This window comes from Borostomias antarcticus (assembly GCF_949987555.1).
Source record: "Borostomias antarcticus genome assembly, chromosome: 17".
In the NCBI taxonomy this organism is placed as follows: Eukaryota; Metazoa; Chordata; class Actinopteri; order Stomiiformes; family Stomiidae; genus Borostomias; species Borostomias antarcticus.
Window position 1 is genome coordinate 5,018,143 of NC_140250.1, and position 116,270 is coordinate 5,134,412.

At 47.8% G+C, this 116,270-nt stretch overlaps 4 protein-coding genes across 4 annotated transcripts; all 4 read left to right on the forward strand.

Moving 5' to 3' along the window:
• The first annotated feature begins 6,585 nt into the window (after nucleotides 1–6,585).
• coro1b (coronin, actin binding protein, 1B) lies at nucleotides 6,586–15,349 on the forward strand. Its single transcript, XM_084451489.1, has 11 exons — nucleotides 6,586–6,934; nucleotides 7,958–8,163; nucleotides 8,529–8,651; nucleotides 8,971–9,100; nucleotides 10,804–10,985; nucleotides 11,309–11,428; nucleotides 11,547–11,651; nucleotides 11,789–11,934; nucleotides 12,293–12,350; nucleotides 12,537–12,863; nucleotides 13,322–15,349. Exons 2-11 carry the CDS (start codon nucleotides 7,960–7,962, stop codon nucleotides 13,442–13,444), a joined length of 1,518 nt encoding a protein of 505 aa, XP_084307615.1. The 5' UTR covers nucleotides 6,586–6,934; nucleotides 7,958–7,959; the 3' UTR covers nucleotides 13,445–15,349.
• Nucleotides 15,350–33,398: 18,049 nt separating this feature from the next.
• Nucleotides 33,399–51,252, forward strand: dtx4a (deltex 4, E3 ubiquitin ligase a; the record flags this gene model as incomplete). The annotated part of the gene is made up of 8 exons (XM_084451691.1): nucleotides 33,399–33,606; nucleotides 40,034–41,153; nucleotides 47,600–47,661; nucleotides 48,802–48,963; nucleotides 49,256–49,317; nucleotides 49,485–49,805; nucleotides 50,321–50,410; nucleotides 51,022–51,252. 8 exons carry the CDS (start codon nucleotides 33,399–33,401, stop codon nucleotides 51,250–51,252), a joined length of 2,256 nt encoding a protein of 751 aa, XP_084307817.1.
• A 6,553-nt stretch (nucleotides 51,253–57,805) lies between these two features.
• Nucleotides 57,806–59,401, forward strand: msantd1 (Myb/SANT-like DNA-binding domain containing 1; the record flags this gene model as incomplete). The annotated part of the gene is made up of 4 exons (XM_084451629.1): nucleotides 57,806–58,059; nucleotides 58,248–58,544; nucleotides 58,655–58,700; nucleotides 58,827–59,401. 4 exons carry the CDS (start codon nucleotides 57,806–57,808, stop codon nucleotides 59,151–59,153), a joined length of 924 nt encoding a protein of 307 aa, XP_084307755.1. The 3' UTR covers nucleotides 59,154–59,401.
• Nucleotides 59,402–72,347: 12,946 nt separating this feature from the next.
• Nucleotides 72,348–113,376, forward strand: LOC311319996 (regulator of G-protein signaling 12-like; the record flags this gene model as incomplete). The annotated part of the gene is made up of 17 exons (XM_084451630.1): nucleotides 72,348–74,153; nucleotides 76,162–76,263; nucleotides 94,201–94,222; nucleotides 96,163–96,341; nucleotides 97,132–97,224; nucleotides 97,874–98,017; nucleotides 98,665–98,847; nucleotides 99,372–99,522; nucleotides 99,711–99,808; nucleotides 100,437–100,640; nucleotides 100,862–100,935; nucleotides 101,133–101,259; nucleotides 101,769–101,853; nucleotides 102,326–102,393; nucleotides 102,869–102,962; nucleotides 103,205–103,789; nucleotides 113,063–113,376. The coding sequence occupies 17 exons, from the start codon at nucleotides 72,348–72,350 to the stop codon at nucleotides 113,374–113,376; spliced, it is 4,329 nt and encodes a 1,442-aa protein (XP_084307756.1).
• Between the last annotated feature and the right edge of the window lie 2,894 nt (nucleotides 113,377–116,270).

Genomic DNA, 116,270 nt, shown 5'->3' on the forward strand with positions numbered 1-116,270 from the left:
TTTCGCCGCCTCTGTTCTGGGCACGGCACCTTACCGCCTCCTGTCAAGGGGCGAGTGGGCGGGACTTCGGGTACAAACACTTGTGTGTGTGTCTTTGTACTTGGGGCGTGGCCCGCGGCCAGGCTGACCTATGTTGCAGGAATGGGTCCAGCAAGAGTACATTGTGCAGTTCGCTCCGCTCCGCCTATGCCACTAGGAGCGAAGCCTGTGGGGCGGAGCTCCACGATATAGAACGATGGTTACGACTTGTAACCCCAGTTCTATGAGTGGAGCGAAGCCCCACAGGCAAGTTGACTTTGCTGAACCCCCTTTGGCTCGCTGAAGATTTCTTTAGGAGCCGAACTGATGGTATGACAGGCTATTTATACCCTGGGTTCGCGGGTTTTCTGGCAAGGCACCGGTTTACTCCCATTGGTCGAGGTGCGTGCATAGTAAAAATTGTTCAGTGCGCGTAGCTAGCTACGATTGGTCAAGCCACTAGGAGCGAAGCCTGTGGGGCGGAGCTCCACGATATAGAACGACACTTCCATTGACTCCCGTGGTAAGCGTCACGCGCCCCCTAGAGGGACATTATGGGCATTACCTTTGTGACAAGAAACCCCATTCACTGCCGTTATGTCTATCACGCACAAGCTTGAAAGTTCATGCTTATAATTTGTTTATTTCAAAATATAGAGTAACATTATGGTAGACAACTGTTTTTAGAATCTGACAAGTGATTGGACAAACTAGACATTACTATACTGATGTGCTATTATTGGGATCATAATTCATGCACAACAATTTGCCTATTTACCGTCATAAGCAATTAGGAAGTTATTGACATAATGGCCTACTAGTTGTAGATATGATAATGTGAAATAAATAAGCCATTAATAAGTGCTTTATAATTAATAATAAACAGCTAATGCGCTAATATGCATGTAATAAGCACTGCAGCAGCTAGTTAGTGTTAATAAGTGTAAGTGAAGTGTTACAGTAAGGGCCAACAACATTATATTACACTCAACCTAATATAATAAGGTACATAGCCTACAGTAGCCTACATAATTATAATAAAGTCAATGTTTCATTGTTTTCAAATACCTTGATAGACCATTGAACACATTGAACCATTTCTGGTTATACTTACAATTATGAAAAAGAGAAGCTTCTGATCTGTGATTGAAATATTTTATTAATGACTGTTTTCAGTTATTGCATTGTCAAAACACTGAGCTCAATTTGTCAAAACACTGAGCTCTTTGACTACAACATGACTAGAATGGACATATCAAATCATTGTGTTAACATGTTAAGGAGGGGACATAAGCGCTCCTTTTTATTTACATTAGGTATCCAAAGAGTCGCTGTCTTGAAAAGAACATGCCGAGCAGCACAATGAGGATCAAAGACAGTTTTGATTCCATTTCACTATGTATTGTTGGCCATAAATTACGCTGACACGTTTCAAGCCTTTGTCAAAAGCATGTCTTTGAGTGTAGGGTGCGGCCTAATATATATGAAATAAGTGACAGATGTTATCTATCACAAGTAAGACAACTCAATCACTCAATCAATCACTCATACAATCAATTGGTCACTCCAACAATACTGGCATGCATGCAGACTGCAGTATGAAAAATGTACAGATCTTTTCACTTAAAAACCTCTTTTGATGAAGACATCGGGAACACATTAGATATGTCTATGTACAGTACAAGTGTTAGAAAGGGGAATACCCCTCTTTACAGTGCAATACTATAGGGATCAGTGCATCGGTAGTACAGTTGTACGTTTGTAACCATAGTGACTGACCTCTCATGGCAGACAGGCCTCAACACTGACTACACTGACCTCCTCCCCCCTGCACCTCTGAGCCCCAAACTCACATCCTGTCATTGTCACAACAACAAGCCCATCTCCTGGAGTGACACAGAGGTGGTCGGAGTCTTTGGAACACTCTGCGGGATCTTGACACACACACTTGGTGGCTGATTCTGAAATGAAAAATGAGAATTACAGGGTAAAGTCACACACACACACACACACACACACACACACACACACACACACACACACACACAACCACAGACAAGTAAGGTAGTCAAACACAGTGAGGTCTAAAATAGGATACTCCACTCGATACATAACTACTGTGCAGTACACAGGGTCCCATTCTGGCCCTCCTTTTGTGCTATACAGTATTGGTTTACCTTGAGCATGTGGGAACCTTTTCTGGGGCCCAGGCCACAGATATACTGGACCAGACTCTGGGTGTAGGGGTGGGATATGGCTTGGTTCACATCCATACCCACCTCATTGACCCGGTTGATGAACTTGCAGTAAAGAGCATTCAACAGGTCCTCCTTCACCAGGTAGTCCTACAGGAAGGCATAGTACTGACAGCTTCGTAAAAGGCTCAGTTGATAGAGTATCAACCAGTGTGTTCATGCTACAGCTCAATGTGGATGAATGCCCATTACTGGCATAACAGAGGGCCCGTTACCTGCAGGGGATGTTGTTTGTTTGTTTGTTTGTTTGATGTGTTTGAGACACAGGATCTCCTCATCACTGCTGCAGCGTTTGATGACAAGGGTGCGCTAGTTCCACTCCTGGACTTGGTGGCTGAATTCATCTCTGTAGTAAAACTGCTTGATCTCCTAAAAGTAAGTCTCATCTCCATATCTGCGCAGCACAGATGATAAAATCACTTAGCGCAGGGCTGTATTTACAGCAGAGCATAAAAGGACATCCTTTAGCCGGGTCAAACAAAAACATCTCATTACTGAACTGTGATGTTGTAGCTTATGTCTTATACAATTATCTTAAACAAGTTATGAATGTACAAACAAAAAAAAGGCTATCCAAAGTCTGTACCTCTCTCACCTGTGTCAAGTGGGCGTATTTCACATCAGGCATTCATGATACAACAATTAATGACCACTATTATGTTAATATTTACCTGTAAACGGGTCACCGATGCTGGTGAAGCTTTGTGGTTCACTTTGTGGTGGCAATAGAACTATTCCTGGTCGGCTCCAATACAACAATACGAACATGAGTGAATTATTTGTCACAAATGCAATGCCCTTATCCCGCCACTAGAGGCGCGATACCAACTTTCCGCTTGACCAATGTGTGTCGTTCAAGCCCCCAGGATTCGAAATCTAAAGTGAAGGCCTATTGAACCGCGCCATCTTGGCTAGATTTGTAGTCACTTGGCTATTTCCGGTGACTTTTGACTTGCGCAGTTGAGCTTCTCTGGCCGACGCGCGTCCACGCACGTTCCCGGCTCTCCCCGCTTTGATTTAGCAATGAAAACCGGCTTGCATATTAACCTGTTTTTGTCAAATATATCAATTGGAGAAATTATTTTTTGATCCTGGCATCTTAGTTTTAACAGGTTAAATATAATTGAACATGTTTTGTTTGCTAGTAGATGGTATTCATTCCGTTCGCGATAACGTTATTGCAGCCAGGCTAAATTCCTCCAGGGAGCCAGTGACAGGCGAGTTGAAGAGCTTCACTCCCCGCCAGCAGGAGCTCTGGCCGCGGCTACCGCATCTCGGAAAACCCGCTGAGTTCCTGGCTGCTATTTCACACTCGCCCTTGATCAATCCCAATACCGATCCATGGTAATAATGAATCAATCGTTCAGATCAGATCGGCAGTGCTGCATGCATGTTACAACATCATTGTTAGCTTTATTAACATAACCATAGCCTACATTTATCTCTCTAACGTTAGGCTATCCATCTTACACCAGTCGGCCATTCGATAGCTGGAAGCGGTCAACGCCAACGTTGACTGAAAACACCCAAACTCAGTGTATCGTTTCATCTTCATGCTACACATCAACTCCTTTACATTGTATGTGAATAAATTCCTGTTATTCTAAAAATATCCCATTTCTGTCCATTCCTGGAAAAGGCTAATAATTGCTGTCAAATGATCACTCCAGTTTATCACCGTATCCCACTACCATTTCAACTATGCACAGGAGGTTGTCTTGTGGTCATTTTCATTAAAAAATGATTAGCCTGATCAGTTTGTTGTATGTATTAAGCCCTTTTTGAGCGGTATGCTTGTATTAATAGCTTATAGCTTGCCATACTCACCAACCTTGGGACCTCAGAAATAGGGAGCATTTCCAAACCAAATTGCCAAATAACCAAATTTATTCACATACAATGTAAAGGAGTTGATGTGTAGCATGAAGATGAAACGATACACTGAGTTTGGGTGTTTTCAGTCAACGTTGGCGTTCACCGCTTCCATTTATCGAATGGCCGACTGGTGTAAGATGGATAGCCTAACGTTAGAGAGATAAATGTAGGCTATGGTTATGTTAATAAAGCTAACAATGATGTTGTAACATGCATGCAGCACTTCCGATCTGATCTGAACGATTGATTCATTGTTACCATGGATCGGTATTGGGATTGATCAAGGGCGAATGTGAAATAGCAGCCAGGAACTCAGCGGGTTATCCAAGATGCGGTAGCCGCGGCCAATGCTCCTGCTGGCGGGGAGTGAAGCTCTTCAACTCGCCTGTCACTGACTCCCTGGAGGAATTTAGCCTGGCTGCAATAACGTTATCGCGAACGGAATGAATACCATCTACTAGCAAACAAAACATGTTCCATTATATTTAACCTGTTAAAACTAAGATGCCAGGATCAAAAAATAATTTCTCCAATTGATATATTTGACAAAAACAGGTTAATATGCAAGCCGGTTTTCATTGCTAAATCAAAGCGGGGAGAGCAGAGAGAGCCGGGAACGCGCGTCTACATTTCAGATAAATGTGAACTTTTTCGTGGACGCGCGTCGGCCAGAGAAGCTCAACTGCGCAAGTCAAAAGTCACCGGAAGGCCAGAAAAGCACAACTGCGCAAGTCAAAAGTCACCGGAAATAGTCAAATGACTACAAATTTTGCCAAGATGGCGCGGTTCAATAGGGCTTCATTGTTGATAGCGGCCAGTGAATGGAGTGGCTGTATCCAGTTTATATAATACATCCATGGTGTCGTTACTCTGGTATTGAAGCGCTCTAGGTATGGCTACATGGTGACTAGCCAATCCGAGAGAGACTGTTGTGAAGGCGATGGAATCAGCAACCCCACTCGTACTCCCTGGCCTACATCCTGCCATGGTCAAGACTAGTTCCCATAAACGCAGAGGCCGTTTAAGATAAAATTTTGTGTTAGGTTAAAGTCGCACTGAAATGAAAAAAGCATTCTGTCCCATTTTGGTTCACATAATTGGTCATACTGTTCACCTTTTCAACGATGTATGCCAAAAAAATTAAAAATTCTACTTTTGTTGTAATCTTATATCAAAGTATATAATTTCTTACTTCCTGGAAAACGGTAGGTAACGCGCAATGACGACAACAGGTACCTTAAATTTTAGGCCAATAATCTCACAACATCTACCCGTCAATCAACGCTATCCTTCTATCGAATCTGTCTAAAGTTCTTAAAACCTGTCCACTTGTCAATGTTCCAATCAAATTCCTCTAAACATATGTCCCACCCGCATAGCTTGTTTGCGTCGGAAATACGTCAAACTAGGGAAGTTAGATGATCTCAAACGTCTGTTTCAGTGCGACTTTAAGGTTAGGGTTAGGGCTACGTTTAGGGTTAAGTTTAGGCTTAGGTATGGTTGAGTTAAGGTTTGGTTAAAGGTATAATATGTGGATTAAAATAAACATTTTTTCAAAAATAATACATCCATGGACTACAGCATCTAAAGTAACTTATTACATGGCACTCTGAAATACCTGATCGTGATTACTGATTAGTGTAACGTTATGTTCCTCTCGGAGTGAAGATCTTATCACAGTATGACTGAAACAGTGCATTCTCTGGCATTTTGGCAACCAATACGTTGTGTTGTTGCAGTTCATATCTTTAGACACTAGATGGGGGAAATAATCCACATATTACATATTATACCTTTAAGTTAAGGGTTGGGGTTATGGTTTGACTAGTCTGACTCAACGGATGTAGGTTTTGGCAATAAACCTTGTCATTCGTTGTCACACTGCCCAATCAGTGGCGAGACTGGCGACGCAAATTAATCTGATTCGGGCCGAGAGATTCTCTCGGCACCAATCAGATTCGATCCAGACTATTTTGCAAGAGCACCGTCGCTGCGTCCGGGGCTGGCTCCGCCCAAGACGACTGTGATTGGTTTAAAGAAATACTGCGTTTTCCCCCCCTATTGCAGAATGGTAATATGTCCAGCCAGAACTGTCTCCGGCGCGTGATTTTTTTTACCAACAAACTTCTGGCATAACCACGCCCCCGCGAGTTTTCATTGGGTTAGGGTTAGGGTTAGGGATAGGGTTAGGGTTGTCCAATGAAAACTCGCGGGGGCGTGGTTATGGCAGAAGTTGGTTGGGGGGAAAAATGACGCGTCTCCGGCGCTGGCACAGCGTAAACGAAGTGTGGTCTCTACGTGTATGGGAACTAGCCACTATGAGCGGAAGTCTGGAATTCCAGTCCGTCCGAACACGAATCATTCCAGCAAGATAGGATAGTGCTCTTGCCTAGTCTCTAGTGCGCACTGGAGGCAGCGCATCGCACGCCCATCACACGGTCAGCGTCCGCCACATTACGATAGACAATATATTATTAACACAACTGGACATGCTCGCTGTGGATATATTACAACAAATTTATGATTTTTATAACGAAGGAGGTAGATTATAGGCTATATTTGGATTTTGCGACGGGGATATTTTCTTTTACGAGCGCAGCGTATGGAGGATCCGTCTGCAACATTTCTTTACTGACATCGTTTGGTCGGCTCTGTGTGACCGCTCCACCGACATAGGAAAGGATTAAGTTACTGTTGCTGGCGGATTATTTTATCGGCTGCGTGTTTTGGTCGAGCATTTTGTCCTTTCTTTCTCAACTGAAAGGCTCGCAACCGAGGAAGTATCAGTAAGTGGTGTCCTTTATATCTGTTAATCAGACTCCTGATTGTGCTTTCATTCACCTCGCGTAATCCTGCTTCGTTTCCGCCCCTTGTCGGCTACTTTGGAGTCCTTCAAAAATGTATCCCATTTCCGGACCCTCCCCCTCCTCTTTGTTTTTGACGATATGATGTGCATTTGTCCATTTGCAAAGTACTCCTACCACTCCCCGGCTCATATGCTTGCATGCAAAGCATAGCCTATGGGTTCACGCAAAACCATGTTGTTGGAACAATGTAACAATAGTAAAGTTATATGCCCCCCTCAGCTTTGAACAATGCTTCGTAGCATGCTATGACAACTGTAAAGCATTAGGTAGAACCTCCAACATATAGAATTACACTCGTCTCTCCTCAGTGGTCATCCGTGCCCAACCCCCCTCCGTTTGTTTGGGTTCCAGGAAGAACAGGGCCTTCTGCCCAGCGAGCCGTGACTCCAGAAGTGGCTCTCAGCAAGGGAACATTTGGCTGATGTTACGAATGGCTGACTCACTCGCCCCATCCTCTGGCCATTAACATTAATCAAATGTTGCTGACGCGTTGTAAAATGTTTGAGCTTGTTAATTATTTTAATCACTCTGCCCTTTGAGCTGAAGCTGGGGTCTAGAGAAGTATTTGACAGTCACTGGACCCGTGTCAGTTCAGTGGTCCTAACGTCAGCAAAATGTTACAGAGGAACTTCTCTGACTTTCAGAGAGTTCTAGCCTCTGCTGGCACGACTTAATACCTCCCAACTCTGTCAATTCCAACCCATTTTCTAATGAGGATGATTCATTATTGTGTGGCTTGACCAAGTTGACCAACACCTGTTTCTGATTCTGAAGGCCAGGTGTCCCATGAGGGCTGGTCTGTAGTGTGTTTGTCTTCACATTCAGGTATCCATGGGGGCTGGTCTGTAAGTTTGTTTGTTTGTTTTGTTTGTGAGGGCTGGTTTGTAAGTCGGTTTGTTTGTTTGTGAGGGCTGGTCTGTAAGTCTGTGTTTGTCTCCTCAGTCATGTCGTTCCGGAGGGGCGTGGTCAGACAGAGCAAGTTCAGACACGTCTTCGCCCAGGCGTGGAAGGCGGAACACTGCATCGACGACGTCAGAGTGTCCCGCGTCACCTGGGACGGACCCCTCTGCGCCGTCAACCCCAAGTTTGTGGCGGTCGTCATCGAGGCGAGCGGGGGCGGGGCCTTCCTGGTCCTGCCGCTTGGCAAGGTTAGAGCTCGGCATCCCCTCTCCCTAGCTCCTCCAGTCCAAACTCATCCCCTCTCCCTAGCCCCTCCAGTCCAAACTCATCCCCTCTCCCTCGCCCCTCCAGTCCAAACTCATCCCCTCTCCCTCGCCCCTCCAGTCCAAACTCATTCACATTCAATATGGAGAAGCATTGCATCAACACTGAGTGTCCTCTGTCTCTGTCTCTCTCCGGATCTGCAGTGACTGCATTTAGCAAAAGCAATACTTCAGGTTGAGGCACATACTGAAGAGGGCTCTCAGTGCAATTGTTTGTAGATGTGTCTTAAGGAAATCACATGGCTGTGTGGCTCAGCTGATGACGGTGCACGTCTGTTCCTCTGGCACAGAGCGGTAGGATCGACCAGTCCGCCCCCACGGTGTGTGGACACGCTGCCCCCGTGCTGGACGTCCAGTGGTGTCCCCACGACGACAACATCATCGCCAGTGCCTCCGAAGACTGCACTGTCAAGGTGAGGGACAGGAACACAGCCCTTGGACAGGCCTGTGCTAGCTAGGTCACCAGGATATAACTGTGCTGACGTGTCATAATGTCAGCACATACATAATCATGTATGTCGGCGTCTTCTGTTGAGTGTTTTTTCTTTCTTGGTGTAGTCATACCAACCACCAACCACATACTCTCTTGCGGCTGTTCGTCCAGCAACATTTTTGCTTGGCCAACAAAATAAATCAAATTGTAAATAAGTAAAGGGTAAAATATTCAGATTTAAAGTGCTATTCTCTCTGCATGGTTCTTCTCACTCCGTCGTTGTGCGCTGTGTGTGGTAGGTGTGGCAGGTGCCTGATGGCGGCCTGACCGGGCCTATGACTGAGCCCGTGGTGACTCTGGAGGGACACAGTAAACGAGTTGGCATCCTGGCCTGGCACCCAACCGCCTTCAACATCCTCCTCACCGCAGGTGACCTCACACTGATCTCTAAATGACACGGCCATTCTGTTAAACACTGGTGTTTAGTTGCTACCAGACTGTATTCAGGCTGGTTTTGTGTTTAATTTCTATCAGACTGTGTTCAGGCAGCCTTTGGAGTCCTTTCCAGTCTTTTGTAAATGTGTTGTCCATGTCATTGTCTTTATGGACACTTTTTGCATTGTATTAGGGCGGTTAATTCGACTGAAATGCCGTCTTGTGTGTCAGAACTGTTCAATCCCAGATCTCCTCTGAAAGCCTTCCAAATAAATTGTGAACACTTCAAGAAGTACTACCAGGATCCTCCCTCTTAAGCACATATTGTATTTTTAGTTTGCTACTCTTATACTTTGCCTTCAGCACTAGATTATGCTCTTAGTCACTGACTTCCTGCGTTAAATGCAGTTTGGATAAAAGCATCTGATAAATGAATGTAATGTAACCTAATGTAATGTGAACCATGCTGCTAGCATAGAATTCCGTGGAAAATGACATCATGGCGATAATTCATGTAGTATGATTCTTACCATTGCTACTATGATCATTCCTACCATGCCTGCTTTGAACATTGCAGCTCAGGTGACATTCAGAGCAGATCTGGATCGAAATACTATTTGAAATCACTTCTATTACTTATTGTAATATATTATATTACTTTCATTTATATTCATGCTCGATTGTTTTTGTCTGGCACTATAGAACCAATAGGCTGATCCCAAAAGATGCTAACCTTGCCCAGCTAACCCCCCAGGCAGACTCGGGCACAAACTCAGTTAATTGGAAAGGAATTGGTTATTTTGACCCAGCTCTGGTCCAGAGAGACCTGACATGTACAGCCATTGTAGAGGTGAGAGAGAGGGACAGCTGGCATGGTGGACACAGTGAGAGTTGAGGGCAGCTCTAAACTTACTGTTGTTGGTGTTCTGTGACAGCCTGTTCAATTCCCAATGCATTATACAAGCAAACCAGGAGTTGAATTTCCCTCAACTTCCCCTCAGCTTTTAACCACGTGCGCTCCAGTGCAATATATAAAGCAGAATGGTGTGAAACTAAGTACTCCTAAAGGCTGAAGTTTTCAGCTTTTTCCATTGTTTTCTTTCTTTTTCACAACGCATTTATTCCCCCCTCATATCAGGTGTATTTATGTGTTGAGTGTTGTGTTCTTGTCTCTCCATCAGGCTGTGATAACCTTGTGTGTGTGTGTGTGTGTGTGTGTGTCCGTCAGTCTGTGATAACCTGGTGTGTGTATACAGATGTGGGAACATAAGAATGTAACTTGACCCGCGGTATTCTAACAGGCGCTGTATGTCTCAGTCAGTCTGTGATAACCTGGTGTGTGTGTGTGTGTGTCCGTCAGTCTGTGATAACCTGGTGTGTGTGTGTGTGTGTGTGTGTGTGTGTGTCTCTCTCTGTCCGTCAGGCTGTGATAACCTGTTGTGTGTGTGTGTTTCTCAGCCAGGCTGTGATAACCTGGTGTGTGTGTGTGTCTCTCTCTCCGTCAGGCTGTGATAACCTGGTGTGTGTGTGTGTGTGTGTGTGTGTCTCAGTCAGGCTGTGATAACCTGGTGTGTGTGTGTGTGTGTGTGTGTGTGTGTCTCTTTCTCCGTCAGGCTTTGATAACCTGGTGTGTGTGTGTGTGTGTCTCTTTCTCCGTCAGGCTGTGATAACCTGGTGTGTGTGTGTGTCTCCGTCAGGCTGTGATAACCTGGTGTGCGTGTGGGACGTGGGGACCGGCGAGCTGGTCTACCAGCTGGGAGACGCCCATCCAGACCTCATCTACAGCGTGAGCTGGAACCGCGAGGGCAGCGCCATCTGCACCGTTTGCAAAGACAAGGCGCTGCGCATCATCGACCCGCGCCGGGGCACCGTGCTCAAGGTGAAGCCCGTCTAGACAATCACGTAGAAAGGTCAAGCTCACTAGAAAGATCAGGCTCATGAGCGGAAATGAGAGGAGACGCCGAGATCCAGGCCCTTCTCTCAGTTTTTCATTTTGCTGGCGAATAAAGACGGGTCAGTAGTGCTTGGAAGTACGCAAGTACGCAACTGTCTCCTATCAGGTGTTCTTTAAACTTTCGACTGGCTTTACATGCTATAGAGTGACCGATTGATGGACACTAATGCCCTTCTGCAAGACCTGTGATGATGATGATGATGATGATGATGATGAAGACTCACTCATGTTGATGTCACTGTCGTCAGGTCAGGGAGAAGGTCCACGACGGCACCAGGCCGATGAGAGCCGTGTTCCTCTCCGACGGCAAAATCCTGACCACGGGCTTCAGCCGCATGAGCGAGAGACAGCTGGCCTTGTGGAACACGGTACGGAGCACACGCCACTTAAGCTCCGCTGGGAGTTTTTGGTGACAATTCAAAGCAGAATACTGTAGACTATTATGCATCTGAGGACTCCTGCCTGTTTTTTGTTTTTTTTATGCAGAACGATCTCTCTGAGCCAATGGCCGTGCAGGAGATGGACACCAGCAACGGCGTTCTCCTACCTTTCTACGACCCAGATACCAACATGATCTATCTGTGTGGAAAGGTACACTATACCCAACTCACATACCGGCAGTAGGCACACATACAGTACCAGCAGCATGTTTACCTATGATTATGAATCCCCCCGCCTCACTCGTCAGGATGTTTGGTTCATCCCATAATCTGATTGATCTTTCCCAGGGGGACTGTACCATCCGGTACTTTGAGGTGACAGACGAGTCGCCCTACGTTCACTTCCTCAGCCTGCACAGCAGCAAGGAGCCCCAGCGAGGAGCCGGCTTCCTCAGTAAGCGAGGCGTGGACGTCAACAAGTGTGAAATCGCCAGGTGAGCGGGCGCCGTCATGCCAGCTGTCCACGCCGCGATCCAACCTGCTCTTTTTTAGGGCTCCTCAAGCATGCGCTGTACTTGGAAAAACTGGCTTTTTCTTTTGATGCCCCAAACAGAATATGGAATGTTCAACTTCCTCTGAAGTTGGAGGTTCTCCCATCATTTGCTGAGTTTAAAAGTATGATTAGTGACCACTGTGTGTCAACTTGTAGCTGATTTAATTGACTTTTGTTTATTTCAATTTCTATTCATTCCTATTAAATGTATTTGTTGATATCTGTGTCTTTGTTTTTATGTAAACCTCAAGTGCCTTAGAGTTAAAATAGGTTTGAAATTTGAAAACTCTTTCTCTCAGGTTCTACAAACTGCATGAAAGGAAAGTGGAACCCATCTCTATGACGGTGCCACGTAAGGTCAGTCGCGTCAACTTCCCGTCCCGCGTCAACTTCCTGTCCCGCCCACACACGATTCAGAGTCTTAGCTGCGCCACTGTGTATCGTCAACATAGTTTGAGATATACGTCTCTCACGTTCACTTTCCTTGCGATGCCATGGCGGCACACGGAGTGATCTCTCCTTTGTTGTCTCTGGCCTCCGCAGTCCGACCTGTTCCAGGGGGACCTGTACCCGGACACGGCCGGGATCGAGCCCTCCATCCTGGCCGAGGAGTGGATCGCTGGGCAGGACGCGGCGCCCCTGCTGGTCTCCCTGAGCGGAGGCTACTCCGCCCCGCCCTCCAAGCACAGGGACACGCTCAGGAGCAAGCCCAAGACGGCCCCGCAGGGCCCCGCGGCACCCTCCGCCCCTCAGCCAGCCGCCAGCGCCGCCACGCCTGTCTCCGCCGCCAGGGATACGGAGGGCGAGGGAGCGGCGCCCGCCAGGGCGACCAGAGAGGCGGACGGAGTGTCCGACAGAGTGAAGAGAGAGGTGAGCGCTTTGGATTCGCATGTCACCCTTGCTTCCTGTACATCATCATGTCTCCTTATACCGCCTTGTCCTTATCTCTGCCATACCCACTCCATCTCTCTCTCTGTCCTGTCTTCTCCCTTCTTTCCCTCCCTCGTTCTCCCCTCTCTCCTGCTGTCCTCTCTCTTCCTCTCCTCCTGTCTCCTCTCCTCCTCTCTCCTCCTGTCCTCTCTCCTGTCTCCTCTCCTCCTCTCCTCTCCTATCTCCTCCTGTCCTCTCTCCTCCTGTCTTCTCTCCTCTCTCCTCCTGTCTCCTCTCCTCCTCTCTCCTCCTGTCCTTTCTCCCCCTGTCTTTCCTCCTGTCTCCTCTCTCCTCCTGTTTCCTCTCCTCCTCTCTTCTCCTGTCTTCTCCTCCTGTCTTCTCTACTCTCTCCTCCTGTCCCCCGCCCCCCCCCGTGTCCCCGTCCCCCGTCTGTCCAGGATGAGGTGCTGGCGGAGGTGCTGGCAGAGGTGAAGGCCCTGCGCTCAGTGGTTCTGGCTCAGGGCCAGAGGATCGAGCTTCTGGAGCGGCAGCTGGCACGCATCGAAGACGGGGACGTATGAAGGGGCCGGCACCGCCGCCCACGGGGCTTCCTCTACGCAACTCCATAGACCAGCCTTACTAGAATCTGTGCGTGCGTGCGTGCGAGTGAGTGGGAGGATGTAGTTTGAAGTGTAGCCCGGTAACTAACTGTGATTCGCACAGTGTTGCCGAAAAAAAATCCAGGTCAACTGTTGTGAACAGAGACCAACTAGAATTCCACGTCTTTAGATGCTGCTTTGACAGATGGGGAAATTAAGGGATGCAATCATCAGTTCTGCAGCTAGATAACATTAACACAACACGTGGCAACATCTTACTGTTGGGTGCACATATAATTATCAGTGGTGCCTGCAAAATTTATTACAAAACCTCTGGTGTAATGATTTAGCAGTATGCAGGTCTGAAGTGAAGTTTCAGTTCAGTTTCTAAGTGGTATTTTACATTCATCCCATATGTGGTTGAATGTATTGAATGCAAATAGGTAGATACTGAATCACTTAAGTGTGCACACTCAATAAGTGTTGCTTTATATGATTTATAAACACTTTTCCATTGAAGCACTTACTTTGTGTATCAAATCCATTAGGGGTGTTTAATCAGGTAGTTACAGCTGCTAGTTGTCTTATCAGACTTATCTTTTACATTTATTTTACATTTATATCTTTTGATTTGCTTTGTCAGTATCCAAATAATGATTATTTTGATGATGCTTTTCCCACAAAAGTGAATGAGATAAAAGTTTGAAAAGGTAACTAGAATATCACGTATGTTGTGAAAAAAAAAAAAAAAAAGTATTTTTTTGTCTCTTTTTTTTTACTTTAGAAGGATGAAAGTAAAATGCTCTGCTTTCAACTTAATGCGTTTCATAAGTGATAGGAAAACTTTGTAACTTCATAAATGATAGGAAATCTTTGTGATGATGTGTAAGTGATAGGCACACTTTGCGATGTCATAAATATAGGCACATTTTGTGATGTCATAAGTGATGGGCACATTTTGTGATGTCATAAGGGATAATTTGGCAACACTGATAATGAAGGTAAATTTAATTAAGCAGACTTCTCTTTTTCGTGTACAGTAGTTCTGTCTGCATACTGCCAAATAGGCTTTGACTCCAGAAGAGTCTGTTAACATTAAAACAACTAACATGAATCTCTCTCTCTCTCTTTAAACATTTTGCTCATCCTATTAACTGATGTTAATAGATAATACATGTATTTGTTAGGAAACCTTTCAAAACCCTTTCACCATCTGAGTAACTTTGGATAATTATTAATAATTTGCTTGAACAATACTTCTAGTCGCTTGCATTCTGTTGCTCTATTTCGCAGTAATACCTTATCAATAGAGCATCATAGTGTTACAACCCCAAAGACAGCTGGTAGAAGACTTAAAGGAGAGTATGCAGTAGGAGGTTGATACTGTACTCAACCCCACTGTACCGTAGGGAGGATGTCACTGTCTAGACTTCCAGGAGAGTATGTTTTGAGTAGGAGGACGTTACTGTCTTTGCAAACAAGACCGCTTTACAGCACTGGCCTCAACAAGTTACCATGAAATATGAGTTGTTGTTGTTGTTTTTTTTTACCATGTGAATGATGTAATCCAACTCGGTAGAAGCTAAATGTCTTGGAGTGATGTAGAGGCAGCTGTTGTGTTGTGACTTAAGATGGGAGGAGCATGCAATGCTCATCTGTTGGACAGACCAGCAAAAAAAACAAAAAAACATTATGTTTTACTTTTTGCAGTTATCAGTGACCTCGTCCTTCTATGGGGGCTACAGTGGCTTCGGTACGCTTCACGTCAGACTCACTCCTTGATTATTTACGTGATTATTAACATTTCTTTGTGTACTGACTGTTCTGATGATTTCCTGTGTGTGGTCGTAAAACGAAGAAAGTGACACTGCACTGTGCAACTCCAATAAATACTTCCTCTTTCCTTGCCCTCAAGTGACTATTTCATAACGCTCACACCTCCTGACAGGAAATAGGTTATGTTGATTTTTATTTTTTTTGTGTGCGTGTAGTTATGCATTATATAACAATAAGGCATTTCAACATTGTATCAAATGCATATAAGGCAGGCACATTAGTACAAAATAGGAAAATACCAACAATATAAAAAAGGGAAATTAAATAAATTAACAAAAAGATAAAGCAATCTTTGTTTGTTCCTTCAAGGTCATTAAACCGTGTGTTGATATTAGAAGCTCCTCCTAACAGGATATATGTCTGTGTTGATCACAGACATATTAGAAGCACTTCCTGACAGGAAATAGGCCGGGTGTTGATCACTGACATATTAGAAGCACTTCCTGACAGGAAATAGGGCGGGTGTTGATCACTGACATAGAAGCAGAAGGTTAACAGGTATCCGTGGCAGTGGAGGGTGTGTTTCATGTTGGTTTATCATGGGCTCACACTACAGGATTTTTGGGGGCAATTTATCCCCGATTCACCCCTCCCGGCAATTGGAGGAGAAATCTGGTCTGGACCTTGGTCGGTACAGATGTTAGGCTCAGATTATCTTGTAATATGAGGGGTTTACAGATCCAATATCTTATACCTCCCAATCGGCTCGCAGACTCGTCAGGGCCGCCCTGATAATATCAAACGTATTTGATATTTAGATCATTTCATCACTACAAGCGAGGCAGTGCATGTTTGTTGCTCCCTTGGACACGATAATATCCTGTAGTGTGTGATGATGAGCCGTTATTTTCAAATCTTGTAGTGTGTGCATGTTTGAGATTCGCAAGAAGAACATCGATTATCCTTATGTGTGTGATGCAACTCGATTTCAAAATTGGTTAGGATTTTAAAAATCCTGTAGTGTGAGCCCAGCATTAGCCTACAGGTTAAATCTGTTGCTTTCAGTAAATTAGACTAGCCTAATCTGGTTTTGTAGTGAGGGTTGCTGTTGACCGACCTGTGACTATTACAGGGACAGTTGCGGGTGTGAGGCCTTGTATTATTCAGTTTGGAGGTAGGCTAGGCCTACTGTACAAAGTCAAGTTTTAAATGTCGCACATTGCTGGAGTGTTACAGGATGTGGCCAGAGGCAGAGCTTCAGAAACGCACCGCTTCTTCTCAGCCTCGTCTTTTTCCACTGCTCACTTCCTGTCTGGGGTGTCATTCTGTGAACATATCATAAAAACGTTACGCACGCACGCACACACACACACACACACTTTGTCGTATTTTTTTTATTTATTTTTTTTTATTTTTTTTACATCTAAGCCCAAATGAATGCAATTAGAGACATCAGGTGTAAAAAAAACAAAAAACGAACCAATTCAGTGATGTGATTTGCAGGGTCAGATTCAGCCTCTGCAGTCATGTCAGATTCATGTAAAACAAACGTTTGTGGGAGGAGGGTAATAAGTCTATTTTGGAACAATTTTAACCTCAAGCTTAGTGAAAAGCGGCCCCAGATGGGCTCCTGGCCTGCACAAAATCTCTGATTTTCAGTTCACTTTCCCCTTTCTAAATTTGAGGATGCACACGTGAGTTTTGCTTCATTCTCCATGGAATCTCTGCTCCCTGTTTACCTCGCTTCCCACACCCTCTCTCTCCCTCAACATCCCCTCTCCCTCTCTCTACACTCCCTCTCCCTCTCTCTACACTCCTTCTCTCTCTCCCCCCACACCCCTCTCTCTCCCTCGCCCTACCTCCCCTCTCTCTACTTCCCCTCATTTCTTCCACGGCTGTAGTTGTCACCCACCCCTCCTTTCAGTTTCAGCGTTTCATTATTTTTTATAAAGCAGCACTGACACACCAGTCGCTTCTTCCTGTCTATCTGAGGTGTTTTCTGTGTCACAACGTCACCAGAGCAGCGTGTCCACCGCCCAACTGGTAAGTCAGCCTGCGTTTTTCATCACTCTTGATGAATGTGTCTTATGTTTATGATTTTATGTTGCAGTACTATTTTTCGCTTGTCCTTCTGACACTTTGCACTTCTGTGTGTGTTTCTTATCTGGTAACGGCTCTCTCCACTCCCTGCACCTCGGTACAGTAGATAGGTACAGTAGGTAGGTAGGTACTTTATTAATTAATCCCATTAATCCCTGAGGGGAAATTGCTCTGTTACATTAGCCACATTCAAGGGACATCTTAACAGCGTACAAAATGTGCAATTATAAACACAATATACAGAAATATAAATATACAGATGAACTTTACAATCGTGCCAAGGTGTGCAAAATGAAATGCAAATATGCCGATGAACTCGTGCGTTCAACAAGTGGAGAGATTCCTAGGGATGCTTAGCTGGTGCAAAACCCATCCTTCACATTGTCTCTCTCTCTCCTCTTTCTCGAATCCTTCTTCACTTCCCCATCATATTATTTTAATTTCTCCATCCCACATCCTCCCTCTTTCTTTGTGTTCTAGTTGAACTGATTTAAGTTGTGCGTTAGAGCGTGATGTGGGTGTGGGACTCCTATCAATCGAGTCTTTGATGTTTGCAGAGCATCTGCCAGCAGCAGAAAGGGATGTGTTAACATACCTCACTGTGTTAACATACCTCACTGTGTCAACATACCTCACTGTGTTAACATACCTCACTGTGTTAACATACCTGATACCTCACTGTGTTAACATACCTCACTGTGTGGGCAGTTTCATACAAAAATGTAGATAATCTATAATGGTAACCTTCACCATAAGATGACACATGTCAAGTAGAAAAAGTCTAAAATATGCTTTTAGTCCGGTCCGCTTGGCAGGACCGGCGGGATGAGTGAAAGGAGAATTTAATATCAATCTTGAACTTCATCGTCATCTATTTTTTATGCTTTGCATTTCAGTACTGTACTTGGAAATCACCCTAGGAGTTTGTATCTTTTTGCATTCATGCATACATGTATAGAAATTACCTAATGTATCATCAATCGGTATTCAGCAAGCCATAAAGGTCATTAATGATACAACTTATATCCATTTAGTTTGTAGTCACTGATTTTTCACACATATTTAGTTTGTAGTCACTGACAGACATCACATTCTTCTTATTCATGTCAGCATCGTCATTGTCATACAGGAAAAGAGCAAGAACGAACAAGAGCTTATCGCTTGTCTGCTGGTTTCCTGTCAGACAAGTCTCTCCTAGGCAAGGTTTCTGGTCACACAGAATTAAGGCCGACCAGGCATGTCCTTTGTGAGAAGATTAATGTTACATCTCCAGTGATCCACAATGTTATGTCATAAAGTCATAACTCATCCACAGCACTCATGAAGGACAAGAAGAGGAATAATTCTTTATTGGTCATACGGCATGCAGTGCACTTGACTCAACACACACGTAGTGCAATGGGCGACACAGGAAACACACACACACTTGCATTAGGTTCGCCGATGAAATGCTTCTGCTCTTAACCCATCCCGTCGTCCTTCCCCCAAGGGCAGCCAGGAACAGACAGTAGGCAGCGTGCATGAGCCACGCCCAGGGGACCAACCAAGTGCTTTCAGTGATCTGCTCTTCTGCATGTTTTTCGTTTTGGGTTCTTTGTGGGGGGAACCCTTGCAAATACAGGGAGAACTTGCAAACTCTGCACACAGAAAGGCCCGGGCGTCCCAAGTGGGTATCAAACCCAGGACCTTCTTGCTGTGAGGCGATACCATCCTGCAAGCAATTTAGGGTCCAGTGTCTTGCTCAACGACACTTCGGCACACTGCTGGGAGCTGGGATTGAACAAGCAACCTTGTGATCCCCTGCCAGCCGCTCTCTACGTGCTGCAAAACTAACATGATACAGCAGAACTAACATGACATATAGGGCAGTTTCTAAGACACAAATGTTTTTAGAGTCAGGGCTCTTTAGTGTTCGACTAGGTTGTAACTTTGTCAGTGAAACCGGGTCTCAAAATAGAATGAGCACTTGAAACCAGCATTATAATGGACAGGCTTGTTGCTAACGGCAACAGTAGTAAGAAGAGGTTTTACATTAAAATGTCTGAAGTAGGCTGCCAATGTACAGTACAGAACTAACAATGACATCCCTTTTCTTTCAGACCCTGCCAGACAATCTACTCATGGATGTCCATCTGTTGAGAATGTCACCTTTACTTTGAAGAAATCTGGATTCCAAGGCTAGGGTTAGGGCTAAGCTAAAGTTTGGTCTGCATCGGAGAAGGAAATTACAAGTATAATTTCAATTTTCACCAGAGATTTCAACTTTGCAGTGAGGTATGTTGATAGGTATGTAACAGAACAAAATCTGCCCCTAATAATGGTGGACTTGTGGTTATATAACACCTGAGAGGATTAGGGCCAAGAAATGCTGGACTTCAATGACATTAGAATCAAATACATGTCGTTGTTGGGGTCCATGTCCTTGATTAGATGGTTCATCAGTTGTAAAGTGTCCTTTATACCACAGTATTAATATCCTGACATACATTTCTTTGATGACATCATCCTGACCAGTAAAATGGCAGATTGAACAGTCTGTCCCAATTAACTCCCTGCAGGCATGTCTACCCTCAAAGTCAAGGACGAAACCACAGCTCTACGGGATATCCTTATTCTTCTCTTCTTCCTCGTCACCAACCTTCTCCTCCTGTTCTACCTGTACAAGAAGCTGAACCGCGACACCAACGGCCAGTACACAGTCCGACAGCTGGTCTATAAGGAGGGAGGAGTCAGGGACAGGGTGAGAGGCTGGGTCGGAGTTCTGGAGACGCGCCTCGGCCGCCGCCTGTGGCCTCTCAGCGTGGAAGAGGAGGGAGGAGGAGAGGAAGAACATGACCGAGACAGGGGGTTTGCTTTGGAGGGAGGGAGCGAGGAAGGAGAGAGCGAGAGCGAGGGAGAGGAGGAGGAGAGCGAGGAAGACGACTCGTCAGACGACTACTCCAGCGTGAACCTGAGGGAAAGGGTGAATGAGATGATAGAGGGAGAGATGGAGGACAAGGAGAAGAGTGAGGAGGAGGGAAAGAAGGGTGAAGCCAGAGAGGACGGAGATGTTAAGGTGGAGGTTGAGGGAGGAGGAGGAGGTTTGCTGATCGATCTGAAGCAGTTCTCTGGGAGCGCCATCTGGTCTGAGGAGGAGAGGGAGGACAAGGGCAATAACGTGACTGTTCTGTGAGAAGGAAGAAGTCTCTTATGCTGACATCTAAATGCAGTGCTTCTCCCTGTGCTTGTGAGAAAACATTATTAATCCCTGGAGATTATTAAAGTTCATTTAATTTTATTTTGTCAATGCACACTGACAGGGATATGGTATGTCAGGGTTATGTGAACAAACCACTGAATGAAAAATTTCATTTTTTTCATTTTAATAATTTCATGAAAGTTTGTCATGAAGTGAAGTGTTTCATAGAAGAGTTTAAAAAGTGAGATCATTCAAGTGTATGTAACTTGAATGGAATGCACAAACGAAGTACATGAATGTGTTTCAGATAAGAAAACTTGAATCAAAGTTGCATCGCTGACAACAATACCTATGATTCTGGATCCACAGCTATTGTGGTTGGTGGTGGATTAAAACAACTGAACATGTTGCGAGGTAGTATAATGTCACTATTCATTAGCAAGCATGTTGACCTAGAGAGAGATAGTGCTTAATTGTTCACTTGTAGGAATTGTAGGATCATACTGTACATACATGTTGGCCTGGAGGCTAGTTGGAACTCTCATTGTTATCAGTTTAAAGGGGCAGTGTGTCTGATTTTGTGTAGACCTGGCAGAAATGGAATATAATATTCATGAACATGTTTTAATTAGTGTAGAATCCCATGAAAATAAGAATCATTCGGGTCCTTACATGGAGCCCGCCATTTTGAGGTTACAATCTCCAACTTCACTACTGGATGCAGCCAAAAATCACACACGGCACCTTTAAATATAGTTATAATTTTTGCAATAAAATTGTGTAATAATGTAATTTCAGATTATTATACTTTATTAAGTTGGTGTTTTGCATTGATAAGATTTGTTTATTCATATTTTCTTGTTGCTTTGATGGTGAGACCATCATGATCTCACAAGCTTACGTTCTGTTTCGCTTTAGCAACACAACTGATATTAGTGTCAATTACAGATATCAGTGATATCAGGATGGTCTCCTGAGGCTAGCAGCCTATAATAGATGACTGTCTACCCAATTTTTATATGACAATAGATCAGTATGAACAAGCTATAGCCTCTGTGGCAATTTTCCATTAGGGGCAGGTGGGGCAGTGCCCCACCAGGTGGCGCTGTGGTGCAAGAAGCTCCTTAACCTAGCTGAACATTTTGGCAAAAATGTATTTTATATTTAATACAGAATATTGATTCAATGATGAAATTTGTGTGTATAAATATAATAAACCTGACTCACAATCCTTTTGGAGTAATTTCCTCTGTGCGTGTATGCCAGGCTGCTTTGTCTATGTTGTGGGGCAGCTCTACTACCCTGGCTGCGCATTGAGCCTGCCACTAGACCGCGGAATCGTGGAACCCGTTCTGGTGTTCAGAAAAATATTTGAATGCACTCATTACAGAAGTTTTCTCATGCTTTTATCTGTAGCTTTCCAAGACGAAATGACATGAATGTCTTTGAAAGTCAGATTTTAAATTGTTCTTGCATGACGTCGTTCAGCACCGTGGGAGTGGAGGCTCCAGCTGAAGCGCCCCTGGAGACACACCTCCAGGCTGATCTGTAGGAGCCATGTTTGTTTTGGGACAGATCTGTCCATAGTGGACATCCACCACAGAGAGGTCACATCACTAGAAGAGCAACTGACACACAAGATATTTTCTTTCCTCCAGTCCATTAGACTATATTTCAAATAACAAAATAAATGTTTATGTCACATGGATTGGGTTTGCCTGACGACAATCTCTGCTGGTCTAAATGTTTGAGCATTAGCCTAAGTATTTGCCAATATAGTGGAGCAATACAAGATTAGATTTGGATTTTTTCAGTCCATCTGTTAATTCACAATCTCAATGTATTTGAGTCCTCAACCACCTTTGGCAACATGTGCTCAGAGCCTTCAGATGTGGAAGTCGACAAAGTGGCACCTCAAGTTCAAGGTTCAAAGTCATATTAAAGTGTTATCTATCTAGGTGGTTTGATGGGGTCCAAATCACATGTTGGCAGATTGCACCCCCAGACAATACATGCCCAGCTGAACCTGCAAGTAGCACCCCTGGGTCTCTTTGGGTTAATTTAGCAGACATTAGATTTCAGGTCATTTCAGTTCACAGCTGTTTCGATGGCATGGCTAGCTGTTTCCATCCTACGAACCAGTCCTGAAGAGAAACAAGCCAGCCCCAGCCCATACACCGGGCTGAAGGACCTGGTCTAGTGAAGGACAGATCCTGGATCAGCACTATGGAGAAAACGTGTGGCCCTAGTAGATTTATGGAAAATGTATGAAATGTCACCGTGTGTGTGTTTGTGTGCGGGTGAGGGGGGGGGGGGCGCTCCATGCTCTGTATATTTTCCTGCTTTTTTGTCCTTTGCCAATCACACATCTGGTGTCCTCTGTTCTGTGGTCAGTGTAGAAGGGATTTGTCCTGCCTCTGACCCATGTGTTTTCATGATTTTTTTTCATTAACCTTTATTTAACCAGGAGCAACCCCTGGCCAAGAATGGCAGCAGTACAGTTTCATACATACTCACATTAAAAATAATAGATCCGATCAAAAGTACCATACTGTAAAAGTGTAGGGAAGCCATATAATCCAATATAATCCTATATATGGGTTCAAATCCCCACTACCCATATAATCCTACAGTATATAATCCTTTAAATGTACATGGGTTCAAATCCCTCCTACTCATATAATCCTGTATAATCCTTTACATATACATGGGTTCGAATCCCTCCTACACATATAATCCTATACATGTACATGGGCTCAAATCCCTCCTACCCATATTATCCTGTATAATCCTATACATGTACAATGGTTTAAATCCCTCCAACCTATTTTCCTTTAAGATACTCCTCTCCCCATTGGTCCTCCTGTCCCAGAAATGAAATATAACCCCTAGGACAAGATCTCCAAGATCTAGATAAGAGACCTGTACCATGATCCACATGCAATCTGAACTGGTGGCTTGTTGCCATGGTAACTCCAGCGTCACGTTGACAAACCCTGTACAACCATGTTGCATGTTGCTCTTGAATACACCCAGTAGGTGCACCAGAAACAGCAGTCAAGCAATTAACCAACTTGGTCATTAACTTGTTTGATTGCGGGATAGTTTGCAATTAGCAATCAGCAATGGCTGCACAGCCTTACACCAGCAAAGCCAGTGATTGGACAATCAAAAGCCGGCCAAGATAAAAGTATTTTACAGTCAGGGCTCCACACTCAATTGCCTGGACATTGCTGGCTGGTGCCTCAGCGCTGCTTGTGAGTTTGCAGGTGTAGTTTACTAGCATACTAGTTTTAGACTCTGCAACGGATCAGTCACAATGTCTCTTGTGTTTTGGCTGGGGTAGGTTCAAAGTGTTTTCCAAGTCTTTATCAAAATGTTGTTTGCTTTGAAAGGTCTGCTCAATGATGAATTATTTAATTGTTAATTTATACTTGTCACACACAGACTATTTCATCTTTTATCAGTTAAGTACTGTGAACGGCCCACAGACACCCAAAATGGTAAGCAGTCTATAGGATATAGTCTGGTACAACACTATCCAGCAGATTCTCACTGATGCTGTTTGTCGAAACAGGGTCCATTGAGGTGGAGTGTCGGGATAGATACTTTTCAATATCAACAGCCCTCTCATTTGCTGGGAATGAACCTCGCATTGAAGCTGTTGGTAAACTAACCTTTTAACATCCTGTAGTTCTAATATTGTAATATTTAACATGACATCACAGTAATTGCAGTTAAACTGTCAACAATGTTGTTTTTCCCTATAGATGCTCTAGGTGTTCACCCCATTTCTGGTCGGTATGGGTCGGAGTGCGGCTACACCTTGAGCAGCCTACCTGACCGTACTGAAATCAGAGCTTCCTACTTCTCCTGCCACACTCACAACCAGGTAGGCTACGCACACACACATGACCTAGTCAAGTTTGCTGTTTAACTTAAACCGCATTGACTGCATTGCCAATCCTCCCTTTTAGAACGACAAGGTGTTTACCTTCAACTTCAAACTGATCACCACCAACGAAGACGGAGAAGAGGTCATCTATGCCGTGTCCAAAACCTGCTCCCCTTCTCTACCTTGGTCTCCCAGAGAGGTTGTCTGTGAGGAGAACTACATGGAGGTAGGCTGACCTCCATGTTCATGTAATAAGGAGGTCGGCTGACTGGAGAAGCTGTTCATGTGATGGAGGCAGGTTGAAGGTCTATGGAGAGGTGGACTTCCTGTATGTGAAGCTCTTGTATTTCTCTGCAGGTGACTGTGAGGAGCGACATTTCCTGTCTCCCTGGAACCTCTAAAGACGACTGGAACGATCCTCGCTGGAACGGTGCCGTTGCTACGGTGTGTCGGTTGGGTTTTGAAGAGTTATTATAGGCAACACCATGAATATTACTGTGAAAAGCCTAGTTCCTGTGCTCTGCTGCCTCAAAGATTTTGAAGTCTTGGCACAAAAAACGGCGAGGGAGAAGAAACTAACTTGCTCCTAACGAACATCCTAGTGTTTATTTCAGTCTGAATAACTATGCATCCTCTGTGCACCCCCAGGCCCTTGGCACGGCCACGTCTGATTGGCAGGTGATGTTCCACAGGGCGGGGCAGCCGCAGCTGCCTGCCATGTCCCTCTCTGAGGCCCGGACGCTGGGCTACGTGTTTGACATGACCGCGGGGAGGCTGGTGTTCCGCTCGCCCTACGGACAGCCCCAGTCGTTTGACACAACGGTAAAACCTATAGTTTGGAAAGATTTAGAAAAATGCAACCGACAAAATCTCCGCCCTTCCCTTCATGCCCCTCTCCAAAGCCACTCCTCCAAACTGGGGGAAAACAAATGACACTTGCTAGGCAGCAATCATTTCAAGCTGCCAACTCATTGATTGGACCCACTTATTACAATCCTGTGACTTCCACAAATTAGATTTTTCATTTTAGTATCAGACCACTTTATTTATTGACTGCTGTTGGGATGTAATGAAAATTGAATAAAAAAAACAAAACAACAACAGCCACATACTGCACCTTAAGTTGTCAGTCAGTACTTCTTAAAGACCATGCTGATTTTAAAGGTTTTGAATACATTTTGAGAGCCCTGTCCCAGACCCCAGAATGGAGACCCTTCACGATGGGGTTGTTGGAATGACTGGGATTATCCATGCTGTTTCAGCTCAGTTCTGTGTCTGTGGAGGTGGTCCACTCAACACTGTACACCAGGCACAACTGGGTTGTCATGATGGTGGACTTGGTGACTGCTTGTCCTATGAGTAAGTAAAATGACTAACACGCTGTGACCAGCAAGGCATGGTCCTAGAATAAGCATCAGTGCAAATTCTCCATTAAATACCAGTCCAAGTTAAATTTGGTTTTGATTAGAAAACGGTTGATTCTGGGTCTTTTTCAGATGAAGGGTCTTTCGATGGCGCCCGGTTGTTCTGGGAGACCCCGACTGTGCTGTCCCCCTTGGTTCCTGACCCCTCCAGGTTTGAGAGCAGATCGATCAGCATGGGGGTGAACGCCCAGCTCCTGTACCAGGTCACCATGACGGAGAGGGGTTACACCATGAACACCAGCAACTCCGCTGTCCAGATCAGCATCCCCTTCAATGCTGAAGGAGGATACAGGGAGGTCAGGGGGCAATCTTCTAGATTTAACCTTTTAATATGCATGCATCATCGTCTTCGTGGCGATGGACTGCAGATTCTTTATTCACACGTTTATTTGTATTTTAATTAAAGCTGCATGTTAACTTTTGTATAGTTAAATATTCTGTGTTAAATATTCTGTGTTTTGCTATTAGTTTATGAATTGGCTTTAGCAAAACTCCCAAAATCATTTTCATGAAATGAGACTACAAGAGACCCTGTGAATTTATCACTTTAATAATAACCAGAGGGACCATCAAAGTGCCAAGTGCTATGCAGCTTTAAAAGGGTAGTGTGCCATTTGGGACATTCAGCCCCATTTGTGATCTGTCTACCATGAACCTCAAACATTGAGACCATATCATTCCAGTACTGAGCTAGCTGCAGTTCTTATGCAGGCTCTCACTGGGTTACAATGGGAGTCAATGGGGCACCCGTAAATGTGTTGGAGAAACTACAATAAATGTGCTTTTCCGAGACGGGAAGCACAGGGTGTAAGCAAGACCCCTTTAACTAACAGTCAAATGTTTTATTTTCTTTCTCCAGAGTTTTGTAATGGATAACATGTACTACGAGTTCTACACGGTGTCTCTGTACTATGAGCATGTCTTTGTGCTTGACGATGAGATTGAGACCAGACTCCGCCTCCACCGGCAAATGGCCACGCCCCTGCTCTTCTGGCCTCCCGTTACCGTTAACCGTAATGAGCCCTTTGAGAAATTCCGTCATCCAATCAAATGGTCTGTACAATGCCAATGACTCATTACAAATCCTGAGTACTACTCCCCTACACTCCGCAGAAACTATCTTGGAGGAGCATGTATTTACAATATCCTTGGACGTCCCTTCCGATGTGCGCCTGGTCGCTGTGAACCTCAACGGACAGAACTTCACTGGACTGGACCTCAATCTGTTTGGCGCCAACATCCACGGCTTCTCCATCTTCAGAGAACCTCGGCCCAACAGCCCCCGTGCCCGCCTCCTCGGTGTGCCCAACAGCACTCATGCCTACATCCTCAGAGTGCCCTGGGAAAACGCCGTTGTTTCACAGCTGGTAAGGTGGCTGTAAACCTAATGTGCCACATGGTTTGCTTTGTATGACCATGAGCGAACTCTCCGTTTGGAGAAGGGCAGGCACTTATAAAACTACTTGGCAGGTGATTGGATGAGCCATCACCTATCGCGCTAACGTTACTGTTCCTCGCTGACGTCACACCGTAGCGTGTTTGCATTTCAAATTTCTCAGAACCAACACTGAGCGAGGTCAGAAAACGATCTCACCAATCAAATGGATCTCTATGTAGAGAATCCAGACTAATTTGCAAGAGAAACAATGTGACCTTGTGAAATCAGGATAGTCACATCCTGCTTTTCTAAGTTTTTCTGTCTTCAATCATTAGAGGAGATGTCTTTTCTGACTGCCCCCTTCTCCAGCACACAGACAGCGGGATCCTAGAGTACTCGTTGGACATCAACTACACTTTGGTCCTAATGCCTGGAGAGGATCCCTACCACCACCTAGCATCAGTCAGGGCTGTGATGACGGGCGTCTGTAAGTTCCCTCAAACCTTTGGCAACTTTTGGAGCACAAATGGTTGATATTTACACTTAAATGGAATCATGCTACTGTTTTTCTCCCTCTATAGTCCCTCCAGATGTGATTGAGGTCTGCTCTGAGAGTGGCATCAGCTTCAGGCTTGACTACCAGTCCTTTGACTACCTGTGGGAGGTTGGCATCGGTCCCAACCCCCTGACCCCAGAGCTGGCAGCCCAGCGGGGCTACATCATGCAGAACAACAACCAGAGTCTGGTCCTCGATGTTCCACTTTTTACCATTGGCTATAAGTATGAGGTGTGTGTGTGTGTGTGTCTCCTAGGAAATCTGCCTTCCCATGTGTGAAAAATCATCAAACTTTGCACATGAGTCCAGTCCTATGCTAGTATTGTGGGCCAATAGTCCTGATGGTGGTGCTACAGCAACCGTCTAAAGTTTAAAACTGGAAGAAAAAAAAAAAAATCGAAATGGTGCACAAAGCACAGAGCTCCACCCCTTATGTGGCCCTGTGCATGCCAAAATTGAATGGGTTCTAAATTGGCCCATGCTACACCCCTCCACGGGTTTCATGAAGAGCATTCTCGTAGTTTGTGTAATCCTAGTACAAAAAATTAATGGGTGTGAATGGCTGTCTGGGCCATGTTTGGGCAGCTCGTGATTCACTTGGGTGGAGGTAAAAATGATTGGGAGGTGAATGGGTTGCTGTATTTGGTTGGTTCTGTGGCGCCCCCCTCGGGTCGCAGGGGGAAATGCGGCGCATACCGAGCTCTCCCCCTGCCCACCCCAGTCCAAGCCCTGTCTCTAGCACCCTCACACAGGTAGCTGGCTGCGTTCTAAGTTTTGTTTTCATTTGTGGATCTGGCCCGTGACTTGGATCTGTTCCAAAATGTAATGTGTTCTAAGGTGGCCCATGATGCACCCTTCCACAAAGTTTTGGTTCGGTAGGTAGTTTTTGTGTAATCATAGTACAAAAAATGGAAGTGAAGGGGCAGTCCAGCTGTGTTTGGGCGGCCCGTGGACCCGACCCGTGATTCGGCTCTGCTCCAAAATGTAATGGTTTCGAAGTTGGACCATGCTACACCCTTCCAGAGTTTGTAAATCGATTGTACAGTATGAAAGGAAACTGATAAATGAAATGTTTGGTTTGGTCTGACAGGACATTGGTTTGAAGCAGTTCTCTGCCATGTTTGAGATCCTGATCAGAGATGCGAAGACCTCAGAAGTGAAAAGTTCCTCGACCAAACGCTGCCTTTTCCAAACGACTGAACTCATAGGTAGACTTATTTTCACTAATGCTGCCAGTTCTTTGTGTCTTTGCTGGGTGGGTGGGGCTCCTTGTATTGACACCATCGGGGTGGGGAGTCCTTATATTGACACAATCTTGTCTGTATCTGCCGCCAGTGTGTTCCACTGGTGGAGAGATGACTGTGGTGACCAATGTGACCAAAGCCATACATGGAGCAGAACGCACGAGAACCTCTCTCCGCAAGACAACCTGCCGGCCCGTAGAGACCGATGATTCCAGGGTTATGTTTCAGTTTGGACTGAACACCTGTGGAACCACAGTCAGGGTAGGACTACTTTGCCATGTTTTCAATAGGCTACAAGAGCCTAGTTCTGAGGGGCTCTGTTGGGTGAAAGTACCATGGTAAAAGTGTCAAGTATTTTGACACTGTATTTTGCAGTTGGGTGTGAGGGTAGAATGGACAGGGGGAGCACTAGGGGCTTCAGACTTAAAGACTGGACATTGATTGGAAGTGGTGACTGTCTACTCTCCTATTGGACTCATGCCAGGTCAACGCTCAGAATGTGACTTATGAGAATGAAATCATCGCCGCCCCAGAGCACGGCCGTGTGAAGCAGCCACCCAACACCAGTAATCCTGCCTTCAGGTTGGTACTTCATCAGTCCAGCTCCTGGGTTGGGTTATATATGTGCACATGTGGTTGGGTGCACCATGAGCTTGCTCCTGGTTCAGACCACCATTTTGCTTCACAACGATCTTCTTTCTAGGGTGCTGGTGCGGTGCGTCTACCCTCTCTCTGGACTGTACCTGCTGTTTGCAGAGCGGAGGTTTGAGTCTGCCACCCCAGGCCTGGGATACATGGTGTACCCACCGGAGCTTCCAAGGAGGAGTAAGTTTATCTTCTACTACATTACCCACAATGTCAAGCGTAATACCATGGGGCATTTTCTGCATGAATCAAATTTTCTTCACTCACTGTCTTTATTATAGGTACATCCCAGATAATGTGGCATCCTACCATGAAACCGGGCACCATCAAACCCACCACCCCAAAGACTACTACTACCCTCCAGACCACCAGCACCAGGGCACCACCCACCAGGGCACCACCCACCAGGGCACCACCCACCAGGGCACCACCCACCAGGACACCACCCATCAAGAAACCACCTGCCAGCCACCCAACTGTTACATACATACGGGTTTTCCCAAGTGACCAAAGGAATTTTGATGATGCACTGAAACGGGGTGTATAAAATACTAGATGGAAGCTGGATTCTGGTAAATCCGTTATCCGTCAAATCTTTAATGCTTTTTTTTTTCACAGATTGAAAACGGAATGGATTGGCATGACAATGTTTTTGTATGAATAAATCATTCTTAAATGTACTCGTGTGCTGTCCATGGAGTTCATTGGACAGGTTCCTAAGGATTGTTCATACTGTTAAGATTATGTCCACTGCCCAAAAATGGTTTCAGCTATAACTTCTGAACCAAATGAGCTAGAATGGTGTTTATTTTACCATTGTAAATAAGAGAATATAGACTGCTGTTTAGATTACCAAACCCACATGACTTAAGACAAACTACAAGGCTGGGGAGTTTATCATGAATTAATGTTCTCATATTGACCCTATTAACATGCTGGTACCACAAATGTCTGGCCACTTTAGGTGGTACAGAAATCTGGATTGGCCCCTGCACTACATGTGCATTAGAAGGGGTTTGCATGGCTTGTGCATCAAAAGGTTAACTAACTTTATATCAATGCTTGAGTGTATGTGAAAGTTAACACATTGGAGACTTTCACTGTAAGACCATTGGTTTCCAAAAATATTGTCTAGAAGTAATAAATGCAGTAGAATCTGTTTTTTTTATGGGGAAAGGTTTGTTTATAGAGTCAATAAGCTACTATATATGTAGGGATATCACACCAAAATATAAACCAGACATGTAGGAAGACAAAAATACCAAAATTGTTTAGCCACTTTGGGTGAGGGATTATGCTTGATGCTTCTTCAATACAAGAACAACGCTGCCATCTCGTGGCCCCGTTGTTAAAGTCAACTCTTCAACTCGATTTCGACTACTTCAGATTTGTACTACAATCACAGTTGACTTATTTAATTTAAATGACATTTCTGTAGTCTCGCAGACTGGCTATTCTCCGGCTCACATTCTCTGCGCTACGATCGTTGTTGGTGCCGAGAATATTGTCGTCGTCATTCGTCAGCAACAATCCGGTCGTAGCGCAGAGAATGTGAGCCGGAGAATAGCCAGTCTGCGCGCTGGCCTGTGCGCATGCGTGCTGGGGCAAGTGGGGAAAGGCGTGTAAAGATCATATTACAGAGGCTAAAGACCCCGTATTTGAAAACAACAACAATGCCTCGCGTTGAGGAATCGCAACTGTCGATTCATTCAATCTGATTGATGAAAACAACCGTTTAGCGGCCGAAAATGGATTTTGAGAAACTGCATTCCCGTTGCCCCGATCACCGTCATTACATGGATATACTGGCTCGCGCTGGATTTTACATTTCTTCTACAGACCTCCGAACAACACCAAAGTGATCTCGGTGAGTCAAACTTCTTATAATATGTCGTAAATAAGGTCCAGGTTGTCAAAAACGAGCATTGCCCTTTAACACACACGTACACACAGACATACATCAGCCCACTTCCGGCTTTAGGCCTGGGCCATAGCAAACACACACCAGTATTTGCCATGTCTCTCCTATGATGCTTTTTTAGCCTCTCTTACTCTGAAATGTAATTTAATGTAATGTATTGCTTTATAAATGTTCTTAGCCGGTAGACAAACATACTCCTGGAGCTTGTTCGATCGCCTTGTTGAGAGGGGTCAGGGAAGAATTTTTTACAGCTCACTTAGGCGAATAAACTTTGAATTCTATTATAAACTGCTCCCTGTACCTGTATCAGGGTCATCGTGTGTGTGTGTGTTTGGCCTGTCAGTACATAGCAACAGGCGTAGAATAGCCTACCTCAAACTGACATATTGTACAATCCCCTGGCTATAATGAATGTAAGCTTTCTGAGCACCCATTTTGCCGACCAATGGGGATGTAGCTCAGTGGTAGAGCGCATGCTTCGCATGTATGAGGTCCCGGGTTCAATCCCCGGCATCTCCATTCCTTTTTAGCGGACACTGAAAAATAAAGGGCTTGTGAAATAGATGTTGAGAGATTGTACCTCCATTGATAATGCCCGTGATGTGAAGACACGCATTGGTTTTAATCAATCCACAAAAATCCAACATCTGTCTGATAGCAGGGCTCCGTTCTTCGCTCCCCGGTCATGGGCGGAATATTCTTGTGGTTGCATCAAGTTGATTGGTTCCTTGGCTCTGTCAGGGCGTGGTCATATGCATGTCCACGCACTCACGCAAATATTTCTTTTTTTTCTGTCAAACATTTTTTTCGGCCGGGGATGGCACACCAAATTATTAGGCTATTTGAAGTGATGCATTCATGACTGTTATTTCAAAGCAATTCACTCCTATCAAGCAAGCACATCTGCGGGCCAATTGCACGACATGGCTGTGCAGGCCCAACTGCGCGTTCTGAGATCTCAAACAAATACAGCAGATTGAGAAATAGGCCTTGTATACCGGTAATATAAGAGAATAATTATGTAACAAAAATCTCATGATTTTTTGTTGGACCGTCGTTACAGAACCGAGAAATAATTCGCACAGAACTATGGATAATCGCTAAACCAGCCGAAACACTCCTCAGCGGCTGGCTTTGATTGGGATACTGTATGCGAACTAAATCGCCCTCCATTGGTAAATATTTCTATTGCTTTGCTATTCAGACCGATAGAACATACAATGCATTGTAATGTAGCGCGTTTCTGCGGCGGCTGAGTGGAGGGTGGTGTGTTCAGGCTGTTATATTGTATCAATTAAAAACAGCGCTGAGAACTTCACAGAAATCAGACAGCCTAGATCTGTCACTTGTAACGCGGCTCCTTCAGCCCAGCTTTACCGACAGACAGCACCACACTATATCTTCACACACCCTAACTTGATTGTGCTCAGACAAGATATCGGTAGACGTCATTTATCTGCATTGGGAGTAAAATGCAACGAACCTGCACGGTTTTCTGTCTAGCTTTATGGGGGGAGAATCGGTCGGCTACTTGATTCGCTCTAACAAAGAGGAGTGATTGCTGTAGTAGGCTGCCTACAGTAGCCCTCATCGGCATGGAAGGTAGGGTCAACACATTGTCACCATCACAGCTGCACTGTCATTAAAACATCTCGAAAATATGAGACATCCAGGGCTTGCAAATGCTCCAAGATGGATGCAGACCTATAGTTAGAGAGCTGCGCGTAAATTCGATTTGATTTTTTGTGTTGTTGTTATTGCAGACGAGGCTACCTTGTGCATGCATTGCATTTAGGCTGTTTTGTGTTGCAGGAGTAGGATGTTACTAGCGTCGGCCGTGGTCGTCTGGGAATGGCTGAACGAACACGGGCGCTGGCGGCCCTACAGCCCGGCCGTGTCTCATCACATCGAGGCGGTCATCCGGAGCGACCCGCGGGGTGCTAGTGTAGTGCTCGGCCAGGTGGATACTCGGCTCTCGCCATACATCATTGATCTGCACTCCATGCACCAGTTCCGTCAAGACACAGGTAAGACACGATGACTGACTTTGACTGACTGACATATAATGGTTATCTATATGCCGTAACCGCAGTAAGTCGACGATGGCCCAGATCGCCCTCTTTATTTCCAGTACATCTTTAACAGCCCCAGATATGAAGCTGTGAATAAGCTGTTGTGTGGCCTTGTCTGGGGGTGTGAGCCCTATTTGTAACTAGGCTAGCCTATATATCGCAAGGCCTTGTTTTGATTCGGTTGGCCTCATTATCTGAAACAAACCATGTTCTTTTTGCTGATCACACGAACGACAGTTTTATAGACCCTTCACTGTCTGGGCTTATGGCTGCTCCAATCTGAATCTGATCTATCTCGTGGGAGTGGCATACAAAAGTAGGATCCCTGTAGGATTGAGGGGGGTTGGATAGAGGGTAGGTGTTCTGGTCCTGTTAATATCTAGCATTAACATGTTATGCTGCTAATTTGGTCAGGTCTCCCTTGTAAATGAGATCATTGATCTCTGTGGGACTAACCTGGTAAAATAAAGTTTAAATAAACAAACACATGCGTCTTGGGTGATCCGATCACAAGTGGACAGTAGGCCCAGGCCTACAAGTGTGACTGCACCCAAAACGCATTGAGATCATCTGTTCCCTATTGTCACAATTGGTGCGAAATAGAATTAGCCAGGTAGATTTTTACACATAATGTGTGAATGGACATTGATATGTTGGCGACGTTCACCAACCAGTTCTTAATAATTATGAGGACATTGCCCTTGAATTAGTATGCAAACATGACCATTCAAGTCTTTCCCATTTGTATTTATAGAGAACTGATTCTAGAGGTATCCTGCGTTGCCAGCTGCATTGGGCACACAGAAATCTAAACATGGTTTCATGCTATGATGTGCAAGATAACAATCTAAGCATGGTTTCATGCTATGATGTGCAAGATAACAATCTAAGCATGGTTTCATGCTATGATGTGCAAGATAACAAATCTAAGCATGGTTTCATGCTATGATGTGCAAGATATGTTTGGAATTCCTGGTCAGTTGGTCTATGCCTTTGCAACTGCCTGTTCACCTAGATTCAACAATAAGACATCAGGAAATGAATAGGGTCACACTAAGTATACAAATTAAATACATAGGGTGCTTCCTACTACATGTTATACAGTATACTCGTACAAAACTCCCCTTTAAAACGTCCCGTTAACTTGCGTCTCACTAGAGCCAAGTGCTAATTGTCTTGGTGTCCTCTGTCCAGACAGAGGAAGTTGGCGTGGTAGAGGCCAAGTCTTCACACAGAGAAGTGAAGGAAGGCAGACAAAGAGGACCACCACACTCCTCTCAACTCCAGCTGACAAAAGCTTTTGTGCAGTCTGTGTCCCAGACTCCCAACTAAGCTGGTTAGCAGGGGGGGGGGGGGGGGGGTGAATTGCAGAAGTCTGAGGTCATTGAAGAAAGGGGGTAGTTTTTTTTTGGGGGGGGGCTCAGTTTTGGTGAATGAGTTACTCTGTAATGCTGTATGTCCCTGGCAGTGTTGGCATGTCTATAGCCATTTTTATACGGAGATTCCGCTACATTGCCATTTTGAAGATCCCTCAGTTTTCCAGCTTTGTTTGTTTACACTGAACCGAAGAAAGCCGGCATAATGTATGATTTTAGACAGTGTGCCGGAATCGAGAGGCGTGACCCCTTTTACACGCAACGCTCGCTAGCTGTCAAATGAGACAACAAGCTGTAGTAGACAGGCTTGGCAGCATTTAGCCGGAGCCCGGTTTAAACCCTAAATTGTCTCAGTAAGTTTGCTTATTAACCAATTTACTTAACTTGGTTTATAAATAGATTAATTCCTAGTTGTCCGAATGACAAAAATCAGTTCAGAAGTAGGCTATGTGCGGGATTAAATGCATAGTAGCCTGCCTACTTCCACTTGTGAAGGACTCAAAACTCTATGTAGTCAGTCATTCATGCCACATTACTCTGAAACTGGGACTGAAGGAACTATCCATTATTGCAAAAAAAAAAAAAAAATCCTATTAAGAAAAGTACCCAGGTCCAACCCAGGGAATTCCGTGGTCTGGACTGGTTTAATTGAGGTAGTACAAGTTATGGAACTCATGTCATTCACAAGTCATATAACATGTAGATTACCACACTGAACAGGCCTGTCTGAAGTGCAACAGGTCATTAATGTCAGTCTGAATAGGTCTGGTTCCTGGGTGAGACTTCACTGACCAGTGACATGCACTCACTCATCATTACTGGGCTAGAAAATGATAGATTCTTACTGCCAACTTATGATCCCCAAAAGTTGTTAGAACAAGAAATTTGGATCTGCTATCTATCATTCTCACTTTGAAATGAAGTGTTAAGTGAGGTATGGGCTTTATTAAAGATCGTTCCCTGACTCCCTGGGAAAGCAAACACAGCCAGAAGGCCAACAACCAATCAGAATCTAGAACATGGGAGTGCTGTTACCAGGGGCAACCTGTTTGCCTGTTTGCCCAAATTCTTAGCCAGCACACAGACGTGTTGAATTTGTTGGTGTTGTAATTTGCTTGTCCAACGCAAACACTACAGGAACGCTGTGTCTACTGCCTAACAAACATTTCACTCATTCAGCACTGACATTTCATCAGACAACTCCATGTATTTGAAGTCAAGTCAAGGTTTATTCTTCACATACCACATACAGATACAATGAGCAGTCAAATGTTTTTTCGTCAGCTAACAGATTGTGCAACACTAAGTAGAGGAAAGGAAAAGAAGAAATATATGTTATAAGCCATAATAATAATAATAATAATAATAAAACAATTACAAATAATTAAAGCCGCAAGCGGCTATACGGGGTCAAGCTTCAAGCGACCACGCTGCAACGACCACACTGCAACGAGCGCATGCAGCAACGAGCAGCAATTTGTTCCACATGAGGGATGATGTAAGTGTACCAAATTTCATACATTTTTGTCTAACAGTGTGGAAATGCCAGCACTTTGAAATTTGCATTTTGATTCATCGACCGAGCACCACCTATGGTCGAACCTGCAAATGCTTCGACAGGGTGCAACATGGTAGTGCCCTCTTCGTGTCCAGTGAGTTTAATGTCCCTAGATTATTGTTGTACAAAAGTATAAGCACTTGAACTTTGTGGCCCAATTTTTTAAATTTTTGAATGCCTCTTTCTCCGCCATCTTGGATTGGATTTCTTAGAGACATGCACCCTAAACATACGTGTGAAATTTCAGACCGATCAGACTTACGGTTTATGAGAATAAACTTTTAGTAGGTTTTGCCAAATTTTCAACCTGCAGCCAAATCCATCATGGCGGAGACTATGGCAAATGGCAAGTTTGTTCCGCATGAGGAATGACATAAGTATACCAAGTTTCATACATGTTCATCCAATGGGGTGGAAAAGGCAAGCATTGTATGCTAAATTGCTCATTATAGCGCTACCTATGGGCGAATCTGCAAATGCTTCGACATGGTGCAACATGGTGGGGCCATATTCGTGTACAGTGAGTTTCATGTCCGTAGATTATTGTTGTACAGAATTATAAACATTTGAACTTTGCATCCCAATTTTTTGACATATTTTTTTCATTTTTAAATGCCAGTTTCTCCCCGCCATCTTGGATCGGATCTTTTAGCCGTGAACATCCTATAGGATAACATGCACCCTAAACATACGTATGAAATTTGAGACCGATTGGACTTATGGTTTATGAGTTTATTTTTTGTATGTTTTGCTAAATTTTCAACCTGCAGCCAAATCAATCACGGAGGAGATTATGGGTCCAAATTGCCAAGTTGTTCCTCATGAGGAATGACGTACGTCTACCAAGTTTCATACATTTTCGTCAATTGGGGCGGACATGGCAGCAATATATGTTAAATTGCTTATTATAGCGCCACCTATGGGTGAATCATGGTGAGTCTTTGTTAGTTAGTTATTAGTTCATCATTAGTTACTCATGGTCTGACATGCCGAGTTACAGCATTTTTGGTTGAGGACTTCAAGAGTTATTCGATGGCGTCAAGGAAAATAATAAGAATACCAACAATTACAATAGAGTTCTATGCACCTTCAGTGCTTGACCCCTAATAATACTAATAATATGTAACAGAGAGATACATGACCTTAGTGTTACGGTAAACAGTGCAGCTTTTAAACCACAGTGTAGCTTTTAAACTATGTACAGCAGTGCGATAATGCTATAATGCTAGTGGTCAGCAGGTCAACAGTGCAAAATGCTATAATGCTGTCTAGTGGTCTGATGTAGATATATGGCCTACATAAGACCTGTGTCCACAAGATATTATCATAAGGACTACAGTGCAACAGTGCATAATGTACTAGTGTAATCTAGTATATACAATAGTGCAATAATGCCATCTAGCAAAACTGGCTAGGTCCTGAGTGAGTGTGCAGTGGTGCAATTTGTGCTAAAACGGTACAGCAATGGATGTGCAATATGTTAGTCTAGTGTTTAGCAGGCAGCTCACACACTTAGAGATTTCTTGTTGTGGAAGGCTAGGCTGCATGTTGGCACTGTCATTTTCCCTGCGGTGAGAGGGGCTTCTCTACGACTAGAGTGATTGTTTCTCTACCAAAATTGGAATTCACATAGCAGTGTAAATATAAAGGCCATTCACAACAGTATTTGAATTATAGTGATTGCTTTGAGCACATAGCCTACGCTGTCCACATGATTATTTATGAGAATGAATAAATTAAGGAATTATTTATGAGAGTAAATAAATAAAGGAATTATTTATGAGAATAAATAAATACAGTAAATATTTATTAGAATAAATAAATGAATCAATAGTTTAGCGATGACAGATCCAATTGATTATGATTCCCAGTTGGACAGCAACATATTTGAGGGGTTATTTTGCAATATCGGATATATTTATTATTCACAATGGTGTCAATTTCAAAGCGTTTCTCGGGTTTCACCTTTCTGCCATTAGGATCGGCGTTTCTCATTTCGCCAGAAATGTGCGTACGCATGGGTCACAGTGTGCTTGGAGGTGAGCACATTCTCTACCATTCTCCTGTCAAGTTTGTTTTTTATAAATTCCGAAGTTTGCTCAGGAGTGGCGTACGCATTATTTTGTGCTTACGCAAGCTTTATATATGTGGGCTCTGGACACCGAGATACTTGGAAGTTCTCTCTCTCCACAGGGGTCCCCCTGATGATTGGGGGGTTGTAGTTTCTCTCCTGTTCCCTCCCAAAGTCCACAATAATCTCCTTCATCTAACTGACATTCAGGTGGAGGTTGTTGTTCTGACTCCACGGAGGCACACAACCTCCTCCAGGTAAACCTTCTCATCATTGTTGGAGATCAGGCCTACATCAGCGGTGTCATCGGCGAACTTGACGACGCAGTTGGAATCACAGGTGGCTACGCAGTCATACGTGTACAGGGAGTACAGCAACGGAGATAGGACACAGCCCTGGGGGGCTCCAGTGTTGAGGCTGAGGGAGGATGAGGAGTGTTTACCTGCTCTCGCCACCCGGGGTCTGCCAGGAAGTCGAGGATCCACCTGAGCGGGGGGTTTTGGACTCGCAGGTCTCTGAGCTTCGTGAAGAGACTGCGGGAGATATGGTGTTGAATGCTGAGCTATAGTAGTGAACAGCAGTCTGGCGTGGTTTCCATCCCTCTGTCTAGATGGGGCAGAGTGGAGAATGTGTGCCGGGGCGCCTTCTGTTGACCTATTTGATCGGTAGGCAAACTGTAGGAGGTCAAGTGTCCTGGGCAGGTGCTTACCCATGTAGTCCTTGATCAGCCTCTCAAAGCAGCTCATGATCACAGAGGTAGGTTCTACCTGATGGTAATCATTTAGGGAGGCTGGTTGTGTTTTTTTGGGGGTACAGGGATGATGATGGATTCCTTGAAGCATGTAGGTACTACAGCACTGGTGCTAGTTGATTGGCACCTGTCTTGAGGACATGCCCCGCGATACCGTCTGGAGCTGTCGCCTTCCTGATGTTTACCTTCTGGAGTACCCTTCTCACATTGTGCTCAGAGAGTGATGGCTACCTCTCTCTCCTCTCTTACACCAGATAGAGTGATGGCTACTTCTCTCTCCTCTCTTTCGCCTGCCTCTAGCTCAAATGCGGTAGCTTGATTACCTCTGCTGTTCTCAAATCGTGTGTAGAAGGTATTCAGCTGATTTGCTAGTTCCACGTTGGTATTCACCAGGGCAGGGGGGTTGCTTTGAAGGAAATGCTTTTATAATGGTACCTTTTGATAAAAGTAACATATCGAGATGTTATTCTTCAGACATTATAGCAATTCATGATAATATGGCACTGTATGATACTGACAGCATAAACAGCAGTAGTTGGGACTGTTGCCATTGCTGTGTAACTCCACTGCCATCCTGAAGAGGGCGTGTTTGTGCTGTCAGTCATGGCGTTCCACTGTGTCCCCAGGTACCCTCCGGCCGGTGCGCCGCAGCTTCTACGACCCCGCCTCCGCCCCGGGCCAGGGCTGGCTGTGGGAGTGGGAGAACGACGCCGGCTCGTGGACGGCCTACGACACGGAGGTGGGCATCGCCATCCAGGCGGCGCGTGACCGCCAGCAGCCCTGGCTGGACCTGGCGCCGCTGGGCTTCTGCTACCTCATTGACTTCCAGAGCATGACGCAGATCAACGGCCAGACGCAGCGCTGCCGCCGTATCCAGCGCCGCGCCGACCTGGCGTACCCGCTGGTGTCCGGGCCCCTGCCCAAGTCCCACCCTCACGCCTGGGGCGCCGGCGGCCCCGGGGGGCTGCTGGGCGTGGGCGTCTCCGGGGTGGGCGGCGGCGGCATGGCGATGGGGGTTGGCGGGGGCGGGACCGGGAACGGCAGCGCCTACCCCAGCGGCGCCCTGCCGGCCTCCGCCATCACGTCTTTGGGACAGCCGTGCGCGTGCCAGCAGTGCATGCTGGTCCTGAGCGTCAAGGCGGGCGCCATGTCGACGGCTCACACGCTCGGGAGGAGGCCGCCGCAGAACAAGCCGCCTAGCCCCAAGTTCGGGGGCTACTCCGCCATGGGCGGGTCCTATTCGTTGACCCTCCCCCGCCTGCCAACCCTGTCCAGGTCCCTCTCCCCTCACAGGACGTCCGTGGGTGGGGCTAGCGGGGGCGGCGTCGGGGGCGGCGGCTTCGCCCACTCCCTCTCCCTCCTGGGTTCGGCCACCGCAGCCCTCTCCCTAAGCTCCGCCCGCCCCCCTCCCCCGCCCCTCCCCCCGCCCCCGCCTCCCCCCTCCGCCGTGGCCTCCCGCGCCGCCTCCCCTCCCCACCCCTCCTCAGCCTCTCTCTCCGCCTCCTCCTCCTCCTCCTCTGCCCCCCCGCCATCGGCGGCGCTGCCCGCCCCGCCCCCGGCCCTCATCTCCACCGTCGCCTCCTCCTGTACGCCCTCGCCCTCCGCGCGTGTCCTGGGCCCCGTGTCCTCCACGGCCGCCGCCGCCTGCGCCGCCCCCCTCCCGCCCCGCGCCAGCCTGGCCGGGCTGAGCCGCCCCGCCCTGCAGCGCATCGCTATGGCCCAGTCGCGCGCCCTCATCGCCTCCGGGTGAGTACAACAACAGCTGCCGGGAGTCTTAAAGGTGCAGTATGCGGTTTGGGATTTCCTGTTAGACTTAGGAAAATGTTTGGATTTTGGAAGAAGGCAACTGACAAAATCCCCGCCCCTCCCTTCAGGCCTCCCTCCAAAGCCACTCCTCCAAACTGGGGAAAAAACAAATGACACTCGCTAGGCGGGTAGGTAGGTTGACAATCATTTCAAGTTGGCAACTTAAAATGTTTGGACAGTCCTGTGACTTTCACAGATTACGGATGCATGTCATTTTAGTGTCAGAGCACTTTATTTATTGATTGCTGTTAGGATTTAATGAGAATTGCAAAAAATATAACAAAGTGTTAATTTTTTTCTTTTTTATAACAAAAAGTGCGTCTGAGCCAAACCGCACACTGCACCTTGAACACGACGGAGAACGTACTTGTGTGAGGCGATGAACTGCTGGTGCAGAATGGAAATTCAGAGTATTGGATTTGTTTAATTGGACATTGTGTAGGTGTTGACGAAGAGAGAGAGGTTTCCCTCTGAGGATTTGTGGGAGAGAAAATCTGTCTGCATGCAATTTACCATCCCCGCATCTTGCCTGTGTGACTCCGCCAAACATATGGACTGTAGTCTCTCATCTCATGTCGTCTCTCATCTCAAAACCAGGCAGCATTATAAGCAGGATAGACAAGAATTTCATATTTCATCTGAAGCGCTTCAGCAGTTTGGAGTCACGGCCACTATAATCGCAGCGGAATGTCTGACATAAACACTCGTCAGTGTTGATAATCCTTTAATCTTTACGACAAATTCTACCCGCCTGTTAATTTCCATGTGAAAACAACGTCACGTCACGTTCATATCAAACATCACGTTCATATCAAACGGCCTGCATTTTCATGTCATTTTTTTTTTTTTTGCACCCGGTTAGAGAGAGAAGAGGGTGGGGTGGAGTGTTTGGCGGGGGGGGGGGGGAGCTGTGTAGCCCCTTTATGCACAGCCCCCCCCCCCAATACCTCAACATACCCACACCCAGTTCCCAGGCTTTTCCCCATTCCTAGAGGCCCACTGCCCCCAATTCCTTCTGTGTATGTATGTGTGGTGTGTGTGTGTGTGTGTGTGTGTGTGTGTGTGTGTGTGTGTGTGTGTGTGTGTGTATGTATCTCCACGGCAACCATTGTGGGCACAGTAAAGGCCTGGTTCCCATTTGTGGAACAATGCAGGGAGAGGGATAGAGGCTGGGATATGGATAGAGGCTGGGATAGAGGCTGAGAGAGAGGCTGGGATAGGGAGAGAGGCTGAGAGGAGAGGCTGAGAGAGAGGCAGAACCTGATATGAAAAAACATGCAGAAGAACAGATTGCTCTTCAGTCCTCTGACCACGACATGGACTGAGCACTTGGACTTGGTCCCCAGGTGCCATGAACGATGGCTGCCCACTGCTCCTGGCTGCCCCTTGAAGAGGATTGCTTTGATGGGAAAATGCAGAGGCAGCCTGAAGTTGCAAGTGTGTTTGATTTGCGCTGTGTCGCCGCTCACGTGTATGTATACTTGTGTGTGCTGTGTGGTTGGATAAAGACCCTAGAGGTCCTGTAATTATGCCATTATTATGAGTCTGTTTGAAAATGACTATAGCTCCATCATCTCCCTGGTCAACATGTCATTATACAAGTTCTTGAATCAGAGTAGTCCCTCACAGTGGATGCTTTGCTTTGTCCCTTCAATGTAAACAAATAGTTTGTTTTGCCATTTTGCAAACACTGCTTTAGTACAGTAAACTAGCTAGCCTAAGAAGCAGCGAAGGAAGTCAAAAACGCTGTGACGCGGCAGCGGAACCTGCCGATCCAATCAGAGGAGGGGTCTCAGCTCTCTGGTAATGACAGCTGGAAATTTTACTCCAAGGTTACTTGACTAGATTTTCTGCCGATTGGGTTAAAACAGGAACATTTCTGTTTATGTATTGATCGCCTACAAAAAAACATCAAACTTTGACATAATTTTGCTTCTTGTTAATATTATGTATGCAAAATAAAGCTTCCTGATTGGCTGTGGGTGGGCCTGAGGGGAGTGTGAGTGGGCTTGGGCTCACCCGCAGCTATGCTCCTGGGAGCAATCACCAAAGAGCTGTCCCCTGTGTGATCCTCTCCGATCTACTGCCTGCTTACGAGGTTGCTCGCGGGCTCACCCCGGGCTGCGGTTGGATAAATTACCCCCCCCCGCATCAAATTGAAAACAGGCACTGGGGTTGTACAGGTTTTTTTGCTCCCGAGTTGCCACATTAAGGTAATGTGTCAACATCAAGATGGTGAAGTGTGAGGTGATGTGTAATTTAGAAATTTCCCCTCAGAGATTGATAAAGTACTACCTTGTTGTGAGAAAAGCGAGCATGATGCTGTAGTGAACTCCTCTAGTGGCTAGAGGGCGCTGTTGTCAGTCGAGGGACCAGCCTGGCTGTGCTGTCGCTCTGCTGCCGTCAGTGAGGTCGTTTTATTCCTAGAACAAATAAGATTCATTCATGCAGCTCTGACTTTTTAACGAAGGCAGTGTGTTGTGAAATATCTTTGAGGGCATCTGTGCCAGTCTGTCTAATGTGAGTGCAGCCTCCGATAGATGGAACTTGGTCACACTAGGTAAATGTTTGTGTTTCGTTTGTGTCAAATGTATCAGCATGTATTTTTCATAAGTGGACTGTATAACAGTTTTGTCGATCCCCCTCGCCTGAACCACAACCAGCTACTGAGATCAGCAGCAGAGGTTACTGTGTGAAGCGCTGCTGTAGGCTACATTTACACGGCAGATCACAGGCCAGTGCGGAGATGTAGTCCCGCCACCTAGTCCTGGGTCTACCCCGCGGCCTCCTCCCAGCCGGACACGCCTGGAACACCTCCCTAGGGAGGCGCCCAGGAGGCATCCTCACTAGATGCCTGAACCACCTCAACTGGCTCCTTTCGACACAAAGGAGCAGCGGCTCTACTCCGAGTCTCTCCCGGATGACTGAACTTCTCACCCGATCTCTCAGGGAGACCAGATCAGATTTAGAAGTGCTGATTCTCATCCCAGCCGCTTCACACTCAGTTGCGAACCTATCTAGAGAGTGCTGGAGGTTGCAGGCAGATGATGCCATCAGGACCACATCTGCAAATAGAAGCGACGCGATCCCCAGCTCACCGAACTGCAAACCCACCTCTCCACGGCTACGCCTCGATGTCCATGAAAATCACAAACAGGATTGGTGACAATGCGCAGCCCTGGCGGAGGCCAACCCTTACCGGAAAGGAAGACGACTTACTGCCGAGGACACGGACACAGCTCTCGCTCTGGGTGTACAGGGATTGGATGGCCCTAAGTAGGGACCCCCTCACCCCATACTCCCGCATAACCCTCCACAAGACCTCCCAAGGGACCCGGTCGTAAGCCTTCTCCAAGTCCACAAAACACATGTAGACAGGTTGGGCAAACTCCGAAGCCTCCTCCAAGATCCTTCCGAGAGTGAAGAGCTGGTCGGTGGTTCCACGACCAGGATGAAATCCGCATTGTTCCTCTTCGATCTGAGGTTCTGTTGCTCCGAGATCCCCTACAGTTTTGCCTGGGACCGCGAGGTACCCAGTTACCATGTGTGGCTGCGTGGAGGCACTGTAGGAGTCTTGGCGGTGGAGTGGCTTTGTACCAGCAGAAGGAGACTGACGCACTCGGCTCCTCTTTTCACCCTCAGTGAGGAGGGCTAGCCAGCGGCGGTAGCTGAAAGCAGAGTAGCAAGCAGAAGCGGCATGCAGCATGCACTAACTACAGACACTACTACCCCATATCTACTGCACTACGCGTCACACAACCCTGCACAGTGATGCCCACACACCTGATCTGGTATCTGATCTGGTAACTGGTATCTAATATGGTGACTGGTATCTGATCTGGTAACTGGTATCTAATATGGTAACTGGTATTTAATTTGGTAACTGGTATCTGATCCCAGCACCAGACACTCAACACTTCGTATGTTTAGATCCAGTGTTAGAGTTCCCAAGGTGCTGTCTCATTCATGCAGTCAGCGTTGACAGCTGGTTCGAGAACACTCAGTCACAGCCCTTCCTGTTTACGTTAGTAAAGGTGTGTGTGTGCGCGTGTGTGTGTTTTGGGCGGGGAGGTTTCCAGCAGGGTGGCCTCCACTGCATGGAGAGGGTGAGTGATTACACAAGTTGAACAGCATAGAAGGTCCACAAACTAATTTAGTCTCGCTTTCATTACTGTAGACAGCACCTTACAGAGGAGCCACAGACAGTCAGGACATACAAGCTGTAAGCCTGATGGTGCACATGTACTCTTTTTATTTGATATGCTAGCATAGAATAAAGCATGTATCTCTCGAGGACTGTCGGAAATCTCCCTACTCCACCTGACCAATCGTCTTCACTCATGCTGAATTCCCAATGGCGACCCCCAGCCTAGCTTAACTGTCTCAAACAAGACCCAGTATTCTCATCGAGTTAGACTTTGCACTTTCACCAAATACTGCACCTCAGTGGTCTGACTAAAACTCCTACTGTACATGGGTGACATGCTGGTGGCATTAAGGCTGTAATTCCAGTGTCTGTCAGCCTTCTGGCGGCCGGCCCCTGTAAAGGCAGGTAATCCTGGCTGTGACGTGGTACCGGCCTCCAGGGGCTAGTAAACAGGTGGATTAGCCTTAAGAGGCTGGAGGAAAGACAGGAGAAGCTCACACAGCCAGCTGACACAGAGGGAGGGAGATATGTAGGTAACTGCACTGCCCAGCTCAAGGATATACCGTACGCTCCACAAGGATGCCGTCTGTGATTTGAATGGGGGTGAAATGATGGATTGAGAAAGGAGTGGAGGTAGAATACGGAGAAACGATAGCAGAAAGTGGATGAGATACCAGCTCTCCTCTGAGGTGAAGGAGATACCAGCTCTGATCTGAGGTGGTGGAGATACCAGCTCCCCTCTGTGGTGGAGGATATACCAGCTCTCCTCTGAGGTGGAGGAGATACCAGCTCTGATCTGAGGTGGAGGAGATACCAGCTCTGATCTGAGGTAGTAGCTGCTTCTCTCCGCTCAGAGAGATGACTATCATTAAAGCAGGCAGAGCGTGAGTACACTTCCTGATGGGACTTTTATTCTATTTAACCTTTATTTATGCCGGGAGTCCCTTTGAGACACTGGTCTCTTTTTGGGGGGAGTATTGCTTAGACACCATGCAATACAAATATGAATACAAATGTACAAAATTACAACACACTTAAAGAAAGCACAACGTCTCTAATCAACCCTTTGAATTTCCCTTGAGGAACCAGTGCATCCAATTTCAAGGCACTTTGAAGATTTGTTACGCAAGAACAGTGAAGCAGATTTTCCCAACCTATTTTGACCAGATCTTATCTTCTTGATCTTACATTCTGGACAATAACATACATTTGATTTTATCCATTTGATTTTATGCATTCAATGCCAATTTTAACTTCATGTTTTTTTTTCCTGTAACGCGGTGAATGCAGATGGCATCTTAGAATGTGCCTGGTCAAACCGTGGGAGCAGTAGAATAACGTAGGCTCCACCACAGTACAGCGTCACCGGCTACAGATGCAGGTTACAACTTCAGCCATTGTTGATGTCAAATGGGCTAAGATTTAGTTCCATAGAAAATGTTCATAACATGATGTAGAATCTATAATAGTATATGATAGTGTAGAATATATAATAGTATATAATAGTTCATAACAGTGTAGAATAGTAAAGATGTTGACGGCAACAGGCAGCAACATCCCTGTTGTTGTTTTGCTGGCAGGTGGTGTGATGTGAGTCTGGTTTAGTGGAGAGGGAAATGTAGGACATACATTCCTGCTGGATGACTCTTAGAAACATACGACTTGGTGTCCATTTTGGTTTCTTATCATTATATTTATCGAATTGGTGAGCTTTTCAATGGGAAGGCATTTTGATAAGTTTCAATTGACCTCATATTGATCAATAAATGACCAACATTGCTAACAAACCAACTGCTGACCAACTGTATTTGTGAATATCCTGGTGCAGAGACAACACTCTAAACACCTACCGTACCACGATGAGCTCATTTTAAACCAGCCTCTGATTGGGTGGTTAGTTGTGGTGACCTTGGAACTGTGGCACTTCCTGGTTCGTTGTTAAAGCCCAGACAGGCTTGTTGACAGTCTCCCGTTGACCACAACTCAAACCGCTGTTCTAAATCTGGTCCATGTACCACTTATTCTGCATGAGCTCTTTGACCTGCTGACCTGGATGACCCATGATACCGCTGACATCACAACAGCTGTGCTTTTTCCACCTGCAGTTCACCTATAGGTGTTGTGTGCTTGTTTGTGATGTTTCAGCTAAGTGTGTGTTATATTTTTGAACATTGAGGTGTGTGTGTGTGTGCGTGTGTGTGTTCAGTGGTTTAACCCAAGTGTTGGTGTTGTGTTTCAGAGTGCCAACAGTTCCAGTGAAGAACCTGAATGGATCCAGCCCTGTCCACCCAGCATTGGCAGGTCAGACTGATAACAACTGGACATTACTGAGTCTACTAAGACCGATAGCTACTGGATATTACTGAGTCTAATATGACCATAGCTACTGGACATTGCCGAGTATACTAAGACCATAGGACATTGCTGAGTATACTAAGTCTTACACAGTAGCATCGGGAGATTAAATCTGATATTTTATAAACCGGCTATTTCTCCCGAATGACAGGCTTCAAAAATCTACATCCTGTGAGTCAGACTACCTGGCATCTAAATATTTACAGCATTGGCTAAAAACCTAGCTCACAATAGGGCTGTCAAATAAATACTCGAACTTCACCCGCCCACCTTCTAATCATGCCAAAACCCATTACGTTAGTATTCAATCTTGTCAACATGGCCCAAAATCAGCAAAGCTATAGTCTACACAGTATCTATCTATCTATCTATCTATCTATCTATCTATCTATCTATCTATCTATCTATCTATCTATCTATCTATCTATCTATCTATCTATCTATCTATCTATCTATCTATCTATCTATCTATCTATCTATCTATCTATCTATCTATCTATCTATCTATCTGGCTAGGAAATACCTTCGTGGCAGCTGGCAGGCAACATTGTAAACAAGCACTGAATACGATCAAGTGGACCAGCACTATAGGCTATTCCTCTTGTTTTGTTTTCAGTTGGCTAGGATATAGACCTGATAAAAGGACCCTGTTTGCACCAAATGTCACCCATGTTGACTGGGTATTAACGTTAGTTGAATACTTGAATCCTGTGAATACTGAGCGACATCAAAGTTCCATTGGTGCTTGTTCTTCACAATAGGTGGCGAGCGCCCTCTTGTTGTTAGTGGTTCCATTGTGTTATTTTATGCAAAATTATATAATACCCAATAATTGAACATATTCGATTTTCTGAAAAATTTTAATAGAAATATAAAGAGTTAATTATAATTTCTGAGCTCAGTTGACAGCCCTAGCTCACAATAATGGCCAATATTGTTGTTGCTTAGCCTTCCCATCTAGTCAAATGACAGAAGATCAGTGAATGAAGGTGTCTGCAGGTGTCTAACCATGCTCCTACCGGTAATTATTCCCAAATGATTGATAGGAAACATTGTCTCACTGCCCCCTCTGCTGGCCGTCTGCAGGCATTACAGGGATCTTGATGAGTGCAGCGGGACTTCCTGTGTGTCTGACCCGACCTCCCAAGCTGGTGCTCCACCCCCCTCCTGTCAGCAAGAGCGACATCAAGCCTGTACCGGGCCTGGGTCACTGCTGCCGCAAGACCACCAAGAAACAGGCCCGCAAAGGTGTGTAAAAGCATGCACACACACGCACACACGCACGCATGCACACAAAAACATGCACAAAAGCACAGTTGGTACACTCAATGTAGGTCGTCATGATGATTCTTTCATTAACACTCCTCCTCTCTCTTTCTCTTTCTCTCTTTTTTTCTTTTTGTCTTTCTCTCTTTCTCTCTTTCTTTCTTTCTTTCTTTCTTTCTTTCTTTCTTTCTTTCTTTCTTTCTTTCTTTCTTTCTTTCTTTCTTTCTTTCTTTCTTTCTTTCTTTCTTTCTTTCTTTCTCTCTCTCCCCCCCAGGCAAGACCCCAGAAGAGGTGGTGAAGAGGTATCTACAGAAGGTCCGTAACCCCCCAGAGGAGGTGAGTCCTGCTGCTCCCTCAGATCCTCTCCTCCCAGGCCCCTCCTCCTGACCTCCCTGGCCCCTCCTCCTCACCTCCCTGGCCCCTCCTCCTGACCCCCCAGGCCCCTCCTCCTGACCCCCCCCTCTACCTGCAGCCTCCACTCACTGCCCCCTCCTTCCTCTCAGGACTGCACCATCTGCATGGAGGCCCTGGCGGGTCCGTCGGGGTACAAGGGCCCCGGCGTGGGCGGCGTCTCGCGGGCGGAGTCGGTGGGCCGCCTGGCGCAGTGCGGGCACCAGTACCACCTACAGTGCCTAGTGGCCATGTACAACAACGGCAACAAGGACGGCAGCCTGCAGTGCCCCACCTGCAAGACCATCTACGGGGTCAAGACGGGCAACCAGCCGCCCGGCAAGATGGAGTACCACGTGATCCCGCACTCGCTGCCCGGTCACCCCGACTGCAAGACCATCCGCATCATCTACAACATCCCGCCTGGCATCCAGGTACGGCCGCGTTCACACACTATTATAACGCCCTGACGCCTTCCGGGGAAGCAGGAAGTACAGCAGCTAGAATGCAATGATAACAACAACTAAACATAAGCACACTAGTAAGACGCAAACAAGCAAACAACAGTGAGTAATGGAGATATAGAGAAAAGACACATGTTATGGGGGACTTTACATGGAGGAAAAACAGTTTCAGTCTGAGATGGCATCTTTGAAGGCAGAAATGGGGATGAGTTTGTCCAGTTATAGGGGTTTTTGCAGACGATTCCAGTCGGAGGTAGCAGCGGACGGGAATGATGCCAGACCGAGGGAGGTATTGGTTTTGGGGAATTTTAGTTGGATATGAAGTGAGGACAGGGTGTTGACAGGCGTTGGGTGTAGCAGTTGGCCCAGGTAGGGAGGTGATGGGTGGAGAAGGGTCTTGTAAATGAGAGTAAACCGGCGAATGTTACGACGGCTGTGAGCCATCTGACCAAACTGTTGACTGTTGGACTCTGTTCCCATCCCAGGGCCCGGAGCACCCGAACCCAGGGAAGCCGTTCACAGCGCGGGGCTTTCCCAGACACTGCTACCTCCCGGACAGCGAGAAGGGACGCAAGGTAAACAACGCACTGACTTTCCGCCCTGATAGGCTATGAACGAGCCAATAGGAGTGTGTCGCTACCTGCGCGGGAAGGGGGGGGCTCTGGGCTGTGAGGCCATTTGAGTGCAGTGGCCAAGCTCGGTATTGCAAGTCACGTAATGCATTTGGGGGCAAAGATACTGAATTCCCATAGACATACATGGGAATGAAACGGCTGGGGAAAGAAAGTAACAAATTTCTGGGTATCACTCAAAGTCAAAAACGACTCTTTGAATTATCAAGTTTTAAATCATCGGGTCCATATTTCTTTAGAAGCCACAATGAGCCAGAGTTTACAACTGTTTCTGTCCCCATGTCTATGGCAGCACTGCACTGGTCTATGGGAAAGAGGGATAGGTGGGGCCAAGAAAAACACTACCGCACGTGTGCAGTGGTCGACAGGAAGTGAAAACGTGTTCAATTTGCCTCATGCGCTGAGCAACTTCCACTGGAGTTAATGGGTGGCCATGTTTTAATGCTGCAGCCAGTTGTTTTAATACATCCATGCTCAACCCCTTCCTGTCTTTCTACCCATCAATCCCTTCATCTCCTCTCCCCCCCTCCTCCTCACCATCCCTCCATTTCCAGGTGTTGCGGCTGTTGCTGGTTGCGTGGGACCGCCGGCTGGTCTTCTCCGTGGGGACGTCCAGCACCACCGGCGAGTCCGACACCGTCATCTGGAACGAGGTGCACCACAAGACGGAGTTTGGCTCCAACCTGACGGGCCACGGCTACCCGGACCCCGGCCACCTGGACAACGCCCTGGAGGAGCTGAAGGCCCAGGGCATCACCGAGGAGGAGTGCCTGCCCAGAGACTGAGCCGGGCCGGGAGGGAAGCGCCAGGAGCCGGAGACGCACTGGAGCAGTCTGCCCATGAACTTAACATGCTGAAAGACTGCGCAACTGAGACACAGTTACAGTTCAGGCAGGTACAGGCATTAGAAGTAAAAAAACACATAAAAAAGATGTAAAAATGGATGATGAATACAAAATGGAACAGCGTGTCAAACTGTGACATGAACCGCTACAGAACAATTAACTTAGAGAAACACACACAGCGGGAAATAACTGAATATAAGAACTGGATGAAACGGTGAAGACAAGCCAGCTGTGAAAAGGACAAATATCGACTAAATAGATTGACAGACTATGATGTTTCCAGGAGTGTTTATAGAGGAGTACGTTAGTATCCTTCTATCTGGACAGGCGGGCTATGACTTGGTTGCATGGGTCAATTTTACAATAGACAGGATAATTGTCGTTTTTTTTCTGTTACAGTAATGGTGTCATTCAGTGAGACATTTAAGACCACTGTGCACATACAATTTAGTGTTTGGACAAAAAGCTGTCTTTTATACTGTGAGAGTTCTATGGCTAGCCTGATGTCAAGAATGTAACAACTTTGAGCTGGTTGGTTGATTTGCTGCTGGGCAGAAGAGAGAGAAACAGTCTTATGAATGAACCTTAACCCTAACCCAGGAGAGACAAGAGAGGGCTGAGCAGTATTATACAGAGTTCAGAAGCTAAAACATGGGGGGCTTGTTGAGTGTAAGTCCACAGGCAGTATTGTAACAATTTTCTTATTGCAGGTGTAGGCCACTTTCAAAATATCAACTTTATTGACTGGACATGACGTGAGCATGGATGTTTACTGCCCTCTAGTGGTATATATCAAAAACTACATTCCTTTTTACCCTGGGTTGAGTATTTTACTGATTACTGTATAATTTTGAAGAATGCATTGCTGTACATTATAAATACTTGATATATATCTTGCCATTTTTACATTCCATTTTTGTTGGTTATTTTAACATATGTATGCTGTCATTTCTTTCCTCATGTGTTTCATCAGCTGATAAATTGTTAGTGTTCTCAAGTTCCTTTTGGTGTGTCAAAGTACTGAGTGTTTACCAGACACATAGGCTGCTGATCTACCTTCAGTATTAATGATATTCACAACATCAACCCCTCTTGCAGAGATTACGCAGATTCACGGTCCTCCACTCTTTTTCTCAGTGTCAGACTGGATGAATCCCCAACCGCTTAAACGGTTTCCTCCTCTCTTCTCTGCTGTGAAACAGATGAAGGAATGGAGATGAGCCGAGGAAGCCTCCTCAGAACATTGAGACGCGGCCCTGGGGAAGTGAAGTATTCAGATAGTATTGAGACGCAGCCCAGGGGGAGTGAAGCAGATAGTATTGAGACGCGGCCAAAGGGGAGTGGAGTAGTCGGATAATATTGAGACGCGGTCCAGGGGGAGGGAAGTAGTCAGATAGTACTGAGACACGGCCCAGGGGGATTCAGGTAATACTGAGATTGGACTGTTGCCAATAAGAGCATGGCCTTTACTTACTGCAGTCAAACTAAAACATTCAGATACAGGTGAAGATTCATTCATCTCAAAGAAAGCAACTAAGCTGTTTTTGTTGTTGTTGCCATAAGCAGCTATGCTGTGAAAAAGTATGAGCTTGATGTCAATCCACCTCTGACCAGTCTGTCGGTGTTGGGTCCATTGAGGACCTGTCTTTGACATGGTACTATTCTTGACAATATGTACGCGTGTTCACATTAATGTAGGCCAACCTTTATAGTTTATATATTTTATGCACTGTACGTATGTGTTTATGTAGCCTACACAACTTGGCATTAAACTTTTTTTTTAAGGTGTGCATATTTTACAGAGCTGGTTCCTTTTATTTAATGTTCTTTTTTATAATCATTCATTTTACCAAGGTTTTTAATCATAATTTAAGGCTGTATCTAGCTGTGTGTCTTCATGAAGTCTACGTACCAACCACATGATGGCTGTATTAAGTTATGGGGTGCTGAGTTTGACCCATGTCACCTGACCCGTTCACGTGACGTGAGTGTGTTAGAAACACACTTGATGCCTGCAGGTGGAGTGTGGGTAATGTAGTTCTTCGTGTCATTATGATTTATGTCCGGTTAGTTCTTGCACTGCTCAACTTGGTTCGTGAAACGTCCTGAACTCGGTACAGTTGAACTCAGCATAGCCATCGAGGATGAAAGGATGGCTGAAAGATTATGACCACTTTTAAAAACTGTTGATAAAAAAAAAAAAAACTTTGTACAAGCTGTAATGGAGTGAATGGATGAAGTGATGAAAAACATGACAGAAGTAGTAACATGTATAAACTACTAAATACTTGCTTAATAAGTAACAGTGGGACTATTAAAATGAACATGAGTATTATGACAGTGACTTTGGCATTCTTTGTGTGTGTGTGTGTGCGCGCACGCGTGTGTGTGCGTGTGTGTATGTGCGTGCATACAGCCGGCAGGCCACAGTACGTCCGGCTGCAGAGCTGCCTGTCTGATGTGGTGATCAGGTGCCCCCAGGGAACCGTACTGTCACCTTTCCTGTTCTACACCTCCGACTTCAGCCACAACTCCGGAGCGCGTCACCTCCAGAGGTTCTCGGGCTACTATATATCATGGGCTGCATCAGTGAGGACGTAGAGGAGGAGTACAGAGATGTGGTCGGGAGATTCGTTAGATGATCTGAGGAGAACCAGCTCCAACTCAACATCAGTAAGACCTAGGAGCTGGATGTGGACTTCAGAAGGAACAAGAGACCCCCAAACCCTATTACCATCCAGGGAGAGGAAATTGGGATGGTAGACTCAAGTTCCTGGGAGTGTACCTGAACAACAAACTGGACTGGACTGACAACACTGAGGCCCTCTATAGGAAATGACAGAGCAGACTGTTCTTCCATAGGAGGCTCAGGTCCTTTGATTTGTGAAGCAGGCTTCTGCAGATGTTCTACCAGTCTGTCGTAGCCAGCAAACTGTTCTTTTGCTGTGGCCTGATGGGGAGGCAACATAAGACGGGGGACACCAACAAGCTGAACAAGCTGGTGAGGAGGGCCAGCTCTGTCGTGGGGCAACAACTGGACGGCCTAGAGTCTGTGGTGGAGAGGAAGATGAGGGATAAACAGAATGAGAGTGAGATATACATTTGTGAGTAGGAATTAATCTATGTATTATTAGATATATATACCCAACAATTATATACAGGCTTGACGAAGTATCTTATTGCACTAATGTTTCCTATGATGACATCACTCCTGGATTATCATGTTCAGTCTCACCATGAGAAACACAAAACTAAGATAGCTCTACATCAGGGTCTGGAATTAGTAGTTCGGATGCAAGATTACAAACACACACACACACGTCTCTCCTATGATGTTTTTAGCCTCTCTTACTCTGAAAATGTAATTTTATGTAATTTATTGCTTTATAAATGTTCTAAGCCGGTAGACAAACATACTCCAGGAGCTTGCTCGATCACCTTGAGAGGGCTCAAGGAAGAATTTTTACAGCTCAATTATCTGGCCCCCGGGTGATTACTGTTTTTTTTGCTTCCCTCTGGAATATGTAGGGGTGGGTCGTATGCCCACCTCCCTTGTTCTCTGTAAAGCGCATTGTGTTGCCTCTCGGTATGAAATGCGTTATACAAATAAAGCTTTGATTGATTGATTGACACACACACACACACACACACACACACACACACATAAACCCTTTTAAGGGGGATTCAGCAATGACTGATGAGTTTCTTTAAAGTCGCACTGAAACGGACGTTTGAAAACTTCTGTAGTTTGACGTATTTCCGACGGGAACAAGCTATGAGGGTGGAACATATGTTTAGAGGAATTTGATTGGAACATTGACAAGTGGACGGGTTTTAAGAACTTTAGACAGATTGATAGAATTATAGTGTTGATTGACGGGTGGATGTCGTGAGATTATTGGCCTAAAATCTAAGGTACCTGTTGTCGTCATTGCACGTGATCTACCGTTTTCTAGGAAGAAAGAAATTATATACTTTGATATAAGATTACAATAAAAGTAGAATTTTGTAAAATTTTTGGCATACATTGTTGAATAGGTGAACACTATGACCAATTATGTGAACCAAAATGGGACAGAATGCTTTTTTCATTTCAGTGCGACTTTAATATGTAAAAAAGGCCGACTTTGCACAGGGCAGCCTCAAACCAGCCAGTTTGTAATATCTAGCAGTATATAATATAGCAGCTATAGGATTTCTTTGCAATTTCTTACCAATTCAATCCAATCCCAGGTCACGGTTTGACTGATTGGACAGAGCTGGGCAGCTTGGATTCATTTACAGTCAAAGGTGAGTAGATGATCAGCCCTCTGTCAGTTAAAGGTGAGTATTATCAGCCCTGTGTCAGTCAAGGCTGCAGAACAAATTCACGGTGTTTTCCGTGGTCCCTTTCCCCCTCTGTGACATGGGCACATTCTTTTTCTTACCCGTTTCATTCCACCATATTGACAACGGCGCTTCTGTCCCAAAAAATAATGGAGATGAATGGCGGGACATGTTTGCCTGCCTCGTGATTTGGATCCGCTCCAAAATGTAATGGGTATTATTATTAAATTGGCCCGTACACCCCTCATGCCACAACCCTAATCCTGCTAACAAGCGGACAGACAGTAACCTACGCCACCGAAAACAACCTCGCACTCTGCGACGCTGTCGCTGGGGCGGAGGTAATTATTGGGCTAATGACCGTCCAGTTTCACCCTAACCCCACTCGTCTGCAGTCTCCCTCCTCCAAACAACTGTTTCTTCTCATTGGATACAAACGCATCCACATCACACAACATAACCCCCACCTGGGTGGCGGCTGCCAGGAAAAGCGCTATTGGATAAGCAATCACTGCACATCCGCAGCCAGGAGGGAAGGGGAGTAGCGTATGCTTCCTCATCCACTATGTGTAGCAGCCCCCAGTGAAACTCGGCTGTCGGCCACTATGCACTAAAGCGATCACGTCAAGAAGGTTCTCTTCTCCATCACATTCAACAGAGCGCGACGGACACAACAACCCGTTAACCCAATCCCATGTACGTTCCCTCGGTGGCGGAAACGTGGTTAGTGGAGAGACGGGCGTGATGGATGGGGGGGGTCGACAAATTATACTTTAGTTAAGTACCCTGACCGGGGTGGGGGGTGCGCCTGCGGCACGGCACGGCGATGATCCGTCTGTCTGTTTCCGTGTAGCAGATGGGGTGACGGGGTCTAATCCGGCCGAAACTGAGTTAAAACGCAGTGACAGCAATCGGTGGCACTAATAAAGATGGAGTTAAATCGAACATACGCGTACGGTATTCTAATCTCTGTCTGATTTAAATGTGGTCTCGCTTTGAGAGAGCAAATCTGGAAATGGAGCAGAGTAGAGTGTATTGGCTAGACTGCTAAAGGGGTTGTAGCCTACCAAAATATTGGCTATAGGCCATAGCCTACGCCAAAATATATAGGCCACATCCTAGGCCCATATATTTTGGTACAAAACATAGGCTACATTCCCTATATTTTGGGTCTAATAAAAACATCTACGAGGAGGGAGAGCGGGAGGGAGAGGGTCAGCCCCCCCCTAGCCTGGTGATGGATGGAGGAGGGGAGGGGTCTGTGGTGTCTGAGCACAAGCTGTGACCTAAAGTGAACTAGGGGTCCTATGTCTTTGGCAAAAGCTGATCACTCTGCATACCTAATCCCATCACCCCTCTGTTCTAGGGTGCTGCGGATGGACATTTCAACTGAATGTCACAATCACTTCAGCTATTCACTAACCAGATTTCCCAGAATATAGGCTAGCCTACTGTAGCTGACAACCATGGTTTAGTGCTAGGCCATTGCTGTGTTGTTAAGGCTACTGTTAACTTTAGTCAATAAACTCTTTTGATAATTATCTTCCTCAAATGAGAAGGATTTTCCTATATTACAATGTTACTGTGAACTCAAGTTACTGTGGGCCCATCTGTCTATTATTAAAAGCTTTTAAAAGCAGCAGTGTCTTGGCCGAATGCCAAGTCCAAAGTCTTGTTGCCAAGGCAACACAATATCCCTCTCCCCCTCCTGCTCCCTCCCCCGTGGCTCATATTTCAAATGTGTTTCCTGTGTAATTTGGCTCACCCAGAGCCTTTCAGCTAAAATCTTTTTGTTGCGCCAGTGGAGAGAGAGAGAGAGATAGAGAGGGGGAGGGGCTGGGGGGATGTGGGGGGGCGGGATCACAAGGGGCCACCCCCTCGGTTGCCGAGGCAACTTGACATGTGCTGTGACGAACCTCCATTTTAAAAGCTTTTAACTGGATGCCTCGCCTGCCCTTGGCCCCATTTTGAGTGCTCTTTCAGCTAAGCTGCATGTGGGAAAGAGCTGCACAAGGCAGTGTGTGTGTGTGTGTGTGTGGAATTTAACAACCACATTCCGCCGACTGTAGAGGCTAGAGGCCTTAGGGCAGAAAAAAGAACTCTTGCACTGAACAACTGCAGTCTCTATTTTCATTTAAAATAAGATCAAGGGAAGTGTTTTTTCAAAATGGCTGCCGAGGAGTGTTACAGCTTCTTACAACCAGGCCATGCGGAGAAACACAGAAGGGCTCGGAACTGGACAGACTCTGAGATGAAGACACTCCTCCAGCTGTGGGATGAGTACTATCCTGAGCTCAGGAAGAGCAAGAGGAACGCCAGGATCTACGATAAGATGTCTCAGAGGTTCTTCACCATGACCGGAGAACATCGCCACAAGGAAGAGATGAAGATGAAGATCACAAACATGTCTTTCCAGTACAGGCAAGTATAATCAAAGCCATGGGCTGAAATGAAACACCCAATAAACTCTTGAAAGATTTTTTTTTATTTTTTTTATACTGGAAGTGGCGTATTGAAGTGAAATGGGTTCACATTAACTAGGACCGGCTCCACATACACTACAATTATGCATGTACAAATGTCTTGGTCACAGCACTATGGCCACTCTAATTAACAAAACTTTCTTCTACGTTTGATAGGAGACTTAAATGCGCCACTCCGGACGGGGTGACTCCAGACTGGCCGTACTTCCAGGCCATCGACGAGATCTTCACCAAGACGAAGCAGGAGAACGGACAGAGCAGCGTGCTGGAGCTCCAGTCTCCGGGCCCGTCCACGTCGTCCCGCGCAGAGACCACTCCCATGGGCTTCCTGCAGGAGTACACGGGCTCCTCAGACGAGATGGAGATGAAGGAGGAGCAGGACTTCTCAGTCACATCTGGCAGTGTTCACTCCCTGGACTCCAGGTGACAGGAACTAGACTTTGTACTGGGAATACAGATAACAGCAGTTAGACTTTGTACTGGGAATTCATTGTCTTAGCAATACCTAAGGGTTGTGGTTTGATGGATTGAAGGAGGCCTACAGGTTCGGGGATTAAGCGCTTCCTATCAATTTGGATGGTAGATTTAAAATACCTGCTGAGATTTTATTGCGTATGTATAAATCTGACTTAGTTGAGAATTGGCATTGATAAACATAAAACTAAATTCAGTAAAGATACATGCATTTTTGTCAATAAGCGCTAGTGTTTCTCTTCCTCTCTCTCTATAAACGTGTGTTCTCTGTGTAGCGCCCGCATGACCCAGGGGAAGAGGAGGAGGGTGGGGAGCGAGACCAAGCGGCAGTCGCTGAAGCGGAGGAAGCTGAGGGTCATGGAGGCCATGCTGAAGGAGCAGAGAAAGGTGGCCCGGGCGGTGGAGGAGACGTGCAGGGAGGTGCGGCGGGCCGTGAACCAGCAGAACCTCCTCCAGGTCCAGAGCCTGCAGCTGCAGGACCGCATGATGAACCTGCTGGAGAAGATGATCCAGCCGGCCTGGGCCCCGGCTGGGGGCAAGGATCCAGGGAAGGGGTGAGGGGTCAGAGGGCAGAGGTGGAGGGAAGACAAGGAATATCTGGAAATACTGGAGATGAGTATGATGATGATGATATTATTATTATTATCATTAACAACAACAACAACAATATAACATTTTTCATTTTTCATACAGAGACTGCAGCTCAAAAATAAAAATAAACCACATTAATAAACAAGAATAAACAACGCAATCCAAGTAGCATAAAACAGAGAAGATCTAAAGAAGTAAAAGAATAAAACAAATAATTCAAAAGAATAAATACAAATACATTGCTCATATCCCATTTTACCCCTTAGGCCTACTCCTTGCCCCTAGCACTTAATTTTGCATGTTCATGTTTAGGGTCATCCTAATCCTTTAGGGGTAGGACAAGGGCTATATGGCAATGGCCCTTGAAACTGAGACTGAGATACTTCAAACCAAGATCTGTGAGCAAGCAACAAAAGAACGCCACACATTTCTGAAATACTACAGAATACTACATTGTCACAGAATGTCATTTTCAGGATTTTTTTAGGCAATAATGTAGTTTTTTTTTTTTTTTTTTTTTTTTTTACTTCAAGTCTGGTCAATTTATCAAGACAGCCAATTTGAAAATTTGCTCTGACGTTTTTGGAGCTAGCTAGCCATGAAGATGACAGAGGTCAGCGCTCATGGTACACCGCCGAAAATAGCCTTATCTTGGCAAGCTGTGTAGAAATGTGCTGCTTGCTCTAATGTCTGTGTAGTAGTCCGTTTTGGGTAGGTTAAAATCAATTGGTCTCAGTGCAAAAGAAAAACAAATGTAACCGAACATTTTATTCATTAATAAAGATTCAATAACTAAGAACCCTAGCATGCTGCTAGGGAAAGGGATGTCTGGGGCCCCCTGCTGGAGCTGCTGCCTCCGCGACCCGACCCCGGATAAGCGGATGAAGATGATGATGATGATGATGATGAACTAAGAACCATTATATTATCCTTGTTTAATGTCGTTTCAATGTAGACATTTTCTTTCAAACTAGGTGCATAGAGGCAGCTTTCCCAGTTTTATTTTGGGGGACTCTTAGAATATTTAAAAGACCTGCTGTGTAGGACCTAAAGGCTTGTGAAGGGACGTACTGTAGAGCAACAGGGAATCAGTGGTGTAATAAGATGCTAGACAAGTAGGACTTTAAAATCCTAATTCTAAAAAGATACAGGGAGCCAGTGCAGTGTTGTTAAAACAGGAGTAATGTGCTCTCTCTTCCTTGTTTTCGTTCTCTGCGTTTTATCACAAACATCAAATCACTCACTCATCATTGCACCCTGTACCAATTGGTTGGTTGGTCCTCTCTCTATATGTGCATCTTCATTTCATTGTATTTGTTTACAAGGCCCTCATCGTTAAACCACTCCTTTACCCCAGTAGCTATCAGACACAATCCACTAGGTGGCTGCAGCTTAAAGCACCTAGAGCCCTTACGGAGCTAGGAAGTCTGCCTTTTCCTATTGTGCTCCAGAGGCATGGAACATGCTACAAAGTTCACTTCGCCTTGTTGAGTTTTAACTGCCCCTTGGGGAAGTTAAAACTCTTGCTCACAGCTGTTATTGAGGAGTGTAAATGTTTTTATAGGCTGGATCTGCCATCACTGATGTATTGTTGTGTATCTGTATTTGCTCATCATTGTTTGTTTTGCATTGTGTGTTTTAAACGGTTTTATTGATTGATGGCTGCCTTCTTGGCCAGTTCACCCGTGGGTTTCTTTTCCTGGTGAAATAAAGATAAAATAAAAATTAATCTAGCAGCAGAGTTCTGAATTAACAATAGTGAGGGAAAACCAGAAATAAAAGCATTACAGTAGTCCAGTTGTGAAATAAAAGCATTAATGAGCTTCTCAGCATTCTGTTGAGTTAAATTTGTGTACTTTGGCAATATTTATATATATATATATATTTTTTTTGTCCCCTTGTTTGTGGGATTTAAAACTTAAAGCAGCAACGAGGAGTTTTCAGTTTGTGGATTTTAGCGACATCTGTGGACAGAAGTGGTAGTGTTTTCACAGAAAGATGACTACATTTCCCATGAGCTCTACCGCTTCCCGTCATAAAGATCTTTCCTTAGAGCGAGTCACCAGGGCTGCGTTGCGAATCGCATACTTCTACTTCTTACTACCAGTACCTACTACAGTTGCCCTTAGAAAGTACGTACTTTGCAAGCAGTAGGCATCCAATTGGGACATACTACCTTGTCATAACATTGCGCCTTGAAATTTATCCACATCCGTCGCTGTCCATAACGTGACATTCGTCTACAGCTGTCACGACTCGTCATGTGACGCACATTTCCGCTGCGCACAGGATTGTGGGTCAGAATAGCCAGAAAAGCCTGCTGGCTTGCATACTGCAAAATACGACCGGATGTAGTAGGACATCCTGGTATTTTTGCCATACTGCATGTGGCATACTATGTATTGGGACATACTACATCCTGTTTTGGCATACTATATAGTAGGGTAGTATGCGATTCGGAATGCAGCCCATTATTCGTTTTGGAAGCCAGCAAAAGAGAGATGTTACTTGTCAGGATGACTAGCAACAAGGTCAATACATTTTCATCCTTTTGGATGCCCCAACCAGATATCAATAGAAAGAATAACAACCCAACCAGCCGAGCAGATATCTAGGGAATAACTACGTAGAAACAGCCAATCTTCTTGCTGATGGCCACATTTGCTAATGTAGGTAATGTAGAGGCATCAGTATTAAAATTAGACTGTTTTATAACCAGTCAAAAACAAAAATGTTCCTCATAGTAAAATTACCCCTACACTACCTCCATCTTATTCTGATGCTACCATAGTGTAACCACAAACCTTGAAACTTTATATTCTTATATATTCAAAGTTGATGTGGCCAAGCTTTTAGACATTGAGGTCAGGTTGAAGGCACTGTGGCCAAAGTTGAGGTCAATGGTGATGGTTTGGAGGTGGACTAGAATTGGATCACCATAGTAAACCTAGTTGTACTGATCACACAGAGAATAGCTCATCTCTGGTGGGGGTACTGATATTGCGCAGCGAATATTACATGTCTAAAGGCATGCTTTTTCTCCTATTATATAATAATTGAATGTGTGCGATGTATCATCCAATAAACGTTGGCCTGAAATAAAAACTGAAATGTGTCCAACTGTCATTTTGACTTATCTTTGTGTCATTGCTATGCAACGCAATAATAGTAGCATGTGTTAAAGCAATACATAGCGTTTTCTCTGAACTGCGCCCCCACAGGCTCTGCGAGTAAGTGCACTTTCGTAAAGTTATCGGTTTTTTTGTGTTTTTGTTTTTCTGGCTTCCTCCGTGATGTTTCTCTTCGGTTCTCTCATCTCCACCATGATATCATTGAGCTTCCTGCTCCTGTTCATGCTGTTTTGAGGGATTTTCTATGCACCTGTAATTTAACCAACCCGGTACGGGCTCTGTCGCCCCCCCTTTGGTTCAAGCTAAAATGCATGAATTCATGGGAAGACCAGAAGACCCGGCGACTCGAGCCGAACACCTACATGAAAAATCCTGTCTAACGCTGGCTCGCACCGGCGGCTGTGTTTAGCACAGATGACGCCACAGAGACAGAGGACATGGATAAAAGGTAATAACGGACAAAAGGAGACGGGGACGACCAAGTCGCCGCCGCACAGATGTCCTCCACTGACACACCATTGAACAGGGCAACTGACGTGGCCACACCCCTCGTGGAGTGTGCCCGAACAGCACCAGGCAGAGGACGACCCGCAGTCACGTAAGACTGGGCGATGCCCTCACAGATCCAATGGGAGAGACGCTGTTTCGACAACGGAGAACCCACCTTCCCTGGGCCGTGGCAAACCAACAACTGGGGGGTGGTGCGGACCGCAGCCGTGCGCTGGACGTAACACGTCAACGCACGCACAGGACACAACAAATGCAGGCGGGCCTCTTCCTCGCTCGCATGAGGTGGAGGATAGAAGGCTCCCAGCTCCAAATCCTGTGCTCTATAGGCGCCCCGGACCACCTTCGGAACGAAAGATGGATCCGTGCGCAACACAGCTTTGCTCCCATCACCCGTGATGAGAAAAACTGTCAACGCCCTCAGATCACTGACCCGCTTGCCCGACGTCAGAGCAAGGAGCAGCGCGGTCTTAATCGATAGCCACTTGAGAGATATCCGCTCCATTGGTTCGAACGGCGCTTTACATAGCGCATCCAGAACCAAGAACAAATCCCAAGGCGGCGCCGCAGCCTTACGCACAGGGCGAAGACGGCGCGTGCCGGCCAGGAAGCGTTTAACCAGGGGATGCCCAAAAACCGTAGTTTTGGCGAACCCCTCATGGCATGCGGAAATAGCACACGCATACACCTTGATAGTGGATGCTGCCAAACCGCCACCATGATCCATCAGGTGCTGAAGGAATTCCAAAATCGCCTCGACCGAGCATGACTCGGGAGCGAAGTCCCTTTCCTCACACCAACGCGCAAAAGCAGCCCATTTGCCAGAGTAAACCAAGGCAGTGGAAGCCGCGCGCGCGCTCTGAATTGTACAGATCACAGCCGGAGAGAGTCCCCTATCAGACAATCTCCGCCGTTCAAGAGCCAGGCCACCAGCGGCCGTCCCAAGACTGGAGGTGCGCAAATTGAGCCCTCCGCCTGGGACAGAGCGTTCAGCCAATGAGGGATGTGCCACGGTTCTACAGTAGTCATGGCCATCACTTCTGCATACCATCTCGCCCAGTGGCGGTCCGGCGCTATCAGTATTACCGATGCACCCTCTGACCGCACCCTGGCCAACAATGGTAAAATCAGCCCCATCGGCGGGAAAGCATACAGCAGCGTCCCCGGCCAGGGGGCATGCGCGAACGCATCCACGCCCAGCGGAGGCTGGTCCTGCTGTCTCAGAGAGAACCAGAGGGGACACTTCGCGTTCTCTCTCGAAGCAAAGAGATCCACCCCTGCTCTGCCGAACCGGGTCCAGAGCTGAGCCACTATCTGAGGATGTAGGCTCCACTCGTCCGGGTGAGGCCCGCCCCGAGACATCAGGTCCGCCCCGACGTTCAGACGGCCGGCAATGTGCCGCGCTGTCAGTGACCGGAGATTGACATGAGCCCATCGCCACAGCGTTGAAGCGCTGGCGAGCGGACTCCCCCTTGTCGGTTGATGTAAGCTACTGTGGTCTGGTTGTCTGACCGCACCAGCACATCGCGCCCCTGTACCAGGTGTACAAAGTGGCGCAATGCCAGTAGCACCATCTCCAACTCCAGGAGGTTGATGTGGCGCCGTTCTCCGACGGCCCACAAACCACCTACGGCCTGGGACAGACATGTACCACCCCAGCCGCTTAGAGACGCGTCTGTGAAGACAGCGACGTGAGCCGACACCCTGCCTATTGGAACACCGTGCGCCATTACACGCCGGTCCCTCCAATAGTCGAGGTCTGCTGACAACGACCCCGGCATCCGCACAAGGCGCCGTCTGTGCCTCACAGGGTCCAGACGAAGCCGCGCGAACCATCTCTGCACGCACCTCATGTGAAGAAGGCCCAGTGACACTACCACATGGGCGGCTGCCATGAGACCCAGAAGGCGCATGATCGACAGAACCGCGATCTTTCGAGAAGGACGGCAAACACTGAGACTCTTCTCCAGTGTTTCCCTCCTTAAATCGGATAGCCGTGCTCTCATGGTGCTCGTGTCCAGATTGATACCTAGGTAAACAATCTGACTGGCCGGCCACAGAGCACTCTTCTCCCAGTTGATTGCAAACCCCAGGTCGGTGAGATGCCGCACCACCGTGGCGGTATGCATCAGAGCCAACAAAGGCGACGGAGCCAGTACCAGCAGGTCGTCCAGGTACGCCAGGATCCTGATGCCCTGCCGGCGCAGTGGCCTCAACGCCGCCTCCACACAATTGGAGAAGGTTCTGGGGGCGAGCGCATATCCAAACGGGAGTCTGGTATATTCGTACGCCACACCCAGGTAGGCGAAACGCAAAAACTTCCGATGCCGATGAGCTATCGGTATGTGGAAGTAAGCGTCCTTGAGGTCTATGCTGGTGCAAAAATCGCCGGGAAGGAATGCCTCCAGCATTTGTCGCACCGTAAGCATATGGAACTTCAGATTCGCCACCGTTTTGTTGAAAAGGCGGAGGTCCAAAATTGGCCTCACGCCCCCCGTCTTCTTTGGCACGAGGAAGTAGCGGGAATAAAATCCCTCGTCCCTCTGGTCTGACGGGACCACAGTTACCGCTCCCTTCGCCATCAGTTCTGCAATCTCTGCTGACAGAGCAGCAGCCTGAGCGGGACGCGGTATCACTGTCTCCACTACGCCCGTGAAGGGCGGTGGGGGGCAACAAAACTGAATGAGATACCCTTCCCGTAGAACACGCTGCAACCAGCTGTCCAGGAGACATCTCTCCTGCCAGACTGTGAAGCGGTTGGAAAGAGGTTGTGCCGGAGATCGCGGGAACAGATCGAGGAACCTGCCATAGTTCAATTTGGCCCTGACCGCCACCGGACAGCTGAGAAACTCTGCTGTCCTGGCCCAAGGCGCGCCACCCTCGAAAGGGAGATTAAAAATCCCCATTGGGAGTTCCATGTCCCTGAACAGCGCGAGGATGAATGGCATTCCTGTCAAGAAGCACTTCATTCACAAAAAGAGGAAGTGAGCCGACACCGTCCGCATTGCTAACAAGCCGCCGTTGCTCATCCCATTGAGAGAAAACGGCGGAGGGTTGCAATGCGGGAAGCCCCGCCTTCTCATTTGCATGATCTGTCAAGGTGCCGTCTTTCGCAGACCGACTAGAAGGGACATGAGAGGCGGGCAGTGATTTCGCGCCAACATCACACAAAGCGGCCAGGCGAAAACCATGCGACTGGTGCACGTTGTGAGATGAAGTGCGGATATCAGACACCATAGGCCTGCTCCTTTTAGCTAAAGGCCGAGCGTTGGTATCACACACACTGACGGAGCGACGCCTCGGCTGCTCATGAAAATAGCCAGCCGAGGCAGTAAACATGGAAGTATTCTCACTGACCGGTGAGCGTGAAAACTCTCTACCTGTCGAACACACAGGGAGAGGCTCGAACGCTCGGCCCGAATGAACGAACGCCGTCTGGGGGTCTAGCGCATCTTTTTCGCCGCTAAACCCCGCCAGCGGTCGGTCCCGAGAAAACTCCGAACAGGGCAGTACAGCCATAGCACTTGGCCTGGGCGCACACATCCCCTCTGTTAAAAACCCAAACGGTCTGTTTAGAACAGGGGCGGCGAGACCTGCCGTGGTCAAATCTGACTTTCTCACAGAGGACCCGGCGGCTCTAGCCGAATATATTACATTCGCTGAACCAGCGAGAGCTGCGCGCGTCACGTCTGCTCTCTTTGCAGGAAAAGACTCCGCGGCTCGAGTCGGTTTTCCAGCTGCGGCGAGACCTGCCATGGTCAATTCCGACTTTTTCACAGAAGACCCGGCGGCTCTAGCCGAATACATCACATCAGCTGAGCCGGCGAGCCCCGCGTGAGTCACGTCTGCTTTAGCAGGAAAAGACTCCGCGGCTCGAGCCGGTCTTCCAGCTGCGGCGAGACCTGCCGTGGTCAATTCTGACTCTTTCACAGAAGACCCAGCGGCTCTAGCCGAGAACATTACAGTAGTTGAAAAGGGAGGAGATGCGGACTGCACATTACAACCAGCTTGATAACGTTGCATCGTGTTTGCTTTATTGAACAGGGAAACTTGCTCACCGCCGCTCTTAACAGAGCGTGGTGTGGTTACAACACAGTCACGCATCTCCACGCACCGTCAATAGGTGCGCCTCTTCCTACCCCAAGCCGGAGGCGGAGCGGTGGGCGCGTTTGAAGACGCCGGACCGGTCCCGGCACCCTGGGCGGGGTAGGCAGGGGGAGGTCGCGGGGGAGGAGCCGCGTGCGCAGTCCAGGAGCCCGGGCGAGCCGGTCCATGGGCCGTAGCGGGGCGGGACCCCGTGGCAGGTTGTTTAGCCCCGTGTGGTCGCCGGCGCTTGCTCCCAGTCGCGGCAGCATCAGCCGGAGCACGCGGACGTGCCGGCACACTGCGCTCCCCCGGAGCAGCGAGGTGGCGAGCGAGGAGGAGCCGGTCCTGCTCCTGGCTGCGACACTGCTCCAGGATGTTAGACACAGCCGCCCCAAACAACCCCTCCCTACTGACCGGTGAGTTGAGGAGGACACCCTTGTTTTCCTCGTGCAGACGAGTCAGGGAGAGCCATAGGTGGCGCTGCTGCACCACCGACGTGGCCATCACTCCACCCAGACAGGAGGCAGAGATTCTCACAAGCTGAGCAACGGCTCCGGCCATCTCCGCTCTCCTGTCTTCATCCATAGAGGGTGGGGTTTGCTCCGTAGCTAGCTGGCCGATGTAAATGGCCAGCATAGCAATGGAGGAGGAGGCAGCCACGGCCTGCGCGGCCAGAGAAAAACCTTTGTCGGCCAAGGACAGGGTTGTCTTGTCCTTGACGTCCGGCATGAGAGGCTTCCTGGCCGAGCCCCAGGCGGAGGAACCAGGCACCAGGACCGCTGCAATGTAGGGTTCCAGAGGAGGAGAGCCGATAGCTGCTACGTCAGTCCAGCCGGTTACCCTCGTAGCTCTGCTGAACTGGCGAAGCGGACCTCTGATGGCCAACGGCCGCTCCCATTCAGCCTCGACGAACGCCTCCAGGTCAGGCATAGCCGGCAGGAGACGAGGAGTAGGCTGAGAGGGACGCCCGTAGCAGACGGAGCTCCACAGTGGGAGCCCCGTAGTCGCAGCAACCTCCGGGACGGAGATACCGAGGTGATGCGCGGCTCTCTCCAGCAGCCGGGGCAGGTCGCGATCGAAGGAACCCCGCCCCGGGAAGGAGGCGCCACTAGCCGTAGTGGCTTCCGACGCAGAGAGACCCTCGTCTGCCTCGGAGAGCTCTTCCTCATCATCCGTAGGCGCGAGGGAGGTAATCGGGGCCGCCGGTTGTTGCGGGGGCGCGCCGATGTCCTCGCCGACCAGCTGGACCAGACCTTCAGTCTCCAGCGGCGGCGGAGCGAAGAAATGCGCCCGGAGCATCCTCTCCATGGGGTCCAGGAGGGCGCAGATCTCGCAGGCGGGGGACGGAGCCAGACCCGCTCTGGCGTGCTGCGGCCCCAGACAGCGGAAGCAGAGTTGGTGTCCCACGTCGCTGTAGCGGGAGCCGCAGACACAGAAACGATCCGGCGGATCAATCGGCGCCGGGAGGGGGTCATCTAGGGACGCCGCCAGCTCCGCTTGGGTCCGCTGAGTAGACATCTTCTTCTTATCTTCATTCAGTAGCAATGCGAGCTGAAAATTTCGAAGGAGCAGATTTGCGGGCGTAGCCCGCTTATACAGTGGTGCACCGGACCTGGTTGGACACAGGTGCGTGTATGTTTTTTTCTTCAGTCAATGTAGCTAGCTGGGTTTCGCTAGCCAATAGGAGCTAGCCCTGTGGGGCGGAGCTCCACGAAATAGAACTAAAGTGAAGGCCTATTGAACCGCGCCATCTTGGCTAGTTTTGTAGTCATTTTGCTATTTCCGGTGACGTTTGTACTTGCGCAGTTGTGCTTTTCTGTCCTACGCGCGTCCACGCACGTTCCCGGCTCTCCCCGCTTTGATTTAGCAATGAAAACCGGCTTGCATATTAACCTGTTTTTGTAAAATATATCCATTGGAGAAATTATTTTTTCATCCAGGCATCTTAGTTTTAACAGGTTAAATATAACTGAACATGTTTTGTTTGCTAGTAGATGGTATTCATTCCGTTCGCGATAACGTTATTGCAGCCAGGCTAAATTCCTCCAGGGAGCCAGTGACCGGCGAGTTGAAAAGCTTCACTCTTCGCCAGCAGGAGCTTTGGCCGCGGCTACCGCATCTCGGATAACCCGCTGAGTTCGTGGCTGCTATTTCACATTCGCCCTTGATCAATCCCAATACCGATCCATGGTAATAATGAATCAATCGTTCAGATCAGATCGGCAGTGCTGCATGCATGTTACAACATCATTGTTAGCTTTATTAACATAGCCATAGACTACATTTCATCTCTCTAACGTTAGGCTATCCATCTTACACCAGTCGGCCATTCGATAGCTAGAAGCGGTCAACGCCAACGTTGACCGTGGACGTGGACGCGCGTCGGACAGAAAAGCACAACTGCGCAAGTACAAAAGTCACCGGAAATGGTCAAATGACTATAAATTTGCCAAGATGGCGCGGTTCAATAGGGCTTCATTGTTGATAGCGGTCAGTGAATGGAGTGGCTGTATCCAGTTCTATTAATACATCCATGGTAGCACTACAATTATATCAGGTGCCTCGCGGCACTTGTGGCACGGCACGCCCAAACGTGAAAGCATGCAAAGAAATTGCTACCCCAAGCTGGGCACAGATTTACCTGGACCAGAGAGACTATAAGCCCCCTTGACACAGGTTTGTTGGTAGGACCTGGCGTGGTGTTTCCCTTTTACACATAACCTAAATAAACAGCAATCTACTCTCATACACCTAATGGGCTAAATCAACAGGCAATATGCATGATTACATACCATTAACGATGGGAGTATTAAAGAAAGAATCAAGGTAACTCGCCCGAACAACGAGACCCCCCCCCGGGGTCTGAGCTTGTGGCACCGTCCAATCCCCGGGAGGAAGAATGACAAGTTGGCGGTGCAGATCAGCGCACGGCGACAGGCCGAACACTGGAAATCGGCTGGAGAGCCGGCGGCAAGCACACTCCTATCAGTCCCAGCCCTCGCTACTTAAAGGAGACGCATAGCCTCCCCTCCTACAGCAACAGATAGACCAGCCAAACAGGGGAGCGTCTATCTTCGTCGCCGGTAGCCCTTCCAGCTACGAACGACACCACCCTCCCAGCCCATGAGTGTGTCGCTCGCAGCACAGACATAAATGTTAGGTATCGGCAGCTCCAGCCACCCCGAACAACTCTTAGCTCTGCCCTTTTATACCAGAGTCCAAACGAGCGTTCGCACCTGTCCTGCATTGAGCAATCGTCCATTCAATTAACCAGTTTGTGATTGCGCAATGCGTGTTCAAACTATTCCCTCCCCCTTGGTTCATCACACACCTATAGATCCATTGAGTGTGTTAGCGGTGACGGGCTGTAATAACTGCACCTTTGATGAAACTTTGATATCGGCCGTTGTATATGATCATAAATAACCATAACATGGCTTATAATGCTAAATTCCGAACTTGTCCTATAGGGACACATATAGCCTACATCACAGACTTTTTGGTTAGTGTTTTCTTTTTTCTTTTTTTTAGCTTTACAGCTGAAGCTTTGTGTGTGTTAGGTTTATGTCAACCTGAAACATTTTATATGTAGGCCTATGTGGTCGTCTATGTTTCTCGCTGATTGTTCTAGCTGAGAATGTGTTTGTCTGTGTTTACACGTGCAGCAGGCCACGCCATGTGACTGATACCCTGGCGACCGTTGCAGCCCTTCGACCACAATGCTGCACACGTTAGGCTATTGTATACAAACCGCGTCTGGCACCGATTACTCGGACGCTCCGGTGTTCAAACTGTGTCGAGCAACACGTTACGATTTTAGGTAAGCTTTACATATTCATAAAAATCAGTATTATAATAATGGTAGATTGATATTGTCACGAATTGGTAGCATTTAATCCATACATTTTAATAGCCTAGTCTATACATTATTCCTCTCTAACAGTGCCAGGTGGATCTATAGGACAGTAACCTATTCATATGCTGACGTTCGGCGACACTGTTGCAATGAAGTTTGTGTGAAATTCAAATGTGCAACATAATTTCCAGTCTGCAAGCCGGTAAATCACAACCAATAGTGTCGCCGCAAATATTTGAATATTGAACGTGACGGACAGGCGGATTGGCCAATGGAGGACATCACGTGCCCGGTGCCTCGCAGACGTTACGGTGTCATGGTTACTAACCATGGTTACTATGAAAGACGCTTTGTGAAGAAGAAGAAGGAGGAGGGCTCTACTTCTGCCGTATGGAATACAGGAGGCAACTTTTGAAAAAAGTAATGTTTATGATGCGGAAACGATACACGCGTGGATTTCCTGCAGCGCGAATGTAATCAATTTATTAGCACATAGGTTCTAGATTAGAACAGAGGACTCAACTACGCAAAGGTAATAATTTGAATTTCGAATCCTGGGTTTTCTTTACATTTAAACCGGGATAGAAACGTTAAAATGTTGGGGGTGGGCAGCGAGTGGAGTAGCCTGTCTGACAGCATAACAAGCCCTGATGATCACGATACTTTATTTTCTCAAAACACGAATAGAAAAGGCGCATGGGCCGCCTGGTTTGCGTAGCCCACGTCTCGAGCTGAGCTCGCGCTGTGATTGAGCTGTTTGTGAGCACGAGCCGGGGTCCAGCTGGCGCTCGCGCTGCTCCGCTCTGACTGGGAGCTTTATTCGCAAGCTGTCTCGGGACTCTGCGGTCGCTAGCCTACTTGTCGTGTGCAGGCTTCTGGCAGACTAGAAAATACTCGATATTTTACTCTACTATACACTGTTCTCTTCCGTTCTGTTGTAATATCATCCTATCTTTTAAGTCTCCTCTCAAAACTCATTTTTATGTAAAAGCTTTTTATAGTATTTTTTTATGTCATAGTATTGTTGTATTTTTATCTTTTCACATTAGCCTACTTTCTTACCTTTTTATTGTATTTTATGGTGTTGTTAGGGCTTCTTTTTTTTCTGCTTACAGTACAATGTGTTTGTGTGTTGTTGTTTGTGAAGCACTTTGTAACATTGTTTTAAAAATGGTAAATAGTGTATTATTATTATTATTATTAGTAGTAGTAGTAGTAGTAGTAGTAGTAGTAGGCTAGTAGTAGTAGTATATACTTAATTTAATCCTATTATGCACTACCTCAGGCGTCTGTTTTCATAGTGAATTAACATGTTTACATTTAACATTGGCTATGAAAAGTGTGATGAGCGTAACTATAGTATTTGATTTAAAAAATATTTTTATTTGTGTAATTTTGTTGTTCACCAACTTTTACATGAATCTCTGTCAAAACCGTTTATAATGGTTTCTGTCTTTCTGTGTGAATTCAGGATGACAACAACACATTGGTGTTGGCACTGAACAGAGAACCCTCCAGTGTGGCAGCTTAGGCTAGTCCCCCCGCCCTGCCTCACAGAAGGACCCCACCCCCACAGCCCAGATGAAGATCCTGGGCCTGCCGGAGGGCGCGCGAAGGCGCCTGGAGCTGGACTCGTTGACCGAACGGCGAGCGGTAGACCTGGTGCGCGGCCGTGCGGGGTACGGCTTCACCATATCGGGACGGGGGCCGTGTCTGGTGAGCGGTGTTCTGGACGGCGGCCCCGCGGACCAGGTGGGCCTGAAACGGGGCGACCGCATCGCCACCGTCAACGGAACCGACGTGTCCAAGGCGTCCCACGAGGCCGTGGTCCAGCTGATCGGCACCTGCAGAGGCCCGGTGCGGCTGGTGGTGCTGGTCGCAGATGCTGACCCCCTTGCCGATGATGACGAAGAGTTTGCCGCCGCCGAGAGAAACAGACTTTTCCAGAAGGCGGGCGTTTTTCGGACCGTTTCGGACGACGCCAGTCGCTCTCCTCCGTTTAAAACTGGACCCACCAGCCCGGCCAAGCAGAGGCCGGTGTCCGAGCCTGACATGTCCCGCTGGGCGCAGCCCTGGAACACCTCCACGCCACGCCTCCGCTCTGAGGAGGAGGAGGCGGCCTCTTCCGGCGGGGATGCAGACTCCGTCTTCACTGACCCGGACGAGGCCAACGGCGACTGGAGCGTTTTAAACATGGCCGTGGTGGTGGGGTACCTGGGCTCCACCGAGCTGTCCTTGGACATGGCGGCGGATTCGGAGGACGAGTGCCTGCGGGCCGTGCGCGGGCGGATCCGTCAGCTGGGCACGGAGAGGGACACCCACACGCTGGTGATAATGAGGGTCATGTTCGACTGCGTCCGTCTCTGCGACGATGTGGGCGCCGTCCTGGCCGCCTTCCCTGCCGAGAGCCTGGTCCTGGGGGCGGCGTGCACCGAGGACAGGCGGTTCTTCTGCCTGGTGGTGACCGCGAACCTCGCCGACAGTCGCCACATCCCCGCCGCCGTGAACGGTCCTGTGAAGACGTCCTGTCACGTCTTCTTCATCGACCCCGAGCTGAGCCACCACGGGGTCCACCTGGCCGTTGCCAGCCGCTTCGGCTTGGACTGCACCCCCGACCCCGACGCCCTGGGCTGCCTGGAGTTCCCCCAGGCTCCGCCCACGGTCCTCCATTTTGTGTCAGTGCTGTACAGCGACATGGGGGCGGCCGTGGAGAGGCTGCGAGCGGCACTGGACCGGGAGGGCCACCAGCAGGGCGGCGGCAGCGCCAGCAGCAACGGAGACAGTGGCGTCGGCAACGCTTCCCCCCCGGAGGAGAGAGCGGAGAGGGATTTCCCCGTTGCCCTGGGAAACGACCCCGGGGGTCACCTCCCCAGCTGTCCCTGGGATTACCTTCCGGCCCCGTCTGGACCCGATCACAGCGGCCACCGCCCCATCCTTACTCTGGGCCGTAGCTCACACTCCCTATCCGAGTCTCTCCCGGGCCCCGACTCACTGACCGGCCTGTCCAGAGGTGCTCCGCCCAGGCTGGAGTTCCAGTTCAAGCCCCCTCCGCCCCCGCCGCCTCTGGGTAAAAAGCAGGGCCTCACTGGAGGAGGCCCTCTCCGAAGCAGCCAGCGATGGTTCTCGGTCAGGCAGAGGTGGCCTAAAGGGCGCGCCGGGGCCGCGGAGACCCAGGCGGCAGCGGCGGCGTCTACTCAGAGCTGGTCAGGCTCCGGCAGCCTGCCTCCCCCCATGCACCAGATCCCCGCAGACCGATACCAGCCGGCAGAGGCCACGGCCGCCATGCCGACCTACAGGCACGGCCCTCACCGGGAGGAGTGGACCGGCGGGCTCCTCGGCGGAGAGCAGCAGAACGGAAAGTACCGGAAGGATGGTAGCAACACCAAGGTCAGTGAGATTTCATTTGAATGTCTTTGTTTTAGTTTGAGAGTTTAGAGAGAGAAACGGAGAGCAATCTGGCGTCAGTTGGAAGTGTTTGCCTAGTGCTTTTTTTTGGCCTTGGCCATACTTGGGTGATGGAATGTGAAAATTCTTAATGTTTCACAAAAGACCTTTGCATGGTCCCACTGCCAAACATCTGCTTCTTCTTACTTTATGGCCAACTTTATTCCACAGGAAGTATTAAATGGTGTCTTAGAGTTGGGTTTCCAGGCACTGACAAGGTGTAAGGTCTGTAGGTGCTGGGTGTTGACACCTAATATGAAATACAAATAAAACACAATTTCAGCATGGCAGTGAGTGGAGCCATGAAGACACCTGTTCCACCTCAATGAGGCCATTGTCATAGAGGGAAAAGTGCCCACTGTGGTTGTTCTGATTCTCCACAAGATGTCCCTGTTCCATTGTCTAACAAAAGAAAAAACACAAGCAATCTATTACTTCCATACACAGGATATCTTAAGTTTAATGTTGCTATAGTTGCAGCTTGATTGCGCCATAATTTAGATCGGTGATTAAATTTCAGTCGAACTACGTGTGGATTATATGGTTTTAAAGCACACCTGCTGGCCATTCAGAAAAGTGTGTTCACCTAGGCCATGGTATAACTTGAGAGATTTGCCGAAAAGTTGAGACAGTTGTTTTTATCCTAATTTACCTTAATTTAAATGTAAATCCAAATGTATTATTTTAAAACTTTTATTATTATTATTATGCTTATTAATTATTTTACATGTAAAGCTTTTAATTTAAAGTTGAGATGTTTTATTTACTTTTGGTAAAACAAGAGCTTTCATTGAATATTGTCACAACAACAGAATAGAAAGACTCCGGTGATGGGATACCATCTGACGCCTCATCTCGGCAGACAGAGGTCAGCTGACTGGGATATAATTTGAGCTGTTTATCCATGCCTGCATTTGTCTCTGTTTATTCAAGCAGGAGTTATTGTCCTGAGTCGTGCGTCTGTCTCTGGTCTGCATCGGTTCAGATCCACGACAATTTTGCACAGGAAGCCGAGAAAATTGCAGGGTAGAGTCCCGTGATACAGTGGTAATTACCCACAATTCTTTATTCCAGCTCAAACATTAGTCTGGGTTTCACCCATCATCATAATAGCGGCGCTGCTGGCGCTTTTTTCATGCTCATTAGGCGCACAGCCGCAATACGCTGAGATTAAGGGGTGGAGGTGGAATGCACAAAGTGAAGTGAGAGCTTTTGTAATAAGCAGGTAAGAATCAATTTCTGCAGCCTCCCTGTCTTTTTTTAGACACAATTGTGAGTAGGATCTCTGTGCGTATGTTTCACATGTGGCTCAATGTGAACTCGTCTGTGTGTGTGTGCGTGCGTGCGTGCGTGTGTGTGTGGTGACTCGGTAACGCTGGCCCCAGGGAGCCAGGTCGTGAGGCAGCGTGTGTCATGTCCCCCATTGTCTCAGCACTCAGCATATGGCCCCACAGTCGAGGCAGACGAGGCAGAATCTGTCACGACTCATTTGGAATCCTAATGTGACGCCACCACTGCTTTTCCTTAGTAACCTACGGATATCTGTAGATTGTTTTCTACAAAGTTTTATTTAGTTATTTATTCAGTCTTTTTTAAAGATATTTTGGGGCATTTCTGCTTTTTTATATATATATGTATAGACTGACAGGAAAGGAGGGAGAGAGAGAGAGGTGAGGATGCAGCACATGGCCCGGGCCGGATTCGAACCCGGGCCACTGCGATAAGGACTAGTGGTACGCGCCTTAACCGATGAGCCCCCTTTTTATTTTATTTTATTATTATTATTATTATTTTTATTTTTTTACAGCTGCATCGCTCGCGTCCAGTTAGGACATAACAATAGAAAACAAAGCAATGGAATGCATTTTGTCGCTGACGCTCGCTCGCGTCGTGTGTAGTTAGGACACGGTGTTATGGAGGCCTAATGACATGTTTCCTCTCTTCCTGACAGAGCTCCAGGTTCTGGGGCATCGGCGCAGGACGTGCCTCCGTCCGGCGCTCCGCTGGCGGCGCCAAGCGGCTCAGTCTGGCGCGGTCGCTGGACGACCTTGAGGTAAAGACCGAGCCCGCCACTCCCGCTCTCCTAATAAGAAATAAAAGCACAAGGCTGACTCCCTCTCGGCAGTGTGTTGAATAATGACAGTTGGATGTTCTCAAAGTACGAGGGGGCATTTCCAATGTAAGCGATACATTTTAATTTCGTCCTATCAGTGGCATCGTACTCTGACGTTTTCCACAATGAACATTTTGATTCTTCCGTTCTTTTCCCGTGAGCTGAACCTTCCATCTCGCCAGGCCCGCGTGCAGAAGAGTGGGTCAGCTTGACTAGTCTGGGCGTTGGGTCCCCCCTCCCCCCAGCTCTCTGCCCCAGTTCCAGCTCTGCTTGAACCTCTCGTTTCCGCTGCCTTGAACTGTGTTTGGTGGCACACTTGCGGCGAGGGGCATCTCACAGAGGGGTCTTTGTGAGTCCTGAGGCCTGGCCCCGTTTGTTTGGCCTTGCTAATGAGCGACGGCCATCGACGTGCTGCAGCCCCTCCTTTAAGTTACTCTCTCTGTCTCACACACACACTGCAATCCCACACCCTAGACTCACCCAAACACACACTAAATAGTATTGTCATATAAAGTCCCACAATGCAGGCCATTCTTTAAACGTTGTCCTCAGCCTGAACAGCCCTAGACGATGTAAACAGCACGTCTGAGAGCTTCTGACTGGTTTTGATCACTTTTGCGATTGTTGTTGAATTGAGTGGAACTTCAAAGCCTTTCTGTCACCCTTAATTTTCTCAATATGGAGTTGTTGACATCTTCAAGAGTTGAAATGTTCTGACATCATATTTTCTGCCCGTGCCCGTGGATGTGTGAGTCAGGACCCACAGTGGTGGGCGTGTGCTGCTTTATGGCCAGTGTCTGGACCCTGAACCAGGAACTCCATATAAGGACAGGCAGCATTTCACCACATGGGTGTCATGATGTCCCTGGTGCAGTCCACTTCTTCAAATTCCTGGTTCTACTAGCCAGCAGACATCACAGCCGTTTCAAGGTTAGCGCCTTCCCAGTAGAGAGAGATGGGCTGTTAGACATGCCTAGCTCTCACGTTAGCAGTACTTACCTGGCCCTAGCTCTCACATGCTAGAAGTCGTTTCCTGGCACTAGCTCCTACTTGTTAAACATCACAGTACTAGATGGGAACAACATTTGGGAAGATGTAGGAAAGGTTTTACTGTTAACCCAGCCACATAATGTAATGTGATATGTGATGCACTTGAGGAATACAGTATGATAGTCCATGTTATGGAAACATTTAACCTGATATCAGACCACACACTCCGTTGAGATCTCCAAAAATCAGTCAATTTCGGTGGAGCAGGCAGGTTCGAAGGTCTGGACCCAGGCTTGGTGACATTATCAGATTAAAGTAATTTGTCCAGATAGGTATTTTTTACATGATGTGTTCTGCAACCAAATGGCTACAGTACATTATTCAGTCAGATTTTGATGATTGCCCTGTAATAGAAAATACCTAGATGACATTTTCATGTTTTTTAAATTTTATTATTATTTTATTTTACCTTTATTTATCCAGGGAAGCCCACTTAGACCAAGGTCTCATTTACAGTGATGCTCTGGCTTCACTGCCATTGTCCCTGGTCTACTAGAAATCTTTGTCTTCTATGTTTATGAGCCGTGATTTACTGTAATGCACTTGTAATGCAATAATCAGACATGACATTGGTGTTGGTTTGAGTGAAACTACTGCCGCTGGCGTGTGTGGTATGGGAACCTGGAGTTTGGGAGTGTAGCAGAGTGTGGTAGGGGAACCTGGAGTTAAGGAGTGTAGCAGAGTGGGGAAGGGGAACCTGGAGTTTGGGAGTGTAGCAGAGTGGGGAAGGGGAACCTGGAGTTTGGGAGTGTAGCAGAGTGTGGTAGAAGAACCTGGAGTGTAGCAGAGTGTATAAGGGGAACATGGAGTTAAGGAGTGTAGCAGTTTGTGGAAGGGGAACCTGGAGTTTGGAAGTGTAGCTGAGTGTGGTATGGGAACCTGGAGTTTGGGATTGTAACATGATTCTCTCTAATGTTTCCTGGAACACCGGGACTTGGTTCTGTTCCATGAGCCAAACTACATTCTGGTCAGAGGATGTGGTCTGGTTCTGGCTTCTTAATGGGGCCGGGTTAGTGAATTTAAACACACACCAGGACCTGAAGTCCCTGCCTTTACTATGGTGTGCTCCTCAAGCTGCTGCTCCTATATACAGTAATGATGCACATGCAAGGGAGTTTGGGAAATGGAGTCCGAGTTAGGGGATTAGCATGGGAAGCTGAAATCCTTGGATATTTTTGTTGATCACTTACTGTAAAGAATGTCTGTGGTTGGATAGAGAGTGTCTGTGGTTGGATAGAGAGTGTCTGTGGTAGGATAAAGAGTGTCTGTGGTAGGATAGAGAGTGTCTGTGGTAGGATAGAGAGTGTCTGTGGTTGGATAGAGAGTGTCTGTGGTAGGATAAAGAGTGTCTGTGGTAGGATAAAGAGTGTCTGTGGTAGGATAAAGAGTGTCTGTGGTAGGATAGAGAGTGTCTGTGGTAGGATAGAGAGTGTCTGTGGTAGGATAGAGAGTGTCTGTGGTAGGATAGAGAGTGTCTGTGGTTGGATAGAGAGTGTCTGTGGTTGGATAGAGAGTGTCTGTGGTTGGATAGAGAGTGTCTGTGGTTGGATATAGAGTGTCTGTGGTTGGATAGAGAGTGTCTGTGATGGGGTAGCAGCATCAAGCGCTTATGCCCTGATTCACACGTCTCGATTGTGCAGCACGGTCACGGTGAAGCCATGACTAAATGAGCGCTGTAATCCACCTTGCTGCTTCAGTCCTGGGGGGCAGATAACATTTCAGGTTGTAACACGGGGGAGTGTTTCATGGCGGCCAGAGGCGGTTAGATCTCCACCTCTCGCCCACACCTTGGTTCAGACTTGCAGTCAAAGATCAGTGATGCCCCTCTAGAGCCTCAGAAGTAGGGATGAAACGGTTATCAGTTTCACGGTAAACCACGGTAAAAAATTCCCGATGGTTCGTATTACCGTTTCAACAGCAGTTATCATTAAAGCCGTGTCATTACTGCGTTTTGAAATACTGTCCACATGAGTCAACATGGATTTGTTGTTTTGCGAGTATGGCGGAAAGCAGAGCTGAGAAGATTTTTCCATCTTCTTAGAGGACTAAGTCTGAAGTTAACTTGCATGTGGGGACTTTGGAATGGATGAAAATGTCATGATTTATCTGTAATGTAAACTGTAGCTTTCAGTGTAGCCTACTCTTGTAAAACACGCCACTTTGTTCTGCTGCTGTAGGCGTGTGCAGCGTTTAGTTTGACTTTAATTTTTGTATTGAAAGAAGAGAGGCTACTATCAATGAAGAAGAATTGCGTGTGTGGGGGGGTCTGTGAGTGATTGAGTAAATGATTGAGAAAAAAAATAATGATAATGATGTGTATTTTGTACAGTACATTTTCAGAATATTTCAACAATTACCGTAATAATACTGATAGCCGTGGTCATTTTGGTCACTATAATCGTGATATGAAAATTTCATACCGTTACATCCCTACTCGGAAGCAGACCCGTAGGATTCAGAAGCAGACCATTACCACACCAGTAGGGTTCAACGCCTCATCTACTGTATTTGCAAGAGCTTGGCTGTTTAATCTGTAGAGGATTTGGAGTTACCTTACATTGTTACTCATCGTTACCCTGACGTCACCTCTACTGACGCGGTATCTCCACATCCATCACAGAATGTACCTTTGATAGGCTGACATCGCCAACCGTAGCCCAGAGGCAGGGAGATCCGGTTTCAGCAGGTAGTAGACCACAGGTGATCACACTCTCCTTCGCTCTCTCAAACAGCTCAGCCCAGAGGAGAGAGTCTATGGAGATACAGGAGGGAGAGGCCACAAAATCAAGTGTATATTCACCAACGATGATTAAATGCACATTGGTGCACACAGTGCACATTCTGTGAGAACCGATGCGTAGGAGTATGTGGTTCTGAGAGAAGGTTTGTTCCACCACCCTGACTCCGCTGGTCTCCACTCTACCGCCATTCTGTTGTGAGGCAGGTCTCTCACGCCGAGCGTATCCGGGGATGTGTTGAGCAGCCCTCGGGCGCCGCACGTGTCCGGACCGGGCGGGCGCTGCGGGCCCCGGCGGCTAGACGCCTCGTGTCTGAGCAGGGATGGGACCGCTGCGGAGGACCCTCTGGGCCCCTGACCCCTCCGGGCCCCTGTCCCCTCCGGGCCCCTGTCACCTCCAGGCCCCTGTCCCCTCCGGGTCCCTGTCCCCTCCGGGCCCCTGTCCCCTCCGGGCCCCTGTCCCCACCAGGCCCCACCATGGTGAGATACGAGGGAGCAGCGCGCGACGCGCCCCGTCGTGGCCGTTTCCGTGGTCGACGGTGCGTGCGTCAGAGCGCTGGCCGCAGAGCCGGCCAGCTGTGGTTTCCCCCTCGCACGGCAAAGCCTCTGACTCTGTTTCGCTCGTCTTGTTTGCCTTTTGGTCTCAGCAGCTGTGATGATCAGTGGTTGATTTACTTTCTCTGCGCACGTGAGTGTGTGTGTGTGTGTGTGTGCACGCGCGCGCGCGAGTATGAGTGTGAGAGGGATTTTGTGATGGAGGGAGAGGAGTGACTGGTTGCAAGCCTTTCGTTGTCCGGTCCCCTGGGCTCTGTACTGTATACCTTCGTTGGTTTCAGCGCTTGCCAGAGGCACACTGCTACACCTCCAAAGCCTAGTCCCTCATCACAGTCTTTCCTTCCAACTGGCAGAAGATGCTGTACTCCTGGAAGGCTTGGTAGAAACATAACCCTGTCGACTAAAATTTCAGAGGGATGCCTGTGTGTTTTTTGCGGTGTTCGTCACTGCTTTCTGAATGGTCTGCAACACGTGTTTTGTCAGGCGGCACTCTGTTTGGTTTGAACACACCAGGTGTGAGGGAAGGCTCTGCTCGCTCCCACGACCTGAGCTGTTCATCCCCCCGTCCTGCTGGAGGCATCCAGAATAGCAGCGCTCTGTTTGAGCGCCTGGGGTGGACTAGGGGGTGGAGCGGAGAAGCTGGAGAGAGAGAGGGAAGAAAGAGAGGGAGAGAGAGAAAGGGAAAAGAGAGAGAGGCAGGGCAGAGAGAGAGAGGGAAGGGAGAGAGAGAGAGAGAGAGGGAGGGAGACGGGGAGGAGAGAGGGAGGGGGCGAGAGAGGGAGGGGAGAGAAAGAGAGTGGGAGAGGGAGAGAGAGAAAGGGAAAAGAGAGAGGTAGGGCAGAGAGAGAGAGGGAAGGGAGAGAGAGGGAAGGGAGAGAGCGAGAGGGAGGGGGGAGAGAGGATGGGGAAGAGGGGGGAGGAGAGAGGGAGGGGGACAGAGAGAGAGGGAGGGGAGAGAGTGGAAGGGAGGGAAGAGTGGAAGCGTGTCTCTTCCCCTTGAGCTCTCTCTCCTGCAAGCGCACACTCGCATACACACATGCGCACACACACACACACACACACTCAAACAGCACTGAGCGCGCCAGCGAATGGACTTGTTTACACACACCGGGCGTAAGCAGAGCTGAAGACCGGCCAGACACAGCGCTGCCATACATGGAGCAAACTTTAGCTCTCAACTCTGTAAGTCTTCTCATCAATTCACCCTACTCACCCTGTCTCTGTCGGTCTCTCTCTCTCTCTCTCTCTCTCTCTCTCTCTCTCTCTCTCTCTCTCTAATTTTTCCCCTCCCATCCACTCTGCATTTCATCCCTCTGTCTTCTGTATTGTTGAGTAGCAGTGTCATCCTCATGTCTTCTGTCGTGTTGAGTAGCAGTGTCATCTTCATGTCTTCTGTCGTGTTGAGTAGCAGTGTCATCTTCATGTCTTCTGTCGTGTTGAGTAGCAGTGTCATCCTCATGTCTTCTGTCGTGTTGAGTAGCAGTGTCATCTTCATGTCTTCTGTCGTGTTGAGTAGCAGTGTCATCTTCATGTCTTCTGTCGTGTTGAGTAGCAGTGTCATCCTCATGTCTTCTGTCGTGTTGAGTAGCAGTGTCATCTTCATGTCTTCTGTCGTGTTGAGTAGCAGTGTCATCCTCATGTGCCGGTGTCTTCCTCCGCTCTCTGGCAGTGTCTCTTATTCTGTGGGCTCTTTGTAGCTCGTATTCGAGCGTTGGAAGAGCCTCACAGTGGTTAGTTTGTGTGGTCTCTCTCTCTCTCTGTGAGGAATGTTGTGGCAGACTCTTAACTCCGCTCTGGTGTGCTGTGTAACGCACTGTGCTGCTGTATAAAAATACTGCTCTGGTTCTTATGTAGCGCGACACTAACTGCATTCCAATTAGGCGTCATACTGAGCTGGTTCTGTTAAGTGATGAGGGAGATCTCCATTCGGCCACGCATCACACATTCACCAGGGGCCACTCAGTGAGCTGAACTCTGCTTCACTCGACAAGTGACCCGTCGGAAATGAACGTCTGTCTGCAGGAGTCGGGTTTTGCTGTACGGGGAGATTGGAGATCTGCTGTAGTCGAGCGGAATCGGTCTCAAGCTAAAATGGAGAAAGAGATGTATATTTAGCCGGCCATGTTGCAGCTTGAGTCGAGGGTGGACTTGATGTGGTCGCTGTGGGTTTGCACGGCCCTGCTGGGTTTCCTCCTAGTATTTACTGGCGTATGATTCATCCTTGGTCTTAAGTCAGTCCTGTTCTTGGCTTAAAGGAATACTGGTCTGTGGGCCCTAATGTTGTTTTGCTTCGCCCGTCGTCTGTTACACGGTGTTGTCTTGAAACATTTTTTTTGTAGGCCGTTTTTATAGAGCTTTTATTTCGGAAAATATGTGTCCTATGGTAGAATGTGTGATATAAGAACACATAATGATATGTGTTCTAGTGTTTTCTGCAGTATGATGTATTCTGTGGTGTTTAGGCGTGACCGCATGGAAGACGGGAACAGGGATAGTGTTTTCTCTGGAATTGGTAGAGTTGGCGAGAGCAGGACATGTTCCTATCTGTCTGGCATCGCAGGGCTTCTCAGGAGGGTTCAGGCTGGTATCAGGGCTTCTCTGGAGCGTTCAGGTTGGTATCAGGGCTTCTCTGGAGCGTTCAGGCTGGTATCAGGGCTTCTCTGGAGGGTTCAGGCTGGTATCAGGGCTTCTCTGGAGCGTTCAGGCTGGTATCAGGGCTTCTCTGGAGCGTTCAGGCTGGTATCGGGGCTTCTCTTGAGTGTTCAGGCTGGTATCAGGGCTTCTCTGGAGGGTTCAGGCTGGTATCGGGGCTTCTCTGGAGCGTTCAGGCTGGTATCAGGGCTTCTCTGGAGGGTTCAGGCTGGTATCGGGGCTTCTCTGGAGCGTTCAGGCTGGCTGGCATCGCATGGCTTCTGTACAGCGTGGGTGGACAGTTCTTCTCGTGTCCTCGGGCTAGCATTATAAGATGTGAAGCGCAGGGAGCCTGACATCTCCTGAATGCCTCCACTGTGTTTCTTCCCGGAGACGTTTCATTGTGGTCTCTCTTCTTCACACGGACTGGAAGACACCTATGTTGTCGCTGTACTGTATATGAACATGGCAGACTTCAGACGGAGTTAGTTAGAGTTAACCGAGTGGTTAGCTGTGCTCAGGGAGAGGACACAGTGACCAGTTAGAGTTAGCTGAGTGGTTAGCTGGGCTCAGAGAGGACAGACAGTGACCGGTTAGGCTGCCAGATCGCCATACAGGACTGTGGTTGCTGAATTAGCTTCTTTTTTTTTTTTTTTTCCAACCAAGCCCTAACCACAGAACAACCACACCACGTCCAGACCATGCAGTGTGTAGTCAAAACACTGACCATGTGCCGGGCTTGTTACTAAGCACTGTACTCCGCACTGCCAAAGCCTCGGAATGACGTCACAACGACGCCATTGTAACGTCATCTGTCAACATGGAGCCCAGTGTGCTGTCAGAAGCATGTGGAGGAAGCCGGCAACACGACTGGATCCTGCTGTCGTGGCCCCATGGCCAACCCACTCACATTATTTACTGTTTACTATTATTCTGATTGTGCTTTATTCACTGGGTGTGGATGTTACTCAACCAGGAGAGCCATGGAACTTGCAGCCAGTTTATCATCTGAAAGAGCGGTTTAGACATGTCGGCAAGAGAGAGAGAGCAACGCTTTCTTTTTCCCTCTCTCCACCCTTCACCTTGCGCCTGTGGCTGGGATGTTGCACGGGCGTGTTGCACTGACGTTGTGCAAGAAGGCGTTCGTGTTTGAACTAGCGTGGACACAGGGAGGGGTACGGCAGCGCGACCCAGTGAAGCGCGGCCCGTATCTTTGGCCTTGCGCTGGCAGGGAACAGCGTAGAACCAGGCCAAGGCTTCGTCTCCGTAACACGGTGGAAGTCATAAACAGAGCGCCAAGTTATTCTCCCAGTGATGCAGTCAGGTACTTGACTGGGGCTGTGGCTTGGCAGCGCAAACAATAACTTTGAGAGTCTTCATTTCAATAAAAACTCTCATCTTTACTGAAATGAATACCCCCATCAGTAGAGGTGGTGGGAAGAATCGATTGAGATTCGCAATTCTGTTCTCTACAATTATCGATCGATTCAATTCCCCAAATTGATTCCTTGATTCATTTCAGTAAATTTTTTGCACATCTTGGTGTTTGTTTGCGGGCGGGCCAGCAGAGGTGCAGTAGTTTTACGTTTGGGTGTATTTTATAGGTTACTGTAGTCAAATGGTGGAAAAGTAATTGAAAATTAGAATCTATCACCTCGATAATCATCAATAATAGAAAATCATTTTGAAATCAAATCATGACCCCAAGACTCGAAATTGAATCAAATTGTGAGCTCACTACCGATTTCCACCCCTACTCATCAGTGGACAGAAATAGAGTAGTTTAGAGTTTATTTGCTTAGGTTGAATTTAGTTTACTATGGTTCGTGCTGTAACCTGCAGCACACTTCCTGGTATTCTCAAAGGTGCCAGAGGTGAAATTTCTCCCTAAATGCATATTCAGATCTGGCCTATCCTCCCCCAGCCTTGTGAGACGATCCTGACTTCTTGAGTTCACATTCTGTTTCTCTCACAAATAAGTCTGGATACTCTCCATAGAGATCCGTTTGTGCCAGATCAAAAAATGATCTTGCCAATCAGCGCTGTTTCTGAGGAATTTGAAATACAAACAGCTACACTGAGCGGGTTTAGGTGTGACGACAGCGAGGAGCGGTTGAAGTTGGCACGTGATAGACGGTGATAGACAGACGGCTCGTCCAATCACCTGCCAAGTATTTTTGAAAGTGCCCGCCCTTTTCCAAACTGTTTCCAACGGAGAGTTCCCAGAGGATCATGCGAAGCAAACCATCTGGCGCGCCAGGTTGATCCTCTCCTGTCCTCTAACTCAAACCCATTATTACGAGGTCAGAAGGAAAACTGACCTGAGATCAGATCGTCACAGATAATAGTAATATTCTAATCCCCCTGGGCGGAGCACGCTACCCAGACGGAGGGCTGGATGGAGGAGGGATCACAGGAGAGGAGCGCATATACATATACAAAACAACACATACAGTATACAGAACAACACATGCAGCATACAGAACAACACATGGGCGCACCCACAGGTGCTGAGGACAGCGCAGCGGGAGCTCCTGCGGTCGGCGGCGTCTTCGCACCGGCCGCCTCACTCTTCTGTCGCTCGCACGTCAGCTTCGCAGTCGTTACATAAACGCAGGCATCCACTGTGCCCCTCCGTCCGTTCTTTCCCTCCAGAATCGTCTATTTTTGACCCTCTGAGAGCTCCCCCTGAGTTTGTCCTCTTGCCAAATACCCACGAGGTCTAGAGGGAGTACCCTAGCGTCCTAACCCACGCTGGGGTGGGGAGGGGTTGAAACCAAAGCCCCCCCTGCTTTCTCTCCCAGTTTCCTCAAACCAGCTCAGGTTCCCAGTTACCACTCATAGAAGTTCAGCAGGGGATCATGAGGTCAGGGCATGGAGAATCGCACCCAGGAAGCAGCTATGCTCCTACGCTCAGTGCCAAGGTCTCCTGTTACATGCGGCTGAACCAATCGCACGGCCCCCTCTCATCATACAACAAACCCACCCCATACTCCCACTTATGGAAAGGGAGGGTGGCAGGGGGGGGGGGGTCCAAAGGCTAATTATATGGTTCAGGTTTCAGGTTGGAAAGCCCATTTCTTGTGTAGTTTGTGGAAGAGAGAGATGGGGGAGGGACGGGGGGGGGGGGGGGCAAGGCCGCGAGCCCAGGAGGCTCATGGGAACGGAGACGTTCCAAGTGCGGCCAGGGGGTCACAGGGGTGGAGGCCGTCCTGGACACAAACCTGCCTGGATGTGCTTCGCTCGGCCCTTGATTTACACAAGCACCTGGTTTTTCATCACCAGTTTCGGTATGCAGAGGGTGTGTGTGTGTGTGTGTGTGTGTGTGTGTGTGTGTGTGTGTGTGTGTGTGTGTGTGTGTGTGTGTGTGTGTGTGTGTGTGTGTGTGTGTGTGTGTGTGTGTGTGTGTGTGTGTGTGTGTGTGTGTGTGTGTGTGTGTGTGTGTGTGTGTGTGTGTGTGTGTGAGAATTGATTGTGAAATTCCTGGCAGTAACTCTTAAAATGGAGTCCTATGTTATGGTGTTGTAACACCGATGGACAGAGATGAAGTCCTGTATCTGTGGGTGATAAAGCAAATGTTATGGCTCACGGGGGAGATGGTTCACTGTCAGGTCGCCGTTCGGTCACTTTTAGGTCGCGGTGTAGCTGTTCCTTTCTAGTCAGGGTTGAGACGGCGTTACTCTGCTCTCTCTGGCCGTGGGAGACACGGCGTCAGGGTGAGGAAGATGAATGTTCTCTCTGACCCTGGGAGGGTTAGGGGTAAGGATAGGGTTAAGGGTAAGGTTAGGGTTAGGGGTAAGGTTAGGGTTAGGGATAAGGTTAGGGTTGGGGTGAGGTCATCAGGGGTGAGGAAGGTAAATATTTCCAGTGGGAGGAATGCTAACAATCCAACAAGCGCTGTTGTCACTGTCGGGCCTGAAATAAGATAAATACACACACATTCACACACACACGCACACATGCACACACACACACACACACACACACACATACACCAACTACAAGTACAACAGAGCTGAACACAAGTCCAGATTAGACTGCTCTCCCCATCTGTTATATAGCGGCTAACTAGCTAGCCTTGAGGAGGAACCAATGTGATTAGCACAGATTATGGAGATTAGGAGATGAAACATGTTGTGACTGGTTACATTTCCACCCTGTTTCTACAAAGGACAACTTGGAAACCTGATTGAACACAATGACCCTGGTTCATCATTTGCCCAGAAGACTAAATGTTCTTAACAAACACAATAACAGGATTTTATTAAATAGAAAATAGATTTAATAAAATAATTACAAAAGTCGGTGCATCAACTAGCAACTAATTAGCATTTGAATTCATGAGAACTAATTGCTGTCTTCAAGGCTCTGTTTCTTCCTACACTCTCTGCCCACTGAGAAGCTATTATGGGGAGAGGCCATTATGTTCAAACTGTTTACCGTCCTTGATCCCTCTCAAACAAACAAACAAACACAGATTGTGAGCTCATCAGATTCCAGTCGGCGTGATGCGTCTATCTGATCTACTGTGCCTAACGAGATGTTTCAGAATGAGAACATGTGGCGTCCCGTCCCCCACCGCTGTCTAATCTAAAAAGCAAACGCCTGGTTTTCTGTCTGTCTGGGGCATCTTCAGTCACACGTCGCCTGAGGAGTCTCTGGGAAGAAATGTCTCTTCCATCTTATCAGCCGGTGCCCCCTCGCTCCCTCCCTCCCTCCCTCCCTCCCTCCCTCCCTCCCTCCCTCGCTCCCTCCCTCGCTCCCTCCCTCCCTCGCTCCCTCCCTCAGAAGGAAGGAAGTCTCTTCCGAGGGCGCTTCTTGATCGGACTTCCGGGCGTAGTTTGTAATCCTCTGTCAGATAGCGTGCAGAGATCATCTTTCCTCTACAGCGGAAGTATGCTTTGTTTAGAACGTGGATTGTGTGTGTGTATGTGTGTGTGTGTGTGGTGCGTGTGTGGATCTGTGAGGGTCCAGGGTGGGGCCTCATTTTCACATGATATTATATACAGAAACATTTGACAAATTGATCCCTGTTGTGTGTTCGGGAAAGACGACACGAGTTCAAGAATCCCATTCGAGTTGACTCTTGCCTGGGTTAGATAAAAACTCGGGGGAATAACAGGCTAAGTGCTGGGACTGTCTTCTGCAGAAGCATGTTCTGGAGATGTTAAGACATTTCCACAGGGGCTTTCATTGTACTGCGGGGAGTCAGGGGGTCGTAGATGAGCTCGTCTGACCGTAGGAGCTGAGGTCAAAGGTCAGGAAAGATCTTCTCTCTTCAGCAGGAAGTGGTCACGAAGGACTCGTCTCGCCTTTCCAGTTTCTCATCACAGTCCGATATTACACGCGCGCACACATACAGTACACACACCTACACACACACACACACACACACACACACACACAGTGTGGCAGCCCAGCCAGGAGAGCCTGTTGGAAACAGACTTCAGATACCAGGCCGTTTACATGAGGCTGAAGAGGATGTTTCCAGCAGGCTCTCCAGGCTGGGCTGTCAGGCTCCTCGCCACAAACACACACTATCTCTCTCTGCAGCAGTCAGACGGCTGCTAGAGCAATCTGTGTGTGTGTGTGCACGTGTGTGTGTGTGTATGTGTGTGTATGTGTGCGTGCGCGCGTGTGTAATATCAGACTTTGTTGAGAAACTGGAACCTGCTATGGCGATAGAGAGACCCTGTTGAAAAGCAACCAGACGAAATCTACTGTGAAATTCATCAAATACACGTACTGCCTCAGGACGTCGGACTAACGGTGAACTAAGGTCGTGAACGGACGATGGCAACGGAACAGAGGAGTGGAGGAGGTGAGGCTTAGGGAGGTGGGGAAACCGCGCCATGGGCCACCCATGTGTAAGGAAAACACAGCGGCTTCCAAAGCAATCTGCACACAGATCCCAGATCTGCACACAGATCCCAGAGATATCCTGAGAGCAGGAGTGCGCTGGGACCCACACAGCCAGGGCCGTGCCAGAGGTTTCAAAACGACTTTTCCGTTACTGGAAGGAAACCGCTTGTCGAGCCTCTTAACTAGTTGATATGATTGCTCTTGTTGAATCCCACATTGTTTTCTTTGCTACAGGCCTGCTGGAGCTCGGCCCTGCAGTCTGCGTACGACGTGCTGTTGTTAAGCCCAGTCTGATGAGGAGTAATGAACTTTCTGGAGTGGTAGCTGATGGATTTTTGACGTATACAATCGACAAAACATCTGGTTTCAATCTGTCCCGAGTCCTAGTCCCCTCCTCAAGGCCGGCTCTCCGAGGCCTGGAAACCCCAGAGCAGCCTAGAGCCCGGAGCCCGGGACCGTGCGGTTTGGATGTGTTGCCGCGGCAACAGCAGCAGAGTATAGGGAATGGAATATATTCCTCCTTCTCTCTCCTCTTCCTCCTCCCCCTCCTCCTCGCTCTCCTCCTCCTCCTCCTCTCCTCTACTCTACCCCCCTCCTCCTCCTCCTCTCCTCTTCTCTTCTCCCCTCCTCCTCCTCTTCCTCCTTCTCCCTTAACCCCTCCTCCTCTCCCCCTCTCCCTCCTCCTCCCCCTCCTCCTCCATTTCTCCCTCCTCCTCCTCCTCCTCCTCCTCTCCTCCCCCCTCCTGCTCCTACACTCCCCCCTCCTCTCCTTGTCCAGTGCCAGTCAGCCTCTCTCTCTCTCTCTCCCTCCCTCTCTGACTTGTACAGACATGGTTAGCAGAGTTTGGGTGGGGAGTGTTCAGGTATGCGCGCACACACACACACACACGGTCTGTCTGTCTGCTAGCGCACCAGACTAGAGAACAATGAGTCTGAAAAAGAGGCTATCCTTCAAGAAAACCTTCTACTTCAACACAGTGAGTAAACTTTGACAGTCGTGCCCAGTTTCTCTTTCCGTCTTCTGTGGTGGCGAAGGACTCTGGCTTTGTTAAGTCAGCTGTTTTGGTCATTACCCTCCCTTTTCTCTCCACTCCTCTACCCTGTATTTGTTCTCCTCCTCTACACTGTGTTTCTCTCTCCTCTCCCACTCGAACCAGCTGTCTTAGCCGTTATGCTGTGAGGAGCTATTTTCATAGTTGCGCTGCTGTGGGAGAGACTGTCTCAATTTGTGTGAGGGTTATGAAGGCTGTTATCGGTGCCCGTGGTGCGGGTTATGAGGGCTGTTATCGGTGGCCGTGGTGAGGGGATCGATTCGGGACGCCTCTCAGGCCCGGCCCGGCCGTCTGGAGCGAGCCTGAACACGTCCGCCGTGGCTGTCTGACAGGACGTGGAGTCCTGACTGTCGGTGTTATTGACAGGACGGCAACAGGAGGTTGTGCGCTGCACTGTCCATCAAGTCCTGCACGGAGGTGTGGATTCTGCTAGGCCTCTCCCGAACCCTAACCCCAACACCTCAAACTCAGTACTAACCCTAACACTATCCCCAACACCTCAAACTCGGTACTAACAATATCCCCAACACCTCAAACTCAGTACTAAGACTAACCCCAACTTCTCAAACGGTCTTAAGACGTTCCCCTGACCATCAGAGTAGAGGTTACATTACAGTCATTTAGCAGACGCTTTTATCCAAAGCGACTTACAATAATTGCATTTAACGTAGGAAAAGCCAATGTACTACTACAGTACTTGCCAGAACTCACAAGTGCATCTCCTTTCTAAAACAAGTGACTAAGAGCCTAATCTAGCGCTGAAAGCAAAGTGAAGAATAGCAAACTAAAAATACAATGGGTGCTTAAGAGGGAGGATCGTGGTAGTACTTCTTGAAGAGGTGAGTTTCGAACCTTCGGTGAAAGACGGGCAGCAACTCTGCTGCCCTGACGTCAGCGGGCGGTTCATTCCACCACTGCGGAGCCAGGCTCTCAACCGAAGGGGCCAGTCAGATCCCCGTCTGCGTCGTGGTGAAAAGACTTGACGACCCGAGTGTCTTTTGTTTGGTGAGCTCCCAGAGGAAAGCTAGGCTCCGGGCAGCATCAAAGTGAACAGCAGGAACAGAGGACCCCTCTGCTGCCCAGAGCCACCCAGGTTGATGGGCTGGTCTCGGGAGGGGGGAGGTGTGTGTGTGTGTGTGTGTGTGGGGGGGGGCATTACTGGAGGTGTGAACAGGGGGAAGACAACAGGACGGTGGGCAGCAGCCGTCGCTGGCCAGTGTGTGTCTTCACAGTGGACGCTGTGGTGAGGAAGCAATAAGGAGATAATAAGACACAACACACAGGTGTGTGTGTGACTGTGTGTGTGTGTGTGTGTGTGTGGTCTAAGGCTAGCGTTAAATCCTCATCCTTTCCTCATTCTCTTTCTCTCTCTCACACACGAACACAGGCCTAGAAGAACTGCATATGATGAGGAAATCTGTGATAAGATTCTGTCACATTTCCTGCTGTTCTGTGTCCGGGACTGAACGCTGTGTTCACAGGGTTAGGGTCTGGGTTAGTCACCCACCTGACATGACATCTGATGTGACCTGACATGTGTCAGAGCCATACAACCAGGGGTGAAAATTAACTTTTTGGCTCACGGTGAGTCACCTGCCAAGGGGACTGTAGATGAAAAAATCTAGCGGCCAAGTATATATTTTTTTCAGATAGCCTTCTGAAATCTAGTCACCAATTGGAAATTTTACCTGCATTTGGCCAGTGGCAGATGTTAATTTTCAGCCCTGCATACAACACACACACACACACACATACACACACAGCTCCTCTCACATACATCATGGTTAAGAAGGCGAGGTATGTGGTTGGTCAATATCTGCACGCGTCATCACGGTGAGTTTTACTGTAAAAATGTTTACTCACTCGCTCAATGGAAGTGATGATCATGAGGAAAAGGTTTGACTAGAAAGAAGGATTATTTTCTCAAAAGAACCAGATATAACTGTCACTATGTTGTGACGTTTTCATGCGAAGTGCTCTAAGCTCAGATTGGAATGTCATGCTGCTGTAGTATTTCCCTAGCCTACTGCTCTACACAGCTCCCATCTTATAATTGCATGGTTTCTCAGTGGGGACGTGTTCAAAGCAAAGCCGTCTGTGTGTGTGTTGTGTGTGTGTGTTGTGTGTGCGTGTGTGTAGGGTTAGATAAATGAGATAAATGAAGGTTGTGTCTGTACTTCAAACTCAGACGTGGTTGCGGTTAGACAGTATTTACAGTAAGGGTGGCGGTTTAGGTACGTTTTTAGCAGCTTGACTTTGTTCGATGGTCGTTTGGCGTGGGCGTCCTCCTCGCCATTCTCTGGTGTTCTCTCTATTTTTTCCATCTCCTTCCTCCTCCTCCTCCTCCTCCTCCTCCTCCTCCTCCTCCTCCTCCTCCTTCGCTGTACAAAAGACTGCACAGTGGAGGAGGCTTTCTGGACCACACCAGCTACTGAGGGGAGGCTTCAGTTCAGGAGCCCTTCTGCTGCGGTCGTGAAGAGGTCCGTGGAGGCTGTGGTACGGGGCGGGACCTACATCTGCTCGCCTCCGTGAGGGGGGGGGTGGGACCCTGGTACTGCAACGTTCACATGTGGACACATCCCAGATGGAAGGGGGGGGGGGAGCACTCTGACCATGCCCTCCGAGGGACTGAGGATGGGCAGGTCCAGAACATGTCCGGGCCTCTTCCACAGCCGATTGATCAAGGAGGAAGGGAGGTTACCAGATACACGCCCCCACACCCCCCCCCCCTCCCAGAAATGGCTCTGTTTTTTTTTTTTACCCTGCCGAAAATAGACCCCCGCAGACTGGGTCCGGTAATTATTCAAGCATCACTAATTATGCATCGCAGTAGATAGTCCCAAAAAATAGATTGAGTCTTTGGTGCTTAAATTGGGAATATGTGCTGCTTCGCTACTCCATCAGTTGAATTATACATTCCCTAATTTAGCTTTCAAAATCTTCTGTAGGAACAAATTCAGATAATGGATAGCTCCCTAATGCTTATCCTGGAAAGAGACGCCTTGTCTACATTTGCCTGGAACAATCAGTCTGTGAGGTAGGGTTCTGGAAATAGGCTCTCTTTTCAAAAGAACCCTCCAACGCACCGATTTAAATGGTTTTCTTGGATGAAGCTCTAAGACACTCCTCTCACATCCTCCTCTGCAGATAAAAATATTTCCCTGAATCACCTCCTGTTGCAGCTTTAAATCGTACTTTTATAAACCCACCAATCTGAAGGTAACAGGTTTGTCCTCCAGCTATTTTTTCTCGTGTTGTATTTGAAGCCGACTGAGTTCATATTTGTTGGTGCTCCATCGCCATGTAATCAGAAAATGATTGTGTTTACTGAACATTCACACTATTACTGTTTGTGTCTCTGTGAAATTGCCTGAAGCTTTTTTGAGGGTCCTCGTCCGTCCGTTCTTTCTCTGACCTCGTCAGCCCGTACGAGCCTCTCAGATGGGATTACTCAACCCGGATTAGCATGTGAACAGAGGGGCGTTAGGCCAGTGATGGCTCCTGGGGGGGGGGGGGGGGGTTTGGGGGGGGGGTCACTTCATTAGCTCCCCACTGCCCTTGAAAACCAGTGAGGGGGATCTGGGGATGTACAAGTGTTTGAGAGTGTGAGGTGTGTGTCTGTGTGTGTGTCTGTATGTGTTTGAACATGAACATCCCATACTTTTCTACACAACTCTCTTGGTGTGACCAAGGCCTTTGAGGTCAGTGTGTGTGGGGGGAGGGGTGTGCTGAGGTGTGAACAGCTGTGTGTGTGCGTGTGTGTGTTTGCGCAGAGGCCTCGGATCCACCCACCTCCACATTAATGGCCCTGTGTGGTCCGGCCCCTTTTTCAGTAACACACACACACACACACACACACACCCTCCCAGTCCAGGTGGTGGGATGTCTGGAGAGACCCTCTCAGAGCGTCCGGCAGTTCCAGCTCCTTGTGGCCGAGCCGGAGGTCATGAGGGCAGCGTCTCACTCATGTCTCTCTTTGTTCTCTTTCAGTCGGCTGCATCCTCCGACGGTGGTGAGTACAATCCCTTTACAACGCTTCTACAATCCACCACTTTCCCTCTCAGACCTCTCTACTACTCTACTCTAAAAAACACCGTCACCTCTGACGATCAATCCCACAATCCTTCACTTTCCTCTCAGAAACTCTCTGCTTCCTCTAAACCACCTCATCTCTGATAGAAAACAGCACAGATGTGTTTTTTGCTGCACCTGGATTTTAGCTAGGTAATTTGCTTAATGTGCTTCAAGCTGAGCGTGACAGAAGGGTTAGGGTTAGGGTTGAAAGCAAGGTGGGTCACGTCCTGTTTCATGCTTTTTACAGATTACAATAATGGATACTTTTGTGCCTATTTGTATTCTGTGAAGCTCAGTCAGTTTCCTCTGCGTTTGTGTTTCTGGTCGAGCTCTGATTATGAGTGTTTGTTGAGCTCTGAACAACAGCCAACTCTGTGGTCGGTTTGGATAAATAGAGCATACCCAATAAGATGTGAGTTCATGTCTTAACAAAGGCTGCTTGCATGGCAGATTGTAAACCAGGGTTAGGGCTGGCATGTTTGCTGTCTGTACTCCCTTCCACTGGAGTTAAAATCATTTTTGCTAACATGCATTTTAAAAAGGTTGATTGAACTAGGAGAAAATGGTGACTTTTTATTATTATTATTATTATTAATATTATTTTAGAGGTATTTCAAGGGAGTAGCTGATTTAACCGGTTTTATGTTCTTACAATCTCTGACACACAGTGATTCACCTGGGCGAGTGTGCTGGCGTAACCGGCCGCTATAGTTAGACTATGCGGAGGCACTGCTCTTATCTGTCAGGACCAGTCAGTCACGGATAGCTGTCAGAGGTGTCATGTAATATCCGCTAACATGGCAGGAGTAGAGAACTACACCTGTTTGTAATTCCTCCTCAGCTTTGACGCACATATCAATGACCCACTAATCGCCCGTGGCCAAAGACGACGCCAAAGTTGGCGTTCTTGTTTTGTAAATCATCAAGAAGGAACTTTCATGGGGAGAACTAATTAGCATTAGCAATGTACGCCGACTGTTGAAGAGCTTTTGGTGCCAGAGCCGGCTGCCTCCCTGTTGTAGTGTTTGATTTAACTGCTTGGCGTTGGTGGGCTCGCGGTTTTGAAATGGCCATCTGCTGCCTGTTGGCAGGTACTTAGAGGATGTAAGCAGCTAGCACTAGTTTAGTGCCTGCTCCCTTTTGTTTACCGAGACCCCCTCACCTCTCTCTTCTCCTCCCCCTGCTCTCATCATTCAGCGTCCTCCTCTCTCTGCCTGTCCTCTGACAGATGGGGATTTGTGTTCATTCAGTTGCACAGCTGATCAGAAATGGTTACCTGTAGGTACATCAGTTTATTCTCGACCTCGGGTCTTCTCTCTTTCACCCACACCCTCACACCAACCCCTGGAACCCCCGACCTATGACCTCTCACCCCAGCAGGACTGGAGGAGTTGGCTCTGTGTACAGTGTAATGGCGTGATGCAGCAGCTAGATCGGCCTCCTGCTGCGTGACTTCCTGTCCAGCACTGTGGACCTCCTCCAACCCTCTCTCCCTTCTTTAAACCTCCTCACACTCTTCTCTTTAGACCATCTCCCTTTTCTCCACTCTTTCCTTCGTGAAGACCATATCCCCTCTCTCCATCTCCCCTCTCTTTTCTCTCTCTCCTACACAAGGACTGAGTCTCTCCGCTCTTCTCTCTCTTCCTTCGTCTCCTCTATTTCCTCCGTATCAACTCCACCCCTCTCTTCTCTCTCTCTCCTTCTCTCTCTCCTCCTCTCTCATTACTCTGTCTAGACTACGGTGGTGGTGGTGAATCTGACCTGCACTCTCTCTGTCTAGACTACGGTGGTGGTGGTGTTTCTGACCTGTTCTCTCTCTCTGTGTCTAGACTACGGTGGTGGTGGTGTTTCTGACCTGTTCTCTCTCTCTGTGTCTAGACTACGGTGGTGGTGGGGGGGTGCAGCTCCAGGGATGCTGCAGCCAGAGCAGTCTGAACAGTAACGGCAGTCTCCCGGGAGCGTCCAGTCAGCGACGTCTCTCCGAGCGCCGCGTGGCCAGCTGGGCGGCCTGCTTCGAGCGCCTGCTCCAGGACCCTGTGGGCGTCAGGTACTTCTCGGTAAGCACTGCAATGTACCCTGGAAAATCCCGAGTTTTGATTCGTGCGCCGCCGGCGCCATGAGGCGGATCCTATGAATCCCTCCTCAGGTTATTTACCACTCTGGTTCTGCATTCCCTTTGAAGAATGTCCCAGGAGCCTCGGCTGTTTTCTATTTTGTTTGATGGAAACGACAGGGAATTACCAATATAGCAACGCAGCGTCTGTGCTAATGTAATAACGCAGCCGTCTGTGTGTGTGAGACCTGGGTCGTTCCTTGTAGAAGAATGATCCATGGAATAATACTGTGATGATGTATGGAAGGTACTGAATGAGATATTAGGATATGTACTTCCTAAGTACTGTACTGTATTTAGGAAACTTTACACAGGAAAATGAAAGGGGAGAGGATAAATACCTGGTTAAAGTATTACTGGTTGCTAGTAAGAAAGTGGTGAGAAGGTCATGGTATAAACCTGATCCTCAAACCCAGAGACACTGACTGGGCATTGTTGAAGAGATCTATGTGATGGAGAAATCCAGTCATATTTTAAGAGTACAAGAGATATTTAATGTAAAATAGGAAAAGTGGACTGAATACAGAACCCATCAAAACAACATCACCAATACTATTGGATAAATAGACCTGGAAATTAAGATGACTATGTTGAAATAAGTAGTATAAGTTGTATAGTATAGCCCCTGACACTGTTCATGTAAAAGGTCAAATGCAATACACATTTAAGTCAAGAAAACAAGGAGAATGCTCCATGAAGGTCTGATGGAGCTGTGTGTGTTTCTGTCTCCACAGGAATTCCTGAAGAAGGAATTCAGTGAGGAGAATATCTTGTTCTGGCAGGCCTGTGAATACTTCAGTCATGTCCCAGCGACGGACAAGAAGCAGGTATGTCCCCATTTACTCAACACAAGAGAAAACCATCCACCGGATATCTATCTCGTCCCTGAGAACCACTTAACAGTGCTGTGAAAGCAGGTTAAAATGTCTTCAAGGACAAGACTTTTGTGTCTTGTCCTTGAATGAACTCACTGCTTCAACGTTCAGTTTTTATGCTCCACATATCTGGAACAAACTTCCAGAAAACCGCAGGTCTGCTGCAACTCTCAGTTCTTTTAAATCAAGACTGAAGACTTTGCTTTTCGACGCTGCTTTTTATTAAATCAAATTTATTAATTTGTACAATTCACTGTAACTTTTATTACTGTATTTTATTTTTGCCTTTCGTTTCATATGACCTTTTATGTGTTTCTTGTTGCTGAAATGTGCTATACAAATAAACGTGCCTTGCCTTGCCTTGCACTTCTGTCCATAACAATAGGATTAGTGAGTGGTTCTGTTTGTCCTGACTCATTTCCTCTCCTCCCCTCTCTCCTCTCTTCTCTCCTCTCCTCTCCTCTCCTCTCCTCTCCTCTCCTCTCCTCTCCTCTCCTCTCCTCTCCTCTCCTCTCCTCTCCTCTCCTCTCCTCTCCTCTCCTCTCCTCTCCTCTCCTCTCTCCTCCTGTCTGCTCCTCTCCTCTCTCCTGTCATCCTGCAGCTGTCCCAGAGGGCAGGGGAGATCTATGACAGCTTCCTGTCCAGTAAGGCCACCACGCCGGTCAACATCGACAGCCAGGCCCAGCTGGCAGACGACGTGCTGACCTCGCCCTGGCCACACATGTTCAAAGCTCAGCAGCTGCAGGTGAGAGGAAAGCACAACACACACATGGTCTTGCCCTGGAAAACACATCGCACACATGGTCTGGCCCTGGAAAACACAACACACACATGGTCTGGCCCTGGAAAACACAACACACACATGGTCTGGCCCTGGAAAACACAACACACACATGGTCTGGCCCTGGAAAACACAACGCACACGGGAGGGAACACCTTCTCTGTCGTCACAGTTTCAGAGTGGCTATTCTCCACGCTGGACACATTTTTCCGTGTTCCTTTTTGATGTGATCTTGTCATTTTTCAACCAGCTGACCACAAGTGCGCGCTCACACACACACACAAACGCGCACACGCACACTCACACGCAGATAGCCTGCATACCCTCATTTCAGGCATAAACATAACAGAATCTCAACTGTTATGACATCTGTCATAACACCATGTCATAATTGTTTGTGGACACAAATTAACAGCAGATCTGTCTCTTCTCTCCTTTCCCCTCTTTCTCTCCCTCTCCCGTCTCTCTCTCCTCTCGTTCTCCCGTGTCTCTCTCTCTCCTCTCTCCTGTCTCTCTCCCCCTCTCCTCTCTCTCTCCTCTCTCTCCTCTCTTCTCTCTCTCTCCCCCTCTCCTCTCTCTCTCCTCTCTCTCTCTCCTCTCGGTCTCTGTAGATCTTTAACCTGATGAAGTTTGACAGCTACTCCAGGTTCCTCAAGTCGTCTCTGTACCAGGAGTGCATGCTGGCTGAGGTGGAGGGGCGGAGCCTTCCTGACCCCTACCACGTCCCCTGCAGCCCCGCCCCCTCCAAGCACAGCGCCAGCTCCGACCGCTCCGGCCTCTCCACGCCCAAAAAGGTACCCTCGTCTACAGTTTAAAGCAGCTACAAGGAGTTTTTTTTTAGTTAGTGTTCATTTTAGTGGCACCTGTAGACACGAGGTAGTGTTTTCCCGGAAAGACAACTGCATTTCCCATGAGCACCACCGCTTCCTGTCTAAATATCTCTTGCCTACTATAACCAGCGATGGTCCTTTCTTTTCAACCCGACCAGCCGACCAGATATCTATAGAATAATTACATAGAAACAGCCAATTTTCTCCTTGATGGCCACATTTGCTAATGTAGGTAATGTAGAGGGATCGGTGTTAAAACGAGACTGTTTTATAACCAGTCAAAGTCCTCGTAGTTGTTTTGAGACTCAGGATCTCAAACTCTCCTGGGAGATGAGTCTGAAGATGATGGTGATGATGATGATGATGTTGATGATGATGGTGGTGATGATGTGGATGATGGTGATGACAATGATGAGGATGGTGGTGGTGATGATGATAGTGGTGATGATGGCTATGATGATGAAGGTCCATGGTTGTGTGTGTGACAGGAGAACAGGAAGCAGCGCTCAGGCAGGTCTCTGACCGAGGAGTCCCGGGACGAGAGCGCCGATAAGAAGCGAGGGATCTTCTTCTCCTGGTCCAGGAACCGCAGCTTCGGGAAGGGACCCAAGAAGAAGGACATCGGAGAGATTAACCTGGGTGAGTACAGACCTTCTGTGATCAGATACTCTGCCACTATGGCGTTGGAGCTAAACGTGTACTGTCTGTGAGGATATGTGTAGTTGGAACTATTGCATTGGATCTTATGAAGTATTTTATTGTTGTTTTTTTAAAAGAGAGACAATATGGCGAGTAGGGTTGTTGATCTGAGTGTGCTCTCCTTCCAGACTACTGGGGCAGCAACGGGCGTAGGGAGTCTCAGGGCTCGCTGTCGTCGGGCGCCAGTCTGGAGCTCAACACCTCCTGCTCCGCCGGCAAGGTCCAGGTAGGATCCTCTTCCGGTCGCCACGGCAACCCAGAACCAAGATAGCTCTGCGGCTTAATGTGTCTGACATGTTATTATGTCACTAGTTTGTTTGTCGGGTCACTTTGACTTCTTCCGTGTTTGGGAGAAACACCCTGAAAAAACTTGTTTCAGCTACACGGCCTTCTGAATGATAGATAAATGGATAGATGGATGGATGGATGGATGGATGGATGGATGGATGGATGGATGGATGGATGGTTATGAATAATGACAGAAGGATTGAAGAAGATCTTATTAATAGACTATGTTACAGTCATACCAGGCTTAATAGACTTTGTTACAGTCATACCAGGCTTATTAATAGACTATGTTACAGTCATACCAGGCTTATTAATAGACTGTTACAGTCATACCAGGCTTATTAATAGACTGTTACAGTCATACCAGGCTTATTAATAGACTGTTACAGTCATACCAGGCTTATTAATAGACTGTTACAGTCTTACCAGGCTTATTAATAGACTATGTTACAGTCATACCAGGCAGCTGGCTCTGCATCAAGCAGACACACAAGCCAGCAGTCACAGGAAGCAGTGTGCCGCCCCTCCCAACACGCTCTCTCTCTCCTGGTCTCTCCTCCTCGCAGGGAGACAACCGTCACTCGCTGGCGGCGTGGGAGCGCGTGCGGGAGTGCTCCTCCAGGCACTGCAGCGTCACACTGTCCGACGGCTCCTGCTCCTCCGTCACCCTGCGCCCCGGGGCCACCGTCCGCGAGGTCCTCCGGGACCTCTGCCAAAGCCTGCATGTCAACATGGCCGCCGTCGACCTCTTCCTGGTGGGCGGGGACAAGGTGAGGGACACTCTGAGAAATCACACGCCGTCACCGCCACGGAACCGTGCAACCTTGGAAAAAACACCTATGACTTTAAAATTTGTATTTGTAGCAGTGTGGATGTATAGCTGTACTGTGTACTGGTCTGTTCCATGGCTTGCTGGTGTACTGGTCTGTTCCATGGCTGTGCTGGTGTACAGGGAGGTGTTCATGGGTTTTCGTTGTTGTGTCCTCTGTAGCCCCTGGTGTTGGACCAGGACTGTCTGACCCTCAGCTCCCGGGACCTGCGCTTGGAGAGACGGACCTTATTCAGGTAACGACCCCCAGTTCAGCGCTGCTCTCTAGATATCCTCTCTTATTGTCCGTTTGACACACGACGTGCTGCATGAAACAGCTAATATCAGCATCAGTTCTGCCCAAGTTTCGGATGTGTTAGTGTTAAAAGATGCTATTTTTCTTTCTCTGAAATTGAAGTGTCATGTCCCGTGTTTTCTCTGCTCCCGTCTTCAGGCTGGACCTCGTACCGATTAATCGGTCGGTGGGCTTGAAGGCCAAACCCACCAAGCCGGTCACCGAGGTCCTCCGCCCCGTCGTGGCGAAGTACGGCCTCCACCTCAACGACCTGGTCGCCAAAATAGTACGTTTGTGCCCCCGGTGCCGTCGTGTGTTTTTGAGAGCGCGTGTGTGGGGGCAGGGTGGAGTCTGGGAGTTAAAAGGGAACCAGCGAACCACACCCTCTTCCACTCAGACGCAGTCGGCCTCTGAAGACAGACGGGGGGCTATAATTAAGAATGACGACACCCCGGGACCACGGAGGGAGGCGGAACCTCCTCCCCAGCCTTCGCCAGCCGGGCTATTCCGGTCCTGTGCGAGTTCAGTATTACACAGTGGGCCTGAGTTTATAACGGAGCGACAGAACTCCGGCCCGGTGCCAACGCGCTGGTTCACCCAATCTCAAACCTGCGTCACTACTGATACTCTGTTGAAGCATCTCACCAGGGTTGACCTTGTGTACAGGGTTAGGGTCAGGGTTCACCAGGGTTTACCTTGTGTACAGGGTTAGGGTCAGGGTTGTATACTAATAAACAAATCACCAAACGAGGGAGCAACGTACTAAAAAAAATGTTTGTGGTGTTTTTCTCTCAGAGTGGAGAAAGCGAACCTCTGGACCTGGGAGCTCCCATATCCAGCCTGGACGGACTGCGCGTGGTGCTGGACAGCGCAGAGCCAGGTAGGAAACCGAACCCTGACCCCTGACCCAGAGCAGAGACAGCCCCAAGGAAACGTAGGACAACACAGACTACCACACTGAGATACTGTAACAGACACTACCAGACTGAGACAACACACATCAACACACACTACCAGACTGAGACAACACACACTACCAGACTGAGACAACACACACTACCAGACTGAGACAACACACACTACCAGACTGAGACACTACCAAGACACACCAACACACACTACTGAGACAACACACACCAACACCCTACCACACTGAGACAACACACACCAACACACACTACCACACACCAACACCTTCCGGTGGCATTCACGTCACCACACACCCGCCTCCAGGAACTCATCCCAGCCTGGAAACCATGGCCTGTTGGTTGTCCTTACCTCCATCAATAAACAAAGATATGAAAACTGACACAAGTCTCTCTCTCTCTGTCTCCCTCTCTTCTCTCTCCTAGACCACTCAAAGGCCGGCTCCTCCAAAGGTCACCCACCCCCCCTGACCAGCAGGAGTCCGTCTGCCACGGTAAGGATCTGGACACTTCCTCTATCTCTCCTAAACGGCGCTTTCTCTGTCTGTCTGGCTACTTAGCTTCTTTAACTACATTACACTCCAGCCCGCACTATTAACATTTAACCAATGCTTCTGCTTCTGCGGGTTGGGTTTTCGACTTTGCCGTAACTCTGGCTGTGGCTGACTGACCCCTGACCTCATCTGCAGTTATGGTCATTGAACTCGTTAGCTAATCGTTTACACAGAAAGGTCAAGAGGACGGCAGGTCTACATATAGATTGAGTGTGAAAAAAACATTTCGTGTTCATGTCGTCAGAGTGTACGATTCGCAGTTCCCCTGAAAGACGAGACTTAGTCAATGGCGAAAACTCTCGACAGTGATCCTGTGTGTGTAGTAGACACACACCCTCGCCAGTACAAACACACACACACACACACACACGCTGGCCCACGATAACAGAGTGCGTTGTTATTGTTGCGTCTGCAGGGAGATGACAGGTCGTCAGGCAAGGATGGACCGGGCGCATCACTCCCAGTGGAGAAGAGAAAACAGAAAAAGATTAATATAGATGAAGCGGAAGGTAAATCTCTCTCTTCTCTTTCTCCTCGGTGGTGTTTGAGCTCCTTCGCGCCCCAGGACTAACCTCCAGTCTCTTGCAGCTTCTAAAACAGGGTGATTTCCCCCCGGGAACAAAGGAGCTCTGCATGTCTGTCTGTCTGACTAATCCTCGTCAGCCTCGCGGGTGTTTATTTGCTTATTGGTTGTTAATTTGGGGGAGGTCCTGGTGAATAACGCCCCCTCGCTTCCCCCCCCCCCCTCCAGAATTCTTCGAGCTGCTGAGTCGTGCTCAGAGCAGCCGCGCCAATGACCAGAGAGGCCTCCTAAACAAAGAGGACCTGGTGTTACCCGACTTCCTCCGTTTGGCTCCCCCCCTCAACGCCGCCGGCCTGGCCTGCTCCTCCCCCGCCTCCTCGCAGGGCGCCTGGGGGCGGGAGAACGGGGCGGGCGGAGCCCCGTCCTCCTCCCGTGGCGCACCGCCCCTCCTCGGCGCCTCGCCGCGCTCCAAGAGCCTGGACTCCTCCCTCGTCTCCTCCGGGAGCAACGGACACTCCTCTTCCTCTGGGGCCCGGCGGGCACTGCTGCCCCCTCCCCGCCACCACCCACACCACGGCCACGCCCCCTTCGGCGCTGGCCTCTCCCCCATCCCCCGGCCCTCGGAGACCAGGGCGGGGCCGCCGCTGCTGCGGACGCTGGAGGAGGAGGCGCACGGCGACCTGACGCTGGTGGGGGAGGGGGACATCAGCAGCCCCAACAGCACCCTGCTGCCCCCCTCGCCCGCGCCTGCCCACGACGGCAGCCTGCCCCAGGCCGACTTCACCCCTCCCACGCCCTGCTCAGACACCTCAGGTACTTCTAACGTGTGAGGCGCTGGTGTGTGTGTGTGTGTGTACGTGTGAGTGAGTGAGCGTATGTGTGTGTGTTTGACCCGACCTGTCCTGACCCCATCAATACAGACTCTAATGCACTTTACAAATGAAAATAAGAATTATCAGATCGGCAATCTGAGATTTATTTTGTTTTTTTTACTCCTACTTCATTGGTGAACATAACATAGCATAGCATGTACCTGATCGGTTTCAATTGTTTTGAGATCAGTTGTTTATAATGATGTGTATATATTGTGAGTTACATTTACTTTGATGTCATAGTCACACCACTAGATGGCAACATTATTGTGGCTCAAGGTGGCGAGTTCACCTTGGAGGGTTGAGCTATGTAGGTCCATCAGTAGGTGTGGTTCTGGACCGGGCAGGCAGAGCTGTCAGTAGACCCACACCGTGCTGCATGCACCAGCACGCCAACCAACAACCAACGCAGGACAAACAACCACATCCGTGCCAAAATGGGAATATTATAACCCAGAATTTGTATTTGTACCATGTTACAAAGTTGATACCGGTGGTCATGGGAGGCTGGTGGCTGTCATTGCTATGAGAGCGGTATTCTGGCATTGTGAGTGGTGTTGCATACCTACAGTCACTGAGATCTATGCAGTTGTTAATTGTAAAAAAAAAAAAAAATGTCATGATTGCCCTACCTGCCTGTACTTTAATTTCTTTCAAACCAAATGCTGTAATTCCTCTCAATCCCTCTTATAAGTAGCAACAGTTCAACAACGTCCGTTGTGACGGTTACATCCCTGGTTTTACTCTTCCGTTTGGTGTGTTTGTGCCAGTAACGCTCTTTTCAAACCGCGGTGGTAATAATGTCATAGCTGGCTCCCCAGTAATGAGCTCGTTTGAAGCAGTGACATTGTTGAACTGCGTGTCAACCTCTCTCTGATCACCTCCTCCCTCCTCTGTAGAGGCCTGTTTGAACATAATCATGCTGATTAATTCTGTATCTTGTGTTTGATTAGATCTAATAAATGTATTAGAACCGAAATCATCCCGTCTGTCTTTTTAAACGTGTTTGTGATCATAAATTCCCTCCCCGATCTGTCTGTCCCTCGCCTCCCTCCTTCATGTCGTCTGGTCTTCTGCCGCACCCCTGCCTCATGCCTCAACATTCCCTCAGACAAGCATCTCTCTTCCACACCATGTTCATGTTCTAGCTGCTGCTTTGTGTTTGTGTGTGTCTCAGTTTCACTGTGTTTGTGCATGGCTCTGTTGTTGCGTCTGGATCAGATCATAATTCTGGTTGCTTTGTCTACTTGTGCAGCCGGCTTTAATTGTTGTGTCTGTGTTGTTGTTGTTGTTGTTGTTGTGGTGGTGGTGGTGTCTGCCCGTGTTCCGGTGCTAGATCTTTGTGAAGCACAGATGTGTTTTGTTTTCCACCTTCCCTCTCCACTGGGCCTGGTTTGAGTCCTCTGCCCTGTACAGCTCAAGGTGAACAGCTGAGCACAGAGACTGGAAAGAGGCACAGCTTTGTGTAGAGTTGCTATTTTTTCGAAAGTCTTAGACAGAATGAACACTAATGGCTGTTCATCTAAATCCAAACAACCACCACTACAAATTGAAATGTCAAGTGTCTGGGCAACTCTAGGCTGAGGTGCCGTGTTGCAAATTCATTGCTGTCACAAGATTACTAGTTACAGATGACCAGTTACAGTCACATGATTCCGCTGCAGTCTTGCCTCACTGGCGTTCAGAACCTCAATCAGCACTCTGATTTTCAGCGAAGCAAAAGCCTTATTCAACTGTCCTAGTCAGCCTACCCCCCCCCCCCATATCTCTGGTGTCCAGGTTGAGCCTTATTCAACTGTCCTAGTCAGCCTACCCCCCCCCCCCCATATCTCTGGTGTCCAGGTTGAGCCTTATTCAACTGTCCCAGTTTAAAGCTGTGCACACCTCGGAGGGAAATAAGCTCCAAAATATACATATAGAATGATAAGATACATAGGATAATATGTTTATGGAATCATTTTACAACTCATTCCGCTGACGCAGACAGGGCGGCCCACTTCAGGTGTCCAGATTGAGCAGGGAGACGACCCCCCCCCCCCCCCCGACACACTAACACCTCTATCTCGGTTGTCCAGGCTGAGCAGGGAGCCTGGCGTGTCAATAGCTGTGTGTGGGGTGATTATCCAGTGTGCATATTAGCTGATGATACGGAGGAGGATAGCCTCGCGATGTCCGCCACTCATCTGCTCTGGTTGCTAGGCACGTCGGCCTGATCCCTTCACACCGGGAACCATGGTAACGGGTTCACCTGACGCAGGTTTGCTGAGGCACTGATAGAGGATGTTTGCTTTTTTCGTTTTTTTTGCTTTGCATGCTCCAAAATAGACTGGATGGTTGTTGTGTTCCAACACGCGTCCCTGAGTGCTGAGCGCCCAGCGCTCTGAGCAAGCCTATCTGCCGGGGTGGTATTTATCTGGGTGTGCACGCATGTGGAGACCCAGCGTGACACAGCTGCTGGAGGTCATAACGGGAGTGTAATTATTGGTGACCTTTTACAGGACACAAATACACGCAGCATCACATCAATTATTACAGGGGCCATAGCTCAAGGACAATGACATGGTCTGAATAAACTGATAAATGATGGTTCAGGAATGTAGCTGACCCCGCTCTCTCCAAAGCAGCACTCTACTCACATCAGTTCATTTTAGTGTTTTGGGATTTGTTCGTTCCACAGGTTTGTGCTGTGTCTGTCACCACTGGCTCCCCCTGCTGGTGAGAGAACTATCTACATGTGCACTTGGACAAAGAAAACAGACAAAAAATACTGGAATAAACAGAAGCAAAGACGTGTGCTGGAGGGGTCTGACAGTCAATGGGTCAGGCTTGACAAGACGAGGAATGGCCAACCAAATGTTGCCATACATCAAAGTCAGTCAGGTTTATGTCACATACTACATCACACATAGACCTACTACATCACACATAGACCTACTACATCACACATGGACCTTCTACCTCACACATAGAACTACTACATCACACAGGCCTACTACATCACACATAGACCTACTACATCACACATAGACCTACTACATCACACATAGACCTACTACCCTACTACCTCACACATAGACCTACTACCTCACACAGACCTACTACATCACACATAGATCTACTACATCACACATAGACCTACTACATCACACATAGACCTACTACATCACACAGGCCTACTACATCACACATAGATCTACTACATCACACATAGATCTACTACATCACACATAGACCTACTACATCACACATAGACCCACTACATCACACATAGATCTACTACATCACACATAGACCTACTACATCACACATAGACCTACTACATCACACATAGATCTACTACATCACACATAGACCTACTACCTCACACATAGACCTACTACATCACACATAGATCTACTACATCACACATAGATCTACTACATCACACATAGACCTACTACATCACACATAGATCTAATACATCACACATAGACCTACTACCTCACACAGGCCTACTACATCACCCATAGATCTACTACATCACACATAGACCTACTACATCACACATAGACCTACTACATCACACAGGCCTACTACATCACACATAGATCTACTACATCACACATAGACCTACTACATCACACATAGACCTACTACATCACACATAGATCTACTACATCACACATAGACCTACTACCTCACACATAGACCTACTACATCACACATAGACCTACTACATCACACAGGCCTACTACATCACACATAGACCTACTACCTCACACATAGACCTACTACATCACACATAGACCTACTACATCACACATAGACCTACTACATCACACATAGACCCACTACATCACACAAGTAGGCTACACCGAGCAGTGAAATGATTTCCGTTAGCCCCTTGATTGTGCACACACTAAGCAATGTAGAAAGGTAAACAGATAAAAGAAGCAATGCAATATATAGCTAAATAAAATATATAAATCATATACACATAGGCCTATACATGAAAGGAATGGGATGATACCTATGGGACATATTACTAGTATTAAAGGGGCAGTTCTGAATTTTGGACATACAGCCTAATTTACAACTTATTCATAATGTTGATTGATAGAGAACATTTTCATGCCGTCTCTCGTTCCGGCGTTAGCAGCATGCTAATGCTTAACCCCTTTCGGGACTGTTGGGTACGGCCTTTGGACGAGTTACCGGAGAGCTGTTGTAGTTTGTCCAATGGTAGCTCGTCCAATGGCCGTACCTAACAGTACCGAAAGGGGCTAGCTAATGCTAGCGCAATGCAGTAGAAACGGCTATCATTCAAAGAAAACTCACTTAAACACTACACAGTGCACCTAATCAAATCAAATATGAGGACAGTCTGTTGGGGGCTCATTTGAGTTTTTATACCATATTTTTTCCCAACTAAAGTCCCAACGATCGTTGAACCCATTAATTTGTTCGGACTTCGAAAATTATAGTATAAAAACTCAAATGAGCCCCCATAATTGTTTTTACTCAGAAAACTTCCATTGTGTAATTATACTCGAACATTAGAAGTCTGAGAGCTAATTTTCCTCCATTCCATGTTTTTGAATACTTTTGCACTGTGCTTGATGCTCATCCGTCTGCTCGTGTCAATACTGACATTGGCCACTAGAGGGCAGTAGTACATAGATAAAACATTATATTCATGAGCTGATCTATCTCGCAGGCATAAATATGCTTTGATGATATTTTAAGTCTCCAGTGAATATATATATATATATATTCACTGGAGACTTTGTTTGTTCTGCACTTACAATTTGGTGAGAACAGGGGGTGTGAACATAAATCAAAGTGCATCTAATTCCAATACTTTAATATACTGTAGCCTATAATTTGCTCCCAATTCTTGGCCATTCTTTGATGTAGAATAAACACAATTACTGTCTTAAAGCACACAGTCCTTAGTTTCAAGCTGACAAATGGTTATGAGATTTGATCCCATCATAGGCAATGCCGTGATTAAGATTCAGAACTTTATTTGCCACAGTCCCACAGTAATCAAATCAAACTTTATTTGTACAGAGCATTTCATACACAGAGGCAACACAATGTGCTTTACAGAGAGCAATGGGAGGGTGGGCATAGGTCTCACCCCTACATATTCCAGAGGGAAGCAAAAAAAAACAGTTTAATCTGGGGGCCAGAAAAGTGAGCTGTAAAAATTCTTCCCTGACCTCTCTCAACGAGACGATCGAGCAAGCTCCTGGAAAATGTTTGTCTATTGGCTTAGAACATATGCAGAGCAGTAAACATGGGCTAAACAAGTTGCCTACATGGTAGGCCATAATGTATAAGCTATCCCTGTAGTCTCTAATATGATATTTAAGTGAATCATATAACAAAGCACAGTAAGCACTTAGCAAAACAGACTCATAGAGAATGCCGCAAAGCAGAGGTGGGGAGACAGAAAGCAGAGAGGGTTGGCTGGATAGGGACAGCTGATGACACAAAGTGGGAAGGAACTAGTCATGGGGAGGCAGGGGGCCTTTCCAGGAGCCATAGGGTGGACTTTTGGCCGAGGACGAGGGGGTTGCTCTGGGACCTGCTACAGGGTGGCCTGCAGGAAACAGGGGGAATCCACAGGACCTGTTTAGAGTATAAGAGGGAGAGACACTAGGGAGGAGGACAGGGTTAGTGGCTGTACTGGACATCCACAGCAGACACTGGGGTATCTATCAGACTCAGGGTGGTCTGCTGGTGACAGTGGGGGATCCACTGGACCTGGTTAGAAGGTAGGAGGGAGAGAGAGAGGCACTAGGGAGAGGGGAGGCAGAAAAGGGGTAGTAGCACGCAGAGCCATAAAAGCAACACATATATTAAAACAGAACGTGCCAGTTGCGTTGTGTTACACACAGTATACAATCACAGTGAAATGTTGCTGCGTGCTCCGTGATGTGCTCAATTACAGATAGGTGGTCTGTGACAGATATGTGGGCAAGTTGAAAGGCCAACCACAAATGCATCACCCCAGCAATTAGCCTGGGGCTGGAGGATCGTCTCTAAAACTGGTCCACAGAACAGTCTGTCTGATCTGTGGGAACTTGAGTGATCCCTGGGCTCAAATGACCTCCAGGCACTGTCGATTCGTGTCTGGCTGGCTGACGGACCTGAAAGCTAGTCTCTGGTGACCCTGAGCGGCTCTTATCATCCATCTGTCGGCTGAGGGGCCTTCAGGCAGATCCTGGCCTGCCATGATGAGCTACTGCTGGTGCTGGGTCTGCTCCAGTCTGGGCCTGGGAGCCCTGTCTGTCTGTCTGTCTGTCTCTCTGTCTGTCTGTCTGTCTGGGCCTGGTGGAGGCCTGTCTGTCTTTGTCTTTGTCTGTCTTTCTGTCTGTAAATAAGTAAGTAAGTAAATATTTTATATATATATTTCTCACTTCTCACAGAGAACTCACAAAAATGCTTCATGCAGGTTAAATGCATACAAAAAATAAATAAACAAAATAAACACAAACACAGGAAACAGGACAATAGACATAAACATACAGTCAAATTAATTCAACAAATGCCTGTCTAAACAGAAGCATTTTAGCTACTTCTTCAAAATGTCAACAGAGGCTGCAGCTCTCAAGTCCTGAGGAAGTCTGTGTGTCTGTCTGGGCCTGGGGAAGACTGTCTGTCTGTCTGTCTGGGCAGGCCTGTCTGACTGCCTGGGGAGGCCTGTCTGTCTACCTTGGCCTGGGAAGGCCTGTCTGTCTGTCTGTCTGTCTGTCTGTCTGTCTGTCTGTCTATCTGGGGAGGCCTGGTCAGTCTTTCTGTCTGTCTGGGGAGGCCTGGTCAGTCTGTCTGTCTGTCTGCCTGGGCCCTGGCGGAGGTCTGGTCTGTCTGTCTTTATTTCTGTCTGCCTGTTTGTCTGGGGAGGCCTGTCTGTCTGTCTGGGCCCTGGTGGAGGCCTGGTCTGTCTGTCTTTCTCTCTGTCTGCCTGCCTGTCGGTCTGTCTGTCTGAGGAGGCCCGTCTGTTTGTCTGGGGAGCCCTTTCTGTCTGTCTGTCTGTCTGGGCAGCCCTTTCTATCTGTCTGTCTGGGACCTGGTGGAGGCCTGGTCTGTCTTGGGAGGCCTGTCTGTCTGTCTGGGCCCTGGTGGAGGCCTGGTATGTCTGTCTGTCTGTCTGGGGAGGCCTGTCTGTCTGTCTGTCTGGGGAGCCCTTTCTGTCTGTCTGTCTATCTGTCTGTCTGTCTGGACCCTGGTGGAGGCCTGGTATGTCTGTCTGTCTCGGGAGGCCTGTCTGTCTGTCTGTCTGTCTGTCTGGGGAGGCCTGTCTGGCTGGGCCTGGTGCCATCATGGCTTATTGGTGGACACTAGTCTGCCATGGGAAGAGTAGCTACATTCAGCAGCAGCAGATAACTCAGTTACTATAACCAGAGAAACACTATTCAAACTCCCCTCTTAGCATTTATCCACAAATGATTGTGTATACTGAGTGCCACTGTGACTTTTTAAATCATTTATTTAGATTATTTTAGGCTTAACATCTTAATCCTTTTTCTTTTACGAGCAACCCCGGAAACAAGATTCTCATCTTGAGTTCATCAACTAAGTATAACACTGTAAAAGGTTCTGTGTGTGTGTGTGTTTATAAACCCGTCAGAACCAGTGAATCACTGTGGTAGGAGTTCAGAGGCTGTATGTGTTGGAGGGCTGTGTGTTTGAGTCTCTGTTAATGTTTACAGGCTCGGGATTTGAGGTGGGAGGGTGGGGGTGGGGGTGGGGGGGTCCGTTCTCACTCGTCACGATGGTGACGTTACCATGGCAGCGGGTCTGGTTCTGGCCTCTCTAGGAGTGTCAGTAGTGACTCCATGGCCCTCCTCTCTCCCTGGTGTCTGTTTAGAGTCTGTGAGGTCACGTTGCCCTGTCTTCTATGTTCAGGTTGTTGTTGTTTTTTCATTGACAACTTTAGTGAGTTGCACCACAGCACACTGGCTGGAGCTCCGCCCTCTAACCCTGTCTCTAAGACCACCCCACTGATAACCTAACATTATAATATCGCATGTTGATTCAATAACGCTTCAGTCACATGCAAGCCTCAAGCTTATGCTTGCATTCAACAGGTCTGCAACAGAGCACACAGTAAGCCAACATGATGATTGAAGTGTATCCAATAGGTGGAACGGTGTCTGATCTTTTCAAGCCATGCAGATGAGCTGAAAGGTAGCCTAAAAGCCAGATGGTTGACTGGGTTTCTTCTCAGTAATCTTGGCGGAATGACATTATCATGCTAAACACCGAGAGGCTGGAGAACAAGGCAAGCATTTGGTTGCTGCAACTCATTTGGTTGCTGAATGGATATAATGAGTTCAATGGACGTGAAAACCGTTTCATCACAGCAGAGCTGGGAGAAGTTTAGTGTCTTGTTTTGCTGGTCACCACAATGGTTTCCTGGTCAGTAAGGGCATCTTTCAAGACCCCGCCCTGTCAGCATATGAACTTGCTGGCTATGAAGTCCTGGCTATTGAGCTAGCTCACTGGGTAAGGCGCGCACCATATGAAGGCTAGTCCTTTGCGCGGCGGACCAGGGTTCGATTCCCGGCTCGGGTTCTGTGCCGCATGTCCTCCCCTCTCTCTCCCCAAAAATTTCCTGTCTCTCTACACTGTCCTATAACATTAAAGCTGAAAAGCCCTAAGAAATGTCTTAAAAAAAAAAGATAAGATGTGATCGATCCTCTATCAAGAGATGTGATAGACGCTCAGAGATGTGATAGATGCTCTATTAAGCTCAGACTTGTGATAGACACTATTTAGCTCAGAGATGTGATAAACGCTCTATTAAGAGATGTGATAGAGTTTCTATTAAGCTAAGAGATGTGATAGACGCTCTTTTAAGCTGAGAGATGTGATAGACGCTCTATTAAGATAAGAGATGTGATAGACGCTCTTTTAAGCTAAGAGATGTGATAGACGCTCTATTAAGCTAAGAGATATGATAGAGGCTCTATTAAGCTCAGAGATGTAACAGACGGGTCAAACACTGTTCTTTTATAGCCATACTCTCTGGGAAATCATTACTCATCAGGGAATACTGGGTATTTATAACTGTCATGTTTCCAAGTGTCCATCAGCAGGGATTATGGTACCTCTTTCTCAAATCACATCACAGTGCTTTTGAAACATTTGAATGCTGGTTAAAAGTGTTTGAACCTGATGGCACATCTCCTAAATCCTGCTCTCTAATCCGTGTTATACCCAGAGAGACGACCAGACGGATTCACTCCTGCCACCTCCCAAAAGAGGCCCCCGTCCCCGGGAGGCCCCCGTCCCTCCCAGGCCGCCACGGAGGTGATGGACGTGGAGGGCGTGCGCCTGGAGGAGGGAGAGGAGGAGGGGACGCTCTGCCGGTCCCGGGGAGAAGACTCCGAGCTCAGCCTCAGCTTCCATGGCTACGCCGCCGAGCTGCGTCAGTGCCAGAGCAGGATGAGGAGCTCCCAGGCGCCCTTCAGCGCCCGCAACCCACCCGAGGGCAAGGATGCCCACACAGACATTTACAAAGCCACCATCGTCTGAGCAAAGCCAGCCGCTCTCCTGCACTTTCCAAGCTGCCCCTAGTCAACATGTAGGATTTTCATATTTTACATAGAATCCTACAGGATTCTAAAATTCCTCTAAGATGTTCTGTCACCTCTGTCAGAATCTTACTGAAAAATGTTCCTCCTACTGGAAAGGTAAAGTAAAGCTATTGGATCCTATAGGATTAAAAAGGACTTCCAGAATGTAATGACTTTAGGAATGTTTTCCCTATTGGAAATCTAAAGTAAGTCTATTGTTTGCTTTGGAAATATAAAAATCCCATAAAATAATGTTAAATAATTTCTAGCAGAATTCTGTTCTACTTCTGTTTTTTCCCATTGAACATCAAAACAATGTGTGCTCATTACAAAAAAATGTTTAATCACAACTTTGCACATGATAGGCAGAAATGAATTTGGTATTTGAGTACATTCATAATATGTTAGCCTAATTGTTTCTTTGATTAGGCTAACATATTTAACTGACACAGTAAGGCATTTTAATTAATTTAAAGGGATCGTCTGGAATTTTGAACATAGGAACTCATTTATGACTTAGCATTATGTTGTTGATTGATTGGGATAATTTTCAGCTGCTTCCATGCTGCCCCTCCTTTGGTCATTCACGCCTTGCTAATGCTAGCACAATGCAATGGTACAGGCTAGCATCCACTACCAAACTCACTTAAACACTGCACAGTGCACCCAAAGCAAATACAATATGAGGACAGTCTGTCGGGGGTTAATATGGGTGTTTATACCATAATTTTTAAAGTCAAACTATCATTGAATCCTTTACTTTGTGAGGACCTATTTTCTCTGTGGAAGTAGGAAGGCAGCATAGGCATACTTCACATTACCTACCTAATGTATTTACAATTGTAGGTAATGTGAAGTATCACTCCGCCTTCCACAGAGAAAATAGCTAAGTAAGTAAGTAAAGTAAAGTAAAGAATTAGTAAAATTCAAGTAAAAAAAAAAGTTGAGTCAAGTACTCGCCATGGATGTATTAAAAGAACTTGCTACAGCATTGAAACATGGCTGCCCGTTCATTCCAATGAAAGTTTCTCACCCAGTGCATGATGCCGAAAAACTTACACAGATTCTTACTTCCTGTAACTCACATGTGCAGTAGTGTTTTCCTGTCCCTTTTTCCCATAGACCAGTGCAGCGCTGCCGCTGCCATAGACATACATGGGGAAAGAAACAGTTGTAAACTCCAGCTCTTGGTGGCTTCTAAATAAAAATGCACCCAATGATTTAAAACTTGATAACTCAGAGTCGTTTCTGACTTTACATGACATCCAGAAATTGTTTGCATGTCTATGGGAAAAAGTGTTTTTGGGCTCAAATTGGTCACATGACTTGCACTACCCAGCTTGACCACTGCACCAGATGGCTTCACAGCCCAGAGCAGCTCCTGGGGCTTCATTCATTCCAATGGAAGTTTCCCATCCAGCGTATAAAGCTAATTGAACATGATATTTTTTTTATTTCCTGTAGACCCCTGCACACGCGCAGTAGTGGTTTTCTTGGCCCCCGCCTCTCCTTTTCCATAGACCAGTGCGGCGCTGCCATAGACATACATGGGGAAATAAACATGTGGAGACATGTTTACAACATGATGTAGTGAAACGGATGAGTCAGGTAGTAAAAAAAGTGGGTGTGTCATGTAGTCTGCGAGGTCGCCTGACTGTATCCAGACATCGCCTGCCTCACAGATAGACCCAGGCCCTACTAGTAGGCCTACTAGTCTGCTGTCAATCACTTTAATTTTTAGATCTGCTCTGCGGAGGATCTAGGGCGAGACTGGATCCCCTGGATACACCTAGGAATCAGTGGATACGGAAATGGTGCCCTACAAGTGCAACCAGTGTAGGGGAAAAAAAACTGATCCTGAGTCAGATTCTGAAGAGCTTCATCCGCAAGAGGCACCTGAAGAAGCACCAGCAGCAGATCCTTGGAGGAAAGCCTACACCTGCCCCTAAGTCCTACACCTGCCCCTAAGTCCTACACCTGCCCCCGAGCCCTACACCTGCCCCTAAGTCCTACACCTGCCCCCAAGCCCTACACCTGCCCCCAAGCCCTACACCTGCCCTTAAGCCCTACACCTGCCCCTAAGCCCTACACCTGCCCCTAAGTCCTACACCTGCCCCTTAGCCCTACACCTGCCCCCGAGCCCTACACCTGCCCCTAAGCCCTACACCAGCCCCTGAGCCCTACACCTGCCCCTAAGTCCTACACCTGCCCCCAAGCCCTACACCTGCCCCCAAGCCCTACACCTGCCCCCGAGCCCTACACCTGCCCCTTAGCCCTACACCTGCCCCTAAGTCCTACACCTGCCCCTTAGCCCTACACCTGCCCCCGAGCCCTACACCTGCCCCTAAGTCCTACACCTGCCCCTTAGCCCTACACCTGCCCCTGAGCCCTACACCTGCCCCTAAGTCCTACACCTGCCCCTTAGCCCTACACCTGCCCCCGAGCCCTACACCTGCCCCTAAGTCCTACACCTGCCCCCAAGCCCTACACCTGCCCCTAAGTCCTACACCTGCCCCCAAGCCCTACACCTGCCCCCGAGCCCTACACCTGCCCCCGAACCCTACACCTGCCCCTAAGTCCTACACCTGCCCCTTAGCCCTACACCTGCCCCCGAGCCCTACACCTGCCCCCGAGCCCTACATCTGCCCCTAAGTCCTACACCTGCCCCTTAGCCCTACACCTTCCCCCGAGCCCTACACCTGCCCCCGAGCACTACATCTGCCCCTAAGCCGTACACCTGCCCCTAAGCCCTACACCTGCCCCCAAACCCTACACCTGCCCCTAAGCCCTACACCTGCCCTCGAGCCCTACACCTGCCCCTAAGTCCTACACCTTCCCCCGAGCCGTACACCT

What these genes read in the sequence shown, in the direction of transcription:
- coro1b (XM_084451489.1), top strand. Translation starts at nt 7,960, where the DNA reads ATGTCGTTCCGGAGGGGCGTGGTCAGACAGAGCAAGTTCAGACACGTC. An exon ending in CAACATCCTCCTCACCGCAG is followed by an intron (nt 9,101 to 10,803) that starts GTGACCTCACAC and finishes TGTCTCCGTCAG; the next exon opens with GCTGTGATAACCTGGTGTGC. An exon ending in AACAAGTGTGAAATCGCCAG is followed by an intron (nt 11,935 to 12,292) that starts GTGAGCGGGCGC and finishes TCTTTCTCTCAG; the next exon opens with GTTCTACAAACTGCATGAAA.